This window comes from Cervus canadensis, chromosome 23 (assembly GCF_019320065.1).
Source record: "Cervus canadensis isolate Bull #8, Minnesota chromosome 23, ASM1932006v1, whole genome shotgun sequence".
NCBI classification, from domain to species: Eukaryota; Metazoa; Chordata; class Mammalia; order Artiodactyla; family Cervidae; genus Cervus; species Cervus canadensis.
In genome coordinates, this window is record NC_057408.1 from 56,129,569 (window position 1) to 56,239,261 (window position 109,693).

The 109,693-nt window shown below is 45.4% G+C and overlaps 1 protein-coding gene and 1 long non-coding RNA gene across 4 annotated transcripts; one reads left to right on the forward strand and one right to left on the reverse strand.

The window, feature by feature from the left end:
- Positions 1-11,703: 11,703 nt before the first annotated feature.
- On the reverse strand, positions 11,704-60,954 carry PPP4R1 (protein phosphatase 4 regulatory subunit 1). 3 transcript variants are annotated; one of them, XM_043444509.1, is made up of 20 exons: positions 60,306-60,954; positions 60,169-60,213; positions 42,467-42,551; positions 41,540-41,646; positions 38,154-38,296; positions 37,560-37,706; positions 34,333-34,440; positions 34,138-34,203; positions 33,039-33,197; positions 32,569-32,696; positions 25,054-25,625; positions 22,223-22,371; positions 21,319-21,414; positions 19,776-19,961; positions 18,593-18,754; positions 16,179-16,279; positions 14,269-14,389; positions 14,049-14,183; positions 13,568-13,709; positions 11,704-12,833 (listed from the first exon to the last, which is right to left on the reverse strand). In XM_043444509.1, the coding sequence occupies exons 1-20, from the start codon at positions 60,310-60,312 to the stop codon at positions 12,670-12,672; spliced, it is 2,823 nt and encodes a 940-aa protein (XP_043300444.1). In that variant the 5' UTR covers positions 60,313-60,954; the 3' UTR covers positions 11,704-12,669. The 3 variants fall into 3 exon arrangements, with proteins under 3 accessions (XP_043300444.1, XP_043300443.1, XP_043300442.1); XM_043444508.1 differs by having other exon boundaries at positions 25,054-25,586; positions 42,467-42,602; XM_043444507.1 differs by having other exon boundaries at positions 42,467-42,602.
- Positions 60,955-66,439: 5,485 nt separating this feature from the next.
- LOC122425866 lies at positions 66,440-69,194 on the forward strand. The gene is made up of 2 exons (XR_006265035.1): positions 66,440-66,514; positions 68,826-69,194. It is a non-coding gene; the product is annotated as an uncharacterized LOC122425866 (long non-coding RNA).
- Positions 69,195-109,693: the final 40,499 nt, after the last annotated feature.

Consider the following 109,693-nt stretch of genomic DNA (forward strand, 5'->3'; position numbering starts at 1 on the left):
GGAGCCAACACTGATGGTCTCAAGTTTGGTGAAGGCGGGGCTTCCTTTAGGTGACTCTGCTTTGGGCCTGCTAACTTATCTTTTAATCAGACTCTCAGCCTGAGAATCATGATTGAGATTTAAGGCACTGGAGCTCCTCTCAGCTGCACCAGTTGTGCTGAATCTGTGGCATTCACAGGTCCTGACCTTGGTTGACAGTCTAAGTTGGTGGTTCTTTCTGCTCCTGTTCTCTTGTTGCTCCAGTCTGAGGGAGAGCTTGGTCGGCTTGGTGGTGAGTGCTGCAGACACACATTAAGGCTTTCCCAGCAGGATCACCACCAGTGAGTGTCTGGGGCTGTGAGACCTACACCAAAGTCACATAAGTCAGGAAAGAGCCTGCTGAAGACAATACTTTCTGCAGCCCAGCGGCTTGTTCAGTGACCTCAGGGAGCTGAGTTTCCACTTCCCCAGGGCTGTTAATCCAGACGCAGCAAGCAGTGTTGGCCAGAACAGACACCTCAGTGCTCAGCTAAAGGTAATTGCTCACTGTGCTGGAGTCAAGAACAACTCTGGCCAGCCTGGGGATTTTGTTGGGCAGCTCTTGCTTTAGCAGCAGTGTCTTGAAGAGTTTAGGAGCAGTCCCTGACCACAGCCTCATCTTGCACCTTCTCCTAGCCAGGGCAGTGGAGAGCTGCCAAGGGAAGGGATTTTTGAATCACGAATGCCTTCTGCTAACTGTGGCTTAGTCTGAGGCTCAGGAGGGGAAATGCCACGATCTGCAGGCTTCCCAGTTGTTTTTGTGCTGGTGTCCCTTTCTCCACCCAATGCCTAGATGCAGTAGTCCCTGGCTTGGGGGTTGTCAACCAGAGATGGAGAGATAGACCCACGGTCTTGATATGATAGAGAGAAGGCCGAGTTTGCTCCAGAGAAACTGTTGCTCTGGGCATCAGGGTGGAGTTTGTGGTGGACAGAACTATAGGATCTTCAGACGCGTGTCAGACCCTGCGACAACAGCATTCTCTTTCCAGGCCGGAGAATCGCTCACAGAACGTGAGTAGAAGGCCCAGAGAGGGAAGGAGTGGAGAGAAATGTTCTCAGCCCTCTTAGGAGGGAGTATCCTACCATGATGGCAGCCGCTTCTCTTCCTGGTTGGTTTGATTCGTGGTCTCCAACATTTGCACACAACCAGATGTCTGGGGGGGCCTTCAGCTGTGAAATCCACAGCCGAGGTTCCACACTTTGTAACTTGGCAGTGGTGTTAGTGGTCAAGAGTCTCCTGTAGGGTGCTTTCCGTAAATCTGCCCTTTCCAAAAGCATACCCGTAAAACTAACTGTAAAGGACAAAAGACTGAGAAATGCCCGTGATTAAAGAGCTGACGAGGTTTCATTTGATAAGGAAATGCAGTTATTTCTGTGGCATACATACTCTCACTATCCAATGATTATCCTAAAGTATTGATACATTTCTAGAAACTTCAGGCAATTTCTGGAATACATACTAGGAACATATGTTGATACAAAAACCTTCATATCATTATCATTTCTTATTTGACAATTCTTCCCACATATTATATCAACTAAACCCAAGTATTTAACATCTCATTTACAAGATGAGAGGCAAATCTTTTGACTTCCCAGAGGGCTCCTGGAAAACATGAGTTTACTTTGAGGTCAAAAGAATCTCAGTAATTTTTTCTTTTTTTTTAAATTTCTTGGCTACAGCATGAGGGATCTTAGTTCCCCAACCAGGGATGGAACCTGTGCCTCTTGGAGTAGAAGCGTGGAGTCTTAACCACTGGACTGCCAGGGAAGTCCATCTATTTAGTAATTTGATGAGAAAATGTCAAAAGGATTGAACATTTAATTCAGTAGGATCACAGATCATTGAATCAATGGTACTTGTCTATTTAAGCAAGGTGACAGCAGATATTAAAGGGAAATACAAAAGTTTACATTAAAAGTTAGTGCTCTTAATGTTTAGAAGACTGGGTGTTGTTAAGTGAAGATCTGATAAAAACAATATGAAACAGTCAGTTATTCTGGTAACATACAAAATTTTTGCTGTCCACATAGATTACTTAAAAGGTAAAACAAACACAAACTCTTTCTTTACAGTATCTTATAAACAGCAGAACAATAATCAAAGAGGACTTTTTATCCTTTTAACAGAGGGAAAAGTCAAATTCTAATTTTGCACCAGTATATTTTGCTAGTAAAACTTAATTTTTTAAGAAAAACTTTAATCCATTTCAGTCTTAGCCTGCTTGACCACATATACACTTCCTTTTCCACAGACATTGTGCATCCAGGCTCTGTCCCAGATTTTCTCCTCTTTCTCATCCTGAGACTGTCATTTTATTTTCCTTATCTACTTTTCATACAGTTTCCTTTCACCCTTACTATCTGTAGTTTTAATGACTTAGTGATTAGAGTTTTCAATCCTTAGAATCCTTACTTCTTAGTGAACACTACCTTAGCACTAGCATTCTGTGGACTGGCAAGTTAATAATAATTTTATAATTTCTAGAAGCACATTTATCCTTGTTAAATTTTCCAGTGTGGCACAAAACTTGTTTACAGAGAGACCCAAATATCTTTAGTTCCTCCATAAAAGCCAAAAGTGGATAAAAATTTGTTCAGTAATTAATATGTCAGAATTTTTATCTTATTTGGAAATGATCTAGATATTCAGTGATACCTAATGAATGTCCATCACTTAACTTCTCTCAGTATAACTTTAAGGTTTCAAGTTACCAAAAAGATTTTGGAAACTATTTTTAAGTAGACATACCGGTAAAGTATAACTGTTGTTGGAAAGTTTATAAATAAACTTTTATCTTACCTCTATTTAATTCACTTGTTCTCAACAATTATGTTCAGTCATGAAAATCTCACAAGATGTTAAACAGCTAAGCATCTTAAGTTATCCCTCTTGCCGACAAATTCTGTAACAGAGATGACAGCTTATTTTTTAGTAAACCTAGGTAGAATAAAAATATATTTTATGCCAATAACTTTAATGACATGCCTGTTTTCCTTAAACCAACAGACTTAAACTAGCTTTTATTTACTGAATATTATCCTAGGTCATATGAACCTGAAAAACACTTAGGTTAGTTTCAGTATTTCTGAGAATATATGATTTATGTAACATCTGTCTATAAAACCTAATTAAATAGGGCTCTTTACAAATTAACTCTGGCAATACCATTTGGAGGTAGACATACATACAGACAGACATAAGGAGATACCTTGTAGTGTTTGTTTTAAAATTTTAGCCATGATTAAAGACATTGTAAAATTTCTAGAAGAGAACAGAGATAAAACATTCTCTGACATAAATTATACCAATGTTTTCTTAGGTCAGTCTTTCAAGGCAATAGAAATAAAAATAAAATGGGACTTAATCATAAGCTTCGGCACAGCAAAGGAAACCATAAACAAAATAAAAAGACAACCTACAAAATGGGAGAAAATATTTGCAAATGATGTGGTCAACAAGGGCTTAACTTCCAAAAGTGTATAAACAGCTCACACAACTCAACAACAACAAAAAAAACACAAATAATCCTATCCAACAATGGGCAGAAGATCTAAAACAACATCTCTCCAGAGAAGAAACACAGTTGGCCACTAGGCACATGAGATAGCTAGCTCATCACTGCTAACTATTAGAGGAATGGAAATCAAAACTACAATGAGGTACCACCTCACAGCTGTCAGAATGGCCATCATTAACAAGTCTCAAAATGCTGGGGAAGGTGTGGCGAGAAGGGAACCCTCCTACACTGTTGGTAGGAATATAAACCGGTACAGGTTCCTTAAAAAACTAAAAAATATAATTACTATATGATCTAGCAGTCGACTCTTGGGCATATATCCAGACAAAACAATGATTCAAAAAGATACATACACCTCTATGTTCATAGCAGCATTATTTACAATCGCCAAGACATGGTAACAAGCTAAATGTCCATCAACAGAAGAATGGATAAAGATGTGGTACATATATACAACAGAAGATTATTCAGCCATGAAAAGTGAAAGGTGCTCAGTCTTGTCTGACTCTGCAACCCCATGGACTATAGAGTCCATGGAATTCTCCACCAGAATACTGGAGTGGGTAACCTCTCCCTTCTCCAGGGGATCTTCCCAACCCAGGTATCAAACCCAGGTCTCCCTCATTGCAGGTGGATTCTTTACCACTTGAGCCACAAGGGAAGCCCAAGAATACTGGAGTGGATAGAGTATCCCTTCTCCAGCAGATCTTCTTGAACTGGGGTCTCCTGCATTGCAGGCAGATTCTTTACTGAGCTATGAGGGAAGCCCATAAAAAAAGCACAAAATAATGCAATTTGCAGCAACATGGATGCAATTAGAGATTATTATGCTAAGTAAGAAAAAGATAAAATATGTTACCACTTATACATATAATCTAAAATATGACACAAATGAATTTATCCATGAAACAAACAAACTCAGAGAACAGACTTGTGGTTTCCAAGGGGGAAGGAGGGACTGGGCGGTTGGGATTAGCAGATGCAAACTATTACATATACGATGGATAAACAAGTTCCTATTGTATACAGCACAGGGAACTGTATTAACCACAGTGGAAAAGAATATTTTTTTTTAAAAGGTGTATATATATGTATAACTGAATCACTCTGCTACACAGTGGAATATAACACAGCCCTAGTCTTCAGAAGCCTCTCCTCTGATGAGAACTGCTTAGAGAAACTAGGGAGAGTACTTACACCCCCAGAGGCACAGAGGAAGAATGCAAGCCCCACTGTGGAAGGAATGTTGCTCCCTAAAATCCCCATCTTTTTGATGTCTGCAAGCCTTCTGAGGTGAACAGGGAGGTTTGAGGACTGGTGAAAAAATACAGGTGGAAGTTTGGTTTGTCTCTAGAGCCGCATTACTGTTCTTCGGAAGACTTGGTTTGTAAGACAAGTGCAGTTGTTAAATTCTTCCAAGAGGTGGGTGGGAACCTGAATGGTACCAAGGTGCTGCCCACCCTCCCAACTACATCATGTCCTGTTTGCTTCTTCATATCAGCGAGAAGGTCAGTCAAGTTGAAAATCAAAAGCTCCCATGTTCTAGGTTTAGAGCTGTATATCTTTGCAGAAGGACTTACTAAAACATTCCAAAGGCTTCAGAATGTTTTTCTTTCCCTGTGGGTATACAGTTTCATTCCAGCTTTGGAGAGAAGGCTTAAAAAAAGTTCACATTAGGCTCTGAATATTAGCTTCTAATTTGGCCAACTTCTGACCATAGAGCTACTTTCAAATATCTTGTCCAGGTTCAGTAAATATTCCTGGCAGTGAGCAACCCCATGAATTACAAGGGGTGTCCTCAAAGAGGGTGCAACAGATGCCCCCAAAATCCAGAGCCACCCCTAAAGGGCTCAAAGGAGGAGCTCTTTAGATGATTCCCCTGACAGCTGGCCAGTCACTAGGACCCTAGCAGCAAATGGGGTGCAGCCCTCACTTCTGCCTGATCTCCAACCTGATGGCAACTAAGCCAAGTTCTCAGGACACAAAATGAGACCAGTAAGAAGGTAACATCTGTCCCTGGGAGAAAAAAGGTCAACCACTACTGGGTACCTGAAAGCACAATCACATATCACAGGTACCACTTAATTCTCACGAGTATTCTCTGCCCGCTAGTCTGGATCTGGAAAGCAGGTGACAACAGAACACTTTACCTTCCTCCCCACCGGGCACCGTGGTGGATCTTGGCAGAGCTGGATTTGGCAGAATTCTCACACTTTGCCGGCTTCTCCAGTTTCCCCAGGGTTTCCTCTGCAGGCTATGGGATGAGTTGTGTCCGGAGGTGTCTTCCTGGTCAACAGATGCTGTAGAGGAGGAGACAGAAACTCCTCTAAGTTAAAAGCTCTCTTCCATAGATGCTGATTCAGGATCACCTTCAGTACCATTAACCTGCTTCTTCATCCTTAGACCATTACTCACCTGAGGCCTCATGGACCCAGCTGAGCCGCAGTCAGACCCGGTTTAACCACAGATGTGGCTGGCTCACAAGTCAGACCCAGTCGAAACTGGACTCAGTCCTGTTTCTCAGTTTGACCTAGTCTGACACCAGCCGATTTCCAGGACCCCAACCAGAAGAAGAGATGTTCAGATAGAGTCTGATAGCTCAGGATGCCAAAGCTGTGGGGCCCAGTGAGTACCTGCGCCTGGGTGTCTGCTGCTCCCAGGACCATCGGGGGCTCCTCTGGGCCCCACTTCTGATGCCACAACTGTTACAGGAACTGGGGCCTAGAAAAACATTAAAACTTGATTTGAATAAAAGTGACTTGAATCAGGCAGCATGCGCTCTAGCAGCTAAAAGGAGTTCCAAGGAGCAGGAACAGGAAGTCACCTTAGGCTGAAGGTGGGTGGGTTATCATGAGGTCATCACAGCAGACCTGGAGACGTGTTGGCTTTGGTTGAGGCCACCCCAGTAAGGAGAATATTGCAATAAAACAAGTCACAGGAAGGCTTTGGTTTGCCAGTGCTTATAAAAGTTAGGTTTACATTACACTGTTAAGTGTGCAATAAATAGCATTTTGCATAAAACAACGTACATGCCTTAATTTTTTTAAGTTGCTATTGGATAGACCTGTTTGACTCAAGGCTGCCACAAACCTTCAGTTTATTAAAAGAAAGAAAAAAGCAATATCTGTCGAGCACAATGAAATGAGGTGTGCCTGTACTTGCCTTTAGGAGATGTTGGGGGTCGTCAGGTGCTTCCTGGCTTAAGATTCATTTCTGGGAGAGCTGGAGCTGTGGTTAATTCAGGCCAGGGCTGTGCATAAACCTCTCTCCATCTGGGGCCCGAGTAGAGACCGAGGCTCAGAGCCCCTGGGTGTAGCTGCCAGCACCGCGCATCCCCTGAGAGCGAGAGGGCACGAGGTGGCGCTGGCTGGCAACCTGGGCCCCAACCTCCGATGGGATCGGAAGAGCTGGGCGTGGGGGACAGGGACAAGCGAGGTGCTCATCTGTGTCCCAGGCCTCACAGCTGCAGGCCCCGCTGCACATCCCGGCTGCAACTGGAGAAAGCAAGGGCTGCGCTCTGGGGGTCGAAGGGTGGGGGTGAGGTGTTGGCAGCCTTCTTAAGGAAGGCGCACCCCGAACTCCAGCGCTTCTCACTTCTCACGTGGGGATAAAGAAGTGTATCCTTGACTGCTGTAAGGTTAACTCGACGCTGTGGGCTTCAGACCAGGGGCGGCAGTGAGGAAGGCTCTGTGCGTCCTCTGGGTGAAACAGCTTGGCTGGTGGAGGGGCACCCACAGCACACGTGGTCCACCCCTCTGGCGACAGAGGCCCTGAGCAGAGGAGTGGCTCCCAGTTGTCTGTTGACATCGGTTGGCCTTACCAAGAGGCAGCCGTGTACACAGACGCCCTGTTAGAGTGGAATTTCAGGTCAGCCGTGACTAGTGTTTGAATGTAAGATTGTGCCACACTTCATTGGGTGTCCTGGTTTGTTTTTTTTTCCTCCTGAGCCTTTTTGCCTAAAGCAGTGATCTCAAAAGCTGTCTTTACTGGCTTTTCTCTCCTCTTTTGTATGTTTATTTTCAGTCTGGCATGCCCTGCCTTAAGGGCCCAGGTGGCACTGATGGTGAAGAACCCGCCTGCCAATGCAGGAGACATTAAGAGACAGGTTCGATCCCTGGGTTGGGAAGATGCCCTGGAGAAGGGAATGGCAACCCACCCCAGTATTCTTGCCTAGAGAATTCCATGCACAGGGGAGCCTGGCAGGCTATGGTCGCAGAGTAGGACAAGACTAAAGCGACTTAGGTCAGCTCAGTGCTGTCTTAGCATCTCAAGTAGCGACTGGGCTGATGACCCTGATACAAAAGGCTAAAGAGGTCCCTAGCGGTGTGCAGGTCAGAGCTGACGACACTTGGGGGAGATAGGTTGGGGGACCCAGTGTAGTGAGTGCAGGAGAACACGCACAGCCTGCTGACGGCTCGAGCAGGTGGGCCTGGGGGAGCGGAACGGATTACAACTGCCCGGGTTTGGCTCTTGGCCTTGCACGTAAAAGCGTGGGGACACCCACTGAATGGGTGCCCCAGGGCTGACGCTGCCACCTGGAGGCTGTACTGAGGCACCAGAGAAGCCGCTTTAATAGGAGACGTCGTGTGCCTCTGCGCTCAGCCTGTGCCCACCGGGCCTGCTGCCTCCTGGGCTGCAGGAGGGTGGCCCTGGGAACCCCGGGCTCTGGGCTCACCCACCCGCAGCTCAGCTCTGCACTGCCATCGCAGCTGCTGTGGCTGTGACCCCCTGTCACCTATGGGTGTGACACCCAGCATCGCAAAGCACCGACTCGCAACTGAGGAAACCAAATGCAAATGCTGAGTGTGCAACAGTCGTTCTGATGCTGTGCTGTTGGGGGTTAAAAAGAAAGTTATGGGAAGAGTGTTAATCTGGGTAAGGCAAGATCCCACAGCCACGGGGTCCCCCTGCTCTGGTAGGAGCGCTGGCTTTCAGGCCCCACCCAGACCTGCTGGGTTACTGGCTTCATTTTCATGGGCTCCAGGGTGACTGAACGCATAGCGATGTTTGAGCAGCACTGTCCTAAATCACCTACTCAAGATACTTGAAAGCCAAAACACACTAAGAGTCCAGAAAAATCTCCAAATGAAGGACCAATGAAGGACACACACACACACAGGTAGGCACGTACTCTCCACTGTCTTTTCCTGTTCTGTCTGAGCCACAGGGAACGTCCTCCGGGCCTGGCACCGCCTGCTGTGAGGCCGTCCTCCCCTGGGCGTCTGCCTGGGGACCAGTCCCCACATTGCGCTTTGCCCGCCCACTCTCGCTGGGACACCTCGGGATGGGTGGTCGCCCAGGGCAGGAGCGGCTGATGGCCTCTGCCGTGGAGCATCTGAAGACACCACGCCCCCCAGGAGACGTCTGCAGCCAATCAAACACCAATGCTGACTCCTGAACACAAAACACAGCTGACGAGGGTGAAAGAGTCACGTGGTTAGGCTAAAACTCCAATTTTGCCGAATTTAAACCAGCAAAATGTGCCCTCAAAAAGATTCAGCAGAAATCAAGCTATAATAGTGCTGTAAAATGTCCCAGGGACTAAAAACTGATCACTTAAGTTTTCTAGGAAAAAAATTTTAAAAGAAAATAACTTTTTTATAAGATCGGACTAAAACTAGTCAGTTAGTAACCTATGTAAACAGTGCAGAATTTAACAACTTAGTAGGGTTCACAGCAGAAGAGGCCTTCAACTAAAATGGGTCACAGTAGGAACTCTGTTTATAAATAGTCAAAATGTCCTCAAGGTCAAATCACCACCGGGTCAAAACCCTTACTTTCAAGCAGCCACAAAAGCCGCAGTTTGGAGTTGCTGGTGGAGGGCGAGAGCTGGGCCTCCCTCCCCATGGTCACCTACCCCACGCCGGCTCCAACCCCGGCAGGTCATCGATCCACAGGGCTCGACGCGTTCACAAAGGCGAAGGTGGGGAGCCTCAAATGCCTGCTGTCCCACATCTGCTCCCAGGCTCACCTTCTGCTCTGGGCTGGGCCTTTTCCTCCCGCCACCCACTGCTTCCATCTCCTGGAACCTCAGAAAGGGCGGTGCTGGCAGCTAGTGCCTGGGACACAGCGCTCTTCCTGTTGAGGTAGTTTAGCATCGGCTGCTCCCATATCCCTGACACACGGCCCCCCGACCCCAGGCTCCTGGCGCCGCACAGGGGTGGGAGGGACCATGTGGGCTGCGTTACCAAGCCAGCTCTGTGACTCAGCCCTTGCCAATTCAGGGTTCCAGAAAGGCTGCAGGGGTCTGGAATCACAAGGGTCTCGGGGGCTTCACGTGGAAGCTCACAGGCACAAAGGTGACCCCCAGGCCTCTAGGAGTCACGGGGCCGGAGGACTGGTGGCCTTGGGTGGTGGGTTTCGTTAGGGAAGGACACTCAGGCACTCGGGAGAGGCTCAAGGGCGACTCCCTGCTGGGGACATGGGGACCTGGGAGCAGGCCCGGCCAGAGGGAGGCAGGTGACCAAGGGGCTGCAGGAGGGGCAACAGTCCCAAGGACACTGGCCAAGCAGCAGGCTCCAATTTGGAAAAACAGTTTCCTGTTCACTCGGGTCACTCAGAGCCCCACAGCATCACGGGATTACTCCTGCGAGGAGCTGCCTGACACTAAATGCCACCAGCACAGATCCCATTCGTTTCTCTGCTGTGGAATTAACAGTTCGGGTACTTACCAGATTGTGGTCCTGGGATTGTGGTCCCTTTTAGCCTCTGGAGGACCTGGAAGAAGTGTGGAGGCATGTCTGAGTCCACTGGGTTTCCCTGCCCCTGGGGGCCGGTGTCCACATCCTCAGAGGGCCCACCTGCCGCTCCATTCACCCCTAAGGGGGATGAGGGGCCGCACTATCACCACTAGAGAGCCGCGATCAGGAGCTGACGGGCCAACCTCGTCTTCCCTTGAGCGCTGTCCGAGGTGGTCCACGCTGGGGAGGCCTCGACCATTACTCAGTGCTGGTGTCCTTCCCTGCCTGCCGTGTGGAGGCACCTGGAATCCAGCTCAGGACCCAACGGTGAGGATGTGGCTCGGTGCCAAGGGAGAAGCTGGCTGATGGTCCAGCTGACCCTAAATCCAGGTTCTTTACCCCAAAACGGACTGTTATTCTTGCCACTGCTTAAAAAAAAATGCAGCTACTAATATAGTTGTTGTTCAGTCGCTCAGTCATGTCTGATTCTTTGCCATCACATGGACTGCAGCACGTCAGGCTTCCCTGTCCTTCACCATCTCCCAGAGCTTGCTCAAACTCATGTCCATTGAGTCGGTGATGCCATCCAACCATCTCATCCTGTTATCCCCTTCTCCTCCCGCCTTCAATCTTTCCCAGCATCAGGGTCTTTTCTAATCCAGTTCTTCACATCAGGTGGCCAAAGTATTGGAGCTTCAGTTTCAGCATCAGTCCTTCCAATGAATAGTCAGGGTTGATTTCCTTTAGGACTGACTGGTTTGATCTAGTGTAGAATTCTAATTAATTTACTGAGTTGAAATTTGGGGGGAGGGATAAAGTATCTTTATAGCCTAATAGTAAAGAACATGCATCTCAGAACCTAGGCTGACATCAGGAGGCCTCATCTCCTTCCGTCTCTGCTCTGACACTGACTCAGACGCGTTCCCCTAACGTCCGCCCACCACCCCCATCCCTTTTCACTCTGCGGCTCTGCCCTTATTACCTGCATCACACGTTACCTGTGTGTTTATTTTGTTCGTCTCCATGAATCTGTCCACACGCGTTCCCAGAGCACAAACATCCGGTTATAACGAAGGAGGAGGAACCAGAGGCTCATCTGTAATGACAAGCGCAGGAAGCAGCCTGTGGATCCCCGAGGTCTGAGGTCACAGTGGGCTCACGACACGCCTGGGGGAGTCCCCACCAGCTGAGAAGACAGAACTGAAACCACGGGAGCGCCACGGCCACTTGAGCGAGCATCTCTCACAGTCTTCATGAAGCTTGTCCACGCGGCGTCTCACTTGCCAGACACGGGGCAGGCAGGCTTCACCCTCCCCTCGCACGCACAGACCCAGGATCAGAGGCCTTTCCTGGGAGTGAAGACCCCCGGGCAGCAGGGGGGTGGGAATCGGGGTGCACACTTGCCCTCAGTTGGTGGGGGGATGCCCAGGAGGCCCATTGCCAGCCTAGGATGTGCACAAGTTTCAAAGAAGTTACCAAACTAGTTAAAAGACAAATATTTTAATCCAGTTTTCCCATTTTATACTAAAATCATTAATACAGGTCACAAATTGCATTTATTCTAGAAAGCAGTCAGAAGTGTGTCCATCTCTGTATAGATCTTAGTAATAAATTTTATTTGGACAAGAGAACTTGTGCACAACAGTCCAAGAGCATGATTACAGACTGCGGCCCTCCCCGGGGGCACGGGGGTATACAGTATGTGAGACAAGTTGCACCTCAGAGCCGATCATGATCAAGTTAAAAACACCTGACATACAGAATACGTGCTAATAAATTTCCTCCGGGTCATGACCAGCATGAAGAAACCAGGACACAGACGCTAGGCAGACTCTGTGAGTATGCACAGCAATATGCTGCATTTAAGAGTCACAATCAGCTCCACGTAGTGTTAGCATTGAGCCCTCAGGAGAAATCCAAAAAATATCTCCTCCCTGTTTATGCACGGCTAAACTAGTCACACTTCGGGCTGGACAGGGCGGCGGCCACAGCCTCCGCAGGGCCCTGCCCTCGTGGACATGGCGAGGCCTGGTGCTGGCAGTCTCGGCCCAGCCCGGCTGGCGGTCTCCGCCTTCTGGCTGCACTTCCGTCTCCGCGGTCTTGCGGTGGTGAGATCAACCAGCGGGAAGCAAAGGGGCCTCGGCGTCGCATCCCTTCCGAGGAGAACGCTGGGCGATTCAAGTTTCATTCAGTCAGGAAGACGGAAGGATTTAAGGCTTCGGTGATGATTATAATCCTCTGAGAAAAGTGTTTTCCCTTCAAGTCAAGACGAGACAACCGCGTTGACTATACTTTCTCTTGACTCTGAGAATCCCTGGAATCGGTGTAGGCAACTTGCACCTGCAGCCGAGTGTCGCGGAAGGACGGGCCCCAAGGCTGTCCCCGGCCACACGTGGGCACCAGCGGGACCTCGGCTCCCCGGGAGTGGGAGGCCCCCGGGACCACGCCAACTAGTAGGTGGAGGAGGCTGTGCTCAGGGCGTCTTCGGAGATCCTGGTGCTGGCCGGGTGGGTGCTGGCGAAGTACTTGACGTCACTGTCGCGGTCCATCTGCAGAGCCATGATGGTCTGCTCTACGGCCTCCTGGTGGCAGCTCGCGGAGGTCAGGAAGTGCTCTGGAAACAGGAAATGCAGACAATTGGAGTTAACTTTGCTGGATGACAGTGATCCAGACTGACTCACGTTCTACGGAAAAAACCCGAATATAAGAGAATAAAAAATTTACCTTGTTTTCGTAACAGACTAAATCTTGTGCTATCTAATGGCAGCAATGCTAACAAACATATTAAAACTGGTGCTTGTTACAGCCACTACTTGCCTTAGATAGAGGAAAAACTTTTCCAAATACAAACCATCCACACAAAAAGAACCAGAGTCTTGTGTGACCATTCACAGTGATGAATTTCAAAGGAGGAATGGGGAGCAATGTACAGGCCCCTGCATTCTATTACAAAGTTTGTCTACGCAAACCTCTACCTGTCCCTGCTCACGAATCCACAGGTTCAAGGGACATTTATCAGGCGTTTGGGGTGGGGGGGTGTGGTTACAATAAACCCAATGGCCTTAGTCTCGAGGGAGGAGCTTATCATCTGCAGCAAAGCAGACACTAAGGAAGTGCACATCCCCTGCCTCACACACACGCTTCCCGCCCCGACGGCAAGATGGACAGCAGGTGGGTGCCGAAGGCATGGTCCTCGCTGGATACCCAACTGGCCACACTACTGAGTTCAAAGTATGAAGACAGGGTCATGTGGAACAGGAGGGTGAAAATTCAGTGTCCCTCTCCTCGCCCCTGACGCTGTGTCACTTTCCCACGACCCCAGGCCTCCCGCTCAGGCCGCCGGCCCACCTTTCTCCAGCAGAGTCTGTCTCAGCGTCTTCGCGAGCAGCACGCGCACGTTGGGAACCCTGTCGTTCGCCAAGGTGAGCAGGTGGGGCATCAGGTGCACGGCGAACTGGTCCATGGGTAGGCAGTCGTCCTCGATGACGGTCTGGGGACAGAGACCTGCGTCAACTGCTGGCTCCATCAACCAGGCTGGAATGCCGGCTGGAGAAGCCCTTCAGAAACCTCTGAAGTGCCTCAGAGTCCCGCGACTACCTTTACACCAATATCCCGGGCACTCAGGAACGTGACGTGATGCACTAAGGCCCTGGGAGATGCAGAGTGGAGACCTGGCCGCAGAGGCCTGGAAACACGTTCACCTTCAGAGACCCGGGACTCCAGGCACCAACGGCCGCTACTGGGAGCTCGGGGGACGGGTGGGGGGCGGGGTGCCCAGATAGCAAAGCCCTGCCCTCGGGGACAGGGCAGGAGTGAAGGGGGCCCTCACCTGGCAGACGAAGACGAAGGCCTGCCGCCCAGACCACCGCGGGCAGCGGCCGAAGCTCTCCACCAGCTCCTGGATGAGGTCCGCCCCGAAGGTGGGCGGCGCCGCCTGATGCAGCTTGCGCACCATCTCGCTGACCTGGGGGGGACACGCGGGTGAGCCACACCGCTGCCCGACCTCACCGACGCCGCTGCTCCAGGGCCCTAAGGACGTGACCACCTACCAGCTTGTAGGAGATCCAGCGCACGGAGGACACCTTGTCTGCACAGAGGTTCAGGGCGATGGGGCGCAGGTAGTCGTACACATCCCGGGGGCTGTACAGCTCCAGGAGCAAGATGAGCTGTCTGCAGAGTGATGAGAGAGACAGAAACGCAGTCACAACCCCTCAGCCAGCACGACAGCTGGAGACGGCTGCTCGCCGGCAGCATGCGCTGTCCTGGTCGAGCCTGAGAGTGGAATGCACGGCGGGTCAGGTGCAGAGTCAGGTGAACAATAAAGTGACAAGATGCCCCATCCAAAGGCACGCAGACCCCGGGAGAGCTGCCCTGCAGACCCCGTCCCAGCCTGGCAAAGTAGAGGAGTCTCTGCCCTCAGGAGCATAAGCCTCAAGCTCCCACTCCATGGAAAGGCAGCAAAGCCTGTCAGCGCCCCCGCCTGGAAGCTGGCCCAGAAGGCCAGGCGGAGTTTCCTGAGCCGAGACGCCTTGCTGATGCCAAGCAAGAGTCCTGTCCTGCTGGAAAGGGGTGGGAAGCACTGCCCGGACAGAGCACAGATCCAGGCAGAGACACGGCCCCAGGGAGGGTGGGGACTCCGGGGGGCCCAACACACAGGTCTCCCCAGGGGGCAGAGGGCCTCCCTTTGCGCTGCACTGGGCAGCCTCCATCATGTAGGTGGCAACCCCAGCCCAGGGCTGGGAGGGCTCTGGGCAGAGGAGGCCCCCAGCCCCTACCCTCAGCAAAAGGCAACGGCAGCCCACGCTGTGTCAGAGTGCCGTGGGCACGAAGGTTACATGGCGACACTGCCTGACACGGCGCCCGCAGCCTGGACAGACACCCCCCGTCCACACCAGCGCCAGAGGAGGAGGCCAGGCAGGACAGCGCCCGGGGCAGTGACCCTGAGATGTGTGGAAATAAATACCTCAACCCCACACCCAGGCAAAGGTGTCTTCTGAAAATGCAGGTGATGCCCAGTATCCAGAATATTTAATAAAGGCCTCTGACAATTCAACTGCCCAACTGGAAAACAGGCAATGGACTTGAACAAACGTCTCTCCAGAGAACAGGTACAAGCGGCCAACAGCACATGAGAAGGTGACCATCACTGATCACTGAGGAAACGCACACCAGGACCGACAGTGCTACTCTACACCAGCTGTGATACCGGCTATGGCTGAAAAAAGGGGGCGGCATGGGGAAACGCCCCCCTAACCCGGGCACACCCATCGCTGGCGGGGATGCATGAGCCGGCAGCCATTGTGGAAACAGCCATGCAGTTCCTCGATCACATGAACACATAATCACTGGATGATCCAGCACGTCCTCAAAAAACTGAAACCACCACCTGTCCACGGGTTTTCACTGCAGCACCGCTCACGCCAGCTAAAAGGCAGAACCCACCCAGGGGAATGGACTGAAAGGTGGTGTGTTCAAGAGAGCGGTGCACACTCGTCACAAGGAACGTCGTTCCAACAGTTGCCCCGCGATGAGCGTGACGGCACGCTGTGTGAAGGGGCCACACATGTGCCTGCGGCTCACGTGGCACCCCCAGGAGGAGACGCTCACAAACGCACGGACACGGCGGGCGACGGGCCACGGGCGGGTGGCCGGGGCGTCCTTCTCAGATGAGGAGATGCTCTAAATGGGACGGTGGGGACACTGCGCCAGCGGCAAAGGTGCTTGTGAGTATTTTACCACAATTTTAAAAAACGAAGGTGACATAGTCTTAAAAAAAAAAAATCTGTGAGAACTCACTGCCAGCTAGACCCACATCACAAGCCGCGTGAAAGGAGCTGGACGCCAGACAGAAACGAGGATTCACGTGGTAACGAGGAAGTAAACCCAGGACAGGCAGAGGGGAAGCAACACCCCCCACCCCCCCAAACACCCGGAAGGTTGCTCCGTCGTGAGGACTCACTCAGCCAGCTCGGCTCGGAAGCGCCAGTTTCTACTGTTGTCAGTCACCAAGAACTCCTGAAGCTGATACAGATACTCTCTTCTTTTGTCAATGTGCAGAAGCTGAAGAAACAAAATAAGAACATTCACGAGGACAAGGCAAAGACATGGTTTCCTTCACCCGCTGCTGAACGACTGTAAACCACACGTCAGTCCTTCTGGAGGAGGACAGATGTTGTCTGAAGTGTAGGCTTAAGTCCACTTCCCCTGATAACCCCACCCACCTTCAGGAGTCCTCCTCTTCCTCAGTCTTTGCTTCCTGGGTCAGGGCATGACCTCCTTTGACCTCTGCTGCGCCCTCCCCCCAACCCCCCCAACCCCAGGCAAAGTGTTACAGGAACACCCCAGGGCCACCCCTGAGGCGGCAACCATGCTCCTGCTTACACATCTGTGCCCAGTGGATAGCACTGTAATGGCACACAGTAGGTGCTCATAAATACTTCAGTGAAAAAAATTAATTTATCCCAATAACTGTTCTGTAAATATTTGAAAATAGCTTTATAGTCAATGAGGGTGCAACCTCTAAAAGTTGACGTGTCTATTAGTCACTCAGTTGTGTCCGACTCTTTGTGAACCCATGGACTGTAGCCCGCCAGGCTCCCCTGTTCATGGGATTCTCCAGGCAAGAATATTGGAGTGGGTTGTCATGCCCTCCTCCAGGGGATCTTCCTGACCCAGGGATCAAACCTGGGTCTCCTGCATTGCAGGCAGATTCTTTACCATCTGAGCCACTAAGGAAGCCCCCAAAGTTGATATAAACAGAAGCAAATAAACTTAGCTGTACATCAAACAGACATGAGTCACAAAGAAAGAGTCTAAGTTTAAACTCAGTATTCTGACTCTCTAGCTTCATGGAATACATTCTAACGACAATGTGCTGAACAAGTCCTGACCATTATGTGGCTGGTTTCATGTTGGACTTATTATTGGAGCAATTCTGAAGCTTTTTCATTTGCTCAATTAAATTAGCAAATGACTAAATATGGTAATGATGCTAAAAAACAGAGCTTTTACCACAAGAAAAGAAAAAAGTGTGAAGAAAGCAGAGGAAATGGTATTGGATTGGAGGTGAAGACACCATATGAACTAAATGTCTTTTCAAACCACCTCCCCAAGCTCTTATCCCCTGAGAACTGAGCTCCAGACGCCCAGGCTCCCCAGAAAGGACCAGGGCTGCCGGGGAGATGGGAGAAGCCGGGCCTGAAAGTGAGACGTGCCTGGAAATGAGGGCAGAAAGGACACAGGAGGTGGCTTTAAGGGCTCTCAGTTGCCAAATTTACACTTAAAACAAACAACAGAAATGGATTACTTTACATAGAATAAAAAGGTAATTCTGGAGTCCATACTATTAATTTAAAAAAAACCAACTTCCAAAAAGGCAGAGGAAGAGAAGGAAAAGGTTATTTTTACAGGAGATACTAGTAAGTACAGAGTCACAAAAATAGAAAATCAGTATTTTACAATTCACACAGTCACAAGTGATTCAGGGGGGAGCTGGGTACAGACGCACGAGTGCAGAAGCAGCGGGGAGAGATGCTCAGAGCTCTGAACGCACTGCCCACCGAGGAGGCGCCGACCCATGACCAGGAGCCTGGACTCAGCACCACCGGGGCCCCAGGAGCTCACACCGTGTTACCCCTGAGAGGAGACCTGGGACCCATGCAGAGAGGCTGTGCCCCTGCACGCACCACCTGTGGAACTGAATCTGACTAGGTGACAGTGCTCAGACATTTCAAACTGGGGACATTCGGCAAGACCACCGGCCTGGCCTCTTCAAACAGGCCCAGGCCACTGAAGGTGGGAGCCAGTGAGGCTGGTCTAGATCTAAGGGACTGAAAAGGCACTTCAATTCAACGTGCGATTCCCCACTGGGTTCTGAGTCGAGGGGACAATTCAGGACAGTCTGAGAAACTATGATTACAATTCTCTTGCACCTCAGACTTACAACTACGGTAGCTGCCTAGGACTAAACCATTTATGGTCAGCGCTGCTCCTACTGGAGACCAGGGTCCACGTCAGAGGGTGAGGACAAGGGGACCTCTCAGAGTTCCCATACACCACAGAAGGCTGAACATCTATGGGATTTTCTGTGTTCAGTTCAGTAATGTTTGAGAAAAAAATGTACTAACGTTTGTAACCATGATCTAACAGCATTTCCAAATGAAATTCAGTGTGATCGTTAAATTAAAACACTAAAGTGACAGCAGCAAAACTGATCAGAGTGGGACTGTTTTCTAAGTCACCTTTTGCCATCAAACTCATGGCTACATTTCTCACGGAACACATGGGAACCCATCATGTGTGGCAGTGTGGAGTCAAAACTCTAAATCGACAGTGGAAGTCTAGTATTTTAATGTAAAAGAACTTAAAAGTTACCTTCAGAAAGTCGTGCAAGTGCTTCAGGACACCTATCCTGACTTCATCGAGGTCTTTTAAAAATCCATTAAAAATTGGGACCAGGTCTGCAGCTGTGAGCTGGTCTCCCAGGATGACTGCAAGCTCGTGGATGGAGAAAGCTAACGTTCTTCGAACCTTCCACTGCAGGAGTGAAGACAACGGCGTCAGTGAGCGGAATACAAAGTCCTGGCGCTTTAACGTCTGGACAGTACACGGAGGCTAACGTATATCTGAACAATGTTATTTACCTCAAGTGAAATCAAAATAAAACAGTAATAATAGATACCCAGTTTAAAATGCTATCAAAAACTGGCAGAATAATGTCAAGTCCCTCAGAGTTGGTATCATTCCCCCCTTAACTCAGGAAGGAAAACAGTGCTTGGCGAGCATGGTGGAGCCGCCTGCGTGCCTTCGGAGCACTGGGGGCCCGACTTCCTGGTGTCCCCCTCCTGACTCCACACGGTCTACCCTGGATTAAAAACAACCTCAAAACGTATTCTTAAAGAACTGGCTATTAGAGAAATACAAGATTGGGGAAATATCTTGAAGGCAGCCCTGGAAAAGAACTACTCAACAGGAATGCCCTGCTTTTGTAGGAAACTTTATGTCAAAACCTTCTTCATGTGGCCTTAATTTAAAAATTCACTTTGTTATTTAGCTTGAAACTTTACTTGCTGAGAAGCCGTTTAGGACAAGGGATTAATCCCCATTCCCAAACACCAGGATCTCTTCCTGAGACAGAATGCTGTGCCCAGTGACTGACGTGTGCCCCACGGAGGAGGACGGGGTGCTCGGAGGAGCCCCTCCCCACCTTGGTCAGAGCTGTCCCGTCACTGTCACCACAGCCACAAGAGGCCGGGGAACAAAGGTGGAGAACTGCTCAGACAGGGTCACCGGCGGTGTGGAGGAAGCATTTCTGATACTGTTTCTGGGGGAAAGGAGGCCCCACTTTCTCAAGAACTAATCTGCACATACATTTCAGACAACAGCACCAGCACCTCTGTGAGTTAGGGGCATTGGCAGTTCAAATGGGAGGCAGATTCTAGCAGTTTGGTCCAAAAGAAGGCATGATGTGCGAGTGGAGGGAGGAGCCTGGCCCGCAGGGAGACCCTCTGCGCACCGCCCCCGCCCCGGCCCCCAGGTCTGCCCGGCGGCCCCGCACCTGCATGTCCGAGGCCAGCGTCTCATAGGTCTCGCGCAGGCAGTGCCAGTTCTGGCGGCCGAGCGTCAGCGCCACGCCCGGCAGGCTGTAGGCACAGTGCTTGGCGATCTCGGTGTCCACGGTCTGTGCCCGTGAGGGGTCGGTCATGGACAGGTACTGGTCAAGCAGGGCCTGGGGCACCACGTCCTAAACGAGACAGGTTGAGACTCTGTAGGTTAGGCACGCTTATGTTAAATATCTGGATTTAACGCAGCATCTCATACAGTAGCAAAAAACCTGTCTCCACGTCTCTAATAACTGAAAGAGGTAAGAAAACACGCGAAGGGAAATACATGTATCAGTGAATAAAAGTACCTCTAAGAGAAAGACGACAAACAAGACCTTAAAACAGAAAACGGCTTAGACGATGATAAGAACTGTTCACTACATTTACAAGACATCAGAAACAAGAGCAGGTGGTTCAGTGCTGGCAGAGATTACAGACTCTGGAGTGACCCAGAGACCCAGGTGAAATGGGTCTGCTCCCGCGCCATCATCAGCCAGGATCTTAAAACTACCACCACCTCCTCCAGAGGGGAATTTTAGCAATTATCTATGGAAACTTGAAGTGTGCATACCTCTAACAACTTGTATGAATGATCTTGGGTGGTACAGCTTTGCAAGGAGCTACAAGATAAAGGCACAACTGCTGCCTTGGGTGAAAAACCAAGTGGGTGCTGGAGGAGAAAGCTGTGAAGGAAGCTCAATTCTGTACTTTGTAAACCTATTCTCTATTTTTAGAAAATAAAGTGGAAACTCATGGAAGCAATGAGACAGACTTTATGTACTGGCTTGGAAAAAGCATGCTTTAAAACACTGTGAATATGGACTCCATTCTTAATCAACAGAACAAACAAAAATCAAGGATGTGCCCCCTTTGGCCCAGGCACCATCATGATGCATGGGCTTCACCTGTAATGTCATAGCACACCTGCACACCCACCACAGCCCTGCCCACATGGGTGGGGCGGGGGGGTTGCTGGGCTGGGGTGGGAGCGGAGGTGGATCTGCGTTCCCGTGCAAAGAGCTCCAAGACACGACGTTTTAAAAAGTAAAGAAAAGAAAGGTACCACCACACCCCAGTGGTCCCACTTGAAGCCTCTGCCTCAGGTCACCCTGCGGCTGACGGCACCTCATGGCGGCTCTGGCCCTGTGTCCACGTTCTCCTCTCTGAAACCCAGCTCCACCTGACAAGCCACACAACCCAGGCATGAAGACCAGGCATGACAGCCTGGCTGTCTCTGAAAGACAAAGGTGCGCATACATGTGCTCATGTGCCCACAGACACGCTCTGAGGAAACATGGAGGGCGGCTGTGGTCACCCTGGGGGGCAGGGATCATGGTGTGAGAAAGAAAAGGTCTCTGCTTGTCTTCCACTGCTTGAATCTTCTCATCAAAAATATGACACACAAGCACTCCTTTCCAAAACATCATCAGAAGGGCCAAATTTGGGGAGAAATGGGTTGAAAAGTGGAGTGAAAGTAACATGTTTGGGGTCACTGACCTGGACTTTAGCTCTCCTTTCCTCATCAGGGCTGAAACCACTGCTGGTGCCCGAGTCTGAGTCATTGTGAATGTAGTGGAGGGCAGAGTCCATGGTCTGTTGGGAGAAAAGTCACTTAGACAGCCGTCCCTGTCGGGCAGCTCCCTGCTCTTACACCATTTAAGCTGCTCACCTTTCACGACCTCCAAAAGACAGGAATGCATATAAAGTCTTCATGCTTTTCAACATTTATAAACAGATGTAAGACCTCCTAAAAGTTCCCCTGCCTCAAATCAAACTTGCAGAATAGGCTGCTTAAGGTTTAAAAATAAATTCCAGAAGAAATGTAATTGAAAAGCAAATTTAGAAGTAATTTTGGAAAAGGCCGAAATATCTAAAATTAGCGATCAATAAAAACAGTACTTAGAGGGTACTACAGTCAACTCTTCTACGGTATGTCGTATGCAGTTTTTCTTCTACTGTTTCTATTCCTGGCTATTTCTAATTTCACAAATACACCTTGTTTTCTTGTCACAGATGACACTGTAGCATGGGCAAAGCCAGTGCAGGACACAGGCCAGGGGGCCAGCACAGCCCGCACCCACTTCTGGCCTCAAGTCCCGATCTTCGCTCAACACCGTGCTCGCTGCAGGGAGAGGCTGGGCAGAGACCCAGCGCCTCGCCAGAAAGACACGGGAGGAGTTCGTCACCCCGACAGAGGGCTCTGCCCCCCGCGGTGAGGGACACCCACACCTGGGCTGCGGTGGGCAGGACGGAGCAACTGCTAACTCCAGGCACCAGCCATGAGCCCTGGGTGTCACAGAGATGGCACACAGTGACTTTATGCAGAAGGGGGGGGCACCAGGTGGCCGTGATGAGTGCCACGGCCACCCGAGAACATGTGCCTGCCCCATGGCACCCTCACCTCCTCACTGATCAAAGGCCCAGCGGTGTCATGGTCAAGCCGGCAGCTGGGGAGCTCGTCCTGGGGGGTCCTCCGGGCGGCCTCGCCAGCCTCGTCGCCGGCATCCAGGCTGGAGGCGCGCAGGGCAGCAGCCAAGACGTCCACCTGCGCTGTGGGCCGAAGGACAGGCTGTGAGTGGGGCCGCCACGCGGGACTCCCCCTGCGCGGACGCGGTTACGGGCTCAACGAGGCGCAGTGTTCTGGGGACACCACCCTCGAGAAGCTGGAAGAGACTGCTATTGTGGTCAATCATTAGTTTTCCAAGGGAAAAAGTAGAAAACTAATACGTTTTCATAAGATTAAAGTGTTTACCCACTACTGTGCATTATTCTGCGTTAGTATGAGAAGAGGCGCTATCTAGTCAATTTCAGGGTCAGTGAACTATGTTTCAGGGACCATGAGCGGGACTGGCTTACTTACTAAGCCACCTTAGCAGGAGAGCAGTCACACAGACCCTGCCAACATAAAACACGGGAATTACAAAGACGTCTGTGGCAGTCACATTTAAACATCTCACATCTTACTCTGGTTTATTTATATTTTCCTCTTTTTTTTTTTAAGTGAAATCAGTGACTTGCCCCAAACACAGGAATCCCAAACAAGCACTATCTTGCTCTCAGGAAAGCAAAACAACAGACTGCCAAGCAGCAGTGCTGAAGTCTGGCAACAGCACTGTCTACGACTTTGAGTTACATCATCTGTATAAAAGTCGTTCAAAGCGAAGATAAGCATTCTTCCTCCTCTGCCCAAACAAATGAGGAATTTAGCCAAAAAAAAAACACAACAAACCATTTTGTTTAGTATTATTCAAATAACAATCCACCTGGATGCTCAAAACATAGGAATTTATAAAGTTAAACTGCAAATTTATTTAGTATAAAGATGAGAAAGTGGGCTCCCGCTCTACTTAAACATGATTAAAAAGCAATCAGCATTTTATTAAGATAGCCTATTACCATGCTACAGCATTTATAAAATTTACTATAAAGTTTCCTATGAGGCACTGGCAGCAGAGACAAAGGAAATGTACAGGATGACGAGCTGACTGAACACATTACACTGAGGTGTCTCATCGTGAAAGCTTACTCGTGGAATGTATCCCCACTCTTCCGGTGATCTCAGCGGCTATCTGTACTAATCCTTTAGTCACTTCTGCTCCCCTTTTAGAGTCCTCTGAGTTCCCACAAGGAAATCATCGCAGAATTAAAGGAGGCCAACTGTCCGGTCCATGCTCTGGACTGGGCAAGTGCTCTGCCCCCCCCCCCCCCCCCCCGCCGGCAGACACAGCAGGGGGGTCTGCGTCCCTGACCCCTGGTGACCCCGTCCCGGGAAGCCTTTCACAGAGCACGCCTCACACAGGCAGCCTGCTCCGGGGGTGCTCTGCGCATGCCTGCTGATCAGTCAGTTCTCTAACACCTAATAAACATTAATGGGAATATTGAATATGCTACTTTTAATGCTTTTTAAACAAATAAGCTAGAAATAATCTGTGTAGTTTGCTTTTTGCAAAGAGCTACATGGACATATGAGTTTCAGGATATAACTGTGTGTTTCCCATCATGAAACAGGGACTAACACTGTTTGACTTAAAATTTACAGCCTGCAGTTGAGATTTTAGTAGCAATGCTATATTATGATTTAATTATTTCTCTAATTCAGCTCTTAAACCTGCTACAATTTAAATATGTCATGCCATTCTTTCTGTCCGCAATGCTGATGTTTGATAACACATTTATCGACTGAATCAACCAGCATCACTTACCGAGCACCCTGTATGTGCCAGGTGCTCTTCCAGGCAGAGACCATAAAGTGACAACAGACGCTAAAGCCCAACAAAGACAACAGCTGACTTCACCTCCACTGATGAAATTTCTCAAGTTTAAATGTAGCTAGATTTTGTGTTTAGAAGGACACTGAAGGTATGGCTCTGCCTGCTTTAAAAGCAGGGATCTGCTAACATTGAGCAAACTGACAGTTTACAAAGTTTAGCTTCTGCCACAAACAAGGAGAGAGAAGGCCACAGAAGCTCCAGAGACTTGCAGTTTGGGGATTTCTCAAAACTGCTTTCTGCTTTAAGGTAACATTCCAGATTGCCCTGATGGTTAGTGCGGTCAGGATCCCTGATGATGCTCTGATGTCACCGGTGTCAGGTGCCCACGCTCAGACCATACACCACCCCAGGCACCCACCCTGGAGTGGGGCGGCCTAAGTCCTCTCCCCACACCCGTTTCACCATGTCAGAGCAGCCTGCTATTTTTACACGTCACACACAGCGACCTGCAAGGCTGCCGTTAACAAAGGCAGAACCCAGGTGACGCATGTGTAACCCACTGGAACAAGGGCCGAACTGACACATGAAGATGCCAGTGGGACCCTCGCCAGTGAGCACCACATCCTGCTCCATATAAGAAGACGGGCATCTCATCCCCACTAGCAGGTCAGTCCTTCCTACACAGTCCTCCTTCCATAAAACAAAGCACTGTCTGCTTATAGGAAGGTACTGAGACCCAGGGCAGACGAGCGGAGGCAGGACTCAAGGTTTAAACTGTAGACCAGTGAGTGCGTGTGAACACATCAGAGTGATCCGTGAACCAGCACACTGGAACCTGCTACACTCAGAACAGTGACAAACTCATCTAAAATTTACTCCCTAAAATGCAGACCAATCATACTCAAGATAAGAATGCATGATGACAATGGTTGATAGCGATTTTTAAAAGGTAATCTTTCTGGCAGAAAGAAAATCAGAAAGCAACATTTCATCAGAACAAAGAACCAACTCCCTCCCATACCTTTCACGTCGGGGTCGTCAATGTGAGGCTCCAGGTTTTCTATCATCTCCTCCAGCTCCTTCCTGGTAGCCATGGTGATGCTGGTAGAGCTGGAGGCGGGCACTTCGGGCTCCACGTCCAGCCTCTGTGGGCCGGGCTCGCTCGCGGAGCCCTGCTCCAGCTCCACATCCAGGTCTATCTCGGGGAGAGGAGTCCTCCAGAAGTGGAAGGAGTTGTACAGCTCCTGGTCCAGGGGAGCTGAGTCCTGTGCACCGGTGCCCGCTTCTGGCCGGGACGCTAACCTGCAGGCGCAGGGCTCCTGCTCCTCTTTGCTGCCAGCCGCGTCTGGGGGAGGCTCCGGGGACAACGGGGGAGGCTCCGGGGACGACCGGAGAAGTGAGGAGCTCTCCGCGGGAGCGCCCAGTTCACCGGGTGGCTGCCTCGGGCTCTCCGCGCCGTCTGCCAGCGTGTCTTCCAGGCGGACACTGCAATCACCCACAGTGGGCCTGGTCTCTACGTCCTCTGGAGCGTCTTCACCCCTGGTCCTTTCATTGCTTCGTTTGGGAAAGAGAGTGAAAGTATCAAGATAATTCCTGAAGAAAACCAATAAAAGATACTACTTAAAGCATTTAGAGTTAAAATTAAAAATTTTTATTTAAAAAATATTAACTTTAAATATTAAACATTAAAGATTACAAATTATCCATACAAATTCAGTAGTTTGTGTATATCACTGATGATGCTTCTTTTTCCATCAGTTGTTCTGTGTTCAGAGACGCAAACATCAATTAAGTCTAGATATTAAACTACTAGGTATTAGTTGGAGGAGATAATATTTAAGAACTCTGTGATGATACAATACCATGCTAATTTCAATAAGAAAGAAACTAAAAAGAAACAGTAGGAAAATAAATTCCCACAGGGCATTTCAAGCTAAATACATGTTTTAAATTATCTGATTTTTAGGATTATGGTATTGTCACCACGTTCCAGCGACATACTGACAAGCCGAGAATTAAAACCGCCTTGCCCACACTGAAAAGAAACAAGCCCCTCCATGCAGCATTAGAAAAGATCCTCATTTACTACCTTACAAAATACATTCAAGTCCACTTAAGTGCAAGTGCAGTTAATTCTATTTCTTCTGCACTTTCAGCTCTACTCCCAGATGTTTCCCCCAAATGGAGTCATGACCTAATTGGTAGAGAGACAGTACAAGCCACTAAACCTAAAGCTCACTAGTCACTCCATCCATCACCTAGGCTAAGTTTATCCTCTAAAGTTTATCTGACTCAATCACATTTAACAAATGTGTACTGAGCACCCACCAGGAGCCAGGAGGTGACACTGTATTGAGGATCTGTGTGTGAATGAGACAAAGGTCCTGCTCCGAGGTTGTAATTAGAGGCAAAGAGCAACAGAGCAGGTGACCACCGGCAAAGCAGCGCATACAGAAGCCAGCCCGTGATCACGGGAGGCGGGGCTGGGAGGAAAGGCTTCCGACGGAACAGCAGGAGTCGTGTCTGAAGAACCAGTCAGCGTCTGCGAGGCTTGAGGGGAAGTGAGCTCAGACAGACGTTCGAAGGCAGAAGCGACACAAGAGGGGCAGCACTTTCAGAAAACAGAAGCGCGAGTGTGAGGGCTCAGAGAGGAGACGCTGCGGTCTGCATGGGCCGAGCTGGGACCTACATGCAATTCCAGGTGGTGACACCCCGGGAGAGTGGTCAGACCCTGAGCCAGACCAGAGGGGACTCCGGAGGATGAGTGTGGGCTGGGCCTGCGTGTCCGCACGCTGGGCTTGCAGAGTAACCAAGAGTGCGGCATTCCTCTCATACAAAAGGGTGCGTGAGGCGCAGGGAGAAGTCAGAAGAGATGAAGAACTGGAGATGCAGGAGGCTGATGGAATAGCTGACAAAGCCACGTCTTTCTCGGGAGGACAAACGGGCCGAGAACACAGGCGGGCAGATGAGACAGGTGACGAGACATCTCTTTCTAAGAAACATGACAGGGAGGTGAGGATGGATCCAGGCCAGATGAGAGCGGGGGAAAAGTTAAAGATGCTCCCCTGAAACACAGGCCCTTGAATATACAGAATAAAAGACATCACACAAGAGGCCCTCCGGCCTGCGTCCTGGCAGGTGACGGCACCACCTACGTGATACCCTGGCCACCGTGCGTGGTCTCGGGAGGTCACCCACTTCCCGGATTAGGTTTTGTCTCATAGGAATGTTTACACTTTTCAGAAACGATTTTCTGGAAACACAGAATGATTATTTTACAAAGTGGTTTTAGATACAAACATTTTAGAAAGTCATCTGAAAACAGACCACACAGTGATAGCATTTAAAATTCTGGTATTTCTCCTCCGTTCGTATAAACCATAAACTAGGCCGCATGCACACGTAAACTGTGCGAGAGCCGATTCTCACCCTGCATCCGCGCTGCAGGCTCCACGTTCATGCCCTGCTCATCAAGCGAGGGGCTGGCTGCGGTGCCCGCAGCACCCTGGAGGTCCCCATCAGTCCTCCAAACCAGTGCTCCCATGTGCAATGAACATCCTCCCTGTGCGTGTGAATTACATGACGTTTTTCCAACCATCTTCTTTATTAAAGATATTTTTTCTTTTGTTTTAAAAAAAATGATTGGGATAATTGGTAATATCTGAATGAAATCTCTAGATGACAGTATCGTATCTATTTTAAGTTTTCAATTTTGGTAATGAGACTGTGCTTATGTGTTCATGTCTGTGTGTTTTGAGGAAATACACAGTGAAATATTTAAGAAAGATATCATGTCATCAAAAAATCATGTCTAAAACTTATCTCAAAGAACTCAGAAAATAATAACAACTTTGGTAAAATCTTAACATTTGAAGAAATCTAGAAGGGTTTATGGGATTCTCTGTGCTATTTTTACAGCTTTTTTGATAGCAATTTGATAAAATTTAGCAAACTAAATTTTAAAAATCAAAGCAACAGGATGTTGCTTGGTGGGGGTGGGGAGCAAATGACTGAAACTTCAGAGGTTTCAGTTATCTGGAGTTATCTGTTATCTGAAAAACTTAATAAATTTCCATTTAAAATTCACAAACAGAACTCAATTCAAAGCCAATTAGTTTGGAAAATGATTCCAAGGGCCTGAAGCTCCTTTATCACTACCTCATCTCAGCATTAAAATTTAACATTCTCAGCAGGAAAAGCAAGGAGTCACCAGCCAAGTCACTCTATCTGCTAATGAAAAATTACCAATCTGTCCTGACTTCAAACTCCTGCTACAGTTTTCAAAAGAGAAAAAACATCTTCCCTCACATGAAATTCTGCAAAGTATTAAATTCTGTATGAATACCAGTTGCTTCAAACTGTCAAAAATATAAATTCTCTAAACATGCTTTTTCCTGAAGCTGAGTAATAACCAGTGCACCATCAAGCTGTTGAAGATGGTCAGGATTCTGACCTTTCTAACAGTCAGTCTTGCAAACACTGCCATACATGCAAACGTCGTTCGGAGAAGGGAGGAGAGGGGTTGGCACAGCAAGCAGAGCGCCCAGCTCCGCGGAGGTGCCAGAGGTTCAGCCAGGAACGCGTCTTCACCAGCACCCACGTCCGCTCGGCATCTACACTGGCTGACAGTTAACATCCTTAGGGTCCAGGTGAGCTAAGACCCTGGCCTAGGAAAGTGACTGGGGAACTGCTGGTCCCTCAAGTGCATGGGCGTGCTGGGTGACAGCAGACACGGACTCCACGTGCTCACTTAATGGAGACTCATTATCAGTGAAATACTTCCAGATTTAAACCAATAACAATCAATTTTACTTACACAAAGTTAGCTTTACGCTAAACTGACAAAGACTAGCAAAAATGATTCAGTTAGTTAAGGCTTCTGGGATAAAATCCATTACTTTCTTATATTAACTCATTTGAGATTTATCACGTGCCGAGAGCATGCCAGGCCCGGTGATGGTGTGACAACACAAGATAAACCCACGCTGCTGCGCAGGAGACCCGCAGTCTGTGGATGTCATGTGCAAACAGGAGGAGGAGACAGGCCCACATTGGCGCTTGCTCTCCAGTGCTCAAGACACACAGGATGCAAATACTCTGGGTTTCCTCCAAGACACTGAGGTCATCCGTCCAGACAGCTCTCTGTTAAATGAGGTGTGGCCAGAACAGGATGGTGTCCCAGACAGGAAGAAGGAGACCCAAAAGAAGGCAGCATGTGCAGAGAGCAATGTGATATTAATAGCTGGTTTAGCTAAATGGAAGACGGGGTGTTCATTTCAGATAACAGTGCAAATCTCAACACTTAATCACTCTGGAAGCACCTTTCTCAACACCTTCAAAGCAGCCTGATCCAGGGTGAGTGAGAGAGAAACCTGGCATTTTATAAAGTCAGAGGTTTATAATCAATACATGCGTCAAATAGTGAAAGTGAAAGTGAAGTCGCTCAGTCGTGTCCGACTCTTTGCGACCCCATGGACTGTAGCCTACCAGGCTCCTCAGTCTATGGGATTTTCCAGGCAAGAACACTGGAGTGGGTTGCCATTTCCTTCTCCAGGGGATCTTCTGGACCCAGAGATCGAACCTGGGTCTCCCACAATGTAGGCAGACACTTTACCGTCTGAGCTATCAGGGAAACCAAAGAGTAGTGATATTAAATATCTCCAGGATCAGATAAAACAATACAAATGAAATAAACAGCAGTGGAAATATATTGCCAAAAACTTGCTTTGTAAGACATCTGCTTGAGAAATCTGAATTCTAGGAAACTGAGAGGACCCTGAGAACAAGAACCAAATCCTGTGTATCTGGCTACAGTCACTGGTTCATAGTAGGTGCTCAATTAAGTTTTGCAAAATCAACCAATCAACCAACCTTAAAAAGCAAAACTAGATTTAAGGCAGCTCAACAGGTATTTAAGAGTGGGCCATCCAGGTAATGGCTCTGAGATGAATAATACATGGAACTACATGATGGCTTTTACAATATCTAACAGAACTCTTTCTGCAGCCAGGAACTGCCTCCTCCCCCTACCAACGTCATTAATACAAGTCAACAAAGTGTAAAAATACAGTTAAAGTCCAATGCTACAAAAGCACTGACCTGACACTAAGACAGACCTCATTACAATGGAAGAGGAGTTAAGGTTTGTAGCCAAAAGATAACTAACAGTCTTTAAACAGCTCTTCCAACAAGATCCTATAGAGGCAGTCCAGCAAAATCACCAGCCATGTTTGGCCACACCAATGTTTTTGTCAATAAAGTTTTATTGGAACACAGTTAAGCCCACACACCACGGACTGTCTGCAAAGGCAGAGTGAGTAGTTCTGACAGAGGCTTAAAGTATTTACTGCAGGTATCTTACGGGAAGTCTACTCACCCCTGTCCTATACGATTCTCTGTAAATTTACATTATCACTTCCTAGACTCTTTCCAGATTCATAAATAAATAAAAGCTATGCAACAGTCTTTATACAATTAGTGCCACTAGCCAAAAGGTCGCTGATGTTAACAGCATAGAGAACCCCCACCGCCCATCATCACTGAAAAACGTCCTGCAGCAATGGTTTTCAAAAGAAGTGACCAACTTTCCTCACTAGGAAGACAGCTTTAGGATGGTTTTTCTTCCTTCACAGAGAACAGTACCTTGGGTTTGTTCGACTATTCAGCAGGACAGGAGGAGAACGGGCAAAAAGGTAAAAGAAGGCAGCAGAGAAGAAAGCAAGGAGTGCCAAGTCACAACATCAACAGAGGCAATAGCACAGAACCAAGCCCTACAGAAGAAAATGTCCATTAGCATCGTGACAAGGGGGACGGGTGCCCAGCGAACTCAGCCCAGGGGCACACCTGTCAGAGTCTGTGTGTGTTTCCCGTGCACTAAGTTAGGTCTGGGCTGTTTTCCCCCAAGGATATACTAAAGTAAATCGTAAAAACTAAAACTCAATTTAAAATTAAATGCAAAAAAAAAAAAATTTAAAGTAAAAAGGAGAGGTGTCCTCTTTAAGCTTTAAAATTTGGTTGCCTTATTGTTGTCATTCAATCTCTAAGTCATGTCTGACTCTTTTCAACCCCATGGACTGCAGCACGCCAGGCTCTTCCCTGTCCTTCACCAACTCCTGGAGTTTGTTCAAACTCATGTTCATTGAGTTGGTGATGCCATCCAACCATCTCATCCTGTGTTGTCCCCTTTTTCTCCGGCCTTCAGTCTTTCCCAGCATCAGGGTCTTTTCCAATAAGTCAGCTGTTTGCATCAGGTGGCCTAAGTACTGGAGTTTCAGCTTCAGCATCAGTTGTTTCAATGAATAGTCAGGGTTGATTTCCTTTAATATTGACTGGTTTGATCTCCTTGCTGTCCAAGGGACTCTCAAGAGTCTTCTTCAGCACCACAACTTGAAAGCATCAGTTCTTTGATGCTCAGCCTTCTTTAGGGTTCAACTCTCACATCCATACATGACTACTGGAAAAACCACAGCTCTGATTATATGGACCTTTGTCAGCAAAATGGTGGTCTCTGCTTTTTAATATGCTGTCTAGGTTTATCATAACTTTTCTTCCAAGGAGCAAGCGTCTTTAAATTTCATGGCTGCAGTCACTGTTTGCAGTGATTTTGGAGCCCAATAAAATAAAATCTGCCACTGTTTCCACTTTTTTCCCTTTTATTTGCCATGAAGTGATGAGACCAGATGCCATGATCTTAGTTTTTTGTCTTATTAAATGCTCTTAAAAGTTGATATTCCAGTTAATAAGTACACTGGTGGTGGGTGGTTCAGTTGCTAAGTCATGTCCAACTCTTGTGATCCCATGGATTGTAACCTACCAGACTCCTGTCTATGGGATTCTCCAGGCGAGAATACTGGAGTGGGTTGCCATTTCCTTCTCCAGAGAATCTTCCTGACCGAGGAATCGAACCCAGGTCTCCTGCATTGCAGGCAGATTCTTTACGGACTGAGCTATAAGGGAAGCCCCAATAAGTACACCAACTTGGGGCTAATCATTAATATATTTCCCCCTCAATTGACAAATAATTATTATTATGACTACTGACATAATCATTATTCTGCAGACAGAGAATCGAAGATCCAAAAGAAAATTAGTTGACTAAAGAGGAAAATAGTGGTAAGAAACTGACTTTAGAGTAACACATACTCCTAAGTTAGGTTTTACTCCTTGAAAAACCAAGCCCTTTAAATTGTATAACCATTACTTTGTATATTCTTTGTGTTAACAGATGGTTTACTAGGTAAATTAATTATTAAATAAACTTACTCAAAAACTATCGAATCTATCACGACAGCTTTCTATGTGCCTAGCACCAAGCTAGTTGTGTTACATGCATCTTCATCTTTTCATTTCAATACACAATTAACCAAAGAGATGTTTAACAAATGTGTTTAAAATAAGATTCTATAAAAAATATTTACCAATTTTTATAATCAAGAGAAATAATAAACTCTCCAAAAAGAACATAATAAAAGTAGTGAAAATGAAAAAATTGCTCACAAGCAGTAAAACTTGAAAGAAAAGTTTTTAAAGATCTTACCTATTTTTGTCTTCTACTGATATATCTTCTGAGCTTTTGTTTTCTTCTTTAAAATACTGGCCCGAGCTAGATGGATTAGCAAATGTAGATATGAAAGGTCCCAGAGACTGGAAAGCTGCTTGCCGAACCTATGGAGGGAAGAAAGGACAAGAGTAGACCCTGAGTCCGTCCTCAGCTAGGAGATACAATTCTCCCTCAATCATTTTCTCCTTTTTACTTTTAAGCTTTTTAATCTTGGCTTGAATATCCAAACCGTGAGGATGTGAATATAAGACCTTACAAAATATTTGCATGGAATAGAAGTTTTGTCCTGTTTAAAGAAAAAAAGTTAATATAATAGTCCATTGTCTACTCCCAGAAGTATCAGCAGTAACATACCTTAAATGAGAAATTATTTAATTATGGGATTAAAATCATATTTTCTGTAAAATGCACTGTTTTACAAAAATGATAATTAAACAAAGCCCTACCCAACGTGAAGGATCACTGATCAAATTAATAAAGAGTGCTGACAGTTTAGTCCGTCGAATCTCTTGACACGTGGCACATGAAACAGCCATGAAGCACTCCGCGCAGGCCTTGCGGACGCCCCACACATTGTCCGAGCAGAGCTGGAAAAACCTGGGCAGCTGGGCGAGAGAGGCCCCGATCGTTAGACAGACACACGCGGGTTTCAGTTGTTACTTTTACTTCATTTCTCTTTCCCGGCATTTAAAACATTAGCTTAACAAAATTTAGAAGACCCATTTAATATCAGCAATTAGTATCTTTAAATAATGGAGAAGGCAATGGCACCCCACTCCAGTACTCTTGCCTGGAAAATCCCATGGGCAGAGGAGCCTGGTGGGCTGCAGTCCATGGGGTCGCTAAGAGTCAGACACGACTGAGCGACTTTACTTTCACTTTTCACTTTCATGCATCAAAGAAGGAAATGGTAACCCACTCCAGTGTTCTTGCCTGGAGAATCCCAGGGACGGCAGAGCCTGGTGGGCTGCCGTCTATGGGGTTGCACAGAGTCGGACACGACTGAAGCGACTTAGCAGTAGCAGGAGCAACAGCTTAAATAAATCACACCCAATTCTTTCCACTACTGACTGTGGAAAAGCAAAGACACTCCTGACAAGTACAGCTCAAGAGTTTGTACTTAATTTTAATGACTCTGCATAATAGGTGGTTTCCAAAACTCTTTGAGCACATTAACTTGTACATTAAGCCCTTACATCCCATGAACTAACCATTTAAAAATCACCTGCTATAAATCTAACTGGTCACTAAAATACTCTAGGGTTGCTAAAATGAAAGATTCATATGAATAAATAAGAACTGATTTTATAGAAATGGGAGTTAAAAAGGGATTGATGGTTCTTAACACATCTGCATTTTAAACAAACCGTCCTTAAACACAACACAATACAAACACCCAGATTACAGAAACTTTAACTGTCTAAGTCACACTATCTTTCTAGAACTATATTAATATAATTCGGGGGCCACTGTTGTGTATTTCAAACTTCAGGTGCTGCTCTGTGACGCACTGCTTTCCCCTCGGTTCCTGTCTGCAGGCCTTACCAACATCTCCTCAGTAGCTTGCTGGCCGACGACGCTGCAAATATCTCCAAAATTGGCGGCACAGACCTGACAATGAAAGCATCACTGACATTTCAAAATATTATAGTGGTCTTAAAAAAAAATCTTTTAAATTCCACAGATCAATACAGTAACCACGAGAAGAACCATGCATCTTAAACACCACCACTACAATACCTTTCGGACATGAAACATTCTGCAGTCACAGCACATCTCACAAAACCGAGGGAGGATCAAACGTTCCGTGATGTCCTTGCCAACCATGGGGGCCATCTTGCACATTATCTAAAATAAATGAGAACACACACATACCGAATGCACCTTCAAACTAGGACTTCTGCCAATTTATTAAAAGCATGTAACTTAAGGAAGTATAAAATATAACATGACATCCTTACACATCACAAAAAATTCATCTTATTTGTCCAAGTTGAAGACAGAAAAACATATTAATTACTACCAACAGTAGTAGTTACCATACAGCGGTACCAACAGTCCATATTAACTACCACCAACAGAATCAACCCACTGATTATTAAAGGTACAATAAACCCAGAGAAAATCCTAAAAATTGCATTTTTACCTACAGTTTCAACCGTATTAATCATTTTGCCTAATAAAAATAAACAAAGAAAAAAACTCCTACATTTCCCTGATAAGAGAATAAATGGTGACTGCTCAAAGGAAAGACTATCCACAAGAAGGGTCTGGATGCCGTGCACCTGCACTGCTAAGAAAGACTGTACACGGCCAGTCCTCACCGTGCAAAGTACCACTGTCTCTGAAACTCGCAAACGGGAAGACCACGTGCTTATTACTCTGCAAAGCCAGGGCTCCAGGAAGGCACAGACAGAGGTCTGAGATGCACAGGATTTGGATAACACCATTCCAGGCAAAGTGAGGACAGACTATTTGAAAACCAGCTCAACGCATTTGAATACCTTCCCCCCAGAGTTAGAAATATAAGGAAATCTGATGGTCTGTCATCATTATATATTACGTCCACCCCCAGCCCAGGCAAATACTAGGAGGAGAGGCAACTGACTGGAAAGAAAGGGGACTCTACCATATGTGCATGACCGTGTACAGACCACATCACAAGGAACCGGTACCAAGAAGCCACTGCAACAAACAAGTGAGCTTAGGACGTTTGCAGGACATAGGACAGAATGAAAAAAAAAATGTATTTCTATAAATTAGCAATGAACAACTGAAAATGTATACAAATATTCACAATAATGAAAAACAAACATGAAATTTAACACAATACATACATGATATATTGAAAACTACCAAACACTGAGGAGATGAGGGAAAGGCTTAAACAAATGGCGAGATCTCTGTGCCCACAGACTGTGAGGTCGGCCCATCCCTATCAGACCCACGACCCTCAGAGTGGCAGGGGGTGGGGGGGACACTGACACTCCCCATCCCCTAAAGCAGTGAGGTTTCTTGACTCCAGACTGTTTCCAGGCACCTCCAAGCCCAAGCTAACGATCCAAAGATACATAGCATCACCGATCTGGCATAATTAAATTCTTAGGATGAATTATTCCCAAAACAGAACTACTGGGAAGACAGGGAATGCAAAACATAACAGAATAAACACAAACCATTTGTAATAGAATCACACGTTTCTCACTAGCACTAGCCTTTTGTTATAATTACAATGTTTTACTATTCCTAAATCACATCAAAAATTGTAACACAGCAAGTTAAACTCTGCTCAATATAAACGAACAATTACGCCAAAATTGATTCCCTTTTTCTTGAGAAGTTTGTGAAATTAAAAAAAAAAATTTATGATTTGGAACTTGACAGAGGTGATACAACACTATGAATGTACTAAATGCTTCTCAATTGTGAATTTTAACATGATTGATTTTATATTATGTGAACTTCACTTCAATAAAAATGTAATTACTGAAAACTATCTAAATTTATTATTAACTGGTACCGAGGAAATGGCAACCCACTCCAGTATTCTTGCCTGGAGAATCCCATGGATGGAGAAGCCTGGTAGGCTGCAATCCACGGGGTCGCAAAGAATCGGACACGACTGAGAGACTTCACTTCAAGGCTATGAGAGTTGGACTGTGAAGAAAGCTGAGCGCCAAAAAATTGATGCTTTTGAACTGTGGTGTTGGAGAAGACTCTTGAGAGTCACTTGGACTGCAAGGAGATCCAACCAGTCCATCCTAAAGGAGATCAGTCCTGGGTGTTCATTGGAAGGACTGATGCTGAGGCAGAAACTCCAATACTTTGGCCACCTCATGCGAAGAGTTGACTCATTGGAAAAGACCCTGATGCTGGGAGGGATTGACGGCAGGAGGAGAAGGGGACGACAAGAGGATGAGATGGCTGGATGGCATCACCGACTCGATGGACATGAGTCTGAGTAAACTCCAAGAGTTGGTGATGGACAGGGAGGCCTGGCGTGCTGCAATTCATGGGGTCGCAAAGAGTCAGACACAACTGAGTGACTGAACTGACTGAAGTATCTAAAAATAAAATAATGGAACTTCCAATGAAAGGCACTAGAGAGAAAATATAATTCATCCTACAAAAGATCCAGAAGCACTATTAAATTATTTCTAGAGTAATTTTTTTTTCCTATCAACACAAATGCCATTGTATTAGGTTTAAATAGCAAATCCTCACTACCTGAATAATTTAATTTCCAGATGGATTGATCACTTTTCTATTATAAGAATTCTTATTTTCTGAACTGAGGAACCACAGATGTGAATGATAACATACATGTAATTCAAGCCCAACTTGCAATGGCTCTCAAGTAATCAAACTATTTGCTAACCATGTCCCAAAACCAGAAAACTCACCATATATGACTTTATTATGTGCAAGATGACTTAATCTGTGTATTTTTCTAGTAATCATAACTTATATCACACATTCCTCCCTGCAAAGACCATGCCGTCAAGGACGGGAGCGACAGGCAGCATCCCTTTTTTCTTACTGCGCTCTCACAGTGCCTAGAAAAGCGTGCAACAGCACTCAAGGAGCTCAAATGCGTCTTCATTCAATGCAGGTTTTTTAAAAGGATCCTAGCTATCTTTGCCATCTTACTTTTTCCTCTTGATGAGATGAATTCACAGCTGATTCAATATTTTCTTGCCATGCATCCTGGCCTCTCCGAGCCCAGCAAGGACCGTCATCCCAGGAGCTCCACATGGCACAAGCCCCCCCAGGAAAGACACCTCTGCCCTTGGAAGCCTGTGTCTGCTCCAAGCCCAGCATTATGTTTCACATTTCATGACCTGCGGCTACTCTGATACCCAGCACGTACCCACCCTACCCCATGTAACGTGGCGTCGTGTCTAAGTCACCTCCTACGATCACACACCAGCTCATCCCCCTGAACTGAAAAAGTGAGCTCCGCTTACGGCCACGGCCTCCGTCTTCACGTCGTCGTTGCTGTCGGGGGCTGTCAGCTCCACGAGGACGGGGCACACCTTGGTCTCCACATCGAAGCGCTCAATCAGCTCCTGCTCCAGCAGGGCCAGCAAAGCTGCCTGGCTCGTTTTTCTTACCTGGGAAAAAACAAACACGTAAACAAGGCCCGTGCACAGTACACGAAACCCTAAGGCATGAAGTTCACAAATCTGCAGACTCCTCATCCAACCAAAGGTTCCCAACCGGCACAGCCTTGCAGACAAAAACTGGTGGCTGCTCTGCAAAGACAGAACTCGGCAGACTGTGTCATAACAGGTCAAGGGGAATAGAAAAGCCACTCCTGGCAAAGAGGTCTCCCAGTGACAAACTTCTGGGGGCCGCCTGGAAGGCTGGCAGGGGAGCAGCAGCCGTTGGCGCTGTCTGTTGCGGCACTAAGGCGATCTCCTAGACCCTGCCCCATCTTCTTTAAGATGTCATTTTGTCATTCTGAGAAACGGAATGACCAGGTCTAAGTGGAAGGAACATTCTAAGGAGACCACCAGACGGCACACATTTCTGCAGGAATGTGGACAGGGTCCTCCTACCTGGTTATTCTGATCTGCGAGATATCGAACCACAATGGGCAGCAAATACTTTGAAAAGGCATATGGGATTGCTGGCCGGTTTTCTTGGCAGAACAAGGCAATGTGAGGCACCTGCTCCATCAGCTCTGCCCTCACGGTCGGCTCTGTGAAAACAACAGGAAGGTGAGTGGATGCTTCTTCCCTGCACGGGGTTCTCGCCAGGTGGGCAGTCAGGAGAGCCCCCGACGCTCCTCCCGGCATCCTGAGTGCTCAGGGAACGTACTCCGCTCCACGATGCCCGTCACAGTCACGGCAAGGTCATCCCCTCCCGGCTTCTGTCTTCAGAGCCTGCCTGGAGCCTGTGGTCACTCCCTGTGAGGACTGGACGTGTCCACCTGAATTCAGGTCAATTGTACACGGCATCACCCACAAACTGCTCTTGGGACAGGCTATAAGGCCTAGCTCCTAACCTGAATGCAGCTAATGAGTGCAGGATTTATAGTCAGACTTAACTATGACGACAGAGGGTCAGCAAATGCTAAAGGAGACCGACAGATTGAAAATAACAACAACAACAAAAAATCTGAAAAGACCGAAGTGCATATGGCAAATTTAAATGCGACAGCATTTCAAAAGGACCAACTGTCCCCTGAGTAATGGTAAGAAAGCAAGCTGGTTATATGAGGAAAAAAGGTGAGATTCCTACACTGCTCTCTATACATAAATTCTAGGTGAATCAGAGATCCAAATTTTTTTTAAAAGATCAAAAGCACTAAAGGATAACATTTTAAGGGATTTTCCTGGTTGTCCAGTAGTTAGGGCTACACGGTTCCACTGCAGGGGGGGCATGGGTTCAATCCCTGATTGGGGAACTAAGATCCTGTAAGCTGTAGGGCAAGGTCAAAAAAAACAGTTGAATCTTGAGGTGGGAAGCCCTTCAAGGCAAATAAACCCCCCAAAGTAGACCAGCTAAATTCACTTTACAGAGACTTCATTATAGACAACAGATGTATCTAACAGGAGTTCTGTATTTTGAACCATGTATAAAATGTATAAAACATTTTAATGACAAAGGTTCATAGAGTCAAGGCTATGGTTTTTCCAGTGGTCATGTATGGATGTGAGAATTGGACTATAAGGAAAGCTGTGCGCCCAAGAATTGATGCTTCTGAACTGTGGTGTTGGAGAAGACTCTTGAGAGTCCCTTGGACTGCAAGGAGATCCAACCAGTCCATCCTAAAGGAAGTCAGTCCTGAATATTCATTGGAAGGACTGATGCTGAAGCTTCAATACTTTGGCCAACTGATGCGAAGAACTGAGTCATTAGAAAAGACCCTGATGCTGGGAAAGATTGAGGGCAGGAGAAGGGGACGACAGAGGATGAGATGGTTGGATGGCGTCACCAACTCAACAGACATGAGTTTGAGCAAACTCTGGGAGATGGTGATGGACAGGGAGGCCCGGCATGCTGCAGTCCATGGGGTCACAAAGAGCCAGACACGACCGAGCAACTGAACAACAACAACAACAAAACATCTACTTAGACAAAAGAAAACTTAAAAAAAAACAGGAGTCTGAGGTGGAGGAAACGTAACATTACAAATAGTAAGACCAAAACTTCCTGACATCTGAAAGGGAGACTAGACCCCTCAAACTCAAGGAGGCTGCGATCACATGGCTCTGACAACCCTCCGGCCCTGACACTGCTCCCAGACGACTCCTAACAGTCAGAGGAGCTGCCCAGCAGGCCTTCTTGCCAACCCAGCTTCTCAAGTCAACACTCTTTGCATTACTGTTTCAAATCACAAGCGGTGTGAACTCTCAGGCCCAGCACAGTATAAATCTTCACAATCTAGCCCTCAGGCCCCTCACTTAAGCCTAGTTTTTCTAAACTGCAGGACTAAAACCCACTGTTGACCAAATGGGCCAGTGTCCTAAGCTCCCCAGACCCCTGCACCTCTCCTTTCCTCTCCCTCTGTGTCATCAAACCCAGCTCAGACGCCACCAGCTGCCTGAAGCCAGCCCCAGGTCCTCCCTGTTATGAGTTATTGTTAGTATGTCGGCTGTATTCACTCAACTGTTAATTTGATGACAGGAATTCTTATTCATCTTGGTAATGGCTCTAACATTCAATCTAGAACCTGGCATAGAGTATGTACTGTTTACACGTATCCAAAGTATAAATGTCAACAGAGATATTTATCAGGAACTCAACAATTTGAGATACATTTTAGAACACATACAGGAGAAGGGAATGGCTATCCACTCCAGTATTCTTGCCTGTGAAATCCCACAAACAGAGGAGCCTGGTGGGCTCCAGTCCTTGGGGTTGCAAAGGGTCGGATATGACTGAGCAACTAACATTTTCACTTTCACGTGTTAAAAAATAGCAGTGCAGTTGGTAAACAGGCAGAAGAAATACAAATTCTGCCTTAAAAAATATCTAGGTCTCTACTAAGAAAGGAATAAATACAATGGAATGCAATAGTGCCAAAATTTTAAGTTGTTTATCTTTGCCAAATCAAAAATAAACAAGTAAAAATAATAATTGATGACACTCTCCTAAAACCACTTTGGAACAAGCATATACATGAGCAATTACACAGAACATCGTATGAAATAGTAACAATATTAGTGAGCTTACTTTTTTTTTCTACATGAAAATAAATCTAAGGCTGATGTGAATAGTAAACATATTCCCAAAAAAAGAGACGCTCACCAAAAAATGATCTCATTTAAAATTAAAGGATGAGAATGCTGACATGCCAGAAAGTTTGACAGAAATGGAAAAATAACACATTTCAATAAAGAGATCATGGATTTAAGAAAAAATTTTATTTCTAAATTGTTTCTAAAATCAAATATAGAAATATGCTCAAAGCAATATTAGGTTAAAATGGTAAATTTTATGTATGTTTTGCCTCAATGAAAAGTATTTTTTTAAAAACGTAATAAATTTTATTCTAAGTCTCAAAACAAGTTTACCTCTTTCTTAAGCAGACTCTCCTCCTATCTGCACTTTAGAGACAAACAGCTTTAGTTTTACATGTGATTAACATTTTTTAAGTAAGAATGCATTTTTTGTCAAAAAAGTTTTACAGCTCACTCCATCCCTTTTTATTCAAAAAAGTTTAAAGTTTTTATTACAGTAATAGTTATTATGAATGTACATGATGCAAAACAATGTTCTTAGATTCTTCTTCTGAAAAATTTCCAAAGTCAAACTAAATGGGCCTGGTATATAAAATGTCTGGATCTTTGTAACAGGTTTTTTATTTTTTTACTCATGGGTTAGATAAATTACTTAGGAAATACTTCCAAGAAACCTCATGTTACACTTAAGTTTTTCATTAGTTTTTAAAAACTTAAATTTGATAAAAGAAACCTTCCTCTGCATAAACACACACCTGAATCATCAGCTAATCTGCTGATTCTTTCCAGAACAGCAATGCACTCTCTCTCATCATCGCACACTTCCCTCAGCGTGTCCAGCAGACTCCGGGCCACCATCTGTCTGCACAGAAGATTATACCATGGTCAGCGGCATCCAACAGTTAGTATTCAGAACTTTAAAAGTCAGAATCCATATGGATTTTAAAAGTTTTTCTTAACACATTTTATAAGTGACAATTTTCTAAGTGACAAATGCTGGTATGGATTTTATTTTAGTTAAGATGAGAGTGACCATTTACCAGAATGTTTCACCATTATCTGACAAATTTCTAAGGTCACTGAAAATTTGTCTTAAGTAGCTATTAATACCTTCAATTATCATAAATAGGGGAAAAATATAATTACTTTTCATTATATAAAACGTTATCTTTACATATTTGATTAAACGAGTTTCATACATCTATACTCGGAAGATGCTAGAAAGATTTTTCCATTTCCCAGCGAAGTCTGATCCAGGTGGTCTGGGGGCTGCAGGTGGAGAAACAGTGCAAATGGGGAGAGTGAGCACTGGTCCCTGCCGTGTCCCGCGTCCCGCGCCCCTGACGGCCAGTCACCTGGTCCCCGGCAGGGACACACCGCCCCCTGCTGGAGCACTAGCAGATTCCTCAGTAGCCACTTCCCATGACTCAAAACGATGCTCAATAGCAAAAAAGTAGTGGGGTTTTTTGGTTGCTTTTTGCCAAAAAGCCAAGAAAGAGTGCATTCTCTTACAGGACGGAGGAGTAACGAGTGTAAAGGCGGCCACAGCTGTGACCAGCAGTGAAGCTGGGTGACTCTCACTGTCGCGGGCACCTGCTTTAAACTGGGTACTTCTGTTAACTGAAATTCGTGCAATAAAAGACACCCTCCCGCCTCCCCCAGTGGACAGCACATGCACATACCTGTTAAATACGTTCTCACTCGCAGCATACTTGTCCAGTCTCCCCAGCGGCGTCAGCATGTCATCTTGTGAGACAAAGTCCAGGGCTGAAGGTACAACAATCACATCAGACTCTGAGCTGCAGTCATCCACACCAACTATCAGAGACATGAGAACACTCCTCATACACTGCGCACGGAGAGGCGCCCGGGCCTCCCAGGCAGCACAGGTCAGCCCGCCCTTCGCTGCGTCTAGAGGACAGCGAGCCACAGGAGAAGCCGGGTCGGAGGCCACGGATGACGAGGGGCTTCCTCTCCTCCTTTGCTGGGTGCGTGCTACCTGCCCCGAGACGCACGGGGTCAGAGGCCGCAGATGCTCAGGCATGTGACCAACGAACAGAGTGACCAGAAAAGAGTGATCCCCAGACCTGAGAACCCACACGTTCAACCAGGACACTGACGACATGTAAGTAAGTGAAGTGTCAGACCCCGACAGAGTTAATTCTGCCAGGCAGTCAGGGAACTCACACTACATAGAAAAAAGACGAGAATTACAGCAGCCTTCTCATCAGGAAGAACATAAGCCAGAGACAGCAGAGCAGCGTCTTTAAGAGATTGAAAGAGAAGAAGCCAGCCCACACCTCTAGACCGAGTAAGCAGAAATCATTCAGATATCTTTGAAATTCATGTCTCTTGAAGATAAAGGTGAAATAAACTTTTTCTGACATACAAAAGCTGACAGGCATCACTAGCAGCAAACTTTCAAGAAATACTCGAAGTCCTTCAAGCAAAAAGAAAATTACACCAGATGGAAATCTGAACCTACACAAAGGAATGAAGACGATCAGAAACGGTAAATATGTGGGCAAACACAAATGCCTCTTCTTATTGGGGGAAAAAAACAACAACAACACTTTTTAAAGATAATTGTTTAAGGCAAAACTATGCACTATAAAATAGAGAAAAAATACACTGTGAAGTTTATAATATGAGTAGAAGTAAAATATGACTGTGCGTACTCAGTTGCTAGGTTGTGTCCAACTCTTTTGTGACCCCATGGACTGTAGCCCACCAGGTTCCTCTGTCCACAGAATTTTCCAGGCAAGAATACTGGAGTGGGTTGCCATTTCCTCCTCCAGGGGATTGTCCCGACCCAGGGGCTGAATCCATGTCTCCTGCATCTGCAGCACTGGCAGGCAGATTCTTTACCACTGAGCCACCTGGGAAGTCCAAAACGTAAGATTACAACAGCACAAAGGCAGGAAAAGAGTGAGATATATTGTATACATATACATGAAGACTGATGGTAATGAGTCACAGGATCACACTAATTATAAACTTTGTGGCAGCTATTAACACCAAAAATACCCACCTGAAACATACAGTAAGTAAGCCAATAAAGGCCATTAAATGGAATCATAGAAAATACTCAGACCAAAAGAAGGCAGAAAAAGAGGATGAAAGGAAGAAAAAAATACATGGGACAAACAGCAAATAGCAATATGAGAGGAAAATCGAACCATATCAGTAATCACAGTGAGTGCACACACTCTAAATACCCCCAATTATAGGGCAGAGATTGTCAAGCTGGACTAAAAATAATACCAAACATGAAAAGAATTTCTTACATACAGAAAGATTTTACCAGGTTATTCTGATCTACGAGTTACAGCAAAGTACCTCCTGTGCTATGAATCAGTTGTCAAACCACCCAGACACTATCATTTGGCCTGTTTCCTTCTCTAGGATCGTTGGCTGTCATGACCTGGAAGGTGCCTTTATGCAGGCTCTAGAATTCTATGACTATGACCAAATTGTTTCATCAGTTGCACACTTGTCAATCTTAAAGATAAACATGAACAATGTGGGTTCTGGTCCCTATAAAGGCAGGGGCTGACGGGAAGAGTGCCAAAACAGTGAGAGTGGGTCACGCATGGCTGTGTTTAGGACAAGCCTGGAGCGCTCACCCTAAAAGGCAGACCCTCCACATCTCATATTCAGACCCTGATTGTGCAGGTGTGGAGTGAGGCCCAGGAGCGATCATTTTTAATAAATACCCCCAACAGGCTTAAACACAGATTGTTGAACAGCTAAATTTGAGAAACGCCTAGAGGGTAACAAACCATATTCTGCCTCCACTTGTGTTTCTGTCTATCTTCACATCGTGGCTGGGCAGATGTACACTCCCCAGCGCTGCAGCCTCCTGTCCGCACTGCTGGACGCCCCCTGCATGAACATCCTCTCCAGGGTCAGGGCTTCCTCATCAACTCCTGACTGGACTAAGTGGCTCTGCATCTCCTCTTTATGGAGGCAGCAAGGATCTAATTACTGTGGCTACAGACTGCATACTTAAGTCTTTACCTAGCCATCCTGCAAATGCCTGCCACAGGTGATGAGTAGGAGAAACACACAAATAATCAATAAAGCTTTCACCACTAAAAAAGAAAAATCCTACAGCATAAATGATGGTACAGTCAATAACATCCTCAGATAAAAAAGACAACGCAGAGCGTGAACAAAGTTATACTGCTACAAGGACTGTGTATAGCTTATGCAAAGCACTACATTAATTTTAAATAGATAATGTTGGATTAAAGATGCAAATTACAATCCTTAGGAGCCCTGGCTCAGACAGTAAAGAGTGCCTTCAATGCAGGAAACCTGGGTTCGATCCCTAGGTCAGGAAGATCCCCTGGAGAAAGGAATGGCTACCCACTCCCATATTCTTGCCTGAAGAATTCCAGGGACACAGGAACTTAGTGGGCTACAGTCTACGGGGTCGCAAATAGTCAGACATAACGGCACGACTGATACTTCCAATTCCAATGTGAGACATGCAAGAAAGGATGGCCAAAAAGCCAACTGGGAACTAAAATAGAATGCTAAAAAATACTCAGTTAATAACCCCAAAGAAACTCACAAAAGGAGCAACAGAGAAAAAAAGAGATGAAGAGAAATATGCAATCAGATCAATAATTACATTACTTATAAACTGACTAAACATTATAAGTCAAAAGGTAGAGAATCACAAACTAGTAACAAGGTAACAACTACAGGTGTTACTCAACTATAGTCTATCGGAAATGTATTTTTAAAGTCCAGATTTCAACCCATGGGTTGAAAAGAAAAGGACTGAGAAAAAAAGACATAAAACATGACAGCACAAGAAAGGCAGAGTGGCTATTTTATCATCAGACAAGACAGACAAGGAGCGTCTCAGGAGAGGAGGAGGACCTTTCATCACCTGACCTGTGTGCTCCAAGGCTGCCCCTCCTTTCTGGATCACTTACTTGATTCTGGATTCTTGGACATTACACAGTAATAGCCCCTTATAGTGCTCACTGCTTTAAACATCCAACTTCCTCCACTGATGAAGTGAAAAAATCATGTTGGCTTTTAATGTCATTTGAAATTTTGAAATGACTGAAAAGCAATGAAAACAATGATCACTCTGAAATGTTTTTTCAAATTGTATCTATACTCCCCAAGTCCCAAGGCTCCTCTTCCCCTGTAAACCCATCCTGGGTAGCTGAAAGGGGACCAACATGGAAAGCAAAAGTGAAGATGCCCTGAATGATCAACACGAGACAGAACTCCTACACTTGGGCAGCAAACCTTCATTTCTCAAAATTTAATATTTAATTATAAAACAAAAGCTTCCATGAAGAAGCTACACCATACAAGTGTCAACAAAAACTTATGTTTCTTAGTGAATTCTAACAGAATTCCTTGCGGGAAAAGGAACCTATCCTTAAGGGTTAGTGCATCTTATCTCAAGTCAGAGTCAACAGATCCTTCTAGCTCAAATCAGACCAGAATCAAATGTGTTACAGTGTAAATAAAGAGAACATCCAGAAAACGGGGACAAGAGAAAGAAGCACTAAGACAAGGGAGTTCATCTTGTTACGTATAAGTGAACCCCTCCCCGTGTGTGAAACTACGGGGCCCCACAGCAGACGTGGGCCGTCCACACGCCTGGGGGTCAGGAAGGCTCCGTCTGCTCTGGCCCCGCTCGGGCACCGGCAGAAACCCAGAACCACAGGAACCAACACCCCAACTTCCAGCTGTTTCAAATTCAAGGAAAACGACATCTCAAAACGTAAAAATTTAAAAGCTGGACCCATTTGAAATGTTAAAGATGATCAGTCCCTACATGTTTACGGTGACAGTAACGTGACAAGGACAAAAGCCCTTTAAAGTTAAGACAAATCTGAGTCCAAATCTCAGGTCCTGCTCCTCGTGAACTCTGCATGTGAACTTGTGCAGGTCATTCATTAACTTGGCTGCGTTTCCTCACACAAACGCGTGTTTGTTGTCAAGATTTTCAGACACACAAAGATAACATCACGCATCTAACACAGTATCAAGTTAGGACATCAATATTCCCTCAAACCTACAATTCACATGTTTCTGAGACAACCTCAGCATGGTTTCCCTGAGTTTTAAATGTCTTCCCCCCTCTCATTCAACCAGTAAGCAGGACGCTGTCTCCTGTTTACTGTGAGTGTCAGGCACTCAACAGAGAACAGACACAAAACCTAGACAGTGTGTACACACAGAAGTGTCTGTGCACACAGGTGTATATACGGGCATGAACAAAAACATGCTACTAAGAGTACACACACGTGTTCTTCACCTTACACTGCCAGGTGTGCCCGGAGAGCAAGAGAAGGCCTCACAGTCCAGACAGTCCTGGGGGGACATGGGGTGCCCCACAGGACAGAGGGTGGGAGAATGTGCTGAGCTGAGAAGCCTGGGGACAGGGAGTCAAGGAAAACCAAGTCACATCCAGACAGAGGAGGGCTTCAGGGCACAGGGCTCACACAGATGTGAGCTGGGAGGAAGAGGAGGGCCCAGACCATCCTGGCCTTCTGCATTTCAAAGGGTCACATTATTACCTTTTGCAAAATCTTCCTACGTGGCTGGAAAACCCGCCTTTGAGATTTTCTAAGCAACAGCACAGTTAAATTCAACCATTACCTCCTTTGAGCAGTCGACATACTTATTCAACTATATGAATAAGTGGTTTAAATGTGATTTTAAATGATCAATTGTTAATTAAGACCATCTTCTTCATTAGGAAAGCAGCAGAGCCCGTCATGTCTCTCCTAAGTGCAGGGTGCTCTGAGAGCGCCAGAGCCTAAAGACAAAGCAAAGCCCTGCTGGAAGGCTGGCGCCAGATGATTGGTTGGGGCACCATCGGCTGTTCACGGGAGTGGGCATCTTTGCCTAGCTGGGAGTCAGGAAGCTTGCTGGGGATCATCGGGGCTTTTGGCAACAGTTACAAAGGGGCTCAGCCAGCTTGAAGGTGACCTTGCTTCTGGGCTCCAATCCTGTGGCCTTGGTGCGAGGCCTCCCACCTGCGGCCTGGGGGCAGGACTCAACATCCCTCATCCAGACAGCCTCTCTAGTTCTTGGATTCTCTGGGAGTATGTACTCCATCTTGAGTGTTTCCCACCTTTCTAGACCATCCCTGCTTGCTTCTTTTACAACCTGTTGTGTAGGTGGTTTCTCTCCCTCGACTCTGTCCTCATATGGACGCTATTCACACACACGCCTCTCCTCCCCTGGATAACCTGCAGCTTCAACCGCACTCGCAATGCAGAGGACCCCAACGTTCTCCTGCTCTGATCCCCACGTCCAGGGCTGCAGGTCCTTCAGGGTCTCCGCCTCCATGTCATGTGTTTTCTGAAAGCCTAACTGTCCAAATTAGTCTTATAAAAAATCAGCTGCTCCTCCAGACTCTCTAATGACCGTCACTTCCCCAGTAACCTGAGTTCTCAGGCATGAGGCCTGCAGGTACTTTACAAAGCACTTTTCTTGCCCCCATTATCTAATCAGTCGCTAAGAACTATGAATTTGACTTCTAAAAAGTCTTCTGTATTCCCATACCTCTCAGTTTCCAATACCCTAACCCAGAGGCTCTGATATCGTCTGCTTAGGTATCTGAACCCCGTAAGGCATGAGAGGGCTTCCCAGGTGGCAGTAGTGGTGAAGAACCTGCCTGCCAATGCAGCAGACTTAAGAGACACGGGTTCGATCCCTGGGTCGGGAAGATTCCCTGGAGAAGGGAATGGCAACCCGCTCCAGTATTCTTGCCTGGAGAATCCCAGGACAGAGAAGCCTGGCGGGCTACAGTCCGTGTGGTCACAGAGAGCAGGACATGACTGAAACACCTGAGCACACAGACATGGAAGGTCTCCCGAGCAGTAAGTCAAGCGGGGAACTTTAAGGGCCATTCCAGACCTGTTTCCAGGAATGCTCCATCACAGACACGCACCGAGGGTGTGGACCCAAGGTGTTCCCATCTACAATCTCCCACCTCCCTGAGCTCAAGACTGCATGGCCCCCAAGTAAAATCCCTCCACTCCATAGCACAGGGACCCTCTGACACACGGACAAAGCCAGCTCTCTGAAGACTGTAATACCTACTTTCACAAGTCAGGTACTCGTTCCACAATCCTTTACTTTAAAAATAACTGAATGACTGATAGCTCATTAAAAATAATTTTCATATTTTTGACATATAAGTTGGAAGAAATTCAAGAAAATTAGTGGCATTACTAGTAAAACTCTTTCCATCCACTTATCTACATCAACAAAATTTCTCTGTGCTTACAGCTCTGAAAATAAAAAGTAAAACTTATGCTAAATACAGTCTCATTCGAGCAATAAATTATATTCACCCATGAATACATGCTATTTTTTAAAAGCTCCACCTTATTGAGACGCTTATTCAATAAAATTGTGTTCACCAAGTGTTTATTATAATTTGTGATCCACCAGAGGTGGATCAACTGAGTATTAATAATAATAACAAAGTTTTAAAGATTTTTATGCCCACAGGAAATTAAAAGTTTCAATTTTTCCTTATATCTTCGGTGCCAAAAAAATGTGACAGGGTAATCAATAAAACTTTCAAGCATAAAAATATATTAAGATAAAATTTTGTTAGGGAAATAGATCAAATAACAATGGAAATTCCTCAATTTAAAGAGTTTATTCTTGGATTTTTGAAAATGGCTAATAGTGTATATAAGTGCTATATTATTTAGATTCCATTTTTAACAGTGATATGACAGTTTCATTTTGAAAATACCTTTAAACTTAAAACATCTGAGTTTTCTAAATTATTTTAGAAAATATCCAGTAGTTAAGTGTGAAGACCACTGCCCTCCACCATCACAATGGTCAACTGTCTACTCGTCTCCTCATTCTAACCAGGCTACCCGGCCTCCCCCTCCCTCCCCAGCCCACGCTGGGGGCTCTTCTCCGCAGGTGCGGCGAGCTCTCTCCACCTGCTCCTCGTCTGCCCTCTTCACCCTCATCGCAGCTGAAACTCACCTACTCACAAGTACCACCCAGGAAGCACTTCCTGCTCCTTCGGATAACGATCTCTCCCCCATGAACCGCCCCCAGTCTGGGGGTGCCGGCGCTTTTCTCCACCCGCAGCTGCAGTGCTTCATTTTCTTCTTTTTTCCTTTTTCCCTCCAAACCAAATACGGATAAAGTCCCAGAAGGCAAAGCCTGTTTGCTAATCTTTTTATTAACAAACAAACCCAGATAATGGAGTCTCATGCTCCTGAAGAATGCCTGTTCACTGATAACTGTTCATGAGGAGGTGGTCCAGACACCCGTGAGGGGACGAGGGTCCTTTAAGAGCACTTTACCCGCCCCACACACACTCCCAACACCATTAGCATATCAGCACCTCTGAGAAGCGCAGGACCTGAGAGAACTGCATGTGTATACACCCTAACTTTCTCCAAGCTTGATCAAAAACATCCTTTTATCCCCACACAGCCTCTAGGAAGAGCTGCTAAAACAGGAAAAAGCCAATGGTCTGTTCCCCTTCCATCTTCCCCTTGATAATGCTAAGGCCACAAGAAACTTGCCCAATTTTGTTGTTTCCCAAGTCCTTTATATCAGAAAATGGAAGATAACAAGACAAACCAGATTTAATCATTTTTATAAGAGCTACCTTAACATCTGGGGCTTTACATATTTTAACAAATAAACCAACAGACAGAGAGGAAGGGCAAAATCTTCTGAAAAGCAGAAAGCCAGCGAGGAAACTTAACTGATTCAGGTGAGAGTCATCAACACACACTAATGCCAAGAGGTGCGTAAAGCTTGCCTGGGAATGGAAAATCCCCTGGAGTCAAATCACTGCCCTTACTAACAACAGAAGGAAAAAGAAAGAATCTTCAAGTAGCGAAAGCTGGCAGGCATCACACCTTAACCGAGAGCAGAGAACTGACATCAGGTGCCTTCTGAGACAGGCACTGGGAAAACCAGGGAATTGCTTACACAGCATCCCTGGAAAGGGAGGGAGGGAGGAAGCAGCAAGCAAAACCTGAATTAAATCATGAGGAAACATAAAACCAACTTGACGCCTCAAAACTCTCTATAATGAATGATAAAGGCTGAGAACTTCTTCTGAATTAAAGAGACAAGACAACTAAACGAAGCAGCAGGGGCCTGGAAGGCAAGACAGTTGCTATAACTGATATTATTGGATGACTGGTGAGATCTGACAATGAACTACATATTACATAACTGATCTGTGTCAAAGTTACTCTTTCTGAACTTGCTGTCAGAGGAGCCTGGCCTTGCTCTCAGGAGGTACAGCCTAATGATCAGGTCGGGACAACTTCATCTTAAAAGGCTCAGCAAAGATGATTAAGTATATATTACAGTTGTGTGTCTAATTACAACTGTAGAGAGAAAAAGAGGAAATTGACAAAATGCTAACAAAGCTGAATGGAGGTGAAGAGTTTGAAGAATTAACTATGACACCTGTGCAAGTTTTGTGTAAATCTGAAAGTTCTCAAAGTAACAAGTAATTGATTTAAAAATAAATCATTTCATTATTTTACTGTAAGTTAGGTTTACGGCCTTATTCGGCTTGACAGAAACATCATGATTTATCTCAGCAAGTGTATACTGAAGTCCTACAGTGCGTGGTGGGCGCTCTGCAATGGGTGAAGAATAAAAGGCTCCAGATGTAGATCCTTGAGCACCTGGTATATCCAGTTTCAATTTGTGACAATATAATGCTTATCAGAAATCTTTTCTTCGAATATTAAAGTTCTTAGAAATGATCTTTACTCCTAAGAATAAATCTGTCCTAGAGCATATTTAATTTAACAATTGAATTTAAGCTGGAATAATGTGCTAAAATCAACCCTGAATATTAACTGGAAGGAATGATGCTGAAACTCCAATATTTTGGCCACATGATGTGAAGAGCTGACTCTCTGGAAAAGACCCTGTGGTGGGAAAGACTGAAGGCAGGAGAAGGGGACAACAGAGGATGAAATGGTTGGATGGTATCACTGACTCAATGGACATGAGTTTGCGCAAGCTCCGGGAGAAGGTGACAGACAGGCGAGCCTGGGGTGCTGCAGTCCGTGGGGCCGCAAAGAGTCGGACATGACTCAACAACACTACTGAGCTAAAGTTCAATCTATGAATATTTCAAAAATATTTCCCTAAAGTATGCACAGCTTCCCTGGTGGCTCAGAGGGTAAAGCATCTGCCTGCAATGCAGGAGACCCGGGTTTGATCCCTGGGTTAGGAAGATTCGCTGGAGAAGGAAATGGCAATCCAGTACTCTTGCCAGGAAAATCCCATGGATGGAGAAGCCTGATAGGCTACAGTCCATGGTGTCGCAAAGAGTCGGACACGACTGAGCAAACTATGCACATAAAAGAGGCAGGGACGCGTCTACCTGGTCTCCGATTAGGTACCAAGACTTCACTGTCTGTGCCGCATCTGCGGGTCAGAGATGTGGCACTCGGAGCGGTCGCAGGTGTGGACTTGCATACACTACAGATGGGGTGTTTGTTCCTCCACGAGCAAACATGTCCCCTGCAGTCGTGCTAACCCAATTGCTCGATTAGTGATACTTTTGTTCTGTACGTAATCCAAATGCAAAAGTCGAGCTAATTCAGGGCCAGACTGCCACCAATCCCCAGAAAGGAAGTGCTGAATCTACCTGGCGTCTTGAAGTTTATTTCCACCAAAAACTAACTTGATAGATGTAAATGTAAAAATAATTTATATCAAATCTGACTCTGAATACAACTTCCAAGCTGTGTATAAATTTCAATATAAATCCAGCCACAAGAGTTTGGACTGACCGCTTTGATAACCAGACACATCGGATCACACAGCACTCTTCCCACCTCTGCTCCAATGAATGACTGGCTCCCTCACACACGAGTGGGTTAAAATACAAAGATAAAGGGTATACTGAGCCTCCAACATTCCCATGACAGGCAGGTGCTACTCGGAAAATGATTTTACCCACCAAATACTTGGAACGTGCTGTGACCTTCACATCCTCCAGAACCTTCAGGAGGGCAGATGATCTAAATCAGTGATAAATGAAGGGAAGTCACAGCTGGCAGGCAGGAAGGGCACAGTAATAAGCAGTAACACAATAATAAAGACTGTCGGGGGTATAGGAAGATGGGGGGGTGAATGGAGAGTAGCATGGAAACATATACGCGAACACATGTAAAACAGATAGCCAGTGGGAACTTGCTATATGACTCAGGGAACTCAAACTGGTGCTCTGTGACAAGTTAGAGGGGTGGGATGGGGCAGGGGGTGTGAGGGAGGTTCAAGAAGGAGGGGACGTATGTATACCCATGCCTGATCCACGCTGATGTATAGGAGAAACCAACACAATATTTTTTTAATTATCCTTCCACTGAAAAGAAAGAAAGAAAAAAAAAAAGAAAAAAGGCATTTGGTGATTGAAAGCAAGATACAATTGCCCTGCGACAAAGAAAAAAAAAAAAGACTGTCGGCCAGCTCTAGATGGGACTTAACACTGTTAAGACAGGTGACTGAACAAATCACGTAACTGTTCAGATGAGCCTCATCAGGTGCCACTTCCATGGTTAATAATTTGCGGGGCTACACACCTCACAGGTGGAGTGTCAGCAAGGTTACAGCACAATGCCCAACACACAATATGACAATACGTGGTGATTTTAAAAAAGAACAAAATGCAGAAATTTCTCCCACTTCCCTTCCGCAGCAAGTTACAGAGCTATGTCAGTGTTATGAGGCAGCTTAGATGGGAGGGCAGTTTGGGGGAGAATGGACATGTGTATGGCTGAGTCCCTTTGCTATGCACCTGAAACTATCACAACACTGTTCATAAGCTCTACTTAAAAAAAAAAACACACACACACAAAAATTAAAGAGCTATGTTAGATGATATTTAGGAAAAGAACCTGAATTGTAGCTGAAGCTCCAATACTCTGGCCACCTGACTGAAGAGCTGACTCATTAGAAAAGACCCTGATGCTGGGAAAGATTGTGGGTAGGAGGAGAAGGGGGTGACAGAGGATGAGATGGTTAGATGGCATCATGGACTCAATGGACCTGAATCTGAGCAAACTCCAGGAGACAGTGAAGGACAGGGGAGCCTGGCGCGCTGCAGTCCATGGGGTCGCACAGTGGGACATGACTTATTGACTGAACGACAACGAAGTCTGCCTCCACACCATCTCCATCTGCAAGAGCTTGGGTCTATACTTTTTCATGCTTGACATGAAAAGAATGAACATATAACCTGCCCTCTAGCTCCTGGTTTCTATAACCCTGGAACCACTGGCTCAGGAGACACACAGCACAACTCACATCTATGCGATCCTTTGAATGATACAGCAAACCAATTTAAAACATAAAGTTTTACAATATTCTTGTTACCATTGAGGCTGACTCCAAACGGCAAAATGTGCTTATTAGCAAGATGAAAACATGCAAACAAGCAAGATGTTGCTTCTTTTAATCTGGCAGTCAGTATTTAGATGAAAGTGAATTTAATAGTTATATAGATGAGCTTTATTACAGTAAAACATGCACAGAAAATGTCTCAAGAATTTAACCACTTAAACTTTCAAAAATTATCACACCTCACTACAACCTTAGATGTTATTCTGTCCGAAAATTAGAACATCAGACTTGTAAAAGATTTACAATTAAAATAAATGACACCTGGGATGGCCTTAAAGCACTCTACTGCCTCCCCCACAAAAGTTCAGGTGTTAGAGGGTGGATAAGTGAAAGCTGAGTGGTAGGTTTATGATGGTTCAGTTGCTTTTGTGTATTTTTTAAATATCCCGTTAAAAATATTAACAGTACTTACTTTTAAAAAATCAATGCAATCCATCATATTAAAAGAATAGAGAAAAAATCATAAATGCAGAACAAGCATTTGAAAAAATACAACATTCAATTCTAATTTCAAAAAAGGTCTCAGGAGACTCAGGGGACTTTCTCAACCTGATAAAGGGCATTTGTGAAAAAATAATACATTGAACATCAAGATTTAAAACTTCCGTTCTTCAAAACACACTATTAGGACAATGAAAGGAAAGTCAAAGAATGAGAAATGGCATTTGCAAATCGCATATCTGATAAAGGATCTGTGTCTGGAATACACAAAGAACTCTCAAATAACAAATAACCCAATAAATAAATGAGCAAAAGATCTGAACAGACCCTTCACCAAAAAGGACAGATGCTGAAAGAGCCATGAAAAAAATGAGCATTATCAGACTTGATGGAGATGCAAATTCAAACTACAGAGAAGTGTCAGCAAGGGTGCAGGGCACCTGGGTTCTCCCACATGCTGGGGCTGGGGGGAGGGGGAGACCGCACAGTCACTCTGGAAAATGGGCTGGCAGCTTCTTATAAAGTTCAGCAGCCAGACCACCCCCAGGTACATACCCGAGAGAAGGAACGGGTATGTCCACCCAGAGACTTGCTCCTGGGCGCTCAGAGCAGCGTGGCGGAGCCAGCCCCAAAGCCCAGCAACACTGTAAAGACAGAAAACAGTTGAGGAAAGTAGGTACTCACTCAAGATGGTATGGGTAGTGATACACGGGTAAAGGTCCACGGCTGGAGCCTGGAGTCAGCTCTGAGCTTTATGATGCTGGCTGCTTCTTACCCTACATTCAACTGTAAGCGCAGCATGATAAATGCTCACATACTACCTACACTGGTACCAATCAGGCAGGAAAACGAGTCTGCCCCTAGGTCTGGGGAGAAGGGGGCTAAAAAGACCAACTCAGGAGGGGAGGACTGTGGGGAGGTGGCTCGGGGGCCTGTGCTCAAGTCCCTTCTTGGCTCCAGGGAGCACAGGCCTTTCCACTGCCTTCCCCAAGGTGCAGAGATGTGTAAACTGCTCTTCTCTCAAAACATTAAAGCAGCTATATTTTCAGATCCAAGTTCAAAGCCCAACGACTTCCCAATTCAAGGGTAGGAACTGACCACCCTATCATGTAGCTGACAGCAAACATTCTCCGTCATCAGGACGGAGAAATCCAAAATTCCAAAATATAAGGCAGATGTCGTGAAGCAACAACAGTTCAATAAACAAATACAACACCTTTGTTTGGATGAGAGGAGGAAACAGGGCACAGGCAGAAGAACAAACAGAAATCCCCGAGGTCAGCTGTCTGGGTTCCCCAATCCTGCAGCTACCAGCCCAAGCAGCCGACACGACATGTGTAGTTACAGAGAACAAAGATGACTCTCCCAAGAGGATTCTTTCTTCGAGAAATTCCACAAGGGGGATCATGATCCAAGGCATCATTAACTGATTCCATACACATGTGGGTGCCACTAAACCCATGTTTAAGCCCCTTTTCTAGGACACCAACTACATTATCTCCAAATAGAGACTTCTCCTGTCCAGTCCAGTTGGTAGCAGTCGAAACATGCTACAAGTCTCATGACTCACTCTCCCAAACCCCAATTTAACAACTCTTCTAAACATTATGGTTTTCAAGGACGCCTTCCTCGGGGTTTGTGGCCCACTGACCCGCCGCCCGGGGACACACACTCTGAACTTCCCCAGGCAGTGTGACTCCCAGGAAGCTTATCAATCCCAGTCTCCCTAAGTAGCCTTGAGCACAGAGGCTCTGAAAGGAGTGAGGCAGGGTAGTTACATCCCATCAGCCCTGGTTCTATCACCAACTGCTTCAAACCGGAAAAACAGCATTGGGCAACAGGATTCCAAAACTTCAACAGGATAAAGTCATGCTATGGCATATTCCAGGACACAGCTCCAAGGCCCGTCCACAGCACGCTAGTCACAGCTGAGAGAAATTAACATGAAGACTAGATTAGCTGCATTACGCATGAGCCTCATTCGAATCACCCCTCCCCACCAGGTTAAATTAAACCTTAGGCAGCATGCTACATGCATCTTCAAGGGTATTATTCTAAGTACAGGTTCAGACAAACTGCCTACACTAACTGGGGCCACTCGATGGTGCAAACTCAGGAATCTAAAGGAAAAATGGTCTTTAATATAAAAATACTCTATTAGAATCAGGAGGTTTGGCTTAAATTCTGGCAGATACTTAGAGGAGTTTTGTCCCCTGAGAGAATCATTTAGCCTCTATGCGTTATCAGTTAACTTATTCATTAATATCAGAACACCAGAGTCTACAGGTCCTATCAATTCTAGGAAGAACAACTCACATATGAGAGCAACTGGAAACCACTAACCTGACGTCATCTTTCTTTTAGAATAATATTCTTCAACATATTACTTGAACCAAAATTTAAATTTTAATCAAACTCCTTCAGTGAAATTATTTTTACAAACACTAACTCATCAAATCCTACTAAAGTCCCATCTCACCTATCCTAGAAATCCAGCAACTTAACTGTATACCAGAACTCCGTCTATGAAGAACTGATGACAGAAATTTAAAATCTCCTCCTCCGAGAGTCTATCTGTAACTTCACACTGGAACCCATCATCCCAGGAACGTGAAGGGTTCACCCAGCTTGGAAGTCGCTCTGCTTTCTCTCTGAAATTCAAAGTGTGCCTCATCAGATGGTTAAGTATTGGAAGTATCACTTTTAAGCAAACTGAGGTTTTCAGTGGGCTATTCTCCTAAACTTAATAGTTCCGTACAAAGATGTTACTTATTTACCGCTGCTAAGGAGTCTGCCTGCAATGCAGGAGACCCGGGTTCGATCCCTGGATTGGGAAGATCCCCTGGAGAAAGAACTGGCAACCCACTCCAGTCTTCTTGCCTGGAAAATACCATGGACAGAGGAGCCTGGCCAGCCAGAGTTCATGGGGCTGCAAAGAGTTAGACACAACTAAGAGACTTCACTTCTCCTTCTATAGGACCCTTTGAGGTGTACATACAAGGCACCATTTTTCACACATTAGGGTTTTTTTTTCCTCCAAGAGTATCAGTCAAGTCCATCTCTGACCAACCCTTTCCTGTTCTACTCACATTTCTCCTGATTCTACATAGAGACTTGGAGGCTTAAAATGAAACAAATCAATGAATGACCTGAGACTCTCATCTCAGGATCCGGTGATGGCCCCCTTTCAAGATCTGGACCTCACCTGTGGCCTCCCCGGGGCTCCCCAGCTGCTCATTACTTGTACAACAGCACTGACTCTCTTCTGTCTTAGTCTAGGATCTGCATTTAGGAAAGGCCACCAAGAATCTGGAGCTCAAGCAGCTGACGGGGCAAGCCCCCAGACAGCCTCCATCAGCACTGCCCGGGGCAGAAGACCTGGCTTGGAGACACAGTCCAGCCATGCAGGCAGCCCAACCCCACCTCTCCTCCACCCCAACATCTCTGGTCCACTCCCTGTCCAGGACATGCCGAGCCTCTCCATTTCCTCCCCACCCATCTCACCCTGGACCAAGGCCTCATGGCTAGGTTCCCCTCTCACCACCCTCCTCCCTTCACAACAGACCCTGAGGGGTCCTTTAACTGGCCGTAGGTAGGTTCCAAGATGGCTTGTTCCTGAATATTCTGGATAAAGGCATCACCTGTAGAACCTGCAGCCACTAAGAAAAATAAGCAATTATTCCAACAAAGAGTTCCACCAAACTAGATGCAAATAAGCTACTTCTAAGGTCGAACATTTTATCCTAAATTAAGACACACTCGACAGCACTGTAAATCAACGTACTTCAATAAAACACACACACACAGGGAACAAACAGAATCTTAAAAAAGTTAATTGTGAGCACTAGCAGCACCTGTAAATATGTAAATTATGTGGCGTAATGTTCAACATCAGTATCCCCTCCCTGCACTTTCTTTCTGGTTTCCCTTATAACACCACCACGACATAGTAGTCACTATTTACCAGGTATTGTTCTAAGTGTTTTATGTGAATTAATTAATGAAAGGCTCTGAACAGCTCTCTAGGGCAGCTAATATTAATTATGCCTATTTACAAATGACCACATTTGGCACTGAGAAGTTCAAGTGAGTGGCAGAGTCTGCTCAAATGGAGGACGCCAAGACTAGAACTAAGCAGTCCTGCTCCTAAGCCCGGTGTGTCCACGACTGTACTGGGATGCCCGGACACCTCACTGTCACACTTACGTCATCAAAGCTGCTTGGGAACCGCTAGAGGGGCACGGAGGGTGACTGCCCCTGGCGGCTCTACCCTCAGCCGTCTAGAGGGTCCTGAAGAAATCAGGCCGAGTTCCACACTGGTGGGCTGCCCCTTCCAGACTGTGCTCCTTAAGGGTGAAGCAGAAAACTGCAGTTCATCTCTTAGACTCTGATTGCCCAGGGCACCCAAGTGACAGTAAATGAATGAGACAGTCCTCGACACCTGCTGCAGAGGGGCGTCTTCCACCAAGAAAAAGCCTTGGACCTAAACACACGCCTGAGAAGGCCCTGCATGGGGACAGTCCTTAGTCAACTCTTCAAACCTCTCCAAAGCTAACCCTGCAGGAGCCCCAGAGCTGCAGTAACCGACACCTGAAACTTATCAGCAGGTGCGCGCGTCCTAGAGGACAGCACGAAAGGAGATGGGAGAGCCGGCCTTCACTACATGAGCACTGCTGCCTTCATAAAGCCTTTTACTGAAAAAAGAAAAAGAAAAACAAAGCTAAAACGTAAACCCAGACTGCACCAAACACGAGTTTACGTATGGTTCATTCACTTTAGAAATATTTTTTTCTAAAAGCTCCTTATAAAGAGTCAATTTCCCTCACGTCACTCAGAACACCCAGTAATTTTAAAAATGAGCTTAATTTGGGCAAGGAAACCACATGAGACAACGCTAGGGATCAGCTCCCGGCACCTAGAGGAGCGACGCCCAGGTACAACCCCCGGGGGACCCCCGACGCAGTCCAGACCACCGCACCGTTTCCGGAGCCCTCACGTCCCCGTACGCCGCCCCAGCCGGAGCCGCCTCCCAGCTCCCTTCCGACCCCAGAGCAGAGCACGCGAGCGGGACGCCTCCTTTCCGACGCTCCTCCGGGAACAATGTCAAACTTTTTGTTTTTCCTGAAGCACAAGACTCCTCCGCTCGGAAACTTCACGGTCCCCAGGAAGCCAGGCGTGGAGGCGCGGGAAGGCCCGGCCGAGCCTCCAGCCTTTGCGCCGAAGAAAGGCGGTCGATGCTTGCGGGGCCGTCCCGCCCGGGCCGCCCCTTCCGCCTCCGCAGACCCGGGCCCCCCGGGCCCCCCGGACCCCGCAGCCCGGACCCCGGACCCGGGCCGGCGGCATCGGCGGGGCTCCGGGAGGCGGGCGGAGCCCCGACCCCTGCCTGCCGCGGCCCCGGCCCCGCCGACCAGCCGCCGCGCTCCCGCTTCCGCCGCCGCGGCTCCGCCCGAACGGCCGCCCCGAGCCGCCGAGGCCTGGGCTCCCCGCCGCCCGCGCCCTGCCTCCCGCCCGCCCGGCCCGCACTCACATCCGTCCGCGTCCTCCGGCAGGTCCTCCTGCAGCAGCGACAGGTCTGCGCCGAGGGAGACAAGAAAGGCCGTGAGCCCGCCGCCCGCCGCCCCGCGCCCTCGCGTCCCCGCCCGCCGCCCGCCGCGGGGCCCGTACCCGCCATCTTGCGGCGCCCCCTCCTCCGCCGTCGCCCGGGGACCCGGGGCTCCAGGGGCGGCGCGCGCGGCGGCCGGTGGACGCGCGCGGGGGGCGGCGCCGCGGGGACGCGCGGGGCGGGCCGAGGGCGGCGGGCCGGGGGCGGCTCCGGACGCCGGGCGGACCCGGCCCGCCCCGCCCGCCTGAGCGCCGCTCCGCCTCCCGCTTCGCTCGCTCCGCCCGCCGGCGCGCTCTCGGCTCGGCTGGCCCCTCGGTGAGCCGAGTCCGAGGCGCGGCTGCTGCTGCCGCCGCCGCCGCCGCCGCCGGGGCCCCGCGCCGTGTGCCGGGCTCGGCCGGGCGGGGCCTCCCGTGCGCTTTGTTGGGTCACTGGCGCCGCCCGTCGGCCCGCGGGCCCCTGTCCCGGCACCTGCCCGCCCGTCTGCTCGGCCGCGCGCCTGGGCCACCGCCGGGCTTGAAGCGCCGCCTCCGCGCCGGCCGCCGGGCGCGACGAACAAAGCCGCGGGGACGCCCCGGCTCCCGCGCTGGCCCCGGCCCGGCGGTGGGCGTGCGGCCCGGTTGCAGGAGGACCGACGAACCTCGCCCCCGGGCTCGTTGGGACTAAGGAAGAACGACAGGAACCGAGCACCGAGTTCTGGGCGTCCCGCAGGTGCTGGGGAACGGCGCCTCGCCTTAGTTTTTGTCTGTAAATAATTTAAATAATTGTGGTAGCACCCGAGGCGCTCGGCTGAAATTTGCAGCACGCGTTCTGTTACTTCTGTCTTTCCACAAGTGCTCAGGGATGCACGCAACCGCCCAGTATGGTGTGGGGGCCCAGCCCCAGTTCCCTGGCCCACTGCCCACTGACCTCTGTCCAGGACTCAAGCCCACCTCCCGGTCCCCCAAGGCCTCCAGGATGGTCCTGCCCTGAATGACCGTTACACAGGGACGTAAGTGATGCCACGTTGGGGGTCTGGCCTCCGGGGAGGAGACGGAATTCCAAATGGTCTGCACGATGATCTTAACCAAGGACATTGTATTACATTTAATGCCGTGAAAGAATCAGAGCCTCTGAAATACATAATTATGGATAATAAAATGGGTCCCATGTAGCTATTCAAAATAACCTCTCTCAGATGTTATAGGTTGCAATATGGATTTCATCAAGTGAAGTCAAAGTCGCTCAGTCCTGACTGGACTCTTTGTAACCCTATGGACTGTAGCCTGCCAGGGTCCTCTGTCCATGGAAATCTCCAGGTCAGAATCCTGGGGTGGGTTGCTCCTTCCCTTCTCCAGGGGATCTTCCCAACCCAGGGATCAAACCCAGGTCTCCTGCATTGCAAGTGGATTCTTTACCGTCTGAGCCACTGGGGAAGCATGTATTCCATAGTATGTGTTATTAATATTTTCTGAGAGAGAAAAACTGGAATAGCATCTCTAACTCTAGGTGTGTGTCTAGTGTAACAAAATAATTAAAACTAAAAGCCAAATGGCCACCATCTAGTTCTCTCCTTCCTTGCGGAACACTTGTATGTGAATTCAGCTGATACTCACTCTCAATGTGACAAGGAGTTAGAAATTCACAACTGTCACTTGACTCAGTCCATGAGAGCTTTGCCCTGCTAATGGTACCTCAGTAATCCTGGGTCGAAAGAGGAGGGCAGGGCATTGGGGTCTTTCCACTAGCTGGGGGTCTCCTTGCAGCAGCACAGAATCTACAGTGCCAGCTAGGCTTTGGCCCCCAGACACACATGGAGGTGAAGGGGACCATCTAGGCGATCCACCCAGTAGAGTAAGACTTAGTGATGGTGATAAAACAGATGTTATGTTACAAATACTTTGGCCACGTGATGTGAAGAGCGGACTCATTGGAAGATACCCTGATGCTGAGAAAGATTGAGGGCAGGAGAAGGGGGTGACAGAGGATGAGATGGTTGGATGGCATCACCGACTCAATGGACATGAGTTTGAGCAAACTCCAAGAGAGAGAGTGAAGGACAGAGGAACTGGCGTGCTGCAGTCTATGTCCACAAAGAGTCGGACACGCCTGAGCAAGTGAACACCAAATGCTAGCCTGGCCTATATAGGTCGACTAAAACTCTGCCTTGGGTAAGCAAGGCTGCACAGTGAGTTTTATCTTACTTTCTCTGGGAAGGCAGCCAAGGAGGAGGGGCTGTGTAATTGTATCCATATTGTTCAGGAGCTGTGCATTTGATTATTGTCTTACCTGTATCCCACATTACAGCAGGTCCCTGGAGGCAGCTCAGTGTTTAGACATTTCAGTGAGGACGTTCTTATTCATGGGTCAGCACAAGCACGTTTCTTACATGTGATTTTTCTCTCATTCTCTAGTCCTTGCTCAAAGATACAGTAAATGGTTTTTACACCAGTATTTGTAAAGGGTGCTCTGCTTCCTCCTCATAGTAAATGACATTTAAAGAACAGTCATTGTTGTACTATGGCCTTACCCCAACTGCACTTACAGTGTAGACGGTGGATGCCGAGCTGTGTGCCTGGAGATCAGAGCACAACCCAGAGTCTGCGTCCTTCACCTGCTCTGCCCCTAAAATTCTGCAAAACAGGGGGAATTCACATGTCACTGCTTTCAAAAGTGTTATCCAACCATGGCTACTAAGGCCTGGATTTTTGAGAAGTCCTCCTCCAAATGATAGTGAAGACTTTTATGAGTAGCCAAGGAGCCTTGGAAATTTATAAACTTGGCTGTTGAAACAATAAGTATGTTTACTATTGCAAACATAAGTATCATGGGAAAATATTGCTAATAAAAAACCTACCTGACATTGCTTGCTATGTCATTTATTAATTTTTGAATTGGTAATTGAGCGGTTTATTTTTTCTTCAGGATGGTCCTTCCTAAAGTGAAAAGTATGTAAAAGGCAGATCTTTTAGTTATTGTTTTGAATAGTGATAAATGAATCAATCTGATAATGGAGACATGCTTTTACAATAAAAATGGTTTTTAAATTTTTTAACCTTTATTTTCATTCATCTCTGGTTTTTTTTTTTTAAGCCAGGTTTATTTGTTCTTCAAGAACTATTTGAAGAACAAATATTTTCCTTTTTTTTGATTAATTTCCAATCTCTTACCCAAAGCCTCCTGTACATATTTTGGCAAATTGTATAAAGATAAGTATTTGTGTGAAGTTTCTGTTATCTTTCTTTTCTATGCTTCTTTTAAGTCCCATTTAAGCTCTGTGTCAAGATGAAATTCCCAATTGTGAGTTCTTAGTTTTTCCTAGAGCTTTCATAGTTTGGTTTTGTTTTTCAAAGACACTGGACTCTTTTTATTCACATTTTCTCACACCACCTTAGGAAAAGAAAGAATAAAGAAGAGAGGGAGGAAACAGCCACAAAACTGAGCCAGAGTTCTCCCTACTCAGGCTGTCCTTTCTCCGTTTATAGGGGTCCGAGGCTGCCCTGAGATGTACAGAACTTCAGCTCTGTCCACCGTCACCAGGCTGCAGGTTCCCCAGCCTAGGCTTGTTCTGAGCAGAACAGTGCAACCTGGAACCACCACTGTAACCAAGTAGAAAGGAAAGTAAACCCTGTTTCTCATCCACCATGTTAAGGACTCCATTTCTTTCACCACGCTCCAGATGAATAGAACCAAAAGGATTCTGCATCAAGGAATTCTGTAGTTATTCCAGCTGAGGAACGGCACCCGTCCAGTTTGTTCCACACATTTTAATTTCATTAGGAAAGCTAAGATGTGAAATAGCAAGCATTGATGGCAGTATTGGTTTTCTTTATGCCTTTCTCTCAAAATGCGCAAGGCACCAGTGGCAATCAAGCTCAAAGCAATGTGGAAGAGCCTGTCCTTGGTGTCTGGTGGAGTACGTGCTTGAGGAAATGTTTATTATTCTGAATCTGGATGGATGAGTCACGTTGAACCAGGAAAAAATTATAAGCAAACTACATACTCAAACCCAGATAAGCTCAGTGATTAAACTATGTCTTGATTCTAAAGTCTTTCTCATACTATGGCTGCCCTCTGGTTCTGTGATTCAGAGGAAAGAGTTTCCATTCCAATTTCACTTCTGTGTAACTCTCTGTAACAAAATTCCTCTGTTCCTGGTCGTTGGTTCCTTTATTTGATTGAAAAATAAATATACATATATTGGTACCATACAGAGAGAGAAGTGAAATTCCTCAGTTGTGTCCCACTCTGCGACCCCATGAGCTGTAGCCTGTAAGGTTCCTCTGTCAATGGGACTTACCAGGCAAGAATGCTGGAGTAGGTTACCATTTCCTTCTCCAGAGGATCTTCCCCACCCAGGGATTGAACCCAGGTCTCCTGCATTGCAGGCAGACTCCTTACTGGCTGAGCCAGGAGGGAAGTCCACTGGGGCCATAACACAATGAAATTCATACAAAAGATAGCTACTCCATTTTTTAACTTTTTATTTTGAAATAATTACAGATTCATAGGAAGTTGCAAAAAATGTACAGGATGGTCCTGTGTACCCTTCACCCAGCTTCCCCCAATGGTAGTAAGTACATCTTAAAACATTCTTGAGATGTATGTATTAGATATTATGCTAAGTGCTTTTCAGATTTAATCCTTAAAACAACTCTAAGAAGTAGGTATTGATATTTACCTATTTTATGTTTTAAAAATAAAAGCTCAGAGAGGTTAAAATTTTATGAAAGTCAGAAAATATCAGAGTTGGAATTCAAATGTTGGAATACTAATTCTAAATGATGCTAATAGGATCTGTATGTCATCATGTTCATGACTTTTCCATCAAATTTGTCTCTCAGCCAGACAAGCTGGCCGAGAAAGAGAAGGAAAAGGAAAGCCTCAGGAAAGCCTCTGTCATTTCACATGTACAGTCTTGGGATCATCTTAACTCCAGTTGGGTCGTCTCTCTGTACCCTGCTGATTTTGACCACTGAAACATTTTAGGAGTCACTCTTTTCCTTTGTTCTCACCTAACACCCTAAGGGATAAGCTGCTTAAAAACCATACTAGCAACTTCCTAACTAGCCTTTTATGATTTCTTCTGGCCAAGGATGCAAAAAATTATCTTTCTTATGTAATATTTTGCTTGTATCAGTTCTGGGCCTTAGTAGTGACCCTTCACCAGATGTCCCATGTTTCATTAGAGACTGTTTGGGCTTCTCTGGTGGTTCAGCTGGTAAAGAATCTGCCTGCAATGCAGGAGACCTGGGTTTGATCCCTGGGTTGGGAAGATCCCATGGAGAAGGGACCAGCTACCCACTCCAGTATTCTGGCCTGGAGAATTCTGGGTCGCAAGGAGTCGGACACAACTGAGTGGCTTTCACTCACCATCTTTTCACTTTTTTTTGGCCCTGCCCTTCACCTTGAAGGATCTTAGTTTCCCCATCAGGGATGGAACCTGGGCCCTGTGCAGTGGTCCACATGTGTGGATGCCTGATAACAGTGGCGATCTAAGGTGGTAAGAGAAAGACAAAAGCAGAACAGCAGAGCTGGGAGCAGAGTTTCCAGGTATTGGTAACATTCCATTTCTTAGACTGCATGGAGTTTGCCCGTGCATGAATGCTTTGTGATCATTTTTCATGCTATGTCTTATGATTTGGGCCGTTTTTTTCTGTATGCATGTTTTACTTTTAAAAGCTTACTAAGCACAGTGTGTGCTTAGTAAATACACTGAACTCTTCAGAATCGTATACTTAAAAATGGTGTAAGATGGTAAATTTAACGTTATATATCTTCCCCTTGCACACAATTTTTAAAAATGTTATTAAAGAATTTGCCTCTTCCTGAAAAATTTGGGTCACAAAATCTAACCCAGCACCTAAAATTTTTAAATATGCTCAGTTTAAGCCGCTCCGTCGTGTCCGACTCTTTGCGACCCGAAGGACCTACCAGGCTCCTCAGTCCTTGGGGTTTTCCAGGTAAGAACACTGGAGTGGATTGCCATTTCCTTCTCCGGGGCATCTTCCCGACCCAGGGATCAAACCCGGGTCTCCCGCATTGTAGGCAGACGCTTTTTACATCTGAACTACCACGGAAGCCCGTACTGTCTTTAGGCAAAAATAAAGAAGTGGAGGGGAGGGAGAGAAAGGAAGGAAACGGGGAGGAGGTGGGGAAGGGGCGGGGAGGAGAGGAAAACGAGGAAGAAGTGGGGGGTGGGGCGAGGGCGGGGAAAGTGAAAGAGGAAGCTTTTACCTGATGTAATTTGATTATTCGTGCTACTTTTGATTTTGAAGCCGTGTTTCCCAGGCAGGTGAGAGGCACCGCGCGCCCCTAGTTTCTCCCCTCCCCTCCGGACCCTCGGCCGCCCGTTAGGATGCAGAGCCCGCCGCCCGCCCCGCTCCTCCCCCACAAGCCCTTCGGGTGAGAGTCCGCGAGCCTTGAACTGGAGAGAGAAAGAGGCGCGCGGCTCTACTCAGAGGCCGGGGCTCCGCGTCCTGGGTCGGTGGATGTGGATCGGTCGCTTCACCCCCTTCCGAAGTGGCTCCCAGGTTTGCAAAGTGCAAGTGGTAACCTGCAAGTGCCTTTCCCGCGGGCTACTGTGAGGGTCTCAGCAGTGAATCCCTGTAAAGTGCAGAGACCTTGTCTACACGTGGTGGGACGCACAGAGAGCCCCCGGGTCCCCTTCCGCTGCGCGCACCTGCGCGTCCCCGTCGCCGCCGTCGGGGGCACCGAGGGTACCCAGGGGAGCGCCAGGGCTTCCTTTCTGCAGATGTCAGTGCGCGTACGCAATCGGAAAGGACGCCTATCCCCCCCGTTTAACGCAGCTCGGGACGGCACAGCTCTCACTTCCATGTTTCTGCCGGTTTAGACATAAATGAAGAGTATCTTGGGGAGGTCACGGCGTTTGACTCTAGCCTTGGTGCTGTTTAACTTCAGCGGGCTTGCAGCATGGGGGTGGGGGGGGGGCGTGGGCAACCCTCGCTGCTCCTACGTCATTTCCGGCATCCCCGAGCCTGCGCTGCTCAGCGACCACATGTGCACCTCCAATCGGGTGTGGCGTTGTCAATAATGGGAGTAACGGTGACCTGGTTTTGTTACTATTATCAGAAGATGCCGTTTCAAATATAATTAAGCAATCTAAACATGGAGGAAAATCTCCTTATATGCTTCCTCTGTTGAAATTCTGTCAAAGAGCTCTTAATGCACAATACATTTATAACTGCCAGAGTCATGCTGCAACGTTAATGAATATCGTGAAAGCTGTTATTTTACAAAGACTGTTTTAGATAGTTAATTTGAGAAAGAACATCGTATACTTTTGAAGCCAACACATTTTTATAAACATTTGATTACTAATACAGGGTAGTAGTGATGATACAGCGATTCCAAACTTGTCAGTTTTGTTGGTGTCGGACTCTTTGCAACCCCATGGATCCCTGCAGGCCAGGCTTCCCTTTCTATCATCCAGAAGATTTCTAAGCTCCAGAAGCTTGCTCAAACTCATGTCCATCAAGTCGGTGATGCCATCCAACCATCTTATCCTCTGTCATCCCCTTCTCCTGCCTTCAATCTTCCCTGGCATCAGGGGTCTTTTCCAATGAGTCAGTTCTTTGCATCAGGTGGCCAAAGTATTGGAGTTTCAGCTTCAGCATCAGTCCTTCCAGTGAGTATTCAGGTCTGATTTCCTTTAGGAGTGACTGGTTGGATCTCCTTGCAGTCCAAGGGACTCTCAAGAGTCTTCTCCAACACCACAGTTCAAAAGCATCAATTCTTCAGCGCTCAGCTTTCTTTATAGACCAACTCTCACATCCATACATGACTACTGGGAGTAGCTTTGATTAGACGGACCTTTGTTGGCAAAGTAATGTCTCTGCTTTTTAATATGCTGTCTAGGTTTGTAATAGCTTTTATTTCAAGGAGCAAGTGTCTTTTCATTCTTCATGAAATTGTTTCTTGTAATAAACTTAAAAATAGATGCTAAAAAAAAAAAAATAGATGCTACAAGAATACTTCCAAGAATTCTTGGAAGTATTCCAACAATTCCTTATAGATTTAAGCCTATAGAAACTACACATCAAAACAAAAAGCCTATCAAAATATTTGCTATGGTGTGCCAGCCATTTTTTTTTGTAATTGAAGATATAAGATAGTTTTAAGATTTTCCTAGGTAGTCAATACCTTGAAGCAAATATGTATTGAAAATCATTTTCCTGAAGTAATTATGTTATGCACAAAGGTTGTATTTCCTACATGGCGCAGTGGTAAAGAATCTGCCTGCCAGTGCAGAAGACGCAGGTTCAATCCCTGGATGGGGAAGATTCCTTGGAGTGGGAAATGGCAACCCATTCCAGTGTTCTTGCCTGGAGAATCCCACGACTGAGCGACTGAGTACAGGCACGCGTGCACGAGGAGTAGGGCTGTCACCACTGCACTGGTGACGATTTAGTCTCAAATGTGCAGCAGAGTGACTGTGAAAGTGACTTTGCAGATGACGACATTGACAAGTTTTGTTTCTACACTGAAATGTCAAACTTTAAAATATAGGTTACTAAAATATTTAAGGATAAAATTATAATCCTAATTAAATTTTTTATAACATGCCATTTATTTTTGTATTTCAGAAACTCAATCTGTGATGGTGATATTCATCTTCTGGCTTCTCTGTTGGCTCAGACATAAAGAATCTGCCTGCAATGCAAGAGACCTGGGTTCAGTCCCTGGGTTGGGAAGATCCTCTGGAGAAGGGAATGGCCACCCACTCCAGTATTATTCTTGCCTGGAGAATTCCATGGACAGAGGAGCCTGGTGGGCTGTAGTCCATGGGATTGCAAATAGTTGGACATGACTGAACAATTAACACTGGAGTGAAGTGGGAGTTCTCCTACCTTTGGTTAAATGTTGTTTTTAAGATTTGGTCATTAGGTGTTTGACCGTGATATATATTCAGGAGATTGCTCAAATGTGCGTCATGAATAAACGTGGTGTGTGTGTGCCTGTTGACATGTGTCATGTGATTGTCTACAGTTTCTTAATATTTTTCAACATCTCCCAAATCAATGTGGGTTGATAAGAGACAGTAGCCTCTGATAAGATGAAAATATATGGTCTATATATTAAAGAGCTATAAGAAATGAGTTCTCTTGTTGTTCTTTGTGACCCAATGGACTGCAGCACATCAGGCTTCCCTGTCCTTCACTATCTTCCAGGGTTTGTTCAAACTCATGTCCATTGAATTGATAATGCTCTCTAGCCTGAAGGGGCTCATCTTCTGGTGTCATATCTTTTTGCCTTCTCATACTGTTCATGTGGTTCTCACGGCAAGAATATTGGAATGGTTTGTCAGAACTCTTCCTTTGAATTACAGTAAATAAAACGTATTTTACATGTTTAGTGGGCAACAGACGTAGAAGATACATGAATGACCAATATGCACATGAAAAGATGCTCAATATCACTAATTACTAGGGGAATGCAAATCAAAGCCACAAAAAGTGAGATACTACTTCACACTTACTAAGATGACTATTATTAGGAGGGAAGGGAAGGAGGAAGGAGACTGTGAGCACTGACAAGAGCATGGCAAAACTGGTGGGACCCTGATGCATTGCTGGCGAAAATGTACAATGATGCAGCTGCTGTGGGAAACAGTGTGGCGGTGTCACAAAAAAAATTGAACATGGAGTCCCCAGATAATCCAGTAATTCCGCTCCTGGGTATATACCCCCAAGGAACTGAAAGCATGGACTCAGATATTTGCACACTCACATTCATAGCTGCATCATTCATAAAAAGCCAAGTCCTTCTGGGCTTCACAAACCCAACCCTTCCAAGTCAGTCAAAAGTTTTCAAAAGTAGGTGTACAGACGATGTGGAAGCAAGAAGGAACTTCTTAATTTTTGAATTCTAAATAGTGGTCATCATTTCTGACTTACTTCCAATCTGTGCTTAATGTCTTTGGACTGACTGGCACACATTTTTGGCGTGATTCTTTTGCCTTTTATTTTACATAAACATCTCTATGGGAGCTGATTTAAGGAGAGTGAAATTCACTGAGGGCCTGGTTCTCTGTCCATTTATAGGTTTGCCTCCAGGGAAAGCTAGTTTGGCAGGATGAAGAGATTCCTTATCAGCATATTTTGGTTAATCCGTGATCATTGGCCAAAGTCAAAACCTGTTGTGAGAAACGTATTCAAACGGCACATCTGACATTTATCTGCAGGTCTGGCCATGCAGTGAAAGGGTTCCTGGGCTGTGTTTCCATATCCAGTCCTCTCGTCTGCCGGCCACGCTGCTGCATTTGTCTCGTACCAGAGGACCAGCACCAGGAGGTGTGAGCGATTTCTGTATCGTAGTTATTTAATTGTTTTGTTGACTAAGTTTAGTTCAGTTGCTCAGTCATGTCCAACTCTTTGTGACCCCATGGACTGCAGCAGGCCAGGCTTCCCTCTCCATCACCAATTCCAGAAGCTTGCTCAAACTCATGTGCATGGAGTCAGTGATGCCATCCAAACATTTCATCCTCTGTTGTCCCCTTCTCCTGCCTTCAATCTTTTCCAGCATCAGGAGTCTTTTGCAATGAGTCAGTTCTTTGAATCAGGTGGCCAAGTATTGGAGTTACAGCTTCAGCATCAGTCCTTCAGCCCCATTTAGTCCCTCTTTGTTGACTAAAGAGATGATTATTTAAGGACATTAGCTATTTTGACAAGTATCATATTGAGAAGAGTACACAACTGACATGCTTGGGTTTACAGGAATTTTCTCTCAGGTTAGGGAGCCCTGCTGCCTGCTGAGTGCCTTTCGTGGTTCTTTCATCAGTGGTCTTGCACTGTAACTTTCTAAGAATTCCCTGGAGGGCTGGTCAAAGCTCAGAGCGCCCGGCCCCACCCCAGAGTTTCTGAGTCAGTAGGTCTGTGGTGGGGCCTGAGGCCGTGCATTTCTGACACCTGCCAACGCTGCTGGTCTAGAGGCCACACTTAGAGGACCCATGACACACAGAAAGCTTGTGGTGAAAGCGTGGACTCATCTCACAAGTTTGCATTAAAAGCCATGGCTTCTTTACAGATTTTCAAACTTCCTCTTCTGAACACATACTACTGTGCAATGAAAAAGTTTAAAAATAGGAGGGGCACCTTGAGATTTTCACAACTTCATGTCATTAGAATATATGCTTGTTTCCACAGGAGACACCTTTGAATTCAAGAAAAGGGGGAACAACAAATCGAAAGGCCCATGAACCCTTTCAGACCTAGCTCTGCAGCCCTGGGATGTGAAAGGCTGGGAGAGGCTGCAGGTCTAGATCAGAACCGAGGGTCTAAGTTCTTCTTCCCTATCTCACAGCAGGGTTTATAGCCTTATGTTAAGAACAGAAAAGTATAAACAACAAGGACCTACTGTATTGCACGGGGGGCTATACTCAATGTTCTATGATACACCATAATCAAAGAATATGAAAAAGAATATATATATATATATATTTACAACGGAAGCACTTTGCTACAGTAGAAACTCACACAACATTGTAACTCGACCATACTTCAATAAAATAAAATTTTAAAAAAGAATTCAGATGAAAAATACAGCAAATCAAAGATGCTGAATTAATCCTTCTCAAAAAGCATCTTCAAAAAATAAAAAATATAAAAATAAAAAGCATCTGTACCTGTGGGAATGCTGAAGTGACATCTAGAATCTGGCCTTTCTCACCTCCCCTGCAAGGCAGGGGAGGAGCAGACAAATCTGCTTTCGCAAATTAAAGAACAATGCTATTGCTCTTTCTGGTAAGATTCATATGTGAGACATAGTGTCTGAATTGAATCAGTCAGTCATGGGGCATATTCTTAAGTCAAAGGAGAAGAAAATTCCCTGGAATATCCCCAACGTTGCTGGTCTCATCCTGGATTAAAAGCCTTCCTTTGAGTCCTACACATCAAGGAACGGGGCTGAGCTACTTGCTGCTTAAATACCACAAGCAAGCTGCTATGGTCATATATAATCAACACAGAACATGCAAAACTTGGGCTTGAAAGAATAGCGGGGCCCTAACCCTATCTGCCACCTGTCAGCTTTGTTGTTGTTTAGTCGCCCAGTCGTGTCTGACTCTGAGACCCCATGGACTGCAGCACGCCAGGCCTCTCTGTCCCACACCATCTCCCGAAGTTTGCCCAAGTTTATGCCCATTGCATCTGTGATGCCATCCAGCCATCTCATCCTCTGACCCCCTCTTCTCCTTCTGCCCTCAATCTTTCCCAGCATCAGGGACTTGTCAGCTGTGTGACCTTAATTCACCTGTTGGTTAACTGAGAAAACATGTCATTATTAAGGACTTGTATCTGCCAGGCACATCGTTTACAAAAGGGACTTAACAAACTTTCTTTGTGAAATAGGGATCGTGGTGCCCCTCCTATCGGGGACTACGTTCTGGAAACCTCCAGGGTCTCTGGATCCATGTGCTCTTCTCCCTCTGCCCCCTGAAGAGCCACCCCATGACTGTGACCTCCCGCAGAATGGCCCTCTGAACTTTAGGTGTTTGGGGAGCCCAACGAGATGCAAAGCTGTGAAAGCATCTGGGAATGGCTTCCCCGGGTACCAGACATCAACTCACAAAGCCACTTGAAAGAACTTCCTGCATGAAACACACCCCAGCAGTGTTGGGCAGGGCATCCTGTCCTCTGAGGTTGGTCGCAGGCATGATTACAAACGGAGGGCCTTCCTGCAGTCCCCACAAAGCCCCTGATGAACTACTTCACACTTTGGGGGCACTCCACTGTTTACTGACTCAAACTCAGCACCCTCAGATCTAACACTTTCAGGCAGCTATTGTCCAAAGGAATTTGCAAGTGTTTTTAAAGAAGGTACATATTAGTTTTCTCTCCTGTGGCCTAGTTTCTCCCAATATTTGAAACAAGCAAAAATGTCTCTTGAGTTAAGCATGGAATGAACATTTTCCATCTCATGCTGACTCGGTCTTTAGAAGTGAAATTACAATTTATTTCCATAGAAAAGAAAATATTGGTAGAGGTACAATTAAGGAGGTGCTTCCCAGGTAGTGCTAGTGGTAAAGAACCTGCCTACCAATGCAGGAGACATAAGAGACACAGGTTTCATCCCTGAGTTGGGAAGATCCCCTGGAGGAGTGTATGGCAACCCACTCTAATATTCTTGAGTTTTTGCCTGGAGAATCCCATGGACAGAGGAGCCTGGTGGCTACAGTCCTTAGGGTTGCACAGAGTCAGACACAACTGAAGTGACTTAACACACACATACAATTAAGGAGAAAGATGTGAAAGGTAAAGTCCTTAAACTCCAGAAATCCTATCTTTTTAGTAAATTCCTTTGCAAATAGTGGTCAATTCAGCTGATTGGAGGGGCTTATAATAGAGCCAGACCACAAGTGTATCCCTACCTGGGGTCTGTGGATTCGAATCTGCAGCCACAAGAGCTCCTTCTTCCCAGGCAGCTAGCTGTCTGTCACTGCTTCCTCTGGGAATGTCTGGGAAAAGTCTGGCTGGCAGACTAGTAGCACTTACTTTGTATTCTCATAAGCGGAGCCTCATTCATGTACTATACAAAGTGATTAGGATCTGAGTGGTCTTCAGTCAGTAGGTGACCCAGCAGGAGGTAGAAACCCTTCTGATGTGAACCTGCGTGAGCACTGGACGTGCCAGAGTCACCCAACGCCTTCACTAAGAATGTATTTCCTGGTTTCTTCACTTCCCTAAACAGAAAAGTCACTGACAAAGCTAAATGTCTCATTAGTGTGGGTAACACCTTTCTGTAGAAAAATCAGGGTTACATAATAGAACAAGAAGGTGTTTAATCTGAATATAATCAAATGTTAACATCTAACTTCCAGATTACTGGAAATACAGGGAATGAAGGAGCAGGTACCCAGCCTCTGGAGAAAGCAGAATTCTAGAAAGCCGAAGATTAAATGGGGCAGCAGTTCATACCAACAGGTAAATGTCATGGTTAAGAGCAGGGAGAGGAATACTGTTCTAGATTAAAAGGGGAATTTAAAAAGTTTTTTGAGCAACCAAATGTAAGGTATGACCTCAATTGGAGTTTGGTTTGAATAAATCAGCTGTCAAAGACAATTTGGTGCAATTGTAGAAATTTGATTATAGAAATTTGATTAAATTTGAGTATTAGTGGGTCAGAGGAGAATTATTGCTAATTAAGTTTGGTGTAATAATGCTGCTACAGTCAAGTAAGAAGAAGTTCTTTAAAAAAAAAATCTTTTGGCTGCACTTCATGGCATATGGAATCTTAGTTCCCCAACCAGGGATTGAACCCATGTCCCCTGCATTGAAAGTATGGAGTCTTAACCACTGGGCTGCTGGGGAAGTCCCCCAAAGTCCTTATTTTTCAGAAGTACATTCTAGGTATCTGAAAGTGAAATTATACGTCTATAAAAAAAGAAAACTTTCCAACAAAAGAAAAGAAAAAGATGCAGCAAGCGCATTGAGTTGCTGTTTTCAGTCACCCAGTCGTGTCCGACTGTGACCCCATGGACTGCAGCATGGACCCCATAGACTGGCTTCCCTGTCCCTCACCATCTTCCAAGGCTTGCCCAAGTTCACTTCCATTGCGTCAGTGATGCCATCCAGCCATCTCATCTTCTGACGCCCTCTTCTTCTTCTGCCCTCAATCTTTCCCAGCATCAGGGACTTTTCCAATGATTCAGCTGTTCACATCATGTGACCAAAACATATGGAATGTTAATTGTTAAATCTAAGTAATGAGTAGATCGCATTATATTCTTCTCTGCACTTTTCTGATGTTTGAAAATTTCTCCAAAAGTTAAAAACATACTAGATTTCATATTTTGTTTAGTTTCCTAGCTTTCTGATGTGTTAGCCATATGAGCCTATACAAGTTGTTTAAATTCTCTGAGGCTCTGGTCCCTCATTAGAAAATTGGTGATAAAGAGAAATTCAAAGTTGCATGAAGATTTAATCATACGTGTGTAAAAATGCTCCGTAAATGGGCAAAGCTCACAAATTGTGCTCTTTCTTTTTTATGCACTTGGCTTTTTAAAGTCTTGAAATGAACTCCAGATTGCATAGGACTCAGCATCTCTCAAAGTGATGCAGGTTCTTGCATTAACCAGGGTTCTCTAGAGAAAGAGAACCAATAGGATATATTTATATATCTATAATTCATCGATTGATCAATCTACCTATCTAGTCCTCCTCTATCTATTTACCCATCCATCCATCCATCTATCTATCCTTCTACCTATCTATAGAGACCAAGAGAGACCAAAAGAGAAACAAATAGAGAGACAGAGGGAGAGAGATTTTACGGAATTGGCTGCTATGAAGGCCAGCAAGCTCACACCTGCAGGGCTAGCAGGCTAGCGACCTGAGGAGGAGATGGTCCTGCAGATGGAAGGCCATGACTTGCAGGATCCCCTCGTCTCTGCAAGACCTCAGGTTTTGTTTTGAAAAGGCCTTTGACTAGTTGGATGAGCCCCAACCACATTTTGGAGAGTCATTTATGCTATTCCATCTACTGATTTAAACATCAACCTTGTCTAAAAAATACGTCCACAGCAACATCTACAGTAATATTTGAGTAAATATCTGGGTACCGGGGCCTAACTAGGTTGACACATAAAATTAACCACTGCTATGTTTCAAAAACAATTGATTAAAGAGATAGCTAGTGTTTTGCTCTGTACAATTCTGTGCTGCTGCTGCTGCTAAATCACTTCAGTAGTGTCTGACTCTGTGCAACCCCATAGACGGCAGCCCACCAGGCTCCCCCATCCCTGGGATTCTCCAGGCAAGAATACTGGAGTGGGTTGCCATTTCCTTCTCCAATGCATGAAAGTGAAAAGTGAAAGAGAAGTCGCTCAGTCGTGTCTGACTCTTAGCGACCCCATGGACTGCAGCCTACCAGGCTCCTCCATCCATGGGATTTTCCAGGCAAGAGTACTGGAGTGGGGTGCCATTGCCTTCTCCCAGCAGTTGCCTAAAATTGGCCTACTGTTGTATCATTCTGAGTCATTCAATGTCGTACCTTTCCAACTGGCAAGAAATATTTAGGGGTTAAAAAAATACACCTAAATTTAGTTGACATTTTTCCTGTAGCTTCCCTTGTGGCTCAGCTGGTAAAGAATCTGCCTGCAATGTGGGACACCTGGGTTCGATCCCTGGGTTGGAAAGATCCGCTGGAGAAGGGAAAGGCTACCTACTCCAGTATTCTGGCCTGGAGAATTCCATGGACTGTATAGTCGATGGGGTCGCAAAAAGTTGGACATGACTGAGCAACTTTCACTTTCACTTCCTGTAACTTCTTATCTAAAATTTATCCTTAAACAGAATATAGTAAATTCCTTGTTTTCCAGGATGAGAATGTAAGACCCATGAGAACAAGGGTCCTTCTGTCCCCACACTGTTGTAACCATGGTTACTGTAGCCTTGGTAACAAGGGCTGTGCCTGACAGAGGAAGTGCTCTCCACAGACTATATTGAAGGAATCCATGATGAGAGGACCAAGCAGGTATCAGAAGGGCAGTTAGTAAAGTGTGATCAGGATATTACATGGATAACTTCTAGGATCAAATTTGGCTGCAGTCCACATGCATAGAAGAAATTCCATTTCAGTTTAACCTGAAACATTTTACTGCTTGCCCAGACATTTGGAGACCAGGGTTACTAAAGTAGCAATTGTTAAGTAAAATATGAAGATCCTGTTCAAGTATGTTCTGCGTGGAATCTTTCACATGGATGGAATGACATGCCAATTATTTACATAATCTAATTATCTTCAGTGAGAATTCTCAGAGCCAGCCCTTGAACTTTCTAGTGGGCAACTGTAGAGGGTGTGGAGCTGACTTTCCCAAAATAGCTCCCTGTCATCTCAGGGCATAGAATTCCTGAAGGGCCACCATTTGGGGCATATTCCTTAAATCTTGAGCGGATTTAACTTTCTAGCATGCTCAATCAAGATGCAAATGCTTCACTAGGATAATATGTGAAAACTGTCAGGTTAGTCCTTCAGCCAGGGATCCACTCAGTCTATTAATTGACTCAGCAATTAGTAGATGTCTCATATTTTTTTCCTTAGTGACGATTTTCTCAGTTTTGACAATTCAGAAATATCCATAATCAATTCTGCCCTTGTAGCTGTTGAGTTGTGTTGTTCTTCTCTTAGTTGTGTCCGACTCTTTGTGACCCCATGGACTCTAGCCCACCAGGCTCCTCTGTCCATGGGAGTTGCCAGGCAAGAATACTGGAATGGGTTGCCACTTCCTTCTCCAGGGGATCTTCTTGAGCCAGGGATCAAACCCACGCCTCCTGTGTCTCCTGGGTTGGCAAGTTGATTCCTTACCATCTGAGCCACCAGGGAAGCCTCTTGTAACCGTAGAGGAATCAAATTCCATGGAAGCCACAGAGTTTGTGTTTAGTGTCTCTCTTTCCCCTTACACGATTAGTTAGATGCACATTAGAAATAGTCTAATTGTTTCCACCTTCATGAAGAGGAAGGGCAGTGTTCCGGGCTCTCGCTCAGGGAGGGGTCAGGCCTGTGGAATGCCGTCGGATGACTCTCCGCTGACGTGTCTGTGGTGGTTGCCAGGGTGTCGCCCATATGTTTATACACTTATATAAAAATGACCTAAGGGATGAAGAATGAGCAGCAGCACTTCAGCATTTGGAATCATTTCTATAAACCTATTAGATTTCTTTCATCAATCCTTCCAAAGTAAAAAACCATACATTGTACAGAAAACAAGACCAAGAAACGTTTCTATAAATTCACAGTTGTACTGTTGGCCTCTCATAGAATGTTATCATGTGAGCAGATATGACACTAGGAAGTATCATTTCAAATATAAGTGTCATTTTAAAAATAAATAAGCCCCAAACCTGTAGGAAAAATTTAATGTTTCCCAATTGGATATGAAGGTCTATTATTAATGTCTCCGTCTCATAATATTCATCATTTAAGTTACAACCTCAAGCTGATATACAAGTTGCATTTGACTACAGAAACTCCTCTTTGGTTCCCTTTCATGGACAAAACTTTACCATATTACACTAGTTTTCAAAATTACACAAGATATAAATGGTTTACCAGTCATATTCTCTGAGAAGAGAATTTCATGCTCTATTTCTATATTTTGGTAACAGAGACATTAGGAGTTGATAGAAAGAGCATCTTATCTCTGCTGCAACCAGCAGCAGCACAACGTCACGTTTTCTAGGATGGCCCCTGATCGCACAGCTCCTGGAATCATGATGAAAATTAAGTGGAACAAAGTGTCCAAGTTCTCAGCCAAAGGTCTGGCATATTTCACTCTCCACATCTCTGTTTCTCTTGCTTATCCTTAAGGGATCTGAAATTCGTATATGGAAGACCTGAAAATGCTTTTATAGACGGGGATCTCGCTGAAGCAGGCAAAATTCTGCTACTACAGGTCATGTACTTTTCATGTGTTTGTATTTTATATTAAATCTATCAAAACATTTTCTATGAAGAGACTGAAACCCTTTCCAAGAAGGCCAATCTCTTCCAAGAAAGTATCCCCCCAGTATTGTCACATTAATGTCACATATGTATGCATTGCTGCCCTTTTGTCAAGGTAAAGAACACATCACATGCAACAAGTTCAAAGGTGCATCTGCAAAGCAAATGTGTCTGTAATCAGTATGACCAACATTATTTGTAGGCAGAAACACAACCATCTTGTCCCCTACGCTGATACTCAGTTGTTTGGGGGAAATGATGACTTTTAGACATCTAATAAATCACTCGCAGAATTATGTATCCATAACGACAAGTCAGCACACTTCTCTTTAAAAATTTTAAACCATCTTCGAGTAGTAGGACAGACTTCCCTGTTAATTACTACTAATACTCACACAAAGCCACATGAATTGAAGGAAAATCTCCCACCTTTTGCAGCCTCCTCCTCCTTCCTTTTATACTAAATGTTTGCTGTGGCTCTGTTCTGATGGATGTATGTGTGTGTGCGCTCAGTCAGTTAGTCATGTCCAACTCTTTGTGACCCCATGGACTTGTAGCCCATGAGGCTCCTCTGTCCATGGAATTTTCTAGGCAAGAATACTGGAGCAGGTTGCCATTTCTTACTCCAGGGGATCTTCCTGACCCAAGGATTGAACCCTAGTCTCTTGCATCTCCTGCATTGGCAGGCAGATTCTTTATCATTGGTCCACTTGGGAAGTCCATCTGACGGATGTATAATCTCTTAAAAATGTATTCTGTGCTTTCTAACCGTTCATTTCACGGAATAAAGGTTTGAAACCTTACTGGATGACATGGTGTTACCTCTCGTTATAAAGATTCTGAGTTTTCAGCTTCCTTTCTCCACAAATGACCGCTGTCCCCTACTGACCAGCCCTCAACCCCTGCTTTCAGAATTCAGGCCCAACAGTGTCAAAACTGTACTTGTTGGTAGTCACCTGGGTAACTTCAAAATGTCCATCTTTTAGAATGCCCCCAAAATGGAAGGTCCCAATATGAGAGTCTCTTAAATAACAGATAAAAAAAAAAATTAGGCAAGATACCACCATCTCAATTTCTGTAAAATAAAACCCAGACACTAAAAAATGATAGACTGGCACCAAAACCAAATCATTCGTGTCAAAAGGAGAGAATACTGACTCTGGCCCCTTTAGAAGAGGTGCTGCTATGCGACATTCACAGTTGTCTTTCTTGGTTTGTCCTCTGTTATATTTTTCCTTTGACCTTATGCCTCTTCATCTTGTTTAAAGTCTGCTTGATCATAGTTCTCTGCACAACTGTATCCGTGTTTGCTGAAGACTTTGCAGAAGTTCACTGGGCATGGGCACCAAGGACAAGTGAGTTGCTGAGTATCTCTCATTTATTCCCTCCGGCCAGGAGAACACAAATGCTTGGTAGCAAGTGTGCTCCAGGGAAGTCCAGGCAGTGCAGAAGGCCATGAGGTGGCCATGTGTAGCTGTCCCGTGAAATCTCAAAGTGTAGGGCAGTAATAGGGATGAGTGACATGGTTGCTCTCCTGTCTCTCATCAGAAAGTCAAATGTAAATTGACTCAGAATTGGCAGTGAGCAGAAAGTGGGCTGGAGAAGCTGAGGGGGCTGCTGGAAATGAGGGGGACGGACATCCCCACAGTCCCTTAGCCCCCTCCTAGCTCCCACAAAAGGTGACTTGCATGAATGCAAAGGAAAGAAATGTACTTGGGGCTGCCCACCACTTATTGATACCCTGGAGCCAGCCAAGCTCCTTCCAGGCTACACTCAGTAAAGAAATACCCAAGGCTGGGTGTCATAGGATGTGCAATCCCACTGTGGACTGTGGATAAGAGTGAAGAGAAAATAATTTACTGAGCATCTTCTGTGATCCAGACCCAGTGCTCAATGCGTGGTGTTCACAATAATACTATGTGGAAATGCCAGCTCCAAAAGATGAGAAAGTTGAACCTTAGAGAGAGAGTAAGTAGCCTGCCCAATTTTGTAGCATTGATAAGAGTCAGCAGGAAGGGTCCCACCCAGATCTGTCTGATTATGAAGCCTTTACCACCTGTAATCTTGAGGAGCATGGCTGGGGTAACGGAAAAGGCAGAAGACCTCAAAGGCACAGAGTCTAGGTGGAGCTCCAGTTCCCTCACCCACCATCCCTCCATCCCCATCTCCTTTCTCCCTCCCCAGCAGGTCCAGTGTTGAATCAAGACCTCCAGCTGCCTGCCATGTCGCCTGGGCCTGACTTTCCTTCTCTATAAACAGGCGACTGGACAGTGGCACTGACCCAAGAGTAGGCCTGTCGGGGCGGCGCCCACACTCAGCCTGCTTTGCTCCGGACCCGCTGAGCACTTGGTTCTCTCTGCACACGGACCTGGTGTTTCCTGTCCTGATTTGACTTTACAGAGACCCTCCCATGGGTCACCAGTTGTGGTTCTGGTGATACTGTTCAATACAGTCTGAACTGGGTAGTCGTTTTTCTAGCTGTTGTTCTTAACAACGTATGGAATGTCTCTCTTCTTCAACAAGTGCCATTTCATTTCAGACCACTTTGAGAGCGAATGTGCTGGCAGCGGCTTATAGACACGGTGGTGCAGCCCTGTGATGGTGAGGCCTGTGGGGCTGTATCTCGGCTTTATGACTATTCCTGAACACACCTGTCCTTGTGCAAACTGTACTAGGAGGGGCCTCAGGCCAGAACACCCTGTGATGTCTAAGGTTATTAACAAGGCAGGGAAAGGAAGTTAATTCCACCAACTCCCCACCAGGCCTGTGGGGCTAAAAACTCCAGGGATCCACCCACTGCAAGAAGTACAATTGATACTAAAGCACTGCTTCCCTATAAGAAAAGTTTCTGATCTAAGACCAGGGCATAGAACAGCATAAGTGCTCTTTTGCTTTTCAGTTTCCTGATATTTGATTTTATTTGATTTTTTCACCCTTGATTTTGTTTTGAAAGTTAAAGAAGTTACTCTTTTAATGCTACTCAGCCATAAAAAAGAACAAAATAATGCCATTTACAGCAACATGGATACAATTAGAGAAGATCAAACTAAGTGAAGTAAGTTAGAAAGTGAAAGACAAATACCACATGATATCACTTATGTATGGAATCTAAAATTTGTGTCAACAAATGAACTTATCCATGGAACAGAAAGAGACTCACAGACAGAGAACAGACTGGTGGTGGCCAAGTGGGGAAGGGAGGGTAGGGGAGGGATGGATTGGGAGTTTGGGATTAGCAGATGCAAACTATTACATACAGGATGGATGAACAACAAGGTCCTATTGTGTAGCACAGGGAACTGTATTCAGTATCTAAGATAAATCATAATGGAAAAAGAATATGAAAAAGAATATATATATATGTAAAAATGAATCATTTTGCTATACAGCAGAAATTAAGACAACATTGTATATCATTTATATTTCAATTTTAAAAAATTTACTAGAACCACGCACAGAAAAAAAGAAAAAAAAATTACTTCTTTATTTTCAGCAGTTCAACGTGTCTCAGGGCAACCTTGCTCCTGATGGTGAAGATGTTTAAGAGAATGGGGACGTTCTCGGTCCTGCCGGTCAGTCTCAAATCTCTGGCAGCTCATTTTTCCTGCCAGAGATTGGATGACCATTTCATCAAGGCACCTTAGAGTAGGTGCAATTCCACAGACTCTAAGGTACCTCTGCCTGAAGCGTAATCATTCAGACAACCGATATTCACTAAGCCCTTGTTCTGCACAGGCCCCAGTATTCAACACTGTGGAGGATGCAAAAAGCCAGGGTCAAGATCCCTTTCTAAATAAGCTTAGGGATTTCACTGGTTATTGAGTGGCTAAGACTCTGCGCTCCCAATGCAGGGGGCCCAGGTTCGATCCCTGGTCAGAGCATCAGATCCCACACGAAGCAACTAAGATGCAGCATGGCCAAATTAATTAATTTATATATACATATACATATATATATATATATATAAAAGAAGCTTAACTTCTTTCGGGGAGAGGAAGTAAACAAAACAAAAGCCTTCATAGGGCATATGTGTGCTTAGTCACTCAGTCCTGTCCAACTCTTTGAGACCCCCATGGACTGCAGCCCACCACGCTCCTCTGTCCATGGGGATTCTCCAGGCAAGAATGTTGGAGTCGGTTGCCATGCCCTCCTCCAGGGGATCTTCCCAACCCAAGGATCAAACCCAGGTCTCCCACATTGCAGGTGGATTCTTTACTAACTGAGCCACCAGGGAAGCCCAAGAATACTGGAGTGTATCCTATCCCTTCTCCAGGGGATCTTCCTGACCCAGGAATTGAATTGGGGTCTCCTGCATTGCAGGAGGATTCTTTACCAGCTGAGCCATCAGGGAAGCCCCTTCATAGGACATATATCATATAATTAACTCCTAGAGAGAAAAGTGGTTAGAAGTTCAGAAGAGAGATGGACCCCTGACAAATTTCATTCACTAGATCACAAATTCATTCAGTCACTCTGCCAACGAGGATTTATGGACTTGTGTTTAGGCGCTGAGGGAATTTCAAGATGAATAAGAAAAGGCCCTTCCCACTGGACTTGCAGTGAAGTAGGCAAGCTGAGTCATGTTCCCAAATAACTATAATTCAAATGAGAAGGTATTATAGTAAGTGCCACAGGAGACGTAGAGATAAACGTGTTGGAATTTCAGATCGCAAGGGGACGGGAGCTTGGAGCCAGTCCAGGGAGCCTCACAAAGCAGATACTCAGGCTGAGCCCTGCAGCAGGGGAGGGTCTGCCCACGTGCAGGTGGTTACAATCACTTCCGGCAGTGGTGCCCAGATAGCATCATCTTACGTTGGCCATTGGTATTTGGAACATATTTTGTATGGGAACGATATTCTGTCTGGTTTCCTCGGCCTGTCCTCAAAGCTCATTTAATTCACAGTGTACGTGAGGAATATTGTCAACATATTCTTTCAACTACACATAAATACTATGTCAGGATTCCTATGGGAAAATTCCAGCTATGCAAATATCTGAAGCCAGGCACACACTTCCTGCTCTCCCACTGTGGGGTCCCCTTTCAACATCGCCCCCAGACCCCTCAGGCCTCCAGCCGACAAAGGAAGACCACAAAGGTGTCTGGGAACAGGGAGGTTTGCAAGGAAGTTTCCTAGTCATGGGGCCTGGAGCTTACATAACTCCCAATGTTTCTGTTTAAGAAAAATAACTTAGAAATCACTGACTTTTGCCAATTTTATGAAAACATAAGTCTGTGTGGACATTTCAAAAGGGCCCCTCCCGGGACCTGGGGAGTCCTGGCAATGAGAGCCCATGAATTCAAAGCTTCATTAACTTTCTGCAAAATTGAACCCTGAGATTTGAAAAGCTTAGAGGTGAGGACTCTGTTTACTCTCTATGCATCACCGAATTGTGGTGAAGTGCTCTGTACTGGGGGGAAAGGGACCGAGGTTCCAGCAGCCACCCCCCTTGCTGGCCATGAAGTAGAGGGCAAAGGTGGTGAGGGAAGGAAGGTTGGGGGAGGCCTGGGGTCATGCATCAGAGCATGGGTGTGGGAGCCAGACCTACCAGGGCTGGTATTCCAGGGTGTTCTAGAGTCAACCCTGGCAAGTGGCTCTACCTTTTTGATCCTGAGGTTGCTCATTTGTAAAATGGGGGAATTGTCATTGTCATGTGTAATGGTGCCAACTTCAGAGGAAGGTTTCAGTGAAACGTTTAAAGTACCTAGCTCAGGTGGTCCAGCAGCTAGGACTCGGCGCTTTCTATCAGCCTTACTAGGGCTGATAGTAAGGGTTCAATACCTGGTCGGGAAACTAAGATACCAGAAGCCACGTGGCATAGCCAAAAAAAAAGTATTAAAAATAAATGAAATACCTAATCAATGCCTGGCTCTCCACAAGTGTTTAACCACATGGAGGGACAAGTGGTCTGGAAATTATGATGCTATCTATTTCAAATAACTTTGCAAAAACCCACTTTCCTGCCGGTAGCTTGAGTTCACTTGCTTCTACCCTGGAATGAAGAAGGGACTGCAAGAGATGTGGCCAGACCTGGCTGGACTCCAGAACCTCCTGGAGACGAGGGACACACTCACGAGTCCTTTGTGAATGGTAAGACCAGGACACCTGGCAATCTGTGTTGATCGGAGCCTGGCTGTCAGAGGTGCTCCCCAGATGTCCCAGCCGATGGCCGATTACAGTGCTTCCAAAGTGAAGGAAAGCCAGACAGCTGAGAGGGACTGGAGAAGCAGGCTGGGTGAGGGGGCTGAAACACAGGCGCTAGGGTATTTTTATTTAAAACTGGTCAGGTAGAGCCCTCACCTTTTACAGACAACACTGAAACATTTAGAGATGGAGTGATAGGTCCTCTGCGACTTGCTTCCCCGGGGGGGAAATAGTTGAGGGTGCAGATAAATGGGCCATGTCTCTTCTTTTGTATAGGTCTGACATGTGTCATAGTAAAAAGATTAGAAGTGACCAGATAAATAAAATCACTTATGCTATAACTGGGCAAACGTCCGCATGTGTCCTGCACTGTACCCTCCCCTCTCCCCCGTCCTGCCAGCGAGGTTCACCTGATTAATATCCTCCTGCGTGTCTTGTCCAGCCTAGCCTCTGTGTCCCCGGAATGGAACAGGCTCTTCCCCACTGTGGGGGGTGGGGGCTGGGTTTGTGTGAGAGGCATTGTGGTGGAGGTGGGTGGTCCCCACTGGGTGCTGCGAGTCTGCTGTCTTCATTTTCCTCCTCGCCTGACCCAGCCTCGAGTTCAGGACCCCTGTGTGCTCTGCTTCCTGGGCCCAACACCTGCTCGGCCAGCACCCTCCGTGAGATCTCCAGGAACCACGCATGTCGACCATCCTGACTTCTCTCTTGTATTTGGAACCTGGTGCTTGAGCTCAACCCAGTTTCATTCCTGCGGCTTCTTTCCTCATTTTTCTCTCAGTTTGGGCCCCTCACCCTGTCTCTGTGATCAGCTGGTGCTCTCAACTCAGAGTGACAACAAAAGATGGAATAATTGCCTTTATTCAACCCAATAGAATGTACATTTCATTTCCCAGGATTTTTATTAAGGAATTTTAAATTGACTATTTATGTTGCTTTAGATGGATCAATTTCAGCCACCCTAATGAAATCACTATAGCAAACCTCTGAAGCATTAGAATACATGCCATCTACTCATTTCCTACTACTGCTGATACAAGTTGCCACATGAATGGCTTCAAAAACATGCATTTCTTCTCTCACAGTTCTGGAGGCCAGAAGCCTGAGGTGGGTCTTCCTGAGTCAGAATTGAGGTAGCAGCAGGGGCGTGCTGGTCCAGAGGCTCTGGGGGAATCTGTTTCCTGACCTGCCCAGCTCTTAGGGCCTCCTGCGCTTGCTGGCTCTTGGCCCCTTCCTCCATGGTCAAAGCTGGCAGGGCAGCACCTTATCTGACTCTGACCCTTTTACCTTCCTCTTCCCCTCCAAATGACTCCTGGGCTTACATTGGGCCCAGCTGCAAAATCCAGAATACCCTCTTTAAGGCCAGCTGATTAGTCATCTTAGTTCCACCTGTAACATTCATTCTCCCCTTGCCTCAAAACCCAACATAGACACAGCTTCCAAGGATTACTGTGTGGAAGTCTTTGGAGGGAGGGTGCTTTATTCGGCCTACCACACACTACTGTTGTTATTTAGTTGCTAAGTTGTGTCCGACTTTTTGAAATCCCATGGACTAGAGCCCACCAGGCTTCTCTGTCCATGGGATTTCCCAGGCAAGAATACTGGAGCCTGCTGCTATTTCCTTCTCCAGGGGATCTTGCTGATCCAGGAATCGAACTCGTCTCCCGTGCTGCAGGCTGGAAGCCCAATAAAAACTGTACAGATGACCAAGGTACTGTTCAGTTACATTTGTCCAAACAAACCAGTGATTGGATTTTCCTGGTGGTCCAGTGATTAAGAATCTGCCTTCCAATGTAGGGGACATGGGTTCAATCCCTGGTCCAGGAACATCCTAGGTACCTCGAGGCAACAAAGCCAATGTACCACAGCTACTGAGTCTACACACCCTAGAGCCCCATGCTCTACAAAAAGAGGAGCTACCTGCAATAAGGAGTAGCCCCTGCTCACCGAAACTAGAGAGAATGCAAATACAGCGACGAAGACCCAAAACAGCCAAAAACAAGTACATAAATATATACTTTATATACATATATATATAAATGGTGATTGAATGTCTCACGTCCCACACCATCTATCTCCACCTCAGCCTTTCCAGGTTTCCAGAAAGGGCACCCGGTGATTTTGTGTGAACTCCTGATCTTACAAAACGGCCTCTTGGGTGACAGTACCTGGCCTACACCCGTCATCTATTGCTGTCTCAGCACCATCCTGCTCTCCTTACAGCCCCAGGGCCCCAGTGAAGCTGCACTAGGGCACAACGTCAGAATCCAACAGTCCTGCGCCGGGCTGGGTGCAGGAGACCCTCTGGCAGAGAAGAGAATCCTGAAGCTGGAGCAGAACCAGCTTCTATTTTTCCAGCTTGTTTCACAGATGAGGAAAACAAGGTCTCAGGATGCTAGGTGACTTCAGAAAGACATATAGAAAGTGGTGTTGGGGTTCAGAACCAGAAGTAGATCTTGAGGGGTAAACAGAGCCTACCTCAGTTTCTTCCCAAATCACCACTCATCACATCCGTAATTCTTTTAGAGGAATACTTGCTTCAGATTCAGACATACAGAGCAGATCTGTGGTTGCCAAGGGGCAGGTGAAGGGTGGGGAGGGATGGATTGGGAGGTTGGGATTAGCTGATGCAAGCTCTTACATATAGGATGGGTAAACAACAAGGTCCTACTGTATAGCACAGGGAACTGTATTCAATGTGATAAACCACAGTGGAAAAGAATATATTTTTTTAAAAAGATGTATATATACGTATAACTGAATCACTGTATATACATATAGGAGAAATTAACACAACATGGCAAATCAACTGTACTTCAATTTAAGAAAAGAGAACACTTGTTTTTTAACAGGAAGGTCAATGTCACTTACAAGTTATGAGACTAGAGCCCCATGATAGTAGAAGAATGAAAGTCCTTTGTTTCAAAAGAGATAAGATGTGGAAACACACTGAAGAAAAGTAACAGTGAAGAGAACAGTTAAGCCTGAATTCAGAATAAGCTCCTTTTACACGCTCAGGCCAAGCCTAGGGAGGTGGAACCTTCTCTTAGGAGTTGTCCCAGATGTGAGAGTGGGTCCAAAAGGGGTGTAGCCCTCCCCCCAAGGCAGTGGAAGCATGAGGCCGACTGCACCCAGCCCTGGTAGTCCAGCCTGCTGGCCCACGGGAGCAGGAACACAGGCTGCTCGCATCCTGCCCACGCCCTTGCTTGTATGTCTATACTCTCTGATTCATTCACTCATCCATTGGTTCTCAGTAGAGGTGCCTGCGCTGAGAGTCAGCGCAGCAGGGATATGAGAGAAAGTAAAGGTGAAGAGTTTCCCAGAGCCCAGCGTCCAGGTATGTCGTTCACAGAATTAAACTTTCATACCCGTGAGCTCTGCCACACCCCACAGAGGTAACACGGCCTCGGAAATACCGCAGTTGGAGGTGTCTAAGCACTCAGAAGGTCCTCCCATGGGAAAAGTGCAGAAACAGGGCAGCGCTTGGCCAGGAGCCCGAGAGAGGCCAGGGGTATAGCCTGGTCAGAGGTAGGCACCGTGGTCAGGTCTTCAGAGCAAAGCGAGTATCCGTCATGCTGCCCGGGGCCAGCTCCTTTACCTCGAAAACAATTGTCATTGCTCAATGGACCACATGCAGTCAGTTCACGTCTGTCTTTCTAGAGAGTGGATTCTCTCACTTCTCAGGGGAGCAATCAGTGCATACATATTGATGCCTGGGAGGAGTGTGGAGGCTGCCTGTGTGTGTGCTAAGCTGCTTCAGTTGTGTCCGACTCTGCGTGACCCTATGGACTGTAGCCCACCAGATTCCCCTGTCCACGGATTCTCCAGGCAAGAATACTGGAGTGAGTGGCCTTGCCCTCCCCCAGGGGATCTTCCAGGCCCAGGAATTGAACTTGTGTCTCTTACATCTCCTGCATTAGCAGGTGGGTTCTTTACCACTATCACCACCTGGGAAACCCCCAGTGGAGGGTGGTTCCTTATTTAATAATTCCATTTGTAAATAAACCCAGATCTTAACAAAAGGAAAACAGTGATATACCTTCTCTGTGTCGCTATTGAAGGGACAGTTGATATTACAACTCTTCTCTCTACCTTGTGTATTTTTAACTGTGAGGCATTCTCCTCATTGGGGGCTGGCAGTTTAATTCAACAGTCTCCTGTCAGTTGGTTCCCCATAATCAGACATCTGAGTAAGTCTATAAAGAGAAATGTCTCCTGCATGGAGGATATTGAAATGATTTCTTTGTCTTAAGTGTGTAGAAGTGATGTTTAGTCAAACAGTGAACCGTTTTGTGTGTTAAATAATGCAAAATGAATTCTGACAAATACGTGTCAGATTTAAAAAAGATGTAGGTGATTTAATTCAATTTTGCATCATTTAACTTTGCTATTCTAATTCATTGCCACATAGAATGAGCTTTCATGAGAGGGGCTGATTTATCACCATTGCTTTTCTTCCTATTTTCTTTCCTTTTTTATAATACTCCTGAAATAGGACTGGAGAGTTATTTTTAAAAATGGCTCTTTGTGCTTGCCAGATCAATAGCAAAATCATTTAGAATTTTAAATAAAATACATTTGAGGGTCCTTAAAAACCTCACCATGGAGACCAGAGAGTGAACGGTTACCATGGAGATGTGTGTGAGTCCACAGTGCCACAGAGTTATGATCGCCCACAGTCAGACATGACTGTGAATCGGAAATCGCATGTAAAGCATTTTCAGTTCCTCACTGCAAGCCTGGTGACAAATGAAATGAATATGAAGCAGACTTTAGTACCCTAGAAGTGTGCTCACCCCTGGGATAGGAAGAGGGAATCTTGGCACCCCGACTTCACCCAAATTCCTGACTCAGTTTGGAGAGGAGGCTGAGCAATCATGTCGTAAACAAGCTTCTCCGGAGACTTTGAGAACCAGCCCAGCATGAGAATCTCACAAACCAGAGTTTCTGGGCAGTTAGTCATCAGGTACGGGTTGGCTGTGGTTAAATAGAGTTTTTGCTGATCTTTCAGGGATTTACTTTGATGTTAAAAGTTAATTGCAGCGAATTAAAATTTGTAAAAACCTAGTTCTTTCTTAAGCATTGACATCCAATTCACATACGGTACTGTCTTTACTAATTTGACACATTTTAGCCATCATTTTCAGAGGAGCTTTTACAATTTAAATTCCCTTTGTTATGATTGTAGTAAACTTGATTTTTAAAAATATACCTAAAACTTTAATGCAACAAAACTGTCTCAAGTTCTTAAATAGCTAATTAAAATGTTAAACTAAACAGATAATCTCTTCAGTATTCTAATAGTGTAAAAGCACAGTGAGATTTGAGCCAAATTATCACAAAGAAAAGTTATATATTTGAAATCTGAATCACTATGCTAACTTCTCTGACTCTAATAACCCAATTATTAAACACTTTGAAAATGTATGAAATGCAAATCCTCAGATTCTGTAACACAAAAATACATTTATTAGACTCTCTGGGTTTAATCTTCTTAAACATTTTTAGACTTAATGAAGGGCAGGGCCACCCACTCCAGTATTCTTGCCTGGAGAATTCCAGGGACAGAGAAGCCTGGTGGGCTAGAGTCTATAGGGTCCAAAGAGTCGGACACGACTGAGCCAATAACACTTTCACTTTCTAAATCTTCGCAGGGAGAACATTTCCTCCTTGCTTACGAAGGAGAGGTTCTGGAAGGGACGTTGATGGAAAGGTTGTGCTAAATGTGAGTTTTCAGCACCACGTACGTGCTGGGGTTCAGGGTTTTCACCTGGAGCTCTCAGACGGCAGGTGTGACGATCACCACTGCTGGAGATGGTGACACGCTGTGGGTCACCACCTACTAGTGCGGCTGCATGTCTCAGCTGCTGACCTGGGCATCAGAGGGTAGGATGGGGGATTGTGACACGGTCTGTAACGTGGTCTTCCTGCTGAATCCTGCCTGGGGACTGAGATGGGGGAAGTATGAAAAGGGGAGGAAGGGAACTGGACACTAGAGGTCTCACCCGGTCAGTGGATCTTCTAGGAGCAGATAATCCATGGGGTTTCCCTGTAGGGACAATGGCAGATAGTTTTCAAATAACGGGGGTCTGAGAAGTAGGTCACCACCTGGATTTGTTGGAAGAGGCTCATAGTCTACATGTCCACCTAGTAGTAATCTGTACTAGTTAGTACGAAGACTAGGCTGCTGTAACAAAGAGCCCTCTATTGGCTGGTTCACTGAACAGCCCTGTGGAAAATGCGCCAGACTGATGGGGAAGCTGTGCTCCTCACAATGGTTCTGTGACCTAGGTACCTACATGCTGTTGCTTCATTGTCCCCCAGGGCTTCCTAACCTGGGGTTCTCAGACCCCCAAAGAGTCCATGGATAGAGTTCAGAGGCTCCATAAACTTGGCTTGGGAAAAAAATTGCATCTCTATATTAACATTTCCTTCAATTATGAACATAGGAAACAAACCTTGGTACTATTAGCCATACTACTTGTGAATTCATCTCCTATATGAATAATAGATATTTTATATAGGTTTCAGTTGTCTTGATAATTTATATTCATCATTACCTTGAAATTATGGACATGAATTTGAGCAAACTCCAGGAGATGGTGAAGGACAGAGGAGCCTGGACTGCTGCAGTCCCCGGGGCTGCAGAGACGGACACGACCTATCGAATGAACCACAACAACACTGGTAATGATTAAAACTGCTGCTACTTATTATTAGATAGCTCACTAAAGCATATATATTACTATATCACAGATTAGTCTTTAAAACATAGATAACATTTTAAGTATATTTCAAAGCAATTTATTTATATTTCAATAATTTTATTTTCTACTTACATGTGAAATCTACTTTTTCACTGAGTTACAACATATACACAGTGTCTTAAATACACACAAGTGCGAAGTGTCTGGCTAGCTGAAATTATACATTTTAATGATATCAAAGTGTAGAACTTCATCACCAAAGAACGCTTCCCTTTGGTTTTTCCCAGTTTTCTTTTGGTGACGCTCTTGCAGAAGTAACTATTATTCAGACTACTGTTACCACTAATTAGTGTTATTTGTTCTTGACATTTAAATGAAATCATATAGTATGTGCACTTTTTTTTAAAGGACAATTTTTTAGAACAGTTTTAGGTTTACAAGAAAACTGAGAGAAAGGCACAGAGAACCACAGACCCCTGTTCCCGCATGCATAGCCTCCACCTTTATCACCACCGCTCTCCAGAAAGCTCCTTCTTTTTTAAACCAACATGGGGGTTTTCCAGGTGGCTCAGCAGTAAAGGCTTTACCTCCCAGTGCAGGAAACACAGGAGACATGGGTTCAATCCCTGGATCAGGAAGATTCCCTGGAGTAGGAAATGGCAATCCATTCCAGTATCTTTGTCTGAAGAATTCTATGGACAGAGGAGCCCAGTGGGCTTCAGTCCATGGGTTGGCAAATAGTCAGACATGATTGAGCACACACACACGCAGGAACCTACATGGACATGTCATAATCACCCTAAGTGCATAGTTTACCTTAGAGTTCACTCTTGGTGGTGTACATTCTGTGAATTTGGGCGAATGTATAAGGATATATCTACCATTATAGTATTGACTGCCCTAAGAATCCTCTGTGCTCTGCCTTTTTCTCTCTCCCTCTGTCATCTGAATATTTTTTTATTAAGATATAACTGACATATCATATTAGCTTCAGGTGTACAAGGTAATGATTTTATATTTATTTGTGTTGTGAAATAATCACCACGATACATATAATTAACATCTGGACACTTTAGTGTTGTCTTCCTTCACACAACATAATGTCTGTGGGGTTCATCCATGCTTTTGTCTATGTCAGCAATCCACTCCCTTTTCTGCTGTGTAGTATTTCATTTTATGAATAGAAACAATTTCTCTGTTCTCCTGTTGGTGGACATATGAGTTTTTTCTTGTTTTTGACTGTTAGACGTAGAGCTATATCTAAAAGTTTTTTAGACTATTGGACATAAAGCTATGTCTAATAGTCAAAAACATTCTTATATATATCTTTGCCAACATATGGACTAGTTTCTCTTGGGTGGGATTGCTGGGTCGCAAGGTGATCACATGTGTGGTTGTTGTAGATTCTGCTGAACTATTTTTCAAACTGGTTGAATGAGATTATGTTCTCATTAGGAAGTAATGTTTAAGTGTTCTAGTTGCTCCACATTCTCACAGATATTAGGGATTATCAGTGTTTCAAACTTCAGTCACTCTGCCTGCCTGATAAGTCGCGTCTGTTGTGGCCTGCTCTTTACAACCCCATGGACTGTTGCCCACGAGGCTCTTCTGTCCATGGGATTCTCCAGGTAAGAATACTGGAGTGGGTTGCCATTCCCTTCTCCAGGGGATCTTCCTAACCCAAGGATCGAACCTGGGTCTCCTGAATTGCAGACAGATTCTTTACTGTCTGAGCCACCAGGGAAGCCCATTCAGTCAATGTTTTATGGTGTATTTTATTTCATGCACTTAAACCTGTCTTTCTGAGAAGGGATCCACAGGTATGATCAGACTCTCAGATGGTTTCATGGCATGAAGGGTTTCAAATGCGTGGTGAAAGCTAGGCGATTTGATTTTCTAACTCAAGGGAAGGGCAAGAAGCAGAAGTTCAGGATAAGCAACTTCCTTTCAACAACGAGGAGGAAGTTGCTCATGACTTTGTCACTTAGTCACTTGGTCACTCCCAGCCTCAGCAGTGTCTGGGAAACATAGTCTCTGGTGGAGCAACCCAATGCTGGGGCTAAGCTCTACTAATATGGAGGACGGGTGTGTGGCAAAGGTAGCAATGTGTGTTCAGTCATGTCCATCTCTAAGACTTCCTGGACTGTAGCCCACCAGGCTTCTCTGTCCAAGGAATTCTCCAGGCAAGAATACTGGAGTGGGTTGCCATTTCCTACTCCAGGGGATCGTCCTGATCCAGGGATTGAACCTGAGTCTCCTGCACTGGCAGGCGGATACTTTACCACTGAGCCAAATATGGAAGAAGAGATGATTAATTATTGGCAGTCTCCCCCAGGATTGACAGTCCTGGTGATTTTTCTGTGGAGTGGACTTTCAGCATAAATGGACCGGCACCTGGGGTGGGGACACCTAGCTGCCCTATCCTACTTTTCAGGGACATATTGGGGCTTGGGGCACTGGTTTCAGGCCCTCATACTGAGCTTGCCCCCAGGCAAACAGGTAGGGGGATGAGGTCCATGAGGCCCTCCAGTGGTGGATATATAAGACATGCTATTTCAGATGTGTCAGTGAGTAACAGCATGATCCAAGGGGGAGTGAAGCAACTTCTTTGGAGAGAACGCTGAGGGTGTTGGTGTGATGGTGGCTTGAATCACGCCTTCCTCAAGCATAGGACCTACCTGACACTTCACTCTTCAATAGGATTGCCAAAAATATGCTGAAACTTTCCCAGGAAGTTGTCACAGTGTTTCAACCAAGGTCTCTTGGGTCATCCCTGAGGGTGGCTTTTACCCACTATCCGACTGATTACAGCAGCCACTGAAGGACATCTGTGGGCCTTGGGGTTGGCTACCCTGTTTATTCACCCTACACAGGACAGCAGCTACGGAGGAGAACAGAGAATGAGGCGCGGACAAGTGCCAACGTGTCCATCGAGGAGATGCACAGACAGCATCCAAATGAGGTGGCTGGATGACTCAGGAGTTGGGCAAGGGTACTCCGGCCCGGCTCCTCCCAGGGCCAAAGTGGTGGATGGGCCTCTGCCATGTAACTTGAGGTCAGAGCAGAACCAACCGTCTTTCTACATAGTGAACTCACACACGTCAGCGCTGGTTGACATGGAGATTTGAGTCCATATGGAAACCAAAGAGGACAATGATAGGATGAATTCTTGCAGTGATATGTGTGTGTGTGTTGTGTATGTATAGTGTGTGTACCAGGAAACAAGCAAAGAAAAGCAAAAAGTCAAACTATCCGGAATGTGGAGAGCCATGCCAAATCCCTTACACCCCTTCCCTATCTCGTCTTGGGCTCGTGTGTGTGTGTGTGTGTGTGTGTGTGTGTGTATGTGTGTATGTGTGTGTGTGAGTCACTCAGTCATGTCCACACTTTGTGACCCCATGGACTGTAGCCCGCCAGGCTTCTCTGTCCATGGAATTCTCCAGATAAAAATATTGGAGTATCGGGTTTCCATTCCCTCCTCCAGGGTATCTTCCCGACCCAGGGATCCAACCTGGGTCTCTTGAATTGCAGGCAGGTTATTTACCAAATGAGCCAACAAAGAATATCTTCCCCCTATTTGGCTGACAGCAGACTCAGGTAGAGATGAGAAGAGTTTTGATTTACAACTCCAGGAGGGGGCTGGGAAAATTTATAAGATGCCAGAGAAGGTTTGGGATCTGCTAACATCTGGTGTGGGTAGACGGTGCTGCTAAGAAACGGAGAAGGCAGGAATTTTGAGAGAAGGAAAGGAATTAAAAAGATGAATGGCATTGAGGGAGGAAAAAGTGGTGCTTGGGAAACAGAGTGTGTTTACCTGATGAACATCTATTAGAGGAGTCTGGACAGAGAGCCTGGGTTTCCAGCAAGACACAAAGGGACACATTAATGAGGACAGGCCTCCAAATGCTGCACTGTGGGGGTTTGCGTGTGGCTAGAGTTGTGTGTGATGTGTGTGAAGGCACTGGACGTCCATCCACCCGCTGCCCCAGCCTGGGAACACCGGCGATGTGGTCTGTAGGCCACACAGGTGTGCACAGTTTTTAAGGGTGCTTTGTGGAGAGCCATACTCTGACTATTATGGCTCCTCAGGGGTGTTTAGATGGCACCTAAGCTTTGAACCTGTGAATTCCATCCAGACCTGTCCAGAAATTCTACTTTGGGGAAATTTATAAATAGCATTCTCATGAACTCTTATGATGAAAAAACACACAAGTGAAAACATACCCACAGGCTAAGGCTGAGCAGACAGACCTGAATAAAAAGTTCTTAGTTGGCATGAAATACACTGGGATCTTTTGAACCAAAGCTCACGCCTGCTTGGCAGAACATGAATGCTGAGTGTGTACCAAATAGGCATATTATCCACACTTGGCAGCAGACAAACCAAGTGCGCTTCCTGGACAACACAGTTCTGATCTTAACACTCTTCTTTCCTCGTTTATAATATCTGGTTTAATGAAGAAGGGTAATGGGGAATATTTTCTTGGTAATTTGACAATAAACATAGACATCTGTATTGAATATAAAGTTCCACTTGTTGGAACTCTGCTTAACGTTATGTGCCAGCCTGGATGGGAGGGGGATTTGCGGGAGAATGGATACGTATATGTATGGCTGAGTCCCTTCACTGTTCTCCTGAAACTATCACAACACTGTTAATCGGCCATACCCCAATACAAAATGTTTTTGGTGTTAAAAAAAATTAAATTAAAAAATGGCCCCCAAGTATAAAAAAAATAAAATAAAATTCCATTTTGTGTTTGGGGGTGGAGTGACTAGTTCATTAACGTGTGGGTGAAGTTTCTTGTGGGTGAAGCTCAGGGTTGAGGACCAACCTTTTTCTTAAATGTAGTCATGCTCTGCGCTGTGCTGAGCAGGGGCAGAAGGGGGAGGCTTGCCAAAACTCTTCATGGACTAGGCTTGAAAACTCAGGCACAGGGAGGAAATTGTTGATAGCATCGGAAATCCTTCTCAAGGGTATTTTCATCCGCAGGCTCCTTACAGCTGCAGAATATGGTGAGACACAGCCTCCATTTAAAATATAACAGAGGGGAGTGTGGGGTTTTTGACCATGAGCCGCCTGTTCTCCTTACTCAGCCTTGCAATAAACCTTTCTCTGCTCAAATATATATATATATATATATATATACATACATATATGTATGTATATGTGTATGTGTATAATATATATATGCATAGGACTTCCCAGGTGGCGCTAGTGGAAAAGAATCTGATTGTCAATGCAAGAGATGCAAGAGATGCAGTTTTGATTCCTGGGTTGGGAAAATCCCCTGAAGTAGGAAATGGCAACCCATTCCAGTACTCTTGCATGGAAAATTCCATGGACAGAGGAGCCTGGTGGGCTACATTCCAAGGAGTCGCAAAGAGTCGGACATGACTAAGCATCTGAGGACATACATGTATGTGTGTGTGTGTGTGTGTGTGTGTGTGTGTGTGTGTGTAAATCAGAGGCTTGAGACTTCCCTGGTGGTCCACTGGCTAAGACTCCAAGCTAGCGATGCAGGGGCCAAGGTTTGACCTCTGGTCAGGGAACTAGATCCAACGTACCACACCTAAGAGTTCACCTGCATGCTGCAACAAAGATTGAGGATTCTGCATGTGGAAACTAAAACCTGGTGAAGCCAAATAAATAAATATTACAAAAAAGTTAAGTTGGGACATAAATGGAAAGGCATTTTTCCTGCCTCCCTGATGGGTTGTGTCTCAAAATAAATAGTAGTTGATGGAGAACGATCAGAGTTAATGATCGTGGGGGAAAAACAGAATAGAAAGTCACTATACATCTCTTCTAATAAAGCAATAATACATGTAGGCAAAGAAGAATGGCCTCTAAAGCCAGCAGGTGCACCACAGATGGGGAACATTCCACTGGATGATCTGGCTGGCCACACCTGAACCACTGATCAATCTTGATGTGACTAAAAGTGAGACAACCAGACCTGAGTGCTCTTCTTCTTGAGACACAGTAGGAAATGCACAGCCCCACCTTTCATGTATTATTGCTCCCAACCAAACTGAACCTGAATATCAACAAACTTTTGAGTCTAAGCACCCATTTACAGGAAATATTGGACTATAAAGAAAGCTGAGCGCCAAAGAATTGATGCTTTTGAACTGTGGTGTTGGATAAGACTCTTGAGAGTTCCTTTGACTGCAAGGAGATCCAACCAGTCCACCCTAAAGGAAATCAGTCCTGAATATTCATTGGAAGGACTGATGATAAAGCTGAAACTCCAATACTTTGGCCACTGATGCGAAGAGCTGACTCATTTGAAAAGATCCTGATGCTGGTAAAGATTGCAGGCAGGAGGAGAAGGGGATGATAGAGGATGAGATGGTTGGATGGCATCACCAACTCAATGGACATGAGTTTGGGTAGGCTCTGGGAGTTGGTGTTGGACAGGGAGGCCTGGCATGCTGCAGCTCATGGGGTCACAAAGAGTCAGACACGACTGAGCAACTGAACTGAACTGAATGGGGTGTAGTAAATGAACAACAAGGATTCAATCAACCAAAATTAGATTGTGAGAAATTCTATAAGAAAACTGTCCCAATATCTTCAACAAATAAATGGCACCAGTAAAAAGGAGAATAAAGGAAATTGTTAAAGACTAAAGGAGGCTTGAGACTTGTCAATCAAATGCACTGTCTGGACCTAGTCTGAATCCTGATTTGAACAAACTGTGACAAGACATTTGTAAGACAATTGGGGAAATTTAAATGTGGACTCTGTATTTGATAATATTAAAGAAACTTCTTTTAAAAAAATGAAAAGATAATAAAACATATTATGGTTCCTATGCAATATTGTTCTTTATAGCATTGGACTTGACTTCCATCACCAGTCGCATCCACAACTGGGCATTGTTTTTGCTTTGGCTCTGTCTCTTCATTCTTTCTGCTGTCATTTCTCCACTCCTCTCCAGTAGCATATTGGGCACCTACCAACCTGGGGAGTTCATCAATCAGTGTCATATATTTTTGCCTTTTCATACTCTTCATGGGGTTCTCAAGGCAAAAATACAGAAGTGATTTGCCATTCCCTTCTCCAGTGGATCAAGTTTTGTCAGAATTCTCCACCATGACCCATCCATCTTGGGTGGCCCTACACAGCATGGCTCATAGCTTCATTGAGTTAAACAAGGCTGTGGTCCATGTGATCAGTTTGATTAGTTTTCTGTGCTTGTGGTTTTCATTCTCTCTGTCCTCTGACTGATAAGGATAAGAGGCTTATGGAAGCTTCCTGATGGGAGAGACTGACTGTGGGGGAAACTGGGTCTTGTTCTGATGGGCGAGGCCATGCTCAGTAAATCTGTAATCCAATTTTCTGTTGATGGATGGGGCTGTGTTCCCTCCCTGTTCTTAGGTCCATGAATCTGGTCCTAGGTCCCAGAATCGGTCCTAGGTTCTAGGACCTCCCTGTTGTTAGGTCCATGTATCTGGTCCATGCTGTTAGGTCCATGAACCTGGAATGTTAGGTCCATAAATCAAGGTAAACTGGAAGTGGTCAAACAGGAGATGGCAAGAGTGAACATTGACATTTTAGGAATCAGTGAATTAAAATGGAGTGGAATGGGTGAATTTAATTCAGATGACCATTATAGCTACTACTGTGGGCAAGAATCCCTTAGAAGAAATGGAGTAGCCTTCATAGTCAACAAAAGAGTCTGAAATACAGTACTTGGGTGCAATCTCAAAAACAAGAGAATGATCTCTGTTTGCTTCCAAGGCAAACCATTCAATATCACAGTAATCCAAGTCTATGCTCCAAAGAGTAATGTTGAAGAAGCTGAAGTTGAACAATTCTATGAAGACCTACAAGACCTTCTAGAACTGACACCCAAAAATGATATCCTTTTCATTATAAGGGACTGGAATGCAAAAGTAGGAAGTCAAGAGATACCTGGAATAACAGGCAAATTTGGCCTAGGAGTACAGAATGAAGCAGGGCAAAGGCTAATAGAGTTTTGCCAAGAGAGCTCACTGGTCATAGCAAACACCCTCTTCCAACAACTCAAGAGAAGACTCTACACATGGACATCACCAGATGGTCAACACCGAAATCAGATTGATTGTATTCTTTGAGCCAAAGATGGAGAAGCTCTATACAGTCAGCAAAAACAAGACTGGGAGCTGACTGTGGCTCAGATCATGAACTCCTTACTGCAAATTCAGATTTGAATTGAAGCAAGTAGGGAAAATCACTAGACCATTCAGGTATGACCTAAGTCAAATCCTTTACCATTATACAGTGGAAGTGACAAATAGATTCAAGGGATTAGATCTGATGGACAGAGTACCTGAAGAACTACGGATGGAGATTTGTGACATTGTACAGGAGACAGTGATTGAGATCATCCCCAAGAAAAAGAAATGCAAAAAGGGAAAATGGTTGTCTGAGGAGGCCTTACAAATAGCTGAGAAAAGAAGAGAAGATTAAGGCAAAGGAGAAAAGAAAAGATATAACCATTTGAATGCAGTGTTCCAAAGAACAGCAAGGAGAGATGAGAAAGGCTTCCTCAGTGATCAATGCAAAGAAATAGAAGAAAACATTCAAATGGGAAAGACCAGAGATCTCTTCAAGAAAATTAATGATACCAAGGGAACATTTCAAGCAAAAATGGGCAAAAAAAAAGGACAGAAATGGTATGGACCTAACAGAAACAGAAGATATTAAAAAGAGGTGGCAAGAATACGCAAAAGAACTATACAAAAAAGATCTTCATGATCCAGATAACCACGATGGTGTGATCACTCACATTGAACCAGACATCCTGGAATGCAAAGTCAAGTGGGCCTTAGGAAGCATCACTACGAACAAAGCTAGTGGAGGTGATGGAATTCCAGTTGAGCTATTTCAAATCCTAAAAGATGATGCTATGAAAGGGCTGCACTCAATATGCCAGAAAATTTAGAAAACTCAGCAGTGGCCATATGGTTGGAAAAGGTCAGTTTTCATCCCAACTCCAAAGAAAGGCAATGCCAAAGGATGTTCAAACTACCGCACGACTGCACTCATCTCACATGTTAGCAAAATGATGCTCAAAATTCTCCAAGCCAGGCTTCAACAATACATGAACTGTGAGCTTCCAGATGTTCAAGCTTGTTTTAGAAAAGGCAGAGGGACCAGAGATTAAATTGCCAACATCCACTGGATCATCAAAAAAGCAAGAGAGTTCCAGAAAAACATCTACTTCTGCTTTACTGACTATGCCAAAGCCTTTGACTGTGCGGATCACAACAAATTGTGGAAAATTCTTCAAGAGATGGGAATACCAGACCACCTAACCTGCCTCCTGAGAAATTTGTATGCAGGTCAAGAAGCAACAGTTAGAACTGGACATGGAAGAACAGACTGGTTCCAAATAGGGAAGGGAGTACTTCAAGGTTGTATATTGTCACCCAGCTTATTTAACTTATATGCAGAGTATATCATATGAAATGCTGGGCTGGATGAAGCACAAGCTGGAATCAAGATTGCTGGGAAAAATATCAATAACTTCAGATATGCAGATGACACCACCTTATGGCAGAAAGTGAAGAAGAACTAAAAGGCCTCTTGATGAAAGTAAAAGAGAAGAGTGAAAAATTTGGCTTAAAACTCAACATTCAGAAAACTAATATCATGGCATCTGGTTCCATCACTTCATGGCAAATAGATGGGGAAACAATGGAAACAGTGGCAGACTTTATTTTCTTGGGTTCCAAAATCACTGCAGATGGTGACTGCAGTCATGGAATTAAAAGATGCTTGCTCCTTGGAAGAAAAGCTATGACCAACCTAGACAGCATATTAAAAAGCAGAGACATTACTTTGCCAACAAAGGTCCATCTAGTCAAAGCTATGGTTTTTCCGGTAGTCATGTATGGATGTGAGAATTGGAGTATAAAGAAAGCTGAGCACCGAAGAATTGATGCTTTTGAACTGTGGTGTTGGAGAAGACTCTTGAGTGTCCCTTGGACTGCAAGGAGATGAAACAAGTCCATCCTGAAGGAAATCAGTCCTGAATATTCATTGGAAGAACTGATGCTGGAGCTGAAACTCCAATACTTGGGCCACCTGATGTGAAGAACTGAGTTGTTAGAAAAGACGCTGATGCTGCTAAAGATTGCAGGCAGGAGGAGAAGGGGACGACAGAGGATGAGATGGTTGGATGGCATCACTGACTCAATGGACATGAGTTTGAGTAAACTCTGGGAGTTGGTGAAGGACAGGGAAGCCTGACACGCTGCAGTCCATGGGGTCGCAAAGAGTTAGACACGACTGAGTGACTGAACTGAACTGAACTGATATTATGGTTATGTTGAGAAGCAAGAAGATGAAGAAGAATAATTTTTATCTCTTAAGAATATGTCCAAATTATTTCTGGTGCATTGTTATGTTTTCTGGAGTGACTATAAAATAGTTGAGTTGGGGAAGATGCACGGGAGGCATGTAGATTAAATAAGACTGTTCAGGGACGGGGGCACAGGTTTGATCCCTGGTTCGGATCCACAAATTAAGATTCACAAGTCACATGTCATGGCCAAAAAGTTGTTCAATTATTTATAATTATTAAAGCCGGGTGATAGGAAGTCATTTTATTCTGGATATAAAATCAACTTTTGTGGACGTTCAAATATTTTCAGGATAAAAATGACATTGGGAAAACTGAGTAATATACCTCACACCCTATACTCAGATAAATAAGCCTCAATTATAAAAACTGAAACAAAAAGTACTGAAAAAAGTCATGGAAGGATTGTTTTCATGGTCTCAACATGTGTCAGGGTTTTCTAAGAATGATCAGCTTTCTGTTGGAGTTTTCCTGTGACTGTGTTCCTTTTGTCCATGTTTTATTAATGCTTTGGCCCTGTTACAAATGACATCTGATGGTTTACTTTTCTGTGCTGTTTTGTCAGGTTTTCATATTAGGGTCAGGATACCTTCCTACAACAAATTGTGATGTTTTCCATCTTTTCCAGGGCTTGGGATTAAAGTTATTTTTTTAGAGATAGTTTTCCAAAAACTTGTTTATTTTTTCCCCAGTGGTATCCAGTGATCTGTTGAGTGTTTTTTCCCCTTTCTCTTTTAGCATCAAGGTTAACTAACGAGTTTTTATATATTCGTGTTTCAATCTTTTCTTCTAATTGGTTCTTGTGTCCTGAGACATTAACCTTGAGGTCTCTGATGTCATCCTTGCTTTCTAAAATAAGATCTTTGAGGCGCATCTTGTATTTTTACTGCCCTGGACCTGTAAATAGCCATTTTTCTGTGAAACCCTGGTTCTTTTTAGTGGGAAATGGGTTTTAGAGACCACGCAGTGGATGCCAGGTACACTCATGTTACTGTGTTGTCGTTGCTTCAGGCCTTTTTAGCTTAGAACTAGGAAAAGAATATTAATTTTTTAAAAAGAAAAATATATCACAAGTTCATATTTATCTTTCTATTTAAATTAAATACCTCAAGGACTTAACTTTTTGATTTTATATTTATATCTTTTCCCTCTCATGTTGAATAGTTTGGATCCTAATAAAATTAGCACAATTACTTTATATAGATATATACATATGCATATTGTGTGTGTATGTATAGTGGTTGCTTAGTAATACATCACTCTTATTGCTGAAAGTGAACTAAGAGCCTATTGATGAAAGTGAAAGAGGAGAGTGAAAAAGTTGGCTTAACGCTCAACATTCAGAAAACTAAGATCATGGCATCCCGACCCATCTCTTCATGGCAAATAGACAGGGAAACAGTGGAAACAGTGGCTGACTTTATTTTTTTTTTGGGTTCCAAAATCTCTGCAGATGGTGATTGCAGCCATGAAATTAAAAGACGCTTATTCTTCGGAAGGAAAGTTATGACCAACCTAGACAGCATATTAAAAAGCAGAGACATTACTTTGCCAACAAAGGTCTGTCTAGTCAAGGCTATGGTTATTCCAGTGGTCATGTATGGATGTGAGAATTGGAGTATAAAGAAAGCTGAGCACTGAAGAATTGATGCTTTTTTGAACTGTGGTGTTGGAGAAGACTCTTGAGAGTCCCTTGGACTGCAAGGAGATCCAACCAGTCCATCCTAAAGGAGATCAGTCCTGGGTGTTCACTGGTAGGCCTGATGCTGAAGCTAAAACTCCAATACTTTGGCCACCTGATGCGAAGAAGTGAGTAATTATAAAAGACCCTGATGCTGGGAAAGATTGAAGGCGGGAGGAGAAGGGGACGACAGAGGATGAGATGGTTGGATGGCATCACCGACTCAATGGACATGGGTTTGGGTAAACTCTGGTGAGTTTGTGATGGACAGGGAGGCCTGGTGTGCTGCAGTTCATGGGGTTACAAAGAGTCGGACACAACTGAGCGACTGAACTGAACTGAACTGACTAATACATCAACTTGGCTAAACAGAACTATGTTTTCCAGAATTCTCTTCATAAGAGATTTCTGCTTGGGGTCAGCATGAGAGAACTTTGTGAGAGTTTCTGAAGCAGCTGTGCTCACCCTGAAAGCCAGTGTAGGCTGTCGGAGCTCCAGGACATCTTGTGGGTCTGCCAGTCATCTGTTGAGGTGGGTAGCATCTCAGTGCAGAGTCCTCCTCTCCTGGAGGATCCTGTTTTTTGGCTTCTCCAAAGTCTGGGCCAGATGTGAGAAGAGAGTAGGGGGAAGATGGCTCCCATCTCAAATGCTTCTTTCCTTCTGTCTGTGGCCCTATGACTTCAAGCTTAATGAAGGTGCAGAATCAGGAGCCAGATGAGACTGGTTGGCCAGATTCCCAGCTGTGCAAGTTCAGAGCTTTGTATAGAGTCTTTCATTCTATGTCATTTCTAGGGGTTCTGGTTCTTCCATTGATTTCTGACTGGTACATATATGTACACACATCATATATATGTATGTATACATGACTCTCTCTCTCTCTCTCTCTACACACACACATGCATATGTGTATTTATGCATATAGATAACAATATAGTTTAATCTTTCTTTGTGATTGTTTCTGTAGCAAATATTATGTATTGGATAAAACATCTCTGCTCCATGACTTGAAATACCACTTGTTTCTTACACTAAATTTTCACATTTCTTTGAGTCTGGTCTGGACATCATGATATTCCAGCCCACTGAGGTCTCTATTCATGTGTCAGTTCTACACAGTTTTAATTGCTGTAGGTTTCTTTATATATATATATACACACACACACACACACACATATATATTCTGTTTCTTTATTATTATATTTATTTATTTTAAATTTTTATTTTTTTTGGCCATGCTTTGGGTGTGTGGAATCCTAGTTAGCTGACCAGAGATTGAACCCAGGCCCCGTGCAGTGGAATTGCAGAATCTTAACCAGTGGACCACCAGGGAAGTCCCTGCTGTAGGTTTCTAATATTTTTTAATATCTAACATGTCCCCTCCTCTTATATTATTTTTTTAAATTTCACATTTCTCCTAGTCATTATTGCTTATCCTTCCTATGAAATTTAGAATCAGTTAGTTAACTTTTAAATAATCCTGCTAATATTTTAATTGGTTATATCTGTTTTGATTATTTTTGTTTTCTTAGAAAATTATTCCACACACATTAAAACTGTTTTTCACACAAATCTCCCGTGTTAACTGTGGTTAGAGTTCCTTATTCTTTCCTAATGAAATGATGTTGAATCACTGCTTCTTTTTTTGTGTACATCTGTCCACAAATTCTTTCTTTCAAAGTTTTGGATTTGTCTATCAAATGTATCATCTTACATTTTAATTTGCTCCTTTTTGCTTTGACTTTATGATTTTTTCCCTTTGCCTTCCTTAGAGAAAAAGAAATTAGAAGGAAAAGTGATTGTGTATGAAAAATATCTGTTTTCAGTATAAAGGGGAAGTGTTTCTTCCATTCCTTCACTGAATAACATTTAACGCTTGCTATGTTCCAAGTTAGATACTAGACAAGAAGAAAACAAAAGTACCCTTTTTCTAGGAAATAGAAATCACTTCAGCATATAAATACTATCAGATTCACAGGAAGGCTTTTCTGGAAATTCTAAACCTGAACCGGCAGGCCCTGCCTCTTCTCTGGCTCTGTTTATCATCACCTGGATGGCTTCCCCAGGTAGCTCCTCTCTATCTTTAATGGAATAACAGAGTACTTAGAAATGAAGTTACTAATTTACATACATTGGCCTGAAAGGCCTGGGTCATTGCTCTTACTCTCTCAGTGGCTTCTTCAGATTTGCACCACCTCTGAGGCCATGCCCTTATGCGCTAAGAGGCCTTACAGTCAAGAGGCCATTAGTTTTCTAGCAACCAAGATAAGGCGAGCGGACACTAACAATAGGAACATCTCAGCCAAATGGCACACTCTGGCCTCTATGTACACACTGTTTTGGCATATACTTCCTCAAACAATTCAACCATTTCTCTTATGTGTAGCAAATGGATATCAACCAGAAATAAAACTCCCTACCCGAGAAGTTCTTAAGGCAGTAAAAGATGTTCCTTTCATCTCTCAGTTTCCATAGCGCAGGAGGCACCTTTTCACAGCTCCACGGTGGACGTACAAGGGCCTGTTCATTTAGAGTCACCACCAACAAAGGTTAGAGGTTAGAAACCGCCTAGAGGTTGGTCCAAGCCCTTTGCAAACGCAGAGCCAGTGGACCGTCTGAGGACACGGCGAGCTCAGGGAAGAGGTCCAGTCCCAGGTCCCTCGGCCGCTACTCTTCCCATAGTCTCTCATTTCCTCCTCTGAAAGACCAGGGCTATCAGAGCGCCTGTAGACATATTATGTGAGTACTAAGGGTTAACACACACAAAACGCTTAGTACAGTAACTGGTGTAGCACAGTTAGTAAGTGTAGGCTCAAATTTTGAAAACATAACAGATACCTGCATACCTGGAATCTTCAGCACTCCAAAGGTCATGGTGTCCCCAGGTTCCTAGGATTAGATGGGAAAGAAAATAGAGCAGTCTTGGATTACAGAATTTTAGGTACTTTTTATTTCAAAGAACAATAAATATATCATTTGTTCTTTTCCTTTTTTAAAATTTATTTTTAATTGGAGGATAATTGTTTTATAATATTGTGTTGATTTCTGCCATACATCAGCATGAATCAGTCATAGGGATGCACATGTCCCCTCCTTCTTGAACCTCCCTCCCACCTCCCACCCCATCTCATCTCTCTAGGTAGTCACAGAACACTGGATTTGAGCTCTCTATGTCATGCAGTAAATTTCCACTATCTAATTTTACATATGGTAGTTTATATGTTTCAAACTTCTGAAACCAGTGAGTGGCTGCAGCATTTCCACCTAAGCAATGTTTACAGGTAGCAGTTGGCTGAAATCAGAGAGTATCTCGTAGTTAACCCACAGTTGTTACTTAGCTATCATATCTCTTAGCACATCATGAAAATGGCATGGGTTTAATTTTTATAGTATTTTATAGTAATTATATTTCAATATAATATTGAGAAAAGATTCAATTTTTCCATGCAAAAAATATCATGCTATGGATTCGCCACTGGGAAGATGCTGTGAAGATGACAGGGCACTGTGAGCCCACCTCAGCTCCCGTCTGTTTCCTCCACTGATCTTAGTTCCCAGACCAGGGATTGAACTCAGGCCTTTAGCAGTAATGAGACAGAGCAGGACCATATGGTCCTTGCCCTGCCACCACCCCCCATGTCCTCTGCCTGCCTTTTGCCTGTGGAAAACTTTAGTCAAAGAATAAGTTTAATCAGAGAAATGAGAAATGCTGAAACAAAGGAAAACAGCCTAAGGAGACTAATCATAATGTAGTCATTAAGCATAGTCAAGGACCTTTAGTCCTTTCTCAAGGGCTAAAGATGATATTCTGAGCCATATTCTGTGAGCTATCTTATAGATACCAAAGCACCAGGTGGAGAAGTTAAATACATGATGACCAGACTGTACCCAGGACTTGAGCTGCCACAATTCTGAGAATTGGCCACAAAGAAATGGGAATAAGTGCACCCCGGAACTGAAGATTAACTGTACCTAAAACAACCAAGATAATGCTAGTCAGACCACTGATGACCAATTTGAAGATGACTGTTCGAGATGACTTCTGTTTCTGCATGTAACCACCCCTATTTTGTCTATAAAGACTCTTACCCCCTGTTTGTCAGGGGGGAGTCAGCCTTGGGACAGATGTCTGCCATCTTCCCCCGCCAGTTGCCCGCATCTGAAATAAAGCAAACTTTCCTTTCCACCAACCTGACCTGTTTACTGGCTTTTGAGTGGCAAGCAGCTGGACTAGCCCACACATACCTTTCGGTAACAGTAAGAGTGCCAAATTCTAACCATTGGACTGCCAGGGGATCCCCTGTGCTTTCTCTTAAAACAATTCGATGCAGCAAACTTATTCTAAACCAAAGCTTTAAGTAAATTACTCCCTGGTCCATTATTTTTTCTTCTCACAACATTTGGTCAATGAGAGAATTTCAGTGTCAAAGTGATAGGTTTTTTACCTGAGGGACCTACAGTGACCTTTCAGTATCCATCTGGCAGAGAGCACCTGAACGCCCCCGATTGGACCACGGATCAGCGGCATTTCTTCTTTAATGGTAACAGATAAGGCCAAAGTGTAATGAAAATACCTGGGGGAAATGGGTTCCATCTGAAAACAGGACTGTTGGATGCCAGAAAAGGAGGGAGGTCCTCTCCTGATGCGATGGGAAGTGGAAGACTGGCCTGGGGGGACTGGAAGTCATTTTCAGCTCCCAATTTCTGCTCTTTGAACTGCCTACCCAGCGTGCTGCTGCTTGAAAAGCCTCTTTTTCCACTTGAATGGAACTCCGAAAGAGATTTCAGTCGATGCATAGCCTGATCGGACATGGCCTGTGCCTCTATGTTTGCATTGGATGAATAACTCAACTCAGTAGTTCATATCTGGGTGGGAGGGGGTGGAGTGGGCAGCAGATTTGGCATATACACCCCCAAATAGGAAATCATCTGCTGTGTCTCCCAGGAATTCTACGCACGTAATACTTCTGTGCTGTCCACACTGCTTCGATTCAGACACCCTGATCACCAAATGTGTGGGGTGTTCTTCCCATACCAAGAAATTCCCTGGCACCCCTGAAACTCCAATACTTTGGGCCCCTGATGTGAAGAACCGACTTATTGGAAAAGACCCTGATACTGGGAAAGATTAAAGTCAGGAGGAGAAGGGGACACCAGAGGATGAGATGGTTGGATGGCATCACCGACTCAATAGACACGAGTTTGAGCAAACTCCAGGAGATGGTGAAGGACAGGGAAGCCTGGCGTGCTGCAGTCCACGGGGTCTCAAAGAGTCAGACACGACTGAGCGACTGAACAACAATAGCAACAAACTGATGTCCTGCAGTTTACTCAACTCTGATGCTTATTCACCAGTAGAGAGCACTAGATTCCGGAGGTGAAGGGTTCACAAGGCTGCCTCCATGTCTGATGACAATCTCAAGTCCAGGAGGTTGCCTGTGCTTCCAACCGACTGGCTACAAATCAGAGGTTCCACCTCCCCTCCTCAGGTTCTGTTCTCTCCTTAGGAAGCTCTCCCTTGCCTGGTGCTCGGTCCCATGAGCTCCCCACCCTGTTCTCCATAAGCCAGGGAGCCCACCAGGCTTTGCTTGTGTTCCCTGCTCTGCACCACATCCTGGAAGCTCTCGGTTTCTATGGGATGGGGCAATCATAGCGCTCACCTCACTTCTTTCTTATCTCTCAAAGGCTCACTGTCCTTTGTTGCCTATATCCAGGGTCTTAAAATATTTTTTAAAAACCAGTTTCATTTTCTGGGGAGGTGGTGTTTCAGGCAGGTACATAAATCTGGTCCCTGTTACTTTATCTTGGCCAGGAGCAGAAATCTACAACTCCCTTGTTAATTTCTATATTCCTTTCTGAATCCAGCAAGTGAAACCCTATTAGATCTACATGCTACTAAGAAAATAAAAAAGCATACAGAATAAGGTTCTTTTATGTATAAACAAAAAAAGCATCTGGACACACACATTTTTAAAGACATTAAAAATTAAATGCAGTGACTTCACTGATGGTCCAGTGGCTAAAACTCCACGCTCCTAATGCAATAGCCCTGCGTTCGATCCCTGATAAGGGAACTAGATCTCATATACTGCAAGTAAAGATCCCACATATTGTAACTAAGACCTGACACAA

Bases quoted from the DNA above. Each gene is read 5' to 3' on its own strand.
- PPP4R1 (XM_043444507.1), bottom strand. The intron at 14,184-14,268 runs GTAGGTGGTCAC...TGTCCCCCCCAG, and splicing joins GCTGGATCTCCTACAAGCTG to GTCAGCGAGATGGTGCGCAA. The intron at 12,834-13,567 runs GTGGGCCGGCGG...TCCTGTTTCCAG, and splicing joins ACAGACTCTGCTGGAGAAAG to AGCACTTCCTGACCTCCGCG.